The sequence below is a fragment of the Miniopterus natalensis genome, chromosome 9 (genome assembly GCF_054644295.1).
Source record: "Miniopterus natalensis isolate mMinNat1 chromosome 9, mMinNat1.hap1, whole genome shotgun sequence".
In the NCBI taxonomy this organism is placed as follows: domain Eukaryota; kingdom Metazoa; phylum Chordata; class Mammalia; order Chiroptera; family Miniopteridae; genus Miniopterus; species Miniopterus natalensis.
The window spans coordinates 5958591-6095691 of NC_142089.1; the positions used below are offsets into that span (position 1 = coordinate 5958591).

At 55.1% G+C, this 137101-nt stretch overlaps 2 protein-coding genes across 2 annotated transcripts; one reads left to right on the forward strand and one right to left on the reverse strand.

Annotated features, from left to right (window-relative positions):
• Nucleotides 1-17312: 17312 nt before the first annotated feature.
• On the forward strand, nt 17313-72376 carry CLSTN1 (calsyntenin 1). Its single transcript, XM_087820122.1, has 19 exons — nt 17313-17409; nt 43857-43979; nt 51748-51777; nt 52938-53136; nt 56040-56248; nt 57509-57658; nt 57772-57957; nt 59018-59266; nt 59590-59711; nt 61816-61978; nt 64743-64799; nt 65952-66109; nt 67185-67333; nt 67599-67825; nt 68343-68513; nt 68863-69008; nt 69955-70090; nt 70360-70544; nt 70863-72376. The coding sequence occupies exons 1-19, from the start codon at nt 17313-17315 to the stop codon at nt 71034-71036; spliced, it is 2931 nt and encodes a 976-aa protein (XP_087676248.1). The 3' UTR covers nt 71037-72376.
• A 115-nt stretch (nt 72377-72491) lies between these two features.
• PIK3CD (phosphatidylinositol-4,5-bisphosphate 3-kinase catalytic subunit delta) lies at nt 72492-99769 on the reverse strand. Its single transcript, XM_016214725.2, has 23 exons — nt 99499-99769; nt 85290-85462; nt 82747-82975; nt 82424-82653; nt 81827-82006; nt 81364-81513; nt 80786-80875; nt 79511-79732; nt 78980-79076; nt 78759-78889; nt 78234-78284; nt 77960-78127; nt 77759-77880; nt 77454-77597; nt 77205-77304; nt 76882-77060; nt 76694-76806; nt 76468-76546; nt 75782-75949; nt 75357-75480; nt 75076-75221; nt 74804-74936; nt 72492-74378 (listed from the first exon to the last, which is right to left on the reverse strand). The coding sequence occupies exons 2-23, from the start codon at nt 85428-85430 to the stop codon at nt 74241-74243; spliced, it is 3135 nt and encodes a 1044-aa protein (XP_016070211.2). The 5' UTR covers nt 85431-85462; nt 99499-99769; the 3' UTR covers nt 72492-74240.
• Nucleotides 99770-137101: the final 37332 nt, after the last annotated feature.

Consider the following 137101-nt stretch of genomic DNA (forward strand, 5'->3'; position numbering starts at 1 on the left):
GTGCAGCCCTGTGGAGGGGAGGCCCTCCCATTCTAGACACTACGACAAGCCGTGATGGCAGTGGTTCTTAGGATGCCTGTAACAGAAGTCCAAGCAGAATACCTGTCCCTTCCCTCACCCCAGAAATGGAAGGTTTATTGGTGCTCAGGCGTAAGCCACGTTTGGAAGCTGAAATCTTTTCTGCTATAGGAAGTTTTGCTTTGGAAGCATTTTCTAGATTTTTCATTTCTACTTTTCCTTCATTCTGCTAATTACATAGACTCACTACTTCTGTTTCCTTTTCAGAGAGTTTCACTGGGTGCTAAATGCTATGGGATTTATAAAATATGGTGGCAGGTGGCACAGTTGCCGTCATTTAATCTTAGTGTTGAGACAGACTTTGGGGTTGTCTCGCAGCCCATGCAGTGGCTAGATGTGTGAGTCCCTCTGAAACATCTCTGAAAAGGGCTCGTCCCACCTTTGCTTGAATGCCCTGGGGAACTCACTACCTCACGAGATAACGTGTTCCGCCTTCAGCCGCTCATCCTTATGCCGAGTTGGTCGGCCTTTCTCTGTAAGTTCCCGTTCCAGGAAGGAGTTTACGGTTATTGGAAGAAAGACAACCCCAGACAGCTGTGTTAACCAGCAGTGACACGGAGACACAGGTCCAGCGCTCGCATAAGGCGTAGAATTCCTCCACCTCCACCCGGTGTTCTGAGCGGCACTGTCCTAGTTAACCTTGGAGTTAATCCGCTCTTCTAATCTGGGCCACTGAGCTGAGAGGGAGGGGTGGCTGGCCGGTGCCACCTGCCCAGTCCCCACAGAGATCCTGGGACCGGAGCTGAGAGGGAGGAGCCTAACTCCCCGGTCTCTAATGGGAATTAGAAGATGACTTGGGCCCTGGCCAGTTTGGCTCAATGGTTAAGAGTGTCGGCCTTCGGACTGAAGGGTCCTGGGTTCGATTCCCACCAAGGGCACGTACCTCAGTTGTCGGCTGAATTCCTGGCCCCAGACCGCTTGCAGGAGGAAACCGATTGATGAGTCCCTTTCACAACTCTGCCTCCCTTCCACTCTCTCTGAAAAGCAATGGAAAAAATGTCCTCAGGTGAGGATTCAAGAGAAGAAAGATGACTTGGGACACTTCAGTGGGCAAAGGGAAAGCACTGGGGCGGCGCTGGGCCTGCTGCTAGGCCCACGCAGCAGGCAACCTTCTCGGTCCGCCTTCCCAGGAGCAGGGGTGGCCAGTAAAGACTCCCGCGGCAGGGTCGGGGCTGCGGAGGCCGAGCCTGGGGAGGCCGCCCAGGGCTGAGAAAGGCGGGGCACCCTGCCTTCTGGTGGTTCCCGCCCTGCGGGGAGGGTGGTGGACAGGGACTGAAGAGCTTCATCTCTGCCCGCAGGTGAATAGCAGCTGTGAGCCCCAGGCGGCGCCAGCCTTGGAACAGGGAGGGCCCTTCATAGCGGCGAAAACGATCCCTCCAAAGCACCTGGTTCCGTGGGGTGGAGGGGGATGGGGTCCAGGTGGGAGCCAGCTTCCGAGCCCAGCAGGAGCTCTGTGGGCCTCGGGGGACCCCACCACCACCCACCTGCCCTGCCGTCCTGGCCGGTCCTCTCTCTCCTCTCTCCCTTACCCCTCTCTCTGTGGCTCAAGGCCACCCACCCCTTTCCCTGGCCCAGAGGATGAAGTAGGCCCAGACTAACTCTGAGGCCATGTTTAGAATACTCTTTTCTGTCCAATGAAGGAAGTTTCTCTTCTGGGGCAACAGTTTAGGAAATTTGGGGAGCGTGGGGGACCGTGCTGCTAGTCCCAATTTAAAGAAAGGCCTCCAAGGACAAGGGCAGTGAAATGCTCTCTGAATGTCAGCCAGTGCCTTGCTTTCACTTTTCTCCTTGACATTGGAACCACCTCCTCACGGATGGTGTCCCCCGGACCGTTTGCCAGGCCCGGGGGCAGGGAGGTGACAGTTGATGGGAGCTGAGCCCCACCCTGCCAGGGCCTCTTGCCGAGTCCCCAGGGAAGGCATAGAGTGTGCAACAGGTGGCCACCCTGTTTGCACACCTGTGGGAGCCCCCCACCTGCACAACCCCAGGAGGTGACTTTAGACCCAGAGCCTCTGAGAGTTTCTACCACCTGACCCTTGGCCTTGGCCATGGAAGGAAGTGGGTTTTCACAAACATCTTTTATGTATTTATTCATTTATCCTCACTTGAGGTTGTGTGTGTAGTTTTTATTGTTTGTTTTTAGAGGAAAGGAGAGAGAGATGGGAGAGAGAAACACTGATCAGTTGCCTCCTGTACGAGCCCCGACCAGGGATCGAACCTGAGACCTTTTGGTGTATGGGACCACGCTCCAGCCGCCGGTTGCCCAGCACCCTCTCCCTGGCCAGCTCTGTGGTCCCAGGACCAATCTGGTATTTGGCCCTGTTCTCAAGCCCCATTATGTCCAGTTGTAATAGGTTATTAACAAATATTTGTCAGGTGAGTTAACCCCAGGCTGGATCCTGGGGCCAGCCCTCATCTCCCCACTGAAGCTGCTGCCCCCCCAGATTGGGCATGAAGTTGGCCTCCCACCAGCTCCTGGTGGGGACACCGCTGTCCTCCAGGCTGAGCTGGTTTTTCTAGAATAAGCTGCTCTTCCACTTTGTACAGCTCTTCCTGTTCACAGCCCGCATCTGACCAGCCAGCCTGGAAGCACACCTGCCCCCACGTGAGGTCAGCAAAAGAGCTCTGAATTTGGGGACCACAGTCCTGCCTCCTTACTGTGACCTCTGTACCCTTAGGTGGGTCTTGGCCTCAATTTTCTCATCTGTAAAATGGGAATAATAATAAAAACAACTGTGCCCGGCCAGTGTGGCTCAGCGGTTGAGCATTGACCTTCTGCTCAAAGAGATCGAGGTTTGATTCCCGGTTACGACACATGGCTCTCTCTTCATTGATGTTTCTATCTCTCTCTCCATCTCCCTCCCTCTGAAATCAATAAAACATATTAAAAAATAATAATTAAAACAACTGTACCTTTGACAAACTACACAAAATGCTTTGAACCCAGTAAAACCCTGGTCAGACGTTACCCTCTCCTGACCTCGGTTTAGACTGTTTACTCCCACAGTATAAATCTTCGTGTCTTCATGTAGTTGGGGGCTGGGGAGACTTTCTGGCTGGTGGGATTGAAGTCTGGATCTGCCCCTTGGCAGCTCTGTGACTTGGGACAAATTATCTATTGGAAAAAAGGGAAAAGCGAGAGCATCCCATAAGGCTGTAGCTGAGAATTAATGAGATGACGCCTATGACAAGCTCAGCTGGGTGATCTGCCCGCAGTGGGTGGTCAGCACATACGGTCGTCATCAAGTCACCATGATGGTGCCCCCACCCCCCTCCTCTCCGCTTAGAAGTCATTGGGAGCAAGGCCTTGTCTGCAGCTCCTAGAGGGAGGAGCACAGCCCAGGTGCTTGCTAAGCTCTTTTTTGATGAGGGTGAAAGGGCTGAGGTGATCCCTCGACAGAAGCCCAGGCGGGAGCTGCCTCCTGCTCCCCACCCCACCCCTGGACGGCTCTCTCTGCTCAGCAGCTTTGCCTGGGGGAAAGGCAGGAGCTGAGGGGTCCCCCAGATGGGCCTTGTCTCGGCTGGACAGGCAGGGACTGTCAGAGCCTGGGGGTGGGAGTCTGTGTTCCAGGGACCTTGCTTCTCGCTCGTGCTTAAACTCCAAATAGAATCAGAGCCAGCCAGGGAAGGGGGTAAAATTAAACTCTTGATCATGATCAAGTGGTTAAAAAAAACCATCAGTCGGAGGCTCCTTCCCACGGCTGCCTCCTCTGCTTCAGAGCTAACATGAGGGGACAGGAGAGCTGCTGAGCCTGAGCCCTGAGCGCCCAGCACCCCCTTGGGCCCCCACCCCAGGGCCTGAGGGTCCTTCTGTTCCCTCCACCCCACCCCCCCAGTCTTGCCCAGAGCCCAGCAAAGCTGGGACAAAGCCCCTAAGTGCCTCTTAGTGTGATGGCTGCTGTGGGAGGAGACCCTCCTGCACCCTGGGTTCGAGTTCAGACTTTTCCAGTTACACGCCTGCCTGGGGCCAGGCAATAGGGGATGTACTGGCTGGAGAGAATTTCAAAACAGTAGAATTGACTCCAAGTCTGATTTCCTAGTTTGTTTGTTTTTGTCTTTGCCCACCTACCCCCTTCCAGCAACGCTAATCCTAGGGCTGCCCCCAACCTTGACCTCCCCTTAGGCTGGAGTCTCAATTGAGGGGTGTCTTCTGAACAGGCCATGGATCTAGGTGGGCTGTGGGTGTAGGAGGGGGCTGAGATGCCCACCTCGGCAAAGGATCTCCCAGGCCTGGCTCTGGCTTCCCCTGCGCCCCTTCCCAGCCTCGCCGCCAGCCTCACCCCGCAGCCCTGGTCTCTTCCAAGGCGGCCCCTGAGGGACAGCAGGTGGCTGAGCTGCTGGCACCTGGCAGGGCAGAGCCGGTGGTGCGGGCGGGCAGGGAGGGAGGACTGAGGTGTAGCTTGGCTGGGGACCTAGGACACTGAGAGAAGAAACAATAAGGCAGTAAAAATAGTCCTTTGTTTATCATGGGCCACACATCCTCCTGAGTCCCCTGTGAAAGAAAAACACCAACCAGCCTGGGGAGCCAGAGCCAGGAGGACAGGCCCAGGCGTGGCCGAGGGAGCAGAGCTGTGAGCAGGGAAGGGGCCTGGCTGAGGGGAGGGGGGAAAGTCCCCCCAACCCCCTGTGGGGCCAGCCTCCTCTGCTGTTTCCACAGATCTTGCCAGCTCCGAAGTACCCAAGGCAGCCTCTTCTGGGCCACTCCTAGCCAGGCACCCTTGGGCTCCCTCAGAAACACTCTGCCCCCCAGCCCCCAGCCCAGAGACCCGTGGCAGGCTCAGTGGGGGCTGGCTGCCCCTGCCCACCTACCCCCTCCCCGGCCAGACTGTTCCCACTGGCTTGCCCCTTTGGGAACTTGTCTTGCCGGGGGAGGTCCAGCATCCCAGGGGAAGGCAGTCTGTGGACTTTTTACACCCCACCTGGAGCTGCAGAGACTGCAGAGAGGCCACACGGACAGGGACAGCCTGGACCCCCGCCCCTTAAGGTTTCTATGGAGAGCCTGTTGCCCTCCGGGCCCTCCCAGCTCACGTGGCCTGCTTTACAGGTGAGCCCTGAGCCATCTGGCTGGCCCCCAGGGCCTCTCCAGGCTTCCAGAGAGTTCACCCAGCCCGGCACAGCACTGGGCCCTGTGACGCACTCAGCCAGTCTGACTGAGGACCTTCTGTGTGTGCACACGGGGGAGGCAGTGGCAAGAGGGACACCGACAGGCCCTGTGGTGGCAGAGGCGCCTAGGCCCACCCACCTGGAAATAGGCAATGACAGTGCAGCAGGGCGCAGGAAAGGAGCACCCTCGGGATGAGGCGCAGTGCGCACTGGCAGGCCCAGCTTGTCTGCGGGGAGCTCAGGGGTCAGGGGGCCCTGGGGAATCCTCCCCCTGCCGGTGGGGCCTCCTCCTGCCCGCCCCGGTGCCTGGCTCACGTGCGGTCAAGGCGGGGCGGTGGTCCCTGGCTCCCCTCCAGGAGTCAGACAGGGAGGAAAGCTGGAAACTGCTTGGAAGAGGGAACCGTTTGGGGGGATGTGTCGGGGCAGGCCCAGGAGCTCCGCACAGTTACCCGCCCGCCTGCTGGGCTCCTGCTGGGGCTGGGTGGCCGCTCCCTGCCAGCCCTCACTCAGGCCTGCTCTTGCCACCCCCTCTGGGCTGTGTGATCCATTCAGGGACCAAACGTTTGTCTGGGGCGTGGGGTGGGGAAGGGCAAGAGGGGGTGTCCCAGTACCTTGCCCTTCCTCTGAGACGCAGGGAGCTCCTGTTTGTGTGTGGAAGGCACCAGAAGCTTGTGAGATTAAGCTCTTAAAGGTTGTTAGGCAGAAGGGGAGGCTGGGGCAGTGTGGGGAGGGGGTGGGGCACCGCAGGGAACGCTGCCCTCGGTCGGGGTCTGGGGGGTCGGGGTCTGGGGGCTACACTCTGCTGCTAACCTTGGGCAATTCCGGTGCCTGTGTCTGAGCCTGTTTCCCTGCAGAACCGGGTACGGAAGTCATCGGTGCTGCTCCCCGAACACTCCCAGCTCTCTACCTTCTGGTAGAGATTGTGTCTTCTCCCCCTCTTTCCAGTTAGGTGTGGCCCTGACTTGCTTTGGCCGGAGAATCTGGGCAGAAGCGATGGGCCGTTTCAGGCGGGTGCTTTCAGAGCCACTCGACAAGGTTCCAGAGGCACTGTCCCCTCCGCCTGGGTGCTGGCGGAGCCCCTGGCCAGAGAGCAGTGTTGTCCTGGGCCGAGGGTCTTGGGCCTGTGTGTTTCTGCAGCGTCACTTGGCCTCTCCTGACCACTAGATTGCACCAGTGATCGCGAGCCTCCGGGGCCGCGTGGCATTTCGGCTCTTGCTGTATCAGAGACTAATACTCTGTCTGCTCCCAGCCCATGGGCTTCCCTGAAAGGTTGTGTCTGGGAGCCACTTGCTTTTCCGGAACCTGAGAAAACACAGATAGGCTGTCGAGGTCCCCACCTGGGACCCTGAAAGGCAGTGGCTGTCCTTCGCACTCAGGATAAAAATCTCCCCTCCCTCTAGTGAGCAGCTCATGGCCTTGGTGGCTCCTGTTGACCTTATCTCCTACCCACCCCCACAATCTCTGTGCACCAGCCCCTGGCCTCCTTTGGCCTCTCAGATGTGCCGAGCCTGCCCCCACCTCAGGGCTTCTGTGCTTGCTGTTCCTTCTGCTCACAGTGCTCTCCCACACAGCAGAATCCTCAATTTTCCAATGTCAGCCCAAATGTCACCCCGTGTCCTAGTCCGTTCAGGCTGCTATAACAAAATATCGCAGACTAGGTAGCTTATAAGCAACAGAAATTTATTTTTTACCATTCTGGAGGCTGGAAGTCCAAGATCAGGGTGCCAGCACGGTCAGGTTCTAGTGAGGGCCCTTTCCCGGGTTGCAGACTGACCACTTCTGACTTCCCTCGGTGTCCCCATGTGGTGGGAGGGGCTATGGACTCTGGGGGTCTCTGAGAAAAGCACTAACCCCATTGGTGAGGGCTCCGCCTGCCTGACCTAATCACCCCCAAAGGCCCCACCTCCAAACACCATCACACTGGGGTAGGATTTCAGCATATGAATTTTGGGGGAGGGCACAAATATTCAGATCCTTCACTGACCACCCGTTTGGCTTCCCACTCTCTGATGCTCTTTCCCATCTTCCTGATTACTTTCTTTATCTGAAATAACCTTGTTTATGGATTTCTTTCTTCGCTTGTTTCTCTCTTGCGCCTCCCGTTGAAAGGTAAGCTCATAGGACCAGGGACCCAGTCAATCTTCTTCACTGCTGTGTCCCCAGGACCTGACATACTGTGGGCTCTCGATAAAGGTTTGTTGAATGAATGAGTGACCTTGACCTTGAACTGGCTCTTCTGCTGAGCCTTCTGTGGCCTACAGGTACAATGACCCTATTTTCTGAACTAAGATTGTGCTGCCAACAGGAAATCCGGGCCCTACAGAGCAAAGGACACTGCCTCTGTTTCCCTGGCTGAGGCCTCAGGGCACGTTTCGGTGGGCGCCTGTGTGGCACCCCATATCCACAGTTCTGTTAAGCCTGTCTCGGCTGGCAAATCAATTCTGGGCTGTGAGGGGGCTCAGGGACTTGTATTGGCCAGGACTTTTTGGTTTGCAGGCAATGGAAACCCAGTTCCAACTGGCTTGTGTCATGGGGGAGGCTCTGAGGGTAGTTTATAAGATTAAGGCAATTGCTGCAGGAACTAGGGCCTCGGGGACTGAAACTGGAGCCTGGATGCTTCTAGAACATTCCCTTCTTCTAGGTCCCTCTCTGCTTGTTTCTGCTTGACTTTGCCTTGTGGTCCCATCATCTCCTTTCAGGCTGACCTGCTCCTCTGACCACAGAACACGGCTCCTGGCAGCTTCGGCAAAAGGAAAGTCCCTTCTCTCAGCATCCGGAACAGTCCCAGGGCAGCTTCTGATGGGCTCTGCTTGGGTCCTGGGCCACCTGTCGGGCCAAGCGCAGTGGCTGTGGATTCAGTCACATCCCTTGCCTGTGGCCAGGGCGGGGCAGGCTGTTGAGAGTGTGATGCCACCAGAGCCACATACAGTGGAAGCCGCGGTGCCTAAAGTGTGATCAGAGACAAGTCGTCACCACCAGGCTCTGAGGCTGGCTGAACCCCAGAGGATGAGAAATCCCACAGTGACGCCAACCCTGGGTGCTCAGCCAGCCTGCCATGGGGGAGGGGAAGGACAGGGGCAGGAAGGGGACCCGCCCATAGACATTAACATCAGAATTTTCTTCATCTTCTGGTTATGCCGTCCTTGAGTGGCACTGTGGTGGCACGAGGCCCCACCTGGAATGGCAGCTGTCCCACGAAAGTAAACAAAGTCTGGCCCGGCCCGGCGTGGCTCAGCGGTTGAGCGTCGACCTAGGATCCAGGTGATCGGGGTTCGATTCCTGGTCAGGGCACATGCCCGAGTTGCGGGCTCGATCAGTGATTCTCTCATCATTGATGTTTCTGTCTCTCTCCCTCTCCTTTCCTCTCTGAAATCAATAAAGATATATTTAAAATAAAATTTAAAAAGTAAACAAAGCCTGGAAAATGCTGCACGTTATATGCATTCTTTTAGAGTCACAGTACATTAAAGGCCCTGAGATGTCCTGCAGTGAAGACATCCATTTCATTTAGCTTTTCCTGCATCTATCTGACCACAGACACGTAAGTTTTTGAAGGATTTTGGGGGACATCCCGTGAGAACTGCTGCTGCGGAGAAAGAACACAAGATCCAAAATCAGAGCTCAAGCCTGAGCCCTGCTACTTCTCCAAGCCCCAGTTTTCCCATCTGTGAAATGGGTAATGATACCACCCCCGCATAGGGTTGTTTCAAGTGTGGACCGAGAACAGGTCTCGGATAAGTACCTTGTAAGCGGTAAAGCACTGTGCGTATCTCTCACATCATAACTGGTTCCACCTGGAAAAGAACACATACTATTTCCCTCAAGATTAGGGTATTACAAAGGGGAGGAAATGACGCATCCAGGATTGGTGGGCCAGGTGACTAAGTAGGGGTGGGAGCAGAGGGAAGGCGGGGCCCCGGTAGCCAGGTGAACCGAGGGAACCCTGACGGGCAGCCCTGGGATCGGCGCCTGGCAGAAGACGGGTGCTGGCTGTTGCTGCTGACCCCTTCTGGAGACTTCTGAACAGACAGCAAGGCTGATGCCCCCTCCCCACACCCCTCCTTGCCCCACTCAGGGGACTCTGCCTGGGACACTGCCTGTGGGTCTCTGAGTTTGCCTGGGCCACCTTAACAAAACACCATAGGTGACTTAATAGGAATTTATTGCCTCAGTTCCAGTTCCGGAGGCTAGAAGTCCTGGCTCGAGGCGTGGGCGGGCTTTTCCTTTGAGGACTGCGGGGAGAAATCTGCTCCAGGCCTCTCTCCTCCCGAGTCTCTTCATGTCATCTTCTTTCCAGGTCCCCAAATTTCCCCTTCCACAGGGACACGAGTCATACTGGACTGGGTCCCCCAAAGGACCTCATTTGAACTTGATTGCCTCTGTAAATACCCTATCTCCAAATAAGGTCACATTCTGAGGTACTGGGGGGTTAGGACTTCAGTATATGAACTTTGGGGAGACACAGTCAACCCATAACAGTGGGCGCTCTCCCCAGTAGGCATCTCCCTCCGTGTTGCCAGCCCACCTCCCTGGCTGAAAGCATGTGGCTTATGTCCTGTCGGAAAAGAGCGGGCCCGTAATTGTGTTAATTGTCACAATACCAGGTCTGCAATTAATATGCCACGGGAACAAAGAACAAATGCACTAATCGCACATAATTGGGCTTAAACTACACCCTCAGCAGAGCTGTGCTGCGGAGCCCCACTGTTTACGCTCCTTTTCAAATTAGCAAAGACATCCGTTTGCCCTTCCTCCCGCTCAGAGGGGAGCTGTGGGGGGAACCCAGAGCCAGGCACCCAGGCCTGACCTTTGGAGCAATGAGCAAGGCGCAGGGCGTCAACCTGGCTGCGGCCTCGCAGACACCCCACCCAGGGTGGCTGGGACAGGGGCTTTGTTCTCTGTGGAGCCTCACATGTGGTGGCGACTATCTGGGGTCCTGGGGGGGGGGCAGGTTGGGAGCCTTGAGGCTCAGTGCTTCAACCAGGGTCTTGGCTCCCCGACCTGACCACCCGGAGGAGGCATCAGATCCCACGGAGATCAGCCTAGCACTCCTCCCACCTTGATGCCCCTCTGCCTTTTCCTGGCTCCGCAGACACTTTCACCATGAGAGCAGTTCCTGGGAGACACTAATGTCCTGGGTAAGAGCTGTGGGGTCAGACAGGTCTGGGTTTGAATCTTGACTCTACCACTTAGCTGTGTGACCTTGGGCAAACGCCTGCACCTCTCTCAGCCCCAGCGCTGTTCTCTGCAAAAGCAGGGTGCTCACTGGATAGCACGGGCCTGCGGCCAGCGTGAAATCAGAGAACGCACGGGGCCAGCCCACGGCCAGCTCTGCCATGGGAGTCATGCTCCTTATTTCTGCATCTCTGGGGGGTAGTTAGTCCCGCTCACAGGTAAGGAAGGAGAGAAGTGACCTGGAGGCTCCAAAGGGCCAGGGATTCGGGAACCTGGCTCTTGCCTTCTGTTGGAGTTTGCTGGCCCAGGGAGCTTCAGGGCCAAGGAAAGTGCAAAAAGGCCAGAGGGGCCTCGCCTGAGGGCTGGGTGGGCTTGGCAAGTCCCTCCGCCAGTTAAACAGAGATGAATAAATCCCTACCAGGGACATTGTCGTGTGTCCCAAATGCACACAGGTGCCCTTGAGGAAGGGAATGTGCTGGACAAGTGCAAACTGGAAAGTGCTGCGTGGAGTTTTTGTGACCATATCGCCTCCTTCGACTTCCCGAAGTGCGTTCGCAGGTATCATCACCGTCGTCACCGTGAGAGCAGCTACCACTAACTGAGGGTCGTGTGGGTGTCACCGACTGCGCAAGCCCCTTACACGCCTCCTCTCTTGGAATTGCACAGGAGTCTAAAGGGGTTTTACTCTTACGTCCATTTTGCAGATGAGGAAACTGAGGCTCAGTGTAATTAGGCTGCCGGGTCTTCGCTCCTGGTAACTGGGACCGGGGGTCTGTCTGAAGCAAAAGTGTGTGAGTAAAACATTCCTCCTGGTTTTTTTTAAGCCACTTTATCCTAGGAGCGCCCCCCGGCTCTGGGAAGCAGGACGGAGCTGTGGAGAGAACCCAAGTGTGCTGCTGGTCACTGTGCAGGACAGTGACCGGGTCTCCTCCATGGTGCCAGGGAGGCTGGGTGGCTTCTGCCGTCGCCTTTCCTCCCCAGAGACCCAGGCCAGTCCTTCCCGTCGGGGGTCGTGGGCAGACAGGGCACATAGAGTTCGGCTGTGTGCCCCCAGAGGGACCGCATTTGCCCAAATGTCCTATGTGAGTGCGTGTGCGTGTAGTGCACCGGTGTCATTTGTGCTGCAGAATTAAATGGCCTCGCCCCCCCCCACGCCCACCTGCAGACAACAGGGCTCCCATGCGTCCCCCAGCGGCCCGCACAAAGGGGATGGGAGTCTGTTGCGTGCCACCTTGGGGCAGGGGCAGAGCAGGAAGCCCCAGTCCGCCCGCCGCTTTTGGGGTCGGGGTTGGAGGCGAGCCGCCTGGCTTCCGTGGGAAGGCGAGGTTTTTCTTCCCGGGACATTTTCACCAGCCGGCGATGGCTGGTGCTTCATGCATGGGGTTTCCTGGTTCCCTTGCAAACGGGGAGCCATAGAAAGTGTTAGAGAGCTTAAAGCATCCTCAGGCCCCAACCCGATTCCCTGGAGACCACGGCATGCCCTTCCCAAGTCAGGGTTCCTGCCACTGGCCCAGAGGCTTAACGCTCGGAGCCGTGGGCAGTAAGGAGTAAGAATAATAAGAGTTAAGCCCTGGCCGGTGTGGCTCAGTGATTAGGGCCTCGGACTGAAGAGTCCCAGGTTCGAGTCCAGCCGAGGGCACGTGCCTCGGTTGCAGGCTCCATCCCCTGCCCCGGTTGGGGAGCGTGCAGGAGGCAGCCAGTGCATGTTCCACTCTCTCTGGAAAGCAATGGAATAAATAATAATAATAACAGCTGCTGCTGTGCCTCACAGCCACTGAGGCGCACGCCCACGCATCTCCACCGCACAGATGGGGACACCGATGGGAGAGGTGAAGGCCTTACCCAAGGCCTCACCCAAGGCCGCGGGGGAGCCGGCGGAGCCACGGGCGAAAGATACCCAAAGGCTTGCAGCCACGCTCTGTAGAAAAAAGACTGGAAACCGCCGTCGGTCAATAGGAGACCGAGATGAACTCTGGTGTGCGCACACGAAGGGAAACTGTGTCTCCTCACAACACCTCGGTGCCAGACGTGTGGCTCTCCACACCGAGCAACTCTCCTCTGTGGACACCAACTGGGTGTTGGACAATTTAATCTCGACGCTCGGAATGCCAGCCACAAGTGGTGGTCCCCAGGCTACCCACGCTTCTCTCCGGCTGGGCTACAATTCCAGGGGTTCCCATGACCCCTTTCTCAATCTGGATAATTTGTCCTAAAGGCTCACAGAACTCAGGGGGACACGTCACTCACCTTTATTGGTTTATTATAAAGGACACAAATGAACGGCCAGCTGAAGAGGCTCATATGTCGAGGTCTGGATGGGTCCTGAGGGCAGGACCTTCTGTCCCTGTGCAGCTGGGTGCGTCGCCCTCCCAGCACATGGGTGTGTTCACTGAACCAGCAGCTCTCCGAATCCTGTAGGTCAAGGATTCTTCTGGAACCTCCATCATGTAGGCATGGTCGGTTATTAACTCAATCTCCAAGCTTCTAATCATGGCTTGGTCTTTCTGGCAACTGGCCCTCATCCAAAAACTCACAGAGAGGCTCCTTGTTAGAACAAAACATGCTACCACCCAGGAAATACCAAAAGATTTAGGTGCTCTGTGCTAGGGACCAAAGAACATATGTATCTGTTTCTTACTATATCGTGATAACATATCACACAAGGGAATACTATACAGCTATGAAAAGGATCAAAGACTGTTTGTATACTGAGATGAGCCATCGCCAGGATATTTTATTAAGTAAAAAAAAGCAAGATGCAGAATAGCAGGTGTGATATGCTGCTTTTTTTCCTAAGAAATGGGAGAGAAATATATTCAAATATTTGCTTATTTTTTTAAAAAACCCACCCTGGAGGGATAAACCCCAAAACAGGCAACATGGTCATCTATAAGTGGAAGAGGGGTCAGGGAGGAGGCGACAGGAATGGAACGAGACTTCCCTGAGCACCTCGCTTTCTAAGTTTGACTTTGGAACTAGGCAAGTATTTAACATAACCATCAAACAAAATTAAAATTTTACAAAAGGGAAGGAAGTGGATAGGTATGCATTTGAGCCCAGGTCTGCCCAACCAGGGTCTCTGCCTTGAGTCACATCCCTGAGCCTCTCACTCCCTCCTCTCGGCTCTGGAGAGACCTGGCGCGGCCTCTGGGAGGCAGAGATGGGGCCAGCGGGAGCGCCCTGCAGGGCTCCAGCGGGATCCCGGTGGTGCTGGGGGCTGTGGTTTTAGTACCTTCGGGAATTTGTAATCAGCAGCTCGCATCAGGTCTCTCACAGCCCCCCCCCAGCACCCCTGAAGCAGGCTTGCTCCCAAGCACATTGTTAAGAGGGGTCGCGATGGCTGCTCGCCTGCCGAGGCTCCCGGTACTGAAGTAGCACCGCACCCGCCTGGGAAGGGCCTGGCTCCCTGGCGAGGAGCTTTCCCGCTCGCGACCTGGTTCCACCCTCCCCGCAGCGCTGGCCCTGGGGACGGCCTTGACCCCCGAGGAAGCTCAGGCCGCTTGCGGCTGCCTCCCGGGGCCTCCTGCATCTGACGGCGGCCGCACGCTGGGGGGGCCTGGGCAGGTTTTTGGTTTTTGGTACCTGGGACGTACTTTCACATGGGGGCTAAGGCGGTGTTTGGGGGCTCAGACAGACAAGAAATTGAACCCCGGGTGTCCTTTCTGGCAATGGGCCCTTGAACAAAGGCTACGTTTTTGTAACCTGGAACAATAAAAGTCCCTCCTGGAGGGTGTTGCTGGAGACACACATGATAGAAGCTTCGTACAGAGCCCGTTGTTATTAGCAAGTCATTTGAAAAATGCAGCGCCCTGGATAGTCAGTGTCCTCTCTACCTACTGCTCGTTCAGATGTCCAAGTCTTCCTTGCCTGGCTGGCAAAGCCACTCCCATCGGAGTGGCACCACTTCCCGCCGCTCCAGGCCCTGGCACGGCGGGCTCAGCTCACCAAGGCCCCTCTCAGCTAACACTGCGTCGATCCCCACCACGGGCCATCTTGAGGATTAACTAATCCATCACGTGGAGACCTCTGAAAAGTGCCAATATGGCCGAGGCTATTGTCAGGCCGACCGGAAACGGAGTTCACCGGTTCTCTGGCTTCCAAGACATTCGAGCTGAGCCTTGAGCTGAGCCTTGCAGCCGGACTAGCCCTCCACCGGCAAGCTCGCCGGTCTGCCCACCTGCTGCTAGACCTTTTTGATCCATCTCTTTGTTTCCTTAAGGGTCAGTGAGGGTGAAAAGATAAAGGGATCAGGATTCCAGACCCCAGAGAGCTTTTGTTTGTGTTTCTAATAGAACGGAATACATTACACTCTCCTTCTGGGCATCAGCAGCCTGTGGACTCAAAACAGTTTTCAGATTACACCTTTCTGATTTTGGTTTTTGTAAACCTCAAAGGTCCCTGAGAATCTATAGGGTGGGTTTGTTTTTTTTACCCTCTGATGTGGGATCTCCATAATAAAAACAAACACACACAGCAATTCATTTAGCTCATCACTGGATTTTTATTGAGTTCCTACTGTGTGTTCAGCAGTAAACCAGGAGCTCAGAAGGCTCCTGAGGGAAAGAGAAACTGCCGTAGGTTTAGACCAACTAGGCGCTATGAGGGACTTCAATTGCATAATTTCATTCAAGTCTCACAACACTAGGAACTAGGTATTATTATCCCATTTCACAGGTGAGGAAAGAGACTCAGACATTTCTATAAGTTGTCCATGGTCATTCGTAGAAGCAGGAGCTAGAATTCCCATCCAGGGTAGTCCGCCTGTACCATCTGGGTCCTACCCACTAGAATAGTGGGGATTATCAGATTATCAAGTTTATCAAGTTTCAGCTGGTTAAGAGCAGGTGGGGTTTGGGTAGGGGGGGAGGGCCTGATAGTCAGGAGGACTTCCTGGAGGAGGCAGCCCAGAGGTTCACTGTTAAGGACCTAAGGCTCAGGGCAGAGATGGAGGAGGGTGTGCCATTTGATGCTGGTCTGGGAAGGAATGAACTGAAGGCAGATAATGGCAACAGCAGGCCCTGAGGTCAGCTGGGTACAGCCTGGGGCTGAGAGGTGGGAAGCCTGGCAGAGCTGTCTGGACCTGATGAGGTGGCGGCAGGGCCCCAGCCACTAGGAGCCAGGGAGGGACGGAAGTAACAGCAATGCCTGGAGAGGATGACTCTGCAGTGCTGGTTGGAAGGAGTGGAAGGGTGGCCTGGAGACCGCAGGGGCCAAGCCGGTCCCTTGGCAGGGGTCCACCCAAGGGGAGCCTAGTCTTCCTGGGCTCAGGGGAGGGGGTGGCAGGGGAAGCAGAGGTGGAATCTTCAGGCTTTGGTGGAGGCCTTTGAGGGACAAAGGACAGGGGAGAGCATATTCAGGACAGATTGCTTTGAAACCCTCAAGTCTCATCACGCCTCTGCTCACTGTTGTTTGAGGTCATTCTTCTAGGATTAAGTCCAAATCCCTCACAATCTGGCCTGGAGCTACCTTTTTCTTTGGCTCCTGGTCCATGGCTCTCTTAAATGAGTCCTACACTCTCCACGGAGGGAGTGACTCATTCCCTCCCAGCCTCCACAGTGCCCACCCCTTCCACCCCACCCCAAGCTGGTCTCCACAAGCCCTCCAGCCGGCCAGCCAGGCCCTCTCTGCAAACAAGGCTGTGACAGTCCTTGTGCAGACAATCACCTTTGGTAGCTCTTCCAGCACAGTCTGGAGTAATTAATGCTGCATTGTCATTTAACTTCGGCTGTTGGGGTCTCCCTGATGCCACAGTCCGGTCCTGGAGGGCCAGTTTCTCTTTTTACAGTAGCCATCTCCACTGGGGAAGTCATCACCTTAGTTTTCAAATCTGCAAAATGGAGCCAATAATGTCTCATAGTGCCCGGCCCACAGGAGCCCTCCATGACTGCTCCAGTTCTTTCCCCTAGTTTGGGGGGGTGGGGTCGAGGGAAGATGGGGGCCCCAGGACAGGAGGGAAGGGGAAGACCCATGACTCCCGTAGGGGTCCAATTGGGAGGGCCCTTTTGGGTCTCTGCATTTCTAAGGAGCACCGCTAGCATCACACCAAGACTCTCTAGAAAGGGCGGGCGCACAAGCCCCCTTTACCGAGCCACACACGGACCTGCAGCAGATGGAGGAACCTGAGTTACAAATTCAGTTCGGACTCCCCGGGACCGGCGCCCGCGCGGGGCTGGAGCCCCCGCAGCACGTGCGCGCAGCCCGACTGTTTACAAAGCGCGGCTGGCTGACCTCCCACCCCCGAGCCCCGCCCGACGCGGCGGGCGCCCTCCCGCCGCCCTGCTTAGCGGGAGACACCGACGTCCTGCGAGGAGACGCGACGCGACTCGCCCGAAGTGCCAACGTGTTGGCGCTCAGGGGCCACGGGCTGCGCCCTCCCTGCAGCGGGGTCTGCGCTCCTCGGGGGTGGGGCGGGACCCGGGCACCGCTCGCTCGGCTCCCGAGCCTGGGCAGGCGCGCGGGGATGTAGAGCGGGGACTCTGGGCTGCGCCTGGGGCGGGGGTGCACTGCCCGCCCCCCCCGACCCTCCCGCCCGCTCGGGAACCACCCCCTGGCGCGCGCCCCTCCCCAGCCCCCCGCGCCCTGCGCGCTCTTCGGGCCGCCGCGCGCGCGCCCCGCCGGCGCTCCCCTCCCGGCCCCGCCCCTCGCCCTGGCCCCGCCCCTCCCCGCCCGCCGCCGCCCCGCCCCCAGCCGGGTACCGTCGCCGGACCCGAGAGAGAGCGCCGCCGCCATCTTAGTTGCTGCCGCCGCCTCCGGCGAAGCGCTGCCTGCGCGGAGGGGAGGGCGCTCGCGGTCCGAGCGCGCGGCCCAGAGGGACGGCGGCGGCTCCTCCGCGGACCCCGGTGCTCGCGGCGGCGCGAGGCAGCCGGCTCCGGGCCGCCAGAGACCCCCCCGGGGCGCCCCGCGCGCCTCCCTGCCGCTCCCGCCTCGGGCCGGCCGCGGCGCCGGGAGCCCGAGCGATGCTGCGCCGCCCCGCGCCCGCGCTGGCCCCGGCCGTCGGGCTGCTGCTGGCCGGGCTGCTGTGCGGCGGCGGCTGCGGCGTCCGGGCCGCGCGAGGTAAGCGTCGGCGGGGGGTCGGGGCGGGGCGCGGGACCGGGCGCCGGTGTGGGGCGCGGGGGTCGGGGCGCAGAGGCCGTGGGCGCGCGCTGCAGGCGCCCCGGGAAGTCGCGCTCCGTCCCGGGCGGGGCACCTGGGCGCTGGCCGCCCCCATCGCAGCCCCGGGTGGTGGCGGCGCGGAGGCGGGGGACGCGCAGACCGGCCGGAGAGTCGGTCCCCCTTCCTCGCAGCGCCCGCAGGCTGGGGCTGCGCCCCCGGGGGAGATGCGGTGGACGTGCGCTGGGTCTCAGATGCGCCTGGGGCTGGGGGCGCACGCACGGTTTGCGGCGCGCGCTTACATAAGAGCCCCCTCCTCCGCATCCCTTTCCAAGATCCCGAGTCTCCGCACCGCGGGCGCCGCATCGTAGCTCCCTCCCTCCTCCTCTGCCTCGCAGGGTCCTTTCAGCGAACGAGCGGGAGCTGAAACTTCATGCTCCCCTCCCACCTTTTCGCCCAGAGGTGAGGCTGCGATGAGGTTTTTAACCTCGGTCTCGCCCCGGGTTGAACCCCTTCGTCTTCTCCACCCCCGGCGCCTCCGTGCGCCTTTTCCTCACGTTACTTGAGATCGTGCGAGGGCTTCGATGGCCTCGGCAGAGCCAAGGAAAGCCGTCTTTGATTCCTTAGGGCCGAAATTGTTTTATGGTTACTTGGCAAGAAATATTTCTTAGCGAACTGGTTATTTTGTTGCTTCAACCTTCATCCGCTTAACCTTTTCAACGCTCCGTGCTTTCTGGTGTTGACTGATGTTGCCAACGGAAAGCTTACGCATTGCAGAGGATACGCTTCCGAATGGATCTTGGAATCGTAGCCGCTTTCCTTGGCCTTGGAGCAGAGTGATCCCGGTGTAGTTTATAGAGTATATTTGGCTGTATTCTTCTGATTTTTTTTTTTTTATAAATTTTTGGGGGTGGGGAAGGGTTGATGCAAGTCTAGATGGTCGTATTTCAGTTCGGCGAGCTTTTAAACAAATCTCGGTTTGCTCTTCCTTGGTGACATATGGAGAGAACTATGGTTAACAGTCTAAAGGGCAGAAGAGGCAAGTGCACCTTTCGTCCCGCGTTTCTGTCTCCGCAGGGAGGAGGATAAACTTCTCTCATTTCATTTCTAACGTTCTGTTGACTGTGTCAGATTCGGATCTTAGTATCCAATTGCTCTGGATTTTTAAAAGTTACATCAAGCTCAGTTTGAAACGTTCTTTCCAGATGTGGGATGGAGGTCTCACAGTCTAACATGTCCCAGCAAAAAAATGTCAGTTTAGCTTCTCTTGGGACAAACACATTTTTAAAATATGTGCTTGGGTTGGGTATTTGGGCAATAGTTCAAATGTATTTAGTTCGGTCAGTGATGACATTTCCTGTTAAAATCTGTATTTTCTTCTTCTTACTATTTTTTGGTCTCTTCGCCTACATTTGCTACTCACAGCGCAAGGGGTCTCATTCGCCCGTGGGCGTTATTGAGACACGTAAACAGTGCAAGTTTCAATATCAAGCACCTTCCCTGTGACGCACTAACAAGTCCTGTGTGGAAGACGGCTGGAGTCCTTGGTAATCTGCTAACTTTCTCTAAGCTTTTCTTGGTGCATTTATGGCACTTAAGGATTCTTAGTCTTCAAAATAAAAACATTTAAACATCAGTTACTCTGTTGCTTTCTTTTTTTTTCTCGCAAGTTGGAAAATGGGGAATATTGCATGAAATGCTGATAAAATGATTTCATTTTGAAATGTTACAAATGAATTTTCTACGTAAATATGAAATTTGTGGAGACACATTCCGTGGGCTTACTTTAAAAGATAATCATTTCAGATAATAATGTGAATTTTTTACTGCTGCAGACAGTATGACATTAGGAACTGCTGTTCATACTCTAGCTAACCTCTAATAAATATTAATGGGATAAAGATCACGTAGAAATTGCTGGAGAGAATGTTCAGTTTCGTGATCTAAATTCCATTTTGACTGTTAATTAGTTGTTTTATGGGGAACCCTAAATTTCACTTTCATTGTAGCTGTAGTTCTCAAAAAACAGCAAGTAAACCGCAATATTAGGAGACATATCCTTAGCATATGTCGTGTCCTAGGCTGCGTACCTTACCTCCAGTCAGTCAATTATGAGGAAATAGGAAATGAAAAAGAGAGTAGAAAGCATCTATGAATATTAAAAACCCCACATGCAAACATGTAATGTATTTCAAAGCCAGATTAATAATATCAACTGTTATTTTCCTGTTTGTACACAGACGTCTCAGTGAGGCCCCTTCTCATGTTTGAAATTTCATCTCTACCCCCGAACCCCTTGAACCCTCCCTTCGGACTCGCTCCTTTTTCCTGTAGCCCTTGCTCTGACCCTTTGTTACTTACTTTGTTTATTGTCTGTCTCACTGGAAGGCGTGCCCCAGGATGGAAGGGTGTCTGCACAGTCTTGTCTGCATACGTATCCTATTTTCTTTCACCTGACAGATAAATGTGATACACTGAACAAAGCGTTACAGACATAAGAGCATATATACAACAGCTTAAATTCTGCTACATGCGTGTCGGACTGAATCAGTAGGTAATTTTCAAGGGCCCTTCTGTTGATTGCAGTGTTGGGGATATTAGATCAGAAAAATCTGTAGCAGCTTTTGGAGGCTGTAGCTCTGTAGCTTCCATTTTGAGTCCATTTAAAAAAATACTATAGTTCTCAGCCTTTTTAGAAAAATTTTTTTTAAAATTCTTTTTTAGCGAGAGAGGAAAGGAGAGAGAGAGAAACATTGATTGGTTGCCTCCCACACACCCAGGCTGGTGATCAAACCCGCAGCCCGGGTATGTGCCCTGACGGGGACTGGAACCGGCAGCCTTTTGGTGCTCGGGATGACGCCCGACCAGCTGAGCCACAGCGGCCAGGGTTTAAGTGGATTCTTAGTTTGTTACCACTATCTTCAGAAGCAACTTTGAGGAAAAGGTCGTTTGAATATAGATGTCAATATTATGCTTAATCTAGCATTTTTATTGTTAAAGTAAATTTCATTTATTTCACATAGGAGACCTATAATGCTGAAGAAATAATAAAATATTAATGATTCTGAATGTATGCCGATTTAAGAGCTGTAACTGATTAACTGGAATCTCCAGTTGAGGAGAATCTATCTTTGGCTACATGCTACTTTTAGGAGGAAAAGCAGTTTCATAGGGATTCATCTTCAAAAGGAAGTTTTAGGAGTTCATATCATGCATTATCTGTGTCAGTACTATTTGATTTTTGAGCAGAAGCAGTATTTCAGTTTTAGATAGGAGGAATATGACCAATAAGTGAAATTTTAATAAAATATAACAACATTATTTTTGCATTGAAATTAGAAGGTCCTGTAATTCCATGAAACTACTTTCAGGACTTGGTTATGTTTATTAAACCAACTTTTCATGTTTAAAATGAGGAACCTGAGGGATGTTAAAATTTTAGTACACAAAAAAGGATTGGATTATTTTTATTATTGCTTTGTAAGACAGGGAAATGTAATTTCTGAGGTAGGGTTTTCATTTATGAGCATTGATACAAAATAGGAGGTCTGATTATCCTGGAAGTCACCCAGAGTCTATTTTTCACATTTTCTGGTTGAGGTTTTAGATCATTATGCTTTTATTTTATTTTTAGAAATATGCTTTTATTGGTTTTAGAGAGAGAGGAAGGGGGGGCAGAGAGAGAGAGAAACATCAATCAGTTGCCTACTGCACACACCCCGACTGGGGATTGAACCCCCGACCTGGCCATGTGCCCTGACCTGGAATCCAACCTGCGTGACCTTTCGGTGCACAGGACAGCACTCAACCAACTGAGCCACACCAGCCACGGCCAGATCATTATGGCTTTAAAAATAAACCTTGCTGTTTCTGTCGCCTTCATTTGGTAAGAACAGAGGTACTTAAAGAGAAATGTGTCTTTTTACAAAAGAAATTTAGGATAGTGACTTGTTACAAAATACAGACCTTTAGGGATACGGACTCGAGAGTGGTAGGAATGATGGATGCAATGTTGCGTTCTTGCATCGTTCAAAAAACCCTCAAAAATGACATTTCGACAGTAGTTGAGACTGTTCAGGCCAGAGATAGGAACCCTCAAACTATGACAGTTCCCTGCCCACATGTCAGGCTGATGTGGGGTGCCCAACTTTTCCATAGAGCCCCTGCCACCTAGGAATTGGGGTGTGGTGTACACTTGTCCCTGATTCGATAGGCCCTTCCCTGTTTTAGGAATATTTTTTGTTCTTTCTCTCACTTAGCTATAGGTTGATATTATTAGGTTAAATTTTTCCCCTAAATTTGTTGCTAAGGTTTTTTTATTTTTAAAGTTCTAGGCGAAGTTTCCATTATTTCAAAGTAACTGAATTTAGAACATCTTTAAAACCCTGTAAGACACATCTGAAAGCTACCATCCTTCCATGCCAGACCCCCGGTAGGACGTAGGTGGCAGGTAGCACAGTAAAGGAAGAATCACATTTGTGTGTTTTAACCTCTGGTGAGGCGTGAACATTACAGTCGTCTGCTTTGGACCAGTCTGATTCTCTTGTGACAAGAACTTCTGTAGAATCTGGTACTTTTCAAGTCTTCCTTGACCTAGATAATTCCTTAAACTCATTGTTTAGGACAAAAGACGACTTTCTTTTCCTACATCTACTCTTTTTTTTAAAAAAAAAGTTTTAAACAAGCTTTATTGAAATGTAATTCACACACCATAGAATTCACCTTTTAAAAAATACACGATTCAGTGTGCATCCATCACCACTGTCTAATTTCAGCACGTGTTTATCACCCCCAGGAGAATCCCCATAGCCCTTAGCTGTCCCTCTGAGTTCCCCTGGCCACCACTAACCTGGGTTTGCCTGTTCTGGCCATTTCACAGCAGTGGAACTGTAGGATTCGTGGCCTTTTGTGACTGGTTTCTGTCACTTGGCATGACGATTTCAAGGTTCATCCGTGCTATAGCCTGTGTCAGAGCTTCATTTCTTTTTGTGGATGAACATTTGCTGTAGGCTTGTGTCCCTCTAAAACTTATATGTCGAAACCTAACCCCCAGTGCGATTAGGTCACGAGGGTGGAGCCCTCATGGACTGGATCAGTGCCCTTGTAAAAGGGACCTCAGAGATCTCTTGCCCTTTCCACCACGTGGAGACCCAGCGAGAAGATGGCTGTCAAAGACCCAGAAAGCGGGCTCTCGCCAGGCACCATGTTTCCTGGCACCTTGATCTTGGGTCCAGCCTCCAGAATGTGAGAAATAAATTTCTGTTGTTTATAAGCCATCCAGTCTCTGTTATTTTATTACAGCTGCTTAAGCAGACTGAAGTGTTCCATCGAGTGGGCATCCGCATCCGTTTTTCCGTTCATCAGCTGGTGGACCTTTGGGTTGGTTCCCACTTGGCGGCTGCCGTGAGCAGTGCTGCTGCGAACCTCGGTGTGCCGATTCTCACGTGGACACGTAGTTTCACTTCTCTTGGGTAGACACCCAGGAGGGGAATTGCTGGGTCTTACGATAACTATGCTCAATATTTTGAGGAACTGCCAGACTGTTTTCCACAGTGGCTGCACCGTCCTTACATTCACTCTTGACCCCATAATTACTCCAGGAGCATCCCTCTAACCAGATACATATTTCACAGTTGTCAGTGAGTTTTCTTATTAGAGTTTTAAGTAGCTGGTATTTTTCCTGCGCTAGGGACAGACCTGCAGTTCATCCATCCAGCTTCCTCCTTGGCCGTTATCTCCCCTGTCTTTCCCGCCCAGGACCTTAGACTCTGAGTTGAAAGGAACTTTGAAAGGCCTGTCCCCTGCACGTAAGCAGCCTTCCCTGCCGGACAGACCTACCTTCGCACGTCCCTGACAGCTGATCTCTCAGCCTGGGCACTTGCTCGCACACAAAGCAACCCTTTTCTTTAAAACATTGTTTGAGCCTTTAGTCAGCTTTCCTTAGGACTAAATCTTATCCAGCCTTCAAATCTTTGGTGACATCCAGTCCCGCAGCTCTTTGTTGTTACCACCTGTCACTTTAAGAAAGGCCAAGCGCATCTGTGCTCCAGCGTCCGTCCCCCCAGGCCCTGATTTCTGTTCCTGATGAGGAGTGAGCTGGGGCCTAGTCACAGTCACATGCAGAGAGACTATCTAGGTCCTGGGTCAGGGTGGGTTTTGTGTTTTTTAAAAAATATATGTTTTTATTGATTTCAGAGAGGAAGGGAGAGGGAAAGAAACATCAATGAGGAGAGAGTCATCGATCAGCTGCCTCCTGCACGCCCCCTACTGGGATCGAGCCCGCAGCCTGGGCTTGTGCCCTGACCCCATGTGACTGACGCCACAACCACTGAGCCACCCAGCTGGCGCTGGCTCTTTGATTTTTATTTTTTACTATTTACTATTTGTTATTTACCCAATCTTCAGTGATAGTATAAAACACTTAGGAATACACCTTTAGATTCAAAGTGAATTTTTAAAACAGTAAAAATGAACGTCATCTTTGTTTAATACCTACTTAAAATCTAACAAAGACGTATTTATTCTGGTCTCTTCTTAATAATACTGCAGAATTTTTCTTATATAATAGTACTTTTATTTTAAGACCACCAAGAAAAAGATATTGAATGTCATAAACTTAAATCAAAGTATGTAAAACTTAAGAACGATTTGTGTAAGTGGCCTTTAAAGAACATAATTTATTCTAAAATGCAGAATCCAGCGCATTTAATTTTGCATATTTTTAGACGTAGTTAATGATGAATATTGATAGCACCAGCTGCATAATACGTGGGGCCAAGTGCAGAATCAGAGTGAATGCAGGGCCTCTTGGCTCAAAAGTCAAGAATTTCAAGGGGGCACAGCAATAAACCAAGAGTGGGGGCCCGTCGCACTCAGGATGCCGGCCCTGGGCATTGACAGACTGACGCTGCAGAGTCGCCATGGTCAGAACGTGGGCCTGGCCCTGAGGCTTTAGCCAGAGCCCTTGGTCCTCTGGGCACCCTTTCCCAATGAGCCAGCTGATGCCCAGCCCCCTGGGGGCCCCTCCCTGCTGACGCCCCCTCCCCTCATTGGAAGACTTATTCTCTGGTGGCCTCAAGGTGGAGGCTGCACACGCCTCTGTGTCCCCAGCACCTGACAAAGGACAGACTACAGTAACTTCACAGGACACAGTGGAGGCTAATTGATGGGGGGTTGCTTTTGATTGGGGGATCAGAGCCTTTGCTTCAAGCCCATTATGTTTACCTTTAAAACACCTTGACTAATTCATGCCAGTTTCCTCTTACGGACTTAGTAACAAGGATAACAAATAATTAAAATTCTCCAATCTCTATTTTTTTTTTGCCACGCATTTCAAACATTCATCAGAAGAGCGAGTAAGCAGCAGAATGCACTGGCTGGCATTTCACTTTCCCCCTAGGCCCGCTCGCTGGGAACGGAACGGCGGGGGCCTGGAAGGCGGGCAGCAGCCACCAACGGCATTCTGACCCCTCCGTGCCCAGCGCCCAGCACCCTGTGAATGGCCGGGCGCCTCGATGACCCGTAGCCTGGATTTTGAAGCCCTGAGTCGGCAGCGTTTCTCATCTCTCTTCTGAGCTGTTTGTCAATGTCCATTGATATCTGCCCGTGATGCCTGATGAGAGCATTTTCATCTGGCAGCACTTTAAAAGGTCCATCCCTATGCGTATGGAGCCTTCTCTTGCTTAATTAAAAGAAGCAGCTAATAAGCATCTTCTAAATATTTAAAGCCCAGGATAGAAAATGACATAAATGCTTTTCTCAGATGGAATCTGACATTTGTAAACCTTTGCTAACAGGAGGAACAAGTACCAGTGAGATAATTTCATAACATGAACTCCCCCCCCCCAAATCTGACTGGTAATAATAACAGCAACATTAATATTTGATGAAATGTTTTAGGTAGGTCATAAATGCCAGTGATTAATCCACAGTTCATTCCGTTGATAAAGTTTCTTAACTTCGTTTTTTCTAGAACCACTTTTCGCGTATTCTTAGAAGATTTGAGATTTTTTTTGAACTACTATAAAAACGTGACACATAAGCAAAGTATGTCTTCACTGAATTTTTTTCTCGTGAAGTATATGCAGGTGTCGTTTTCAGTGCCGATGGACAGAGTGAAGCCAGGGGCCGTGAGAAAGCCGTCGTGGGCCGTTAGGCTCGGTTTGGGTTGGTTAGACCTGAAGGAAAAAAGCTAAAAAGGTTTCCCAAAGTTTCTGCTTTATCTAGAAACTCAGCTGAGTGGCGTAGGGGGTGCAGAAAGGGATTTGGGGCAAAAGCTGTGTCTTGGCATAGAGCAGCCTTGACTGAGCCTTATTTTTTGGAAACCCACGTATAGACAGGTAAACTGAGGCAAGATTGTGCAGTGGGCAGTGAGGGGACCCCGACATCTGAGAAACCTCACATGGTGGCTAACAAAACAGCCAGTCCATTCTGGTCAGATAGCGATCTGTTCTCCTGAAATGCTCAGGCACGTCTGTCTGCTCCGTGCTGAGACCTGGTTGCCTGGGTAAAGAACTCACCCCGGGCTGGGATTCCTTGGCCACCGCCTCAGCTCTGTTACTGTCATCTAGTGACTGTCACCTGCCTCAGCCTAGCTCTGTCTTGATGTATTGTTTCCCAGGACCCATTTCTAATTCCCAGGTGACTTGAAAAAAACAATTCATATCAATCTATTAAGAATTCAACTTGGGACTCAAATTATGTTTTCCCTTGGAAACATTGTTATAAATTGTTTAAGCTCCAAAAGTGATTGTCGGAAACCAAGTGAAAACCGGGCAAATTTGCAGTAAGCCACAGCACCCCCCATCGCTATTGATAATTCTAGGATGCGACAGTGAGGCGCTCGCCAACGTTCTGTCCATCAGCCTCGGCCCGGCGACCTTGGCCGCCCCGGGAGGAGGCAGCAAGAGGGACAGGTTGGGAAGGAGGGAGCCCAGGGCTTGGCTTCTGAGTGACCCAGCCTGGGAGAGGAGGGCACGGGGTCTGTTCACTGTGATCTTGAACAGGAAGAAAGGGGGCCCACAAGACGCCCGGTGCCCAGCGCAGGAGTGGGGACGGGAGGTGGGCGAGCTGGAGGAGGGGCAGGGCCCGCAAACCCGGGCCCTCCGCAGGCTGGGCGGCCACCGCGAGGAGCTGTGTGCGGGTCGACCTTCCCGAGAAGACGTACTAATGTTCGTTATTTCAAGGAATGACTCATGGTCAGATGTACTTAATGTTTTTCATCAAAGAAAATCTCAAGAATTCTATTTAAAGCTGTTCATCGAATTTCTTAAGCTCCTAAATCTATATCACGTTTGTTCCTTTGTATTTTACTGCATCGAATGTAAAAAATGTATTTTACACCACCTGCAAATAGCCGCTGCGGGATTTCTGTGTGTCGTTTACCAGAAGTCACCCATGCTAAATTATACCGACATAGTGACTTCTGATGGTCGTGATAAAGGCTCTGCTAACTGCAGGCCTCCTCTCCGAATTTTATAATACAGGCTGACAAGCTGACCTCCAAGGCCCTGTTTCCCTAGTATGTTACGTGGACAGGTGTTACTTGGTTAAAGGGGTCTGTTGGTCACCTAAGTTTGAGAAATGTGTTAAACAGGCTTCATTACTGCAGGACTTGCCAGACCTTCAGCGTGCTCATGTGCGTAGAAGAAAGACTGAGTGGACGGTATAGTCAACATTCATGCAACAAACTCGACCATGGACGACTCCTGAGGCATCTCGGGCACCAGTGTTCCTTGGGACACACTTTGGGAAATGGTGCTCCAGATGTCCCCCTACCTCCTTACTGTAGGAAAAGTACCATTTAGAGCAAAGAAGAGTAAGTGAAGATGACCCAGAATACTGCCTCTGAGATCATTCGTCCTAATTAACACTTGGATGTGTCTCTAGAATGACAGTGAGAACATTATAAAACACCCTGTATAACATCCATTAGAGGATGTGGTAGGATCGGTAGGGTTCCCAGGTGTCAGGACCCCTGTATTCTCAAAAGTTATGAAGAACCCCAAAGAGCTTGTGTTTATGTGGGCTCGATTAGAAATTAAACTGAGACCCTATGAAAATATTTATTAGCTTATTTAAAACCGCAGTAATAAACCCATTAGGTGGTAACAGCATACATTTAATGAAAAGTAACTCCATTTTTTAAAACGAACAATTTAGTAAGAAGACATTTCTGCTAATCTCTTTTAACTCGTGTTTAGGAGGAGACTGGGATTCTGCCTTCTACCTGTTGCTGTCTGTTGTTTGGTTGAAGTAGATGAAGAAAATTCGGCCTCACACAGATATGTAGCTGTGTGAGGGCTCTGCGGACCCCTTGAAAGGGTCTTGGGGGACCCCCCAGGAGTCCTCGGACCACATTCTCATAACTTGCTGGTGGGCGGTGGGTGATGTCAGAATGCAGTTGGGGGCTGTTTCACTAGTGATTTGCTTCTAAATGATAGCTGAAGCAGCAAAGGAAAGCTTGCAAATGATTCACTTAAAAAAAAAAAATTAGAGTTAATTGAGCTTATTCCTATAACCACGTCTGTCATTGACACTGTCACTTGCTTTCTTGAGTGAGAAGACAGGCGTGGAGCAGCATGGGTGGGCCTGGAGATTATCATGCTGAGTGAAGTAAGCCAGACAGAGAAAGACAAAAACCGTATGATCTCACTTATATGTGGAATCTAATGGACAAAATAAGCTAACAAACAAAATAGAAGCGAGGCATGGCTACATGGAACAGACTGACGGAGCTCAGAGGGGAAGGGGAGGGGGGACTGGATGAAAGAAGGTGAAGGGATTAGCCAGAGGACATAAATGCATAGCCCAGGGACACAGACACAGTGTGCTGATGGGGGGGGGGGGTGCATCTGTAAGAGTGTCAACAGGAAAAATAAAGTTTAAAAAAAAATGACGGGCGTGGAGAATGGGCCCTCATTCTAGACCTGGATTTGCCTACAGTGTACAGCACAGCTCTGCTGCCCCCGGTGAGGGGCGTAGACGTGGCTGGCAGTCCCTCTGTGTGTCTCCAAGACTACTTTTTTTGTTTTTTAAAATATATCTTTATTGATTTCAGAGATAGGAAGGGAGAGAGAGAGAGATAGAAACATCGATGAAGAGAGTCATTGATCGGCTGCCTCCTGCGTGCCCCCGACTGGAGATCGAGCCCGCAACCCGGGCATGTGCCCTGACCGGGAATCGAACCGTGATCTCCTGGATCCTAGGTCGATGTTCAACCACTGAGACCCGCCCGGCTGGGTGTTTTTCTTTTTAACTTTATTAAAGGACATGTTCTTAATGGGGGAGAAGATGGGAATAGATGGAAAAGCATAAGTAGACGTTAAAATCGGGTTTATTTGGGTTTATTTTTTGGTAGTATACATTTCCCGTATTAGTATTTTCTGTAGCACGAAATCTAGGAAAAAATCAAGCATGTATTTTTTTTAAAGATTATCATCTTTGTTTTTTTTCCTCATAAGATGGCCCTTTTGAGACCTTTTAATGGCTGGTTTCATTGTAAAAGTGCTTTTTATAAGTACCACGCTAACAGAAGCCTGGACTGCCGTTCGCTTTATTTTCCTGAAAAACTGTTGGGTGCTTTCTCAGAATCTGGGATAAGTCGCGCGTGGGCTTGTGCCTGTCCTGTTCGTCTGGGTGGGGAGTGGTGGTTTGTTGGTTTGTTTGGCGTTGCCCTTGTTCACCCGTGATCCAGCTCTTGGCTGGACTACATCCCGCAACTCCAGTGTCCCCTTGGGAGGTCATCTAACCCTTTCCCGGCTTTTATGATAAAGTCCTCCCTGTGCTTTTAAAATCTGGCAATTTGTCTTCCCACTAAAATGATCTCTGGTTACTTATGTATCATTGCATTAGAATGTTAACCTATCTGCTGATCTGTCTTTAAAAAGCAGCTTCTGAATTATTTGGCTAGAATTCTAGAAATGGAAGGGATGTTAGATACCATGTATCTCAAAGAGCCCCTTTACCAAAGGGGAAAACAATTGAAGTTGTTACTGTGGTCGGTATATTTTTGTAGCTGAGTAGGAAAAGTAGGAATATAGTAGGGGCCAACCAAGAGTCTTTAACCCCGTGTCTTCCTGTAATAGACAATAATCAGAAGCTGAAACTTCGTAACTTTGGGTGAACAGGAAAGATTATAAAATTGGAGAGGAGTTTTAAAAGTTCTGAAGAAAGTCTACATTGTATTAACTAAGTGACATTCTTTGTACTCCTGTAGCACTTTTTACGGGACTACCTCAGAAATGCCCACGCCGTGCCCAAGTCACAGCTCGGGCTCCACAGAGCTTTAGAAATGCCATCGGGTGCCGCGTTTGCTGTGCCCTCTCTGCAGTGAGCACGGGCCTCAGCGAGCTCGCCTCTGCCGGGCCCACGCAGGCAGGGACCCCTTTCGTCGTGGAGGGCGGCCTTCGCTGTCAGCGTCTGCCCCTGGGTCCCCACAGAATGAAGGCTGGCACCATGGGAGTGTAGGGGAACGGTTAAGGACATGGACTCTGGAGCTAAACTGCTGGGGTTCACGTCCCAGCTCTGCTGTTCATTTGCTGTGTGCTGTTGAACAGGCTACTTAATCTCTCTGTGCCTCAGTTTCTTCATCTGTAAAAGCAGGATATCAGTACCTATCTCGTAGGGTTGTTACAAAACCGATTTTCTAAGTGTTTAGAACACTATTATGGTCAGCATTATGCTTGCTGTTTTATGAACTCAATTCCATATAACTCCCCCCCCTTTTAAAATTGAGGTGAAGTTCACATTACAGAAAAGGAACATAGCTTTCAAAAAATTTAATAAGCTTTATTTTTTTAGAGCAGTTTTAGGTTCATAGCAAAATTGAGTGGACCATACAGAGAGTTGCCATGTACCTGATCCCCACGTGCACAGCCTCCCCCGCTGCTGACACCCGCACCCTAGTGGTTCATCCATTGCCACCGAGGACTCTGCCTCGACAGCGCCGTCGCCCAGAGCCCACAGTTCACGCTAGGGTTCGCTCTCAGTGCTGTACGTTTTATGGGTTTAACAAATATATGACGTGCCCACTATTACAGTGTCATGCTGAGCAGTTTCACTGCCGTAAAAATCCTGTGTCCTGCCTGTTCATCCCTCCCTCACCTCTCACCCCTGGCAGCCACCGATTCTTTTGTCTCCATAGTTTGGCTTTTCCAGATGTCACATAGTTGGATCACACAGTAGGTAGCTTTTCAGATCGGCTTTTTTCACTCAGCAAGATGCATTTAAGTTTCCTCCGTGTCCCTTCATAGCTTGATGGCTCATTTTTTTTTTAAATTTTTACTATTTTATTTTACTTTATTGTTGACACTGTTACAGGTGTGATAGCTCATTTCTTTTTAGCACTGAATAATATTCCGTTGTGTGGATGGACCACGGTTTATCCGTTCACCTACTGGAGGGCATCTTGGTTTCTCTCAGACTTTGACAATATGAGTAAAGCTGCTGTGAAAACGTCCACATGCAGGTTTTTGCGTGGACAGAAGTTTTCCACTCATTTGGGTAAATACCAAGGAGCATGGTTGCTGGATCCCACGACCAGTCTGCTCAGTTTTGTAAGAAACGGCTGCACTGTCTCCGAACGTGGCTGCCCCACGTGCATTCCCACCAGCAGTGAGCGGGGTTCCTGCGCCCCCCCAATCCTCACCAGCACTTGGTGGTGTCAGGGCCCTGGGTGTCGGCCGTTCTAACTGGGGGTGTAATGGTGTCATCATTGTTTTAATTTGCATTTCCCTGGTGACATAGGACGTGGAGCATCCATCCTCCCACTCGCAGACCTCCCGTGGTGAGGTGTCTGGTGGTTTCCTTATTGTTGGGTTCTTTGTACCTTTCGGCTGACAGTCCTTTATCACATGTGTCTTGTGCAAATATTTCCTCCCAGTTTATGGCCGTCTTATTCTCTTGATAGTGTCTTTTGTAGAGCACAAGTTTTTCGTTATAATTAAGTCCAGCCTGTCATCTCTTTCTCTCGTGGATCGTGTGTCTTTGGTGCTGCATCTAAAAAGTTAACACCATTCCCATCGTCATCTAGGAGTTTTACAGTTTTGCGTTTTACATTTAAGTCTCTACCCACTTGGAGTTAATTTTTGTGAGGGGAGTAAGGTCTGTGCCTGGGTTGATTTTTTCCCATGTGGCTGCCCGGTTGTTCAGCACCATTTGTTGAAGGGAGCTTGTTGCATTGCTCCTTTGTGAAGGACCAGTTCCCTGCGTTTATGTGGGTCTGTTTCCGGGCCCTGTTCTGTGGCACTGACCTGTCTGTTTTCACCATGCCTCCCGGCACTGATTACTGTAGCTTCCTGTCAGTTTGTTCTTGCCCTGCGACACTGGGGCGGCTCTCGTGGTCGTTTGCCTCCAGCCGTGAAGCCTGCCCGCCTGCCTGGTTTCTCTCTCCCCGTGTGCCCCGTGGTGTAGACGCCGCCTTTCAGACGGGCAGGGGGCTCAGTGGGTTTCCGCGCAGGGGCGGAGTTGGAGTGCGTGGCGCGAGCGCCCCTGCCCTGAGCTCGGCCGCCCGTCACCAGCGCCACTGAACGCGAGCCCGGGTCCCGCCTTCACGTTGGTGCGGGACCCTGGGCCTCACTTCTCGACGCTTCGTCCTGGCGCTAGCCTTTGCTTACGTTCGTTTCTGGTGCATCGTGTCTCCCTGCGTGTGACCCGCCAGGTAACTTTGAATCCTGACAACACATGCCACCCGGTCGTGTCCTCAGTCTCCGTGTGAAGGTTGAAGAGAGCCCTCCAACCGTGAGAGTCACAGGGTCCCCAGGGACTGTTCCGGGTTCCGGGCTCGCTCCTCGGTGACCGTGGGTGGTCGGTCGGCCCGTCTGAGTCCACCCAGTCCCCACTCCCCGTCTGTTCTCAGTCACAGGCGGCGGGGAGCGGCCTTGACGCCGGCCGAGCTCCGTGCCCTGTGCTAGGCGCGGGCGAGCTGGCCGGCAGGTCCCCGTCGGGCCGGGCCCTTCGCAGACCGCGGCTGACGCGGCTCCAGCTTCCCGTGCGCCCCCGGCCGCCCTCTTGGGAAGGCTTGCACACCCTGCTCCTGCGAGATGCCACCGCCCTGATGTCCTTTCCTTCTCTGAGGAAATTGTGCCCACGGTCAGCGTCGCTCTCACCGACGGAGAGTTGAAAGGTCCGCCTTCTGTCGGAGCCAGGTGCCCTGCTCCGTGCGCAGGGGCAGTTCTGTCTACACGTCCTCTCAGGGCCCTGGGTCAGACACCCCCAGCAACTTGGGGGGCACGCCCTCTTCTTCCCGGGCCCCGGCCCGGGGTCCCCCGTCGTCACACCGAGTCGGCTCTGACACAGACGTGCCTCCTGGGAGGCTCAGTGGCGGAGGAACGGCGAGCCGTTTCATTTTCCGTGTTTGTTGTAGAAACGTTGCAGCCCTTATTGTGTCAGTAACGTGGGAACTCTAGAAGAGCGTTCGTCTGGCTATCGTTAATACTGCCCGGCTTCCCTCACAGAGACTCCAGATGCCCCCGTCCGGAGCCCTCTGTGCCACGTTTGCCCATTGCTGGCGAGCCCTCCCACCTGCCCAGCCCCGGCCGCCTGGCCGACTCACACCCCGGGGTGCAGCCCAGCAGGTGGATTGCGGGGAGGTGTCGAGAACATTCTGCCTCACGGCCGGTCAGACCGCTGCTGTGGTGGCGAGTGGAGGCGCCTCCGTGGCCCTCTGGTTTGGCCTTCCCTCCTCTGTTAGGATACCACTTTTAACCATTTTAACGGGATGTTTCTCTGGTTTCCCACCTCCTCGCTACAGAGATAAACATCTGAATGAGGAAAGTGCATTTTCCAAACCCCCCCCTTTACTCATAAAATCGTATACCTGACCAGCCACCACCTGAGGGGACAGAGCTTGAAAACCCTCCTAGGACCCTCCGGACCTAATCCCAGGCCCACCCTCGCTGGTCAGAGAGGACCCCCCGGCTCCCTGGGGGTGTTGACCGCAGACCGTCTACGCGTCGCCTCTGGGGTGTTGCAGGATTCAGGCCAAATGTAGCCTCTGTTTCCTGGGATACTGTAGCCAAGGGCAGGGCTCAGGGCCCCAGGGCTCCATGCAGCGTCCCTGGTCGGGGAGCAAGGCCGGCTGCTGGGACCTGAGAGAAAGCCTGTGACCCGGAGCACTTCCAGCTGGCCCCCTCCCTCTGGGAGACCCCTGGTTCCTGAGTTGAAGGACTGTCTCCCCTGCGCACCTGCTGGAACTTCTCGAGGAGTCGTGCGGGAGCTTTTCCACCGGAAGTCTTACAGCTGGACGTGAGCCCCCGTGTTAGTGACCGTCCCAGCACATCTGCGACATTAGAGAGGCTCTCGGTTGATTCGGGAGGTTGGCGAAGCCCAGAGACTGAAGTAAACAAGGAGACGCGCCCGTCACGTTTGGGTGGGTGCCTGGCCTGCCAGTTTTGTGGGGTAACTCTTAATATCAAGTAAAACAATTTGATTAGAAAGGTAAATGACTTCTGCACATCACGCCAGTGAAATGTTTTTGTTTGCTTCCAAGGAAGGCTTTGTGAAGGTGACATGAAGTTGCTGTGAAAGTTAAATAATAACTTTTTATAGAGATCTGAGAGGTAGAAAAGTGAGATAATGGGTAGCTAATAAAGAAACAAAACCGGCAGCAAGGCCGGAGTCTTGCTTTCCGCCTAGCGTCATGGACTCGTTAGACGGTTCCGGTCCCGGTGCACGCGGGGCGCGACTTGGGCAGCAGCTGTTTCGGGTGCCCCGTCGGTGGTGGATGTCAGCAGGCCTGGTGCCGCGTGGCCTTTTGTGGGCCACGTACGATAAAGTTTTCCATTGTGGACGAAGGTCAGGAGACTGGAAACACACAGAACTTGGAAATTACCGCCGGACTATTACGTTACCATTCAGGACAGCGCCCTGTCCTATTTTAACTCAAGACAAAGGTGACGGCGATAAAGAGGCCAGAAAAGGGCAAACCTGGCCTGTGTTTCCTGATAACGCTGAGAAATGGGACATTTTGGGAGACCGTGGCGTGCACTTTTTTGCATAACTGGCTCTGGTTGACTTGCTTTGTCAGAGCTAATTGATAAACAGGTGCCTGCACATCAGCAAACGAGCGTCGCGTCCTGGTCTGGCAGTGAGATAATGGGTAGCTGAAGGGTGGCCCCCTTAACTGTGAACATTTAAGAAAACACTTGTTGGCGACGTCCTTTAAAATTTCACGTTTTTCCCTGATAATACTGAGTAAAATGCGCCAACCGTCCTCGATGGCCTCGGGCAGGTGGCAGGCTGTAGGCAGTGTGCGCACCAGCGGGACCTGGGGCTTGTGTGAGGAAGGAAATCCTCATCTCGTCCGTCCACCTGTCCGCCCACCCAGCCACCTGTCCGTCTGTGTAGTTTCCTTTCCGTCTCTCTCGCAACAGTGAAGTGAGTGTTTAGCCGCAGCCTCCTGAGCAGGGTAACAGAGATGCCCGTCTCGGAGTCACCGGGGCACAAGATGCAGGCGGCCCTCGTGGGGGTGTTTTTTCTCGGTGAAAGCGTCGTGTTTCTGTCGTTTCCGCCTGCGCGTGTCCCCGTTGCTCAGGCGGCTCTGGTCATGTCAGCGTCAGGTTAACTTGGCCCCTGGGCGCCTTGCTGTGTCCCCAGCCTGTACCTCTCCTAAAAACGCAGCCCCGGCGTTGCACCTCGTTGGTGTTTCCTCCCTGCTCTGTCTCCCAGGGTGGCCTGGGGACGGCTCCTCGGCAGACTGTTAAGATGTCGCTGCCAAACACCACGACATGCGAGTGAAATCTGAGAGCACAGCACGAAGGAAGCCTAGTTGGAGGTGGAGATGCCCGGTGTCTGAGGTCGGCTGGTAGAGGCGTCCCTGTGAAAGAGTGGCTCTCCCCTGGACTGCTTGCCGCGGGTGTCTGAGGCCCCCAGAGCCTGCCTAGTATTTTGTGTTTCACATTTTTGCCTTCTGAGAGGATTCGTGGCTTTCTTTAGGTTCTCAGAAGAGCCCATGAGAAGGTAATGAACTTTGCTTTTAGCAGGTCCTGCCAGTTCAATAGCAGACCTCCAGTCATCCGTCTTTCAGGTTTGGGGATGCTGTGTTTATATCAGATTTAATATCAGAAACATCAATTCCACATTTTTTAAAATCCTAATTTTCAAAAGCACATTTGAGATCAATCACACCCTGATTTCTCAAAAATAGCATCGTGACTGTTGTTGTCTCTGATAAGTCCTACAATGTATAAAAAGAATTACAGACCACGACCAAATGGGATGCATTCCATGTGCACAAGGCTGTTTTAACATTCAAAAGCCAGGCCTGGCCGGGCATGGCTCAGTGGTTGAGCGTCGACCTAGGATCCAGGCGATCGGGGTTCGATTCCTGGTCAGGGTACATGCCTGGGCTGCAGGCTTGATCCCCTGTTGGGGGCGTGCAGGAGGCGGCTGATCAGTGACTCTCTCATCATTGATGTTTCTCTCTCTCTCTCTCCCTCCCTCTCCCTTCCTCTCTCTGTAATCAATAAAGATATATTAAAAAAACAAAAAACATTCAAAAGTCAGTAACCCACAAAATCAACTTTTAAAGAGTCACACGATCACATCGATTGCCGCAGAAATGGCTTTTGACAAAATCTAACCCCCATTCACGATGAAAACTCAGCAAGTTAGGAAGAGAGGGGAACTCTCTCAACTCGATAAGGAACCTTTATAAAAAAACCTGTGTGATGGACACACTTAATATGAAAAAAGGGGAAAGTTGTAGAAACCACTGACGCATTCTTTAGGGGTAATGAATGGCTTAAAGTTTTCCTTTCCTAGCAGCAGAGTTCAGGATGAAATATCACACACACAGGTGCATTGAGTTAAATTCTTTGCTATCGCAGCACAGGCTGGTACGACTCCTGATTGGGTATTTGATGTTTTAGGGGATAATGCCATTATGGTTAGTTTTAAAGAGAGTCATTCGTTTTTAGAGCTGTATGTTGAAGTATTGAGGGGGTGGAGTTATACGATGTCTGGGATTTGTTTCAAAATCATCAAAACTGGTGGTAGGACTGGGTAACTCAAATAAGACTGGTCCCGTGTCGGTAATTGTAGTGGTTGAGTCCTGGTCACATGGGGCTTATTTTGTTCTACTTTTGCATCTTACATAATATAAAAGGATAAAATTACTTGATATAAAGCTGATGTGGTCACACCCATTGGGTGGCTACTATCAAACCCCAGAAAATAGCAAGCGTTGACGAGGCCGTGGAGAATTGGGACCCTTGTGCTCTGTTGGTGGGATTGTAAAAACGGTGCAGGCGGCCCAGCCGGCGTAGCTCAGCGGTTGAGCATCCACCGACCTGTGAACCAGGAGGTCACAGTTCGATTCCCAGTCAGGGCCCATGCCCAGGTTTCGGGCTTGATCCCCAGCAGGGGGCATGCAGGAGGCGGCCGATCAGGGACTCTCATAGTTGATGTTTCTCTCTCCCTCCCTTCCTTTCTCTGAAATCAAATAAAAAAATACTTAAACAAAAAACAGTGCCGCTGATGTGGAAAACTATATTGGCAGCTCCTCAGAGAATTAAAAGCAGAATTTCAAATGATCCAGCAATTCCACCGAAAACAGGGTGCGTACCCAAAAGAATTGAAAATAGAGATGCAAGCAGGTATCTGGACACCCATGTTCACGACAGCACTATTCCCGGCAGCCACAAGGGGGCGGCAGCCCACGCACCCGGACGTGGGACGGCTGAGCACCGCGTGGCAATCCCTGCAATGGGATACTGTTCAGCCTTAAAAAGGTGACGCGCACTGTAGCATGAATGAGCCTTGGGGACATTATGCTAAGTGAAGTGAGCCAGTCATGAAAGGACAAATACCCACTGACCAACTGTGGTTGATTAAAAGTTTCCTTTTTTGTTAAAAAAAAAAAAAAGCCCGGTGTTTTTGTTTGCTTTTGTGTATGCTTAACAGTGTCGCCGTATAGCACCACTTGCCTCTCCTGCTGCGTAAAGGGTGAAATTAGGCCTCTCCAGGGTCTGGGCCTGTAGGGAGGCCGTCGGCTGTCGCTTGTGTTCAGGAAGATGAGGGTGGGAGGTCGTCCTGGGAACGCCTCCTGCGTCTCCCTAGCTCTGGCCATTGTCCCTTGTAGTTTTTCCAAAACCTAGCTCCTGCTCAAGATGCATTTATCAACACGTACTTTCTGAGCGCCGGTGTGGCAGGCGGAGTGGGCCCTGCACGCACCTTATTAATAATCCTCAAAACAAGGTTGTGGAAGGAGGCCCCACTCCCTACTTATAGTGTAGAAATAGGCTCAGGTGGTTAAAGAATCTTCCCCTCGGTAGAGAGTCGGCAACAGTTCATGTGTTAACTACGTTCCTGCCTTTTCTACCAGACCACCCTGTTTAAAACTTTTAACAGCGTCTAACAGAATAGAGGGGGCTCACTGGCATAGCGGAGAAGGGGGGGCGCTCACCCTGTTGCCCTAAACCGCAGCTCAAGCCCCTCTCCAGCTGCGCCTCCTTGTATATCACTTATCCCAGTCGTGCTAGTCCCAGAACGAGCCACGGACTTTCCTACCTTTGTACCTTATTTGTATTTTTATTCTGTTTAAAATACTCTCCCAAGAGGATATGCCATTTAAAGATGTCCTTGGGAGGTCTCCACTTTTGCTTCTGGCGGTTCCCAGAGTTGGTCTGAGAGTTGATGTTTCCAGCTCCCTCTTCGACACGTGCTGGAATGTGAGTTTGGGTGGGGCCAGGCGCTGGTTCTGGCCCACGCGTTAGGAGCGAATGAGTTGCGTTTCTCCTGGGTAGACGGTGCAGCTCCCACGAGGGGACCCTGCAGAGTGCTCACCTTCCCTCTGGCAGGGGCTTGGCCACACTGGAGACGGAGGCTGCGTGGGCGCGCTGGTCTCTGCCGACTGTGGGGTTCCCCCCACCGAGTGGGTTCCCTTCCCTAGTTGTTACCACACTCCCTCCCTCACTGTGACGGTAGCCGCCTCATTTTAGGACGTGGGTGGTCGTTGATACGTTCGTGTTGCTTCCCCGAGAGCCCCGCTCCTTGCAGTGCACTCGTGCCGGGCAGGCGGCCTCAGGAAAGACTTCCGAGGCTCTCGGTCTCTGAGCAGACTGAAAGTCCATGGCGGCCCGAAGCCTGAAGGACCTTGGATGTCAAGCTGGTTGGAAGGATCAGAGATGGTCTGACCTAAATATGAACTTGTAGCAGGAACAGTGCTTAGAGAGTCCACCGGAATGGATGCCTTTTTATATTTTTATTTTGGAAGCAGCTGAATAATTTACTCATTTTCTCAATGTTTTTTTGGGGGGGAAGGGAATCAGCTGGAGATGTTATATTTATATCGTTTAAGACACTTCTGTGTCTGTTGCCCTTAGCAAGGCGCCTGCTAACACGTTACATTTTTAAATCCAAGCCTGGGCATTGGGGCCTGTGCTCGAAGGCACCTACCGCCACCTAGTGGCGGTGTTTCTCAATTGCAGGTTTCCTTTCCCGGACCAAGGTTAACCTTCGAGTCTGCAAACAGAACATGTAACGTTATCTCAGATTTGCCAGTGAAATGCCCACAGTTTCTTAAAACACACAGCTGTCATTATTTATTACTATGTTGTTCTTGGGCTGATATAACCAACCCAGATGTTCTGGAATGAGAAGGGGCACACGTCAAATTTGTTTCTGGAAAGAGTGGATTTCTCTTTGTAAACAAATTTATCAGACGGGGACTCTGGTGCAGGGCTGATGTCAGGGCTGCCACACGCGGGCTTTGCAGCCACCTTGCCAGGGATCTGTGACTTGTGCGGCCCGGACAAGGCGCCAGCCTCCCTCCTGCCCACGGAGCTGGGATGCACTAGGAAGGTACAGTGGCATCTCGGTTTTTAATGTGATCCGTTCCGGAAACCCGTCCGAGTTCTGAAACGTTCGAGAACCGAGGGACCCACAGCTGACAGCTGGGCCTCAGGACCTTGCCCTCAGCGGGAGCCGCGGGGCATGTTCGCCTTCCGAGGCAGGTTCGAAACCTGAAGCACTTGCCTCAGGTTTATGGCGTTTGCAAACCGAAATACTGGTCAACTGAGACGTTCGAAACCCGAGGCCCCGCTGTATAGGTTTTTATATTTAAAGTTAACCCTGAAGTTGACCATTGTATCATTTCATTTCGATTTTTAAGTCAGTGGCAATTTCATAAACACAAAAATTAGCCATGGCTTAGAGTAATAGGTGTGCACCCCAGGTACGGCCTCCATTCACAGAGGGCCTGGCCGCCAGCCTTGCCACTCCCTGATCTTAAGTAATACGGTGCCATTCAGAATCTTGTTGGCTTTTTATGATCTAGAATGTGAAGAAATGAGTCGGGAAGAGACTTTCAGCCACCTATTCCTAGACTTCTGGTGGGTAGTCTCTCCTCTCTATTTGTGGGTTCTTTTTGGACCATTAGAGAAACATCCGTCACTTGTTTCCATAAATATTTTATAATGCCAATTGAATGTGATGAAATATTAAAAATACCATTTATTAAATATTTAAAAGTTCAGTCTTTGAAACTGGCCGGCTCTCTTCATTCTAGTGCCAGCCTAAAGGAGCAATTTAGAAAATTTGAATTATAAAATTAGACTACTGGGGGGGGAAAAATAAAAGAACTGGGAATATCACTGTAAAATTATTTTTTGTCTTGGACCATCAGTCATTTTCAGCTGCAGGCCTTTCCATTAGTGTAGCAGAAATACACATTTTATGCTACTGCGTTTTTATATTTTTCTGCTGTTTTGAGTTTTTTGTTTTTTTTTCAGTTTGCCTGGTATTTTTACCTTTTTACCGGGTTAGATAAATTCATTTAGTTAAAGTCTGATGAGTTTTATGGACCCACATATTGGAATAATCTTCAGTTTCATTGGCTATGCTTATAATTTTATTAATAAAACCTTAAGTATGAAAACAAATTGGAATTGACTGTTGCTCGTAATGGTATATTATTAACAGTAAATTGAGTTAATAGCTCCTGTGTCTGGAAAGGAGAGCTTGGTGACAGTGGGAGTCTGGGCTCCTTTTCTCAGCGGCCTGTTCATCCGCCGCACCTGCAGCCCGGCAGCGGGCCAGCCCGCGTCACAGCGCCGTTTCGGGAGCTGTCCGGAGAAGACGGGGGTCGCGACCATTAGGGGAGCGTTCGGCCTGCTGCAGAGCGAGGCTGCTTTCTGTGTTCAGGGGACCCTCCCCGAGCAGAGCTGCCGCAGGCTCGGGCCCGCGCCCAGCGCTCCTCCGGCGAGCTCGCTGCCGTCCTCGAGGGAGATGGCAGGCGTGCCCTAACCTTCCAGAGTCTCTCCTTTACCAAGTCTCCTGTCCCAGGGGGAGTTTTTGTGTGGGGGAGGAAGATATTTTCCAAAGGCACTTTAAATTTCGGCCTTTGTGATCTGGGTTTGGCGTCCTAGTCGGTCTCTCCGTAATCAAAGCACAGCTCCCTCTCTGGACAGATCTCTCAGGCTGGCTGCACGTTGACCAACAGACTCCCTCGTCTGCTCTGCTTGGACCATCCGCCCGCCAGAAACAAAAAGTAACACTTTCCCGATGTTTACAGCACCACGTCATACCTGGTTTTCAGTTCTCAGCACCAAAGCCACCTTCTCTAGGAGAGAATTTACAAACCAGGACGCTGATTTTATTTGTACCCCATATGAGGTTCCTTGTGCGCTCATTCATTGGCCAGATCCTGACGAGTGACGAGATGCTAGTTAGCAGACGACAGAAGGCGACCCCTCCCGCCAGCTGTTTTTGTCCCCGTCTGAGTGGAGGGAGAAGGTCAGGGCACAACAGCACCTCGTGGCATCTCCTGTGTCTGACACTGTCCTCCGTTCACCGGTGAGGAAACCGAGGCCACGGAGGCAGCCAGGTAGCCTGTCCCGAGGTCCCAGGCTGGCGCTCTCTGCGCCGAGGTGGCCGTGAGCAGCGGGGAAGGAGGCGTGGGGGCCAGAGCAGCAGGCGCTGGCGGAGTGGGACGGGAAGCGTTTGAACAGGGACCCGAAGCGAGGTGACGAGGCCCTGAGACCCAGGCAGGGGACTCGAGAGGTCAGATCTGTTTTAATAATAGTAAGACCTGGACGTGCCCTCCCCTCATCTCACGGGTGCTCTGTGGAGTTTCTAGAGGCTGTGTGGCCTGTGTGGCACTGGCTGCAGGAGCAGAGATGGGATCCCCGCTGGCTCCTGCTGGGCCAGGCCGTGAAGATTCAGAGTGGAAAATGGCGCCGCTCTTCCCAGTAAACATAATATTTACTCCTTAGGAAATATTAAAATTTACCTTGGTTTTAATTTCCAGTACAGTAAATACTGATGGGTAGGTAGGTAGGTAGATTCGATTAGGCAGATCCATTAAACAGGTAGGTAGGTAGATAGATCCCATATAAACAAAGGCTGTTGGTGTCCTCAGGACCTTTCTGGTGTGACCAGCGCCTTGAAGAGCAGTGCAGGGGGGAAATGTGCATGGTCACTGGCTCTTGCACAAACATAAGCACTCCAGGTGAGCAGCGTCTGGTTTTGTGTGTGTGGAGTTTTAAATGCGGCAAAATGCGTATAACAGTTTCCCGTCGTAACCATTTCAAGTTCAGCTGCGTTAAGTACGTTCATTCACGTTGCTGGGCAGCCGTCCCCATAACTCTTCTCCTCTTGCAAAACTGCAACTCGGACCCACAAAACTGGCCCCGTGGGTCTGGAGTGGCCTTGCCAGTGAAGGCAAAGGGTTGGCCATGGTCCGGCTGTGGCGTCATGAACGTCTGATGGCTTGTTTGCCCCCTTCAGGGCTCCTCCTGGCGCTGGAGAAAATGCGGGCGAGGCCCAGGCGCTCTCACCACCGTGTTCCCCTGTCGCTCCGCAGTGGTCATCGCTCAAAGCAGAAAGCAGTGTCCCCTCGCGGGACGTACTAGACACGGTTAAACGCTGACATTTAGTTTCAGATCCTCCTGGATGGATTTGCACTCACGGGCAAGAGTCTGGGTAGTTCATTTAACAGGCACGCACCACCTCCTTGGGAATAAAGTTCTGTACCCTTCCTTTTAATTAGATCAGCGGAACTGAGGGCTTCTGTGGTTAATTGGTTAATACTGTCCCGAGGTATTACGAGAGCTGGTAACTCTCAAGGTGAAAGTAGAAAGAAAATGAAGAAGTCCCAGCTGTGAAGTGGAGCCCAAAATACGCTGGTGGAGCTCGGCGCTCGGGGGGAGAGTGGCTGGGACCTGGGCGAAGCCAGCCCAGGCGAGGCGGGAGGGGTCGGAACTAAAATCGCGGTTCGGGCCAGCGCCTGCCAGAACAGCACAGGGTGGCCCTAGGACAGAAGCCGCAGCCCCAGGGCCCAGTCGGGGGGCAGCAGCCCTTCTGCAGCTATGGCCCAGCCCTCTGGGGGGGGGGGGGGCGCTTACAGACTAGGAAGTGAGATCGAGAGGTCAGGTACCGGGCCAAGGTCAGTGCTGAAGGTCACGCAGTGGGTGAAGGTAGAGGGGGCTGGAATCGGACCCCAGGTCAGCCTGGCCCCAAAGCAAAGCTATTCTTAAACACAGTTTTCAGTGAAGCATTTTAGGAAATTTGCATTTTGCTGTTTTATTTTAATACCTTAGGTTTGTAATTTTATATTCGTAAGTCTTGCCTGTTCTGTGTCTCTGTTTTACATTTTTGTTTGCAATGCTAATTTTAAATAAGTACAGTTGTATCGTCATAAAGAAATGACAGTTTTCTTTGTCACTTTCCTGTGATAGGCTGAAAATGGTTTGTCCGCCGGCCATCAGTCTTTTTTCTTTTAATTTCTAGAGTGGAACCTGGTTTCTTCCTGGACTCAGATACTTTCTTTATTACGTAATCTAGAATTTAGAATTTCATCCCGTTTGAGTTTTGATACCAAACTCTGTAACAAAAAATACAAGTGTTGCCTTCCAGACCAATGAGAGTTTTATTATTTCAATAATCGATGTATGTCTTCAAAAGCAGTTGAGTTTGAAATAGTCATTCTAGCCCGGCTGGGCGTGGCTCAGCGGTTGAGCGTCGACCTGGGATCCAGGCGATCGGGGTTCGATTCCCGGTCAGGGCACATGCCCGGGTTGCGGGCTCGATCAGTGACTCTCTCATCATTGATGTTTCTCTCTCTCTCTCCCTCTCCTTTCCTCTCTCTGAAATCAATAAAGATATATTTAAAAATAATAATAATAAAATAAATAAATAAAATAAATTGTCATTCTAGGCCCGGCTGGTGTGGCTCGGTTGGTTGGGCGTCGCCCGGTGCACCGAGAGGTTGCTGGTCACCGGTCGGGGCACACGCCTTGGTTTCCGGCTCCATCCCCTGTGGGAGGCAGCTGATCAGTGTCGGCCTCACACATGGATGTTTCCCCCTCTCCCCCCCTCTCCCTCCCTCTCTAAAAATCGATTTAAAAAAACCTTTAAAAAAATAAGATAATCGTTCTGACCTGCTGTATTTCCTTTCTTTTTTTTAAACACAGCTAACAAGCACAAGCCCTGGCTTGAGCCCACCTACCACGGCATCGTGACAGAGAACGACAACACCGTGCTGCTCGACCCCCCGCTGATCGCCCTGGACAAAGACGCCCCTCTGCGGTTCGCAGGTACCAGCTGTGAGCGCGGTTTTGTTTGCTCTGGATGCTGGACCGGGTGGGATGCACCGGGAATGTTTCTGACCCTTCCTCAAAGTGTCTTGATGGCTAAGGGTGGTTTGTGGCTCCCGGGCACCATACCCTCTCTTGTTAATTTTAATAGTGGGGGCACCTGACCAAAGAGCCTGTGCTTGTGGTTGAAAAGCAGAATATTTCATCGCATCCTTTCATTCCTTGTCTCGGTATCATCAGGCAGGTAACGCCTAGGCCAGCGTGTCTCAGAAAGTCACGCACACAGCTCGCCTGCGGGCCGAGTTACAGACTCGGTTCCAGAGGGTCGGGGGGACCCGAGATTCAGCCCCTCTGACCCACCCGCAGGTGCTGCGTGTGCCGCTGGCCCGTGCGAGGCAGGGACCTGGGTAATTACAGCTCAGGGTCTCCCTCGCACTCCCTGTTTCAGTCGCCTGAAAAGACTTATTTGAAAACGCCGAGCAGTCTTTATAGAGAACCCTTTCGCTTAGATTTTACTTTGAATAAATTTTTTAAGTGGAGGTATTTCCTAGGATTGTAACCTGGCTGCAGCCACAGATCTGGGATCGCTCGGAGATTTGCTGCTTTGCTGACATTCAATAGCACTTTGTACATCAGGGTGGTTCTTGTTTAAGTCCTGTCGGTAGTAAGTTCCCTGGCCGGCGGAGAGATGTGCCGTGTCACCCTCTCCTTGCCTCAGGGTCGTAGTCGACGCTGAAGTTGATTTTCAAAGAGTAGTTGTTGCCACGATATTTTTCCAGGACAGAATTTCTCACGTTAGTGTGTGCCGTTTGCCTGGGACAGTAGGAAGAATTCAGTTACCTGGTATAGATCAGGCGTTACATCAACCTCGCTGTGTGTAAATGGAGGGAAGTGGACGTGTTTCTGGAGCTGTTTGAACAGTAAATCTGTTCTTCACTCTCTTCAAGTGCCCCAGCCCATTTTCAGGAAGGAAGCCTGAGAACCAGCTGGCTGATTGAGTCAGCGGTGGACACAGACATGCCAGTAGTTTCGCTTGTTTATTGGTTTTTAGCGAGAAATCCAATTAGAAGGACAGGAGAGGAAGCACTCGGTGCCGTGAACACTCACACACAGTATTTGTGTAGCAGCCGAGGCGTTTTTCCTGCCTGCTCCCTCCTTCCCCGAAACTCGGAATCCCGTTAGCACGGCATGTCGGTGTCGCCTGGAGCTGCTGGTTTCTGCGGGGCTGTGTGCACATGTACGCGTGTGCTCTGTGGGCCCCACTCAGTTATCATGTACACTCGTCCGTGAGCGCGGTGGCCAGTGCCGTGTAAATAACCTAACAGGAGCGTCGAGCTGATGATCCTGGGCGGACTTAGGCATTCCCCACACCCCCCGCCGTCTAAGCGGTGGTTGGAGCCAGGAGCTCCACGTCGATCCCTCGGGCCTCTCTCTCCTCTGAAGGGCCAGCCGCACACGGGCCTGTGGTTTGTGCTTAGACCAGCGCCTGGGACTAGTTGACACTCCACAGATATTGTAGGAGGAGCGAGCGTTTGTCCGAGATCACACGGCTCCTGAGCGATAGAGCCGCCTTCCTGCCTGGCGGTCCCACTCCAGCCTCGACCGGTAGGTTCACTGTCAGCTCCCGTGTTGTTATCTGTAAAATGTTGTAAATATCCTGGTTTCCGGTCTTAGCCCATCACAGGAATGTGTGCGGGGAACCACCGGAGATCGCTGGTCAAGCTTCTGAAGAAAGTGCGTGGGCAATGTTGGCAGCTTAGTCGCCAAAGTGCGCTGTGAATTGTCCCTAATCAGACGTTCGTGTTGAACGCACAGGGTCTAGGCCAGATTGTTTTCTTGGGGTCAAACAGGAGAATTAATTCTTGGTATTTGTCAAGTAATTTAAGAAATTAAAATGACTAAATTGCTCATTCAGCCCCTTTCCTTAATCTGCTAAAAGCCTGAGTCGAGGTAGGTGAGAAATTGTGTTGTCCGTTTTGTGTATTTGATGGGGAGCTAAAAGCTTGAACCCCTTACACAGGCCACGTTGTCGCCTTTTGGACAGTCGCCCCTTCTTCGCTGCCCGTGGCAGATGCCGAGCACCCCGCCTTGTCACCCCCGCTTGTAGGCTGTCCTTTGTGGTAGTTGGTTTCATTCCAGCAGCCTGTCCTGCTTTCCCAGACTGAGTGCAGAGATTTTACAAGGTTGGTTAAACGGCTGCGATAGAAGTAGAATCCAAAAGAAATTTCAGGGCAAGGACGGGAGCCGTGTTCCCGTCGGTGGTTCGTTAGCACCAGCTCAGGTCTGTGATCCTGTCCTCGTGTTCTGTGTCACTTACGGGACTCACACCCGGAGGTCGAGGTGGCCGATGGCGCTGAGCCGACGGCCCGCCCCCCACGCTCCCGGCACTGCCTTTCAGCATGTGCCACGGCTGACACTGCGTTTGTAGCAACGAGGTGGGTGTATTTGGTTAAGCCACATGAAATCGCCATTTTTATATGTTGAAACTATCAAAATACTTGAAAAAATGGAATATTGGAAACTTCATTGGCTCAGCCTGATTACTGTAAGGCAGCAGTCAGTTGAGTAGCAGATGTAAGTCAGCATCTGGGTGTTAGGACAGAAATTGCACATTAACAGCTCCTGAGTAGCGTGAGCTCATTTTGGATACAGTTGCCTCCAGGAAAGGTTTGGGATCAGTAATCATTAAATATTAAGTGACTCTGCCAGGTCTTTGGAGACCATAAAGAAGCATACAAGCTCGCCCTTGTTCTCAAAGCCGTGACTGGGGGGCTCAAAACCAGCACTGGCAGAGGACCCCAGGTACTGGGAGGTTTGTAATTCAGTGCCCAGTGAGAGCCAGCGCACGGGACAAGCCAGGTTCATTAAAGGCAAGGAAATGCCAGTTGAAGGAGGCAAGGGGAGCTCCCCGTGGGTGGCGGCATTGACGTAGGCGGTGAGGCGCCGGGAGGGATGGGACCTGGCCCGGCTTCAGAGCGCCAGGTGAGCAGTTAGCTGGAGCGGCCAGGGTGGCGGGAGGGAGCAGAGGGCTGGTCACTTTAGGGTCGCGTGTGTCCTCTGCTGAGCAGAACAGTTGGGATGTGCACGTATATCCCTAAACGGGGTTCATGTCCCCGGGGCCCGACCACCAGTGCAGGTCCCTGAGCTCTGCTCCTGGCTGCCCGAGACTGCACCTCCGGGGCAGAGGCCAAGAAAACTCAGCACAGCCCGTGGCCCAGTCTGCGCGGGGACCGCCTGGCAGTGCTGGTTAAAAACACAGATTCCTGGGCTCCCAGAGCTGCTGAGTCAGAATTTCTGGGGATGGGGCTTTTTCAAACCAGATTTGGAACAAGCTTCCCCAGCAGTTCTTGGCACTGAAATTTGAGGGCGATTGCTGTAGTCCAGGGATTCCAGCCAGTGTGCTGCAAGACAGTTTAAAACACGCAGTACCTGACTGTTCAGTCAGGAGCACTGACCTGTCTTCCTTTAGATTCTCAAATAAAAAAGTGACAGCAGCCAACACAGTAGCTGTCCCGTGTGGGTGAATCAAAATTATACCAATTTTTTTTGTCAGATCGGCAAAAAATGCATTTTTTGGCATGCCGCAGACTTTTAGTAAGTAGTCTGTGTGCCATGAGATGACAGGAGCTGAAAACCGATGCTGTGGTCAGTGAGGAGCTCCGGGTCGTGATGCCGGGCTGTGAGGGCGAGGCCGCCCGCGCGCAGGTGCGTGTATTTTCTCCGTTACTGTACGTTTAAGGTGCTTAAGAAGCCGTGCTGATAAGAGCCGCATGTGAGCCTGGACCGGTCACCAAAACTGAGCAGCAGCCTGGATGCCCAGCTGTGAGCGTGGACGCCCTGGCCAAGCGGAGGGGTGGCCGGAGGGGAGCGCTGGGTTAGCAGGACGTCGTAGCGATGCTGCGCGTCTGCGTCTGTCCCGTGCATGCAGCCGATAGAACTGCGCATCGGGTGGGGGAGAGGGAAGAGAAGGGAGTGGACAGCCTTAAAGCTTGAAGAGTCAGCTCCTGGGGGCGCGGGGCGTCACCGACGGAAACGGTCCCTGCGTGGGGGGGGGCAAACGCCGAGCGTCAAGAGGCAGGAGGACGCGCACAGTGAAGACACCGGAGGAACCGTGGTTAATTTTGTCGGCTGTGTGACGTCGCTGTAGTTCTGTTAAGGAAGAAGCCTTTGTCTGTGAGAGATTCCTGGTGACTTTTGTATGGATGAAACAGTTTAATGTCTGGCTTTAAAATACTCCAGAGGCAGGACGCTGGGTAAATGCGGCAGGCGCCGGAGCACCCCCTTCCCCCAAGTCTTTCCCTTTCTCTGCCCTCGTTCCCTAAGTGGCACCATCAGCCGGAACCCAGGGAGTCCCTGCGGACTCTCTCGCTCCCCCGTGCAGTTGGCTGCGAAGTCCAGTCTACCCTAAAAGTCCCCGAGTCCTAAGACACTGCCCCAGTTCAGCCCCGTCAGATCTCGCCTTGCCTGCTGGCCCCGGGCCTTGCTGCGCTGGGATCCGTCTTCCGCGTCAGCGGCGGGCTCCTAGGAGGAGCAAGCAGATGGGCCCATGTCGCCAGCCCGCTGGCCGGTGTGCGGGTGACGCTCGGCCGTGACTCGCGGGCCACGCAGCGGGTACGTGAAGCCCAGGCCTGCCAGCTGTGCAGGCGGGACCAGCCTGCCTGGCAATTTAATAAGTGCCCGTGGATGTGGGGCACCGAAGCCCGTCGAGTGGGGTCGGGGACATGCGGCGAGGGGCAAGTGTACATGTTTGCTGCTCTCATTGTGAATGCGTCCAGTCGCTCAGGGAGCAGCCTGGAAACACATGGTGAGTGTCCGGGTAATTTATACTCTTACACCTGACAGTTATACATCTGAGATGCTGTTCCTGCAAAAACCGTAGGGCAGATCGTGTTCAGAGCTACAGGACAAATTCCCGCCCTCCCTCCAGACCACCTACGGCCCCCCATGTGAGCAGGAGGCCGCCTCGTCCTTGTGGTGTCTCACTCGCCATCCCACAGCCTTGGCCTTACTTTCAAAACGCATCCCAAACCTGCCCACCGCTCTCCGCCCCATGTCCCCCGTGGTCTGGCCTTCAGCCTCTCGCGCCTGGATGACCCCAGTGACCGTCTGTGCCCCTTAGAGACTGATTCTCAGCAGAGCAGCCAGACGGAGTCTTCCAGAATATGAGAAATACATTTATTTCTCGGCTCCGAAGGCTCCGGTCATTTCCTTCTCACTTGGAGGACAAGCTGCCAGGGGAGCGTCAGGTCACCTCCCTGTGCCCTCTCCCTGAAATTCTTACCCAGCGAGTCGTGTTTCCCTCGTTTCTCCTGGTTTCTGCTCAGACGTTATCTGTCCGTGGAGCCTTCCCGGAACACCTGAAGGGTAAAGTTGGAACACCCCACTCCCTTCCCACCCCCGCCTTCCCCACCCGGCCTCCCGCTGTGAAATCTCAGAGGAGAAATCCAGGGAGTTTAATCTATTGGCAGATGGTTCCGCTCCTCACAGAAGCCATCTCAAGGACACTGCCTGAACCAGGGGTGTCGCTAACCCCTATTCAACAGCACACGACGTAGGCGGCGTGACCCACGTCACATACTTCATCCAAGGCCCCGGACCTGCCCTCACCCACGCAGGCCGTTGTCGGGAAGGCACATGCAGTCGCAGCTCAGATAACGGACTTGCCTCACTGTTTTCTCTCCGGAACAGTAAGCTCCCAGGCGAAACTGAGAAGTTTTCTCTGGGTTAAAGCTGGGCAGCTTGACTTATTTTTAAATGTATTGTGCAATACTGTTACACTCCCCACATGTGAAAGCGCAATGTAGTGAATTAGCACATTCTGGGGAACAGTTTGACATGTCTTTACCCGGCAGCCCTGCTCCTGGGCGTGCCTCTCGGGCAGTGCTTAGCCGACTTTCTGTAAAGGCCGGATAGTAAGTATTTTGGGATCTCTTGCAGTGACTCTCCTTTGCCACTGTAGTGAGAGAGCGTAATGCAAAAACAAACGGACAGGCGTCTGTGTTCCAATAAAACTTTGCTTATGGACACTAAAGTGTGAATTTCATAGAATTTTCATATAATATTTAAAAAGATAAAAATTGTTAGTATGCAGGTTGTTCAGCAGTGTGACATGGTGGCCCAGCTGGCGTGGCTCAGCAGTTGAGCATCAACCTAGGATCCAGGAGATCGGGGTTCGATTCCCGGTCAGGGCACATGCCCCAGTTGCAGGCTCGATCCCCAGTCAGGGGCATGTAGGAGGCAGCTGATCAATGACTCTCTCGTCATTGATGTTTCTCTCTCTCTCTCCCTCACCCTTCCTCTCTCTGAAATCAATAAAGACATATTTAAAACAACAACAACGTGACACGGTGGATTTGGCCCGAGGCCATAGGTTGCCTGCTGGACTGGGACCGTGTCCTCAGCCCTCGCCGTGATGGTGGGAAGGTTCGGTGTCTGCATTCTCTACTCGGTAGTTACTAGGCGCCTGCGGCTGTTGAAATTCTGCCAGTGCATGGAGGAACTGACTTTTTAATATTTAATTTTAACATGAATTTTAATTTAATTTGACATAGCCCCATGTGACTACTGGCTACGGCATTGGCCAGCACAGATCCAGAGACACGCTGTGGGGGTGCAGCAGGAACCACGGACAGACCTATCCATTGTAGCTCGCTCATAAGCAGCAAAAACTGGCATTGTGGCATTATCGTCCCACAGTGGGAATGACTGTGGTGATGGCAGACGCTGCGGAGGGCTGCTCTGTCCAGGCAGCGTTTTACGCACTGTACCTGTGTTGACTCACTGGGTTCTTATGTATGTGGTAGTGAAATGAATGCACCGCAGCCGTGGACACCATCCAGGATGAGTGGATTTTAGACCCCAGGCTGAGTAAGAAGGCAAGACACAAAAATTCTGTACTGTGTGATGCCCTTTTTCAAACCTCAAAAACAAGCAAAATGACACAGCACTATTCAGGGATATACAAATATATGGCAGGAACATCAAGAAAAGCACACACACCCCACAAGGGGATTCAGGCTGTGATACCCTTGGGGGCGAAACGGTGCCCCCAGTGAGGCCACGCTGAGTGGGAGGCAGCGGGGCCCCCGACCCTCCCTGCGGTGGTCCTGGGCGAGGCAGGCAGGTTTACACGGGCACGCTAGGCCGGCGTGTTCTCGCGGTAAAAACTGTCACCGCCATTAGCACTGAATCTCGTTTCAGTTCCCATTTAAGCAGATGTTCCCTTCAAAGATGCGTTTGTATTTGCTGCCTTGGTTGCATGAGGACCAAGATTAGATGAAAAAACATTGTTATTTATTCAGCTCAAAAACAAAGGATTAAAATAAAACCCCTTGCTCCCCAACTGTTTGTTTCATTTAACCTAATGATGAGTTGAATGTTACGACTCTTAACCACAAGAACCTGTACTGAAAAGGAAAATCTGAAAACAGTGAAGAACAAATAGGTGAACATCTAAGCTGTTCTCATGAAAGTGTTCGTTCAAAGTCCTGACGCACCTGAGGGTGTTACGAAGCCGTAGCAGTGTTTCAGGGGTGGGTTAGTGTGACATCAAAAATTATGCAGTAGTCCACGGTAAGTAGGATTCGAAGAGACACTTTGTTACTGAAGGTCCAGTTTTGCTGCAGCTCTAGCGAGTGGCCACTGAGCTGATTGTTACATTGTGTCCAGCTTTTCTATGTAATATGTGCAGCTTTGACGTTTTTTCCGTATTGTTCCATCTTCATTCTTTCCTGTGTTACTGACATGGGTTTATCTTTTCTCCCTTTAGAGAGTTTTGAGGTGACAGTCACCAAAGAAGGTGATAAAGGGTTCTTTCTATCCCTCTTACAAATATTAACCCACTAACTTTGTTTATAAAATTGGGAATCAGCCCTTAAACAGAAGATGCTGTCATGCTCTCTTACCGCTATTTATTCTTTGTTTCTATTTTTAAATATATTGATGGAGACTGAATGTAACCAAACCCTCGGTTAGAAATATCTGGAAATCAGACATCCATTTGAACTATATGGATAATATTGTGCTTAATTTTTTTTTTTTTTTTTAATTGAACTTAAGGATTCATGTCATAGCCCTTTTCTTAGTTGTAATTTTGGAAGAGTTCCATCTTATTTTTATGGGAAATACATTTTGTGAAGTTTTATATATACATCAAAGCATTTATATTTGTTCTCCCGTGGGCAAGAATGGAAACCTAGATTTTAACTCCTAACGAAGCTGGTAAGCCAACTTAGACAAGCTTGCGTTCCCAGGCAGGCGTCCTCTTGGGGTCTGATAGGTTACAGTCCGAAACCAGGGGCAGCCTGGCATATCTCCCCACGGTGGGCACTGCATCTTACCAGTAGATGCCGGCCGTTGAAATGGATGCCTGAGAAGTTGGTATTTCTACCTTTCTCGTTCAGTAGTTTGCTTTTGATTCCCTAATTTTAGCCAGGCTCATTGCACAGGAAGACTTGTTTCTTCTGATGTTTTTCCGACAGACTTTCTGTAATTACGGTGCTGAACCTGTGTCTCACGCTTCTTCCCCTCAACACCTAACTGCGTTTTAGCCATCCCTCTGGTCCAAACCAGAACAGCTGCCCAGCTGTCCCCAGTAGCCGGGGCAGTTTCTTGGTGTTACCAGGCCTTGGCTGCTTGCTAATGAGACCATTTACCCTGGAGCTGTCCTAAGTACTCCTGTGAAATGCCTGTCTGTATTTTCTCTTTGTCTTTTGTGTTCCTGCATGAATGGATGCAAAGTCAAACAAGCTGCTTGGAAAGCCAGAACCTGCTTCTTTGTACTAAAGCCCCAGAACTTACCCTGTTACCAAGCACAGCGCCCCTGCTTTGTCCACAGACCCTCTCGATCCCCTGGCTGCCGAATTGTGGCCGTTGATTTTCTTTGGGGGAGGAGGGGACTGGCTGCGCAGACGGTGCAAGTGGCGGGAATTCTAACCTGCATTGCTTTGACTCCCCCAGGTGAGATTTGTGGATTTAAAATTCATGGGCAGAATGTCCCCTTTGACGCGGTAGTGGTGGATAAATCCACGGGCGAGGGACTCATTCGCTCGAAAGAGAAGCTAGACTGTGAGCTGCAGAAAGACTACACGTTCGCCATCCAGGCCTATGACTGCGGGAGGGGGCCCGACGGCAGTGCCAACGCAAAGAAGTCTCATAAGTAAGTGAGCTGGGCAGAGAGTGTGTGAAGAACAGTGGTGACTGTTATTGCCCCATCCCCAGGGCTTCGTGTGCTTTGGAAATAGAAGATAGTCCTGCCAGGTAGCTCTGCGGGTTAGATAGAGTGTCATCCTGATACGCCAAGGTTGCAGGTTCGATCCCTGGCCGGGGCACATACAAAACTCGACCAGTGACGCATAAGTCAGTGGAACGGCAATAGAACAACAGGTCCATGTTTCTCTCTCTCTCTTCCTCCCCATTTCTTTTGTCTCTAAAAAATCAATAAATAATTTTTAAAAAAAAGTTCTCAATTGTCCATCGTGACACAATGAGCAGTTTGTTTTTTTTAATCTTCTCCCAAGGATATTTTTTCTGTTGCTTTTCAGAGAGAGTGGAAGGGGGAGAGAGAGAGAGAGAGAAACATCGAAACATCGATGCGAGAGAGACACATTGCTTGGTTCCTCCCGCACACGACCCGACCAGGGCCCGGGAATCGAGCCTGCAACCGAGGTACATGCCCTGGGCCTGAATCGAACCCGGGACCCTTCAGTCTGAGAGCCGATGCTCTAACCACTGAGCAAAACTGACCAGGGCTCACAGTGAGCAATTTGATCAGAGGCCCTGGCATACGGCTCCCAGCAGGGCCTGGCACGTAGCTGTAAATGAATGAAAGTGACTTTACCCACCAAGTGCCCTAGTAAAGAAACCAAGGCCCTACAGTGAAAATACAAAAAGCCCACTTCTTCCCTCGGACGATGCTCTGTGGTTACATTCACCTTTTGTCTGTGAATTCCGAGGGCACGAAACTCATTCGAGCCGGTGGAAGGAAGCCGACTCGTGAGCCGCTGCCTGGGCGCGATCCCGCCCTTCCTGCCAGCTGAGGACGGCCGGCTGGCCTAGCGGGAGGGCTCTGGGCAGCACATGGAGTTAGAATCTCGTCTTTCCTCTGCTGCTCACCTGCCCTTTGAGGCAGATTTAATTTTGTTCAGTCTCAGTTTCTACTTAGTACATGGACTAAGGAAAGAGGGGCACATGGGTGAGAAGATGTCACATAACCATTGTGAGGTCAGGATGGATGGATGGATGGACGGACGGACGGATGGATGATGGATGGATGATGGATGGATGGACGGATGGATGGATGCATGATGGATCATGATGGATGGATGATGGATGGATGGACGGACGGACGGATGGATGATGGATGGATGGATGGATGGATGGATGGATGGATGGATGATGGATGGATGGATGATGGATGGATGGATGGATGGATGATGGATGGATGGATGATGGATGGATGATGGATGGATGGACGGACGGACGGACGGACGGATGGATGATGGATGGATGGATGGATGATGGATGGATGGATGGATGGATGGATGGACGGATGATGGATGGATGATGGATGGATGGATGGATGGATGATGGATGGATGGATGGATGGATGGATGGATGGACGGATGGATGGATGCATGATGGATCATGATGGATGGATGATGGATGGATGGACGGACGGACAGATGGATGATGGATGGATGGATGGATGGATGGATGGATGATGGATGGATGGATGGATGATGGATGGATGGATGGATGGATGATGGATGGATGGATGATGGATGGATGATGGATGGATGGACGGACGGATGGACGGATGGATGGATGATGGATGGATGGATGGATGGATGGATGATGGATGGATGGATGGATGGATGATGGATGGATGGATGGATGATGGATGGATGGATGGATGGATGGATGGATGGACGGATGATGGATGGATGATGGATGGATGGATGGATGGATGATGGATGGATGGATGGATGGATGGATGGATGGATGGACGGATGGATGGATGGATGGCGCTGGGGTGTGGAGGGTCTTGGTGACCAGCAGGGGTGCTGAGTGCCCGTGAATTGCCCCTCACTCTTGTCACACACTGTTTTCCTTGGAAGAGATCTTATTCCAGTCAGAGGTCTTTCTGACCCAGAGCGCGCCCTGACCAGTCGCCCTGAGACCAGCCGTTTTCTGTCTCGGGAGCCTGTCTGACGAGGCCTTTGTGTTGTCACCCGAGCTGGGGAGATGGACCCTGGCAGCACGGGCTTCGCCAGGAAGGGCAATATTGAGGTCCCGTGGAGGCCCCTCATCAGCTGATCGAGTGGGGGGTGTCCCAGCCGCGGGTTACTGATGGTCCCTCGTCCTTGGAAGCAGGACCAGCCTTGTTTCAATGCCCCCGCTTCCCGCCTTCCGACGCTGTGTCCCTCCCTCCCTCCCTCCCTCCCAGTTGCTTTTGAATTTTGCAACAAAATAGTTTTCGCTTTGTGGTTAGAGAGCTAACAGACACGTGATACAGTTCATCTCCCTCCTGCATACCCTGACCCTCACTGTCAAAGAAAATCCCAAGTTTCTCTTTTTTATGTTATTGCCTTTTGTTTTTTCACTCCTCACCCAAGGATATTTTTTATTGATTTTTAGAAAGAGAGGAAGAGAGTGGGAGACAGACAGATAGACATCAGTGTGAGAGAGAAATACTGATTGGTTGCCCCCGTACCCACCGCAACCAGGGATCGAACTCACAACGTAGGCATGTTCCCTGGCCGGGAATCGAACCCGCAGCCTTTGTGGCGCGCGGGACGACGCCCACGCAGCCGAGCCGGCCAGGGCTGCGGTGCTGCTTTCTTACCAGCTGCTTTATCCCTGGGACCTGGAACGATCACCCCAAATTCCTGTTTTAACTTTTCTGTTATCTCTGTGCTAAAGTAAAAACAATGAATAGTTTAATTTTTATCTTCATTGTAAAATTCAATAAAAGATGTCAGAAAAAGGAAATTTACAAATAGGACAGAATGGGGGGCGGCGATAAAAGACAAAGCACACAGCGTCTCTTCCCTCTTCCAGAGCAACTGTCCACATCCAGGTGACCGACGTGAACGAGTACGCGCCCGTGTTCAAGGAGAAGTCCTACCAGGCGACCGTGGTGGAGGGGAAGCGTTACGAGAGCATCCTGAGGGTGGAGGCCGTGGACGCAGACTGCTCCCCCCAGTTCAGCCAGATCTGCAGCTATGAAATCGTCACCCCCGACGTGCCGTTCGCTGTCGACAAAGATGGTGAGAACGGGGCGAGCGTTCCCTACCAAGGGGACAGCCCCTCGTAAGCCGATCAGTTTCAGACCCAAACTTTATACGTCAGCGAAGCTCACAAGTCAGAGACTCAGTCCATTCTGGCGGCTAGAACAAAATGCCACAGGCCGGGCGGCTTCAACAGCAGGCGTTCGTGTCTCCTGGTTCTGGAGGCTGAGAGGCCCAAGATCGAGGCGCCGGCCCATTCAGGGTCCCGCGAGGGCCTCTTCCTGGCTGACAGACGGCCACCTTCTCGCTGTGGCCCCCATGGTGGGAGGGACAGGGCGCTCTGGTCGCCTCTTCTTACGAGGACACTAATTCCAATATGGGGGCTCCCCTCTCATTGCCTCCCCTAAACCTAAGTTCCTCCCAAGGGCCCCGCCTCCTAACACGAGCGCCCCGAGGGCTCGGGCTTCAGCATGAGAACAGTCGGTCCATGGCACAGACCTAACGTGGCGTGTCCGTCTCACCGCTCAGTTCCCACTCTGTCCCCGAAAGCCTGTGTTCTCGGGGGGGGGTCCTTGTTCCTTTCTCATCAAGGTCTCACGAAAACGCCCTGCCTGTCACGCTGTCCGTGTACCGTCTCGCCTTTGTCAGCCTGGATCTGAGTGAGACAGGCCTTTCCTTAGTCCCGTTTTCTGTTCTCCGTTAGATTCGCATCCGCCGCCTCGTCCTGGAGGCGAGGGTTTAGTCTTTATTGCCAGACCCTCCATCCTCGGTAATGGAACAGAACCAGCTCGTTCTAGAGTTTAACTTTTTTATGAGGTTGTGGCTTCAGGATGATACAATGTTTCCATTGTGGATGCACAGTCCAGAACCTCTGCTAACATTGGGGGCACGGCAAACACTTTGCAGACACTCGGACTCACAGTCAGAAGCAGGCTCCTCTTCTAGCGGGCGGGGCAGGAATTCTCTCTCTCTCCTCTCTCATAAAGTGAGTCTTTTAGCAAGAAGCATTTGGTGCAGCTTGATCTTATATTTCATATTTGAAAAATCCGAATCTTATATGTAAGTCTTAAATATAAAAACAAAAGGAAACCTCTAAGAATAAACGGCGTTGAGTGTGCGGGCCCGAGGGGCAGGTGTCGTGCTCTCGCGCCCGGGAAGTGGGGAGGAGCGTTCGTGATCTCAGGCTGCTTCCCCGTCGGTACCTACGGGGCCGGAACCACGTGCCTCTGTTTCCGCGGAGGGCGGCGGAAGCGGAACCAGCGCGGGCTGGGCGCTCACTGTTGTTTTTCCCCCTGGAAGGGTACATAAAGAACACGGAGAAGCTGAACTACGGGAAAGAACACCAGTACAAGCTGACCGTCACCGCCTACGACTGCGGGAAGAAGAGGGCGGCCGAGGACGTGCTGGTGAAGATCAGCATTAAGCCCACCTGCACCCCCGGGTGGCAAGGTGAGCTCCGTTCCTCTCGTCCCTGCGCTCACCCTGGTCTTAAAGTTTGTCCTGCCCAGAAACCTCACGTGAGTCCCGTCCCTCCCCGCCCCCCCGGGCCTGTGGCCATGCAGGATGGAACAGCAGGGTGGACTACGAGCCGGGCACGGGCGTGCTGGCCCTCTTCCCAAACGCCCACCTGGAGACGTGCGACCAGTCGGTGGCCTCGGTGCAGGTGAAGGTGGAGCTGGAGACCAGCCACATAGGGAAAGGCTGTGACCGCGACACCTACTCCGAGAAGTCCCTTCACCGGCTCTGTGGTAAGGAGGCTGCCAGTCCTCGGTGAAGGCGGGAGAGACCCCGCACGTGGAAGTGTGTGTGTGTGTGTGTGTCCACACGCGTGTGTGCGTGCTGGTTCGTGGTCATTAACTAAAACACACTGACTTTCTGACACGGCTGTTGCTGCCTCACCAGCTCATTTTCATACCGGATGGGCTCTAGCGGGCACATGGCCCCGTGAAAGTCTGTTCGAGGTGTTAGTTCATGTGCATGTTTAAGAACCACTGATTTGAAGACAGTATTTCTCAGACATACATTGAGAACCATCAAAGTAGAAATGATGTATATGTGGAAGGAGTTTTATTATTTTTATTTTTAAATATATATTGATTTCAGAGAGAGGAAGGGAGAGGGAGAGAGAGGGAGAGAGAGAAACATCAGTAATGAGAGAGTCATCGATCGGCTGCAGCCCGCAACCCGGGCATGTGCCCTGACCGGGAATCGAACCCCGATCTCCTGGATCCCAGGTCGATGCTCAGCCGCTGAGCCACTCCCGGCCGGGCGGAGGGAGCTTTAAAGGAAATGAGATATTTAAGGACTGAAGAAAAAATGAAAACTAGAGGTAATGCGGCTGCTTCTGGCAAATGTGAGGAAGAAAACCAAAACTAAGGGCACCCACGTCTGGTTTACGGCCTCCACAGACCGCACGCCACAGGCACCGTGGGGAGAAGCCCAGGCGGCAGGACTGCCCGTCAGACGGCGTCAGTTACGCTAGAGTGTGAACGGGAACGTGTGTCGGGTGCACACAGGACGCTCTGTCATAATGTGTGTATGTTCATATTATATGTATTTTTATAATACGTATATGTTTATAAAAGGTAGGAAATGCTTATGTGCAAATGTTAATTGTGGGTTACAGGTAATGCTTTTTTTAAAAAAAGATTCCTGCTTATTATTCATGAGTTTTTCTTATAATAAAAACCCTTCTCTTTGAGAAAAATAAAGTGGGTCTAGTGAACCGTATAAACCCGGGGCAAGGACGGTGCTTCGGCGTGGCCTCGGCGGGCTGCGTGCGTAGCAGGTGTTACCGTGGTGTTCCAGGCGCTGCGTCTGGCACTGCCGAGCTGCTCCCTTCCCCGAGCGGCTCCCTGAACTGGACCGTCGGCCTCCCCACCGACAACGGCCACGACAGCGACCAGGTCTTCGAGTTCAACGGCACTCAGGCAGTCAGGATCCCAGATGGCATCGTCTCCGTCAACCCCAAAGAGCCCTTCACGGTCTCTGTGTGGATGAGGCACGGGCCCTTCGGCAAGAGGAAGGAGACCATTCTCTGCAGCTCAGACAAAACAGGTTAGCGTTGCTGGGAAGGGTGCATGCGCCGTGTCCACCGCTGTGGCCACTGGACTCCGTCATCCCGAGAGGCTCCCGGGGCCTGGCCGGTTCTGTGTGTTGTTCTGTGTTTTGCATCAGGGCCCCGCCCGCAGCATACCACCCTGGCGTCTGGGCTTTTGATAGTAAAAACCCAAGTGTATTTGTTCCTGATCCTGCCTTGGCCCGACTGGGAGTTCATTTACGCTGATAAAACCATGTCTTTGAAATCCATTAAAGAAATAGCTTTTATTTCTCCTTCGGGTCTTAAGTTGGCAACTTACCAGTCGCGTCTCTCTCTGCAGATATGAACCGGCACCACAGCTCCCTCTCTGTCCACGGCTGCCGGCTTATTTTCCTTCTCCGTCAGGATCCTTCCGGAGACAAGATGTACAAACCTGCGGAATTCCACTGGAAGCTGACTCAGGTGAGCGATGGGGAACTCGCCGATTCTGCTCTTTTCAGAGGGGAGCGAGGTGCGGCGACCTCGCATGGCCTGGCCGCTCCTGCGGTTTTATGAATTCTGCGTCTGGGTCAGAGGATGCAGATGAAATCCACTGAACCCCTTTCCACTGAAGGCCCACGTTATTTTTACATAGATGTATTTTATGTATAAAATATTAACGTCAGGAAATTGTACGTTTTACATTCAGAATACCGTGTTATAACTTACTAAAAGAGCAACCCTTGCTTGAAGATTGGGACGGAGGACCCTTGCGCGTGTTTATTGTCTCAGGCTTTGCCTCCCACGCGGCGCCCAGGAGCCCAGGGCCCTCAGCACATTCAGGGGGCCAAGGGACATTTAAAACGTTCAAGGAACCAGCCGTCTTGACGTTTTTCGGATGCCACGTGAACCACTAGCTTGAGGGAGTTTGCGGCTTTGATAGCAGCTCATGTGACATTCCTTTTGGCAGAGTCACGCCTTTCCCAGTAGTTCCTGTGCGAAAAATTGAGTTCAGTGGAAGCTCGGTTCTCGAACGTACTTCGTTCTGGAAGGCTGTTCAAGAGGCGGTTTGTTTGAAAACCGAATCATTTTTTTTCCATTAGAGATAAGGTAAATTGAATTAATCCATTCCAGACCCCAAAAAGCAAAAAAACACAAAAACATTCATAGTACAGTTTCCTGAGATGTTGGCAACGTGAGGTCTCGTGGTAAACTGACTCACGCTCGCGCGTTCTCTCCTCTGTTGCCCAGGAGACCTGTGACTGACCACACCGATCTCAGCGTGAAAGGGCTGTGGGGTCAAGAACCAAATATTTTGAGAACTGAGGTTTGACTGCTTTCAAAAGACACGGTCAGCATGACTAGGTTTCTAGCATTTATCATGGTGTTAAAAATATATGCCTCCCACCCTCTTATCATTCCTTGGGGTCGGGAGCCCACTGCTTCTCTCCACCTACGCTCAGGGCAGGTCTGCGGTCACCTTGCCCCGGAGCATTGCTGTGAATGGTGCGTGTAAAGTGCAGCGTTACCCTGCTAATGCCCTAGGAACCTGCAGCACTTACAGACTGGGGTCTGATAGAAGGTGCTTTCGGAGGCAGCTTCTCCCTTCAGAACATCTTTTCAATGGACTTAAACTGAAATTAAGATTTTTATCAGTCTCACAAGTGAATTACTGTGCAGTCCCTTTATCTGGAAATGTTTCGTGTAATACATGTACATACACATGGATGTGTAGATTGCATGTGCGTAGTAAACACACATACAGTGTTAAAGGTTTACATTTTTCCTCTTATCAGGAGCAGCTGCTCTTTTAGGGGGTATGCTTCGGTAACCTATTTTATTTTGATGTTTCTGGTCTGTATAAGCTCTCGATTTCACATTAGTTTCTTGGAATTTAAATGTAAATTGGGTAAGCTTTTTTGAAATAACATTTTTAAAGATTTCATCTCACAGCATCTCTGTCTCTGCCTGTCCGTGTTCTTGAGTGTCTGCTTCTTCCGCTAAAGCCAAAAGTCAGGGGATGCCAGACCTGAAGGGGGCCTTGGAGCCCGCAGACCCCGCCCTCACCCGACGACTGGGGAGATGCTCCGGGGACGCTCATTCAGGATAGGAGGGGAGCTCAGCTTAATTGGGTGTGCCGTCGGAGTTCATGATCATGGCATGTGGATCGTCAGCTTTGAGTTGGGAAAGAAAGTACACATGCTGAGATCGGAGGCGTCTGCGGTCTTGATCGGTTGGCGGGGGCGGTGGCTGGGTGTCCATCCTGCCGATACGAGACTTCCCTGGTGTCGCGCTCAGCGGGAGAGAGCCGGGCAGCTCCCGGTGTGGGGGCCCTGCCGTGTGATACGTGAGCAGTGCCCCTGGTCTGAAATGCCCTAGAGAGGGCGCGTTGCCTTGGTGAGATGTGGTTGGGTGGGAGGTATTTTGTCGTTAGATACTTCTTTTGTAATCGTTTCCTTTCTAGGAAGACACATTTTCCTTCTGGGTCACGTGTGCCCCGTGTCCGGTTGTATTGCTGCCCCGGTTGTGTCTCTGGATGGGAGGGACAGTGGACGCTCGTGCGCTGACCCTCCCTCGGCTCCCGCAGGTCTGTGATGAGGAGTGGCACCACTACGTCCTCAACGTGGAGATCCCGAGGGTCACGCTCTACGTGGACGGTGTTGCTCACGAGCCCTTCTCGGTGACTGAAGATTACCCGCTTCACCCGTCCAGGATCGAGACTCAGCTCGTGGTGGGGGCTTGTTGGCAAGGTAACGGTCGTGGGCACCCCTTTCCCCACGCCTCGGGGATCGAGTGATTCCCGTCTGCTCTGTGGGAGGAAACAGGCTCTTCTCGGTACCTTCCCTCCTTCCCCTACGTTTCGTCCTTTCCCTGGGCCTGGCCGTTCTGGGGGCATTGCCGAAGCTGACCGTGCCCGGGGTGGCCCTCTTGATGGGCGCTGACTGACATTGTGTTAAAAGGCTAAGACGCACAGACACCTTTGCTGGAAGCCCAGGAGGGAGCACTGCACCGGGGGCGAGTGTAATTGAGGAACATTTTGTAAGTTAGTCAGTTTGTTGAAAAGCTTGTGAAAACACAGAGGCAGCAGCCGGGCACAGAGGTGTCAGTGTGCTTCGGCCAGAGGACTCTTCTGACGTGGTGAGCGCGCGACAGGTGCCGTGCTTGCGAGGAATCGTGGACGTGGCTGCTGGAAGGCCACGGACGGGCTGAGGGGACAGCCACCAGAGCAACACTGCCATTGATTCGTGCTTTCTGAGTGGCAGGCTGCGTGCCGATTCTTCTGCATAATTATCGATCCCTATAATGAGTCTGGGGGTAGAAGCTCTTTTTACCCCTATTTTATAGCTAAAGAAACAGGCTCTGAGAAGCAGCGAGCCCGGGTTCCCAGCTGGGTCACCGTGGCACTGGGATTTGAGCCCCTGCAGCCGGTGCACCCGGGGCCCACGCTCTGACCCACCGGACCAGGGGGTTAAACCTTTCCTGGGCCGTGGAGCCCTTTGGTGGTCTGAGGAAGCCTGTGGACCCCTCCTCAGGATAATTTCTTATTCATCTATCAAATAAAATACGTAAGATTTCCAAGGTAACCCATTAAGTTGAAATATAGTTACCGAAGTAAAAACAAAATGTGACACGTCAACACCTGTGCCGCTCTGTTGACAAACGGAGAGCCGGCTTTGGCAGCAGGTCCAGTGCCCGCCGCGACTTCAGAGTGGCGAGGGGCCGCGGGACGGTGTCTGCACCGTGGGACAAGGCAGGAGAACAGCAGCGATTTCTCTTGGTGAGAGTCGCCGTTTCTGCTAATACCACTGTGGTTTGTGGCTGACCATTTACAACCAAAGGAAAACTAAATTTGAGAAGTTAGTGAAGATAAGCATGTAGTTTTTTCCCCTCCCATCCAAGTTCAGGGACCCCTCCGCCTGCCCTCGAGGTTCACGGGCCCCACGTTGGCCCTTGCACTTGGCTCTGTGTCGAGTCACTTCAGGGTGTCAGCATGGCTACAGGCACCTGCTGAACAGGTCTTCTCACTTCCTCCCGGTGGAAACACCGTATCTCGAGTTAGGTTAGAAACCCGTGAAAGAGCCTAACTTCTGAGACAGCTTGTTTCGTTTAGGGGAATTTGAGCTTCATAATTTTCCTGCAGATCCTTTCAAATGAAAAGCATTAAGACAGTAATTTAGAGCGAGCCCCTTTGGCGAATTCCCAGATTTAATCTTGGTGATAATTCATCCGTGAGGGAGGGGGCGTCGAGGCCAGCCGGTGAGGAATGTGTGATTAGGGTTGCAGGAGTTTTTTGGTTGCTCTTCTTAACTCCTCAGTTCCGATTTGCTTCCCAAATTAAACAAAAAATTTCTTGAGAAATTATTTTTAAAATAAAAACACAAGGGCAAACCTAAGTGTTATTTTACGCTCTGGGAGATTTGTCGCTTGGGTGAAAACAGAACCCCCACATCGCAGGCACCCTGCCTCCCTTTCACGCCGCGGTAGTTCTGCCCCGAAAATGACAGTTTTCACCTTCCTGCGCCTCTTTGCACCTCCGTATCCTCAGCCAGAAGAACCTCCTTCAATTCCCAAACCAGACACAGGTTTTTAAACATTGAATTAACAGGGAGGAAGATCTCTGTTGCTGCTTTCAGTGGATTTGCAGCTGCTTTCCTTACAAACTGACCACAGAGAGCCTGGGCTAATGGTGTGTCGTCACCTGAGGAGTCACCTGAGCCACGAGTGCTCCGGGGCTCACCCGCCCCAGGGTGCCCCAGGGCGCCGCGGGGGCTGCGGGCAGACTGGGCCCCCACAGCGCGGTCTGGGGGGTGGAGGTTCTGTGCTCGGCCACTGGGTGCGCCTCCGGTCGGGCGTTATACTCGGGACACTGGCCCGGGAGCTCCAGGGGCTGCGGATGGTAGAGCCCCAGGCTCCGCTGACGACCTGATGACCTGTTTCTCTGGGTGGATCCTTCCTCTTTGGAAAGAGTGGTAGAAAATGCCTTTTCTTTGTCACTTAGAGGTTAAAGTCTAGAGCGATGTGAACTGGTTTTGAGCTTTCTGGAAAGTAATGCCCTTCCAGAAGCTACCGTACACCAGCCTGCGGGCGGGCACGCGGCCCTGTTAGGGAGGACAGTGCTGCGGGCCGCCGGGCAGTGCCCGCATCCGGCACATCTCTGCCGTCGGTGTGAGCTCCTCCCTGACGCCCCGCCCGGCGGCCGGGCTGGGTAGATGCGTGAGCTCAGTCTCATTTTGCTTCTGCCCTGCGTTGTGGCCAGGAGGGTGTGGGAAGGGAACACCAAGGGGCGTGGGGTGGGAAATTCCGCTCCTGGGAAAAAGTGACCGAGTACAAGCTTGCTTACAGGCGGAGCCTGTCCTCAAGGCGGGGGGTGGGGGCGGGGGGGGGGTGGGCACACAAGGGGAATTTTTCTTCTGCGTTTCTGGCAGCTTTTTAAAACGAATTTTCAAGGTCCAGTGTGAAGAGCCTAATAACCTCGTGGTCCTTCTCTGTTGTCTCTGTCTCGCCTCTCTGCAGAGTACTCAGGAGTTGAAAATGACAATGAAACTGACCCCGTGCCTGTGGCCTCGGCAGGTTGCTGGATTTTTCCCCCTATGGTTCACTATTGTTTCATTTAAATACGAGACATCGATTCATTGCACATTTTGCATGAAATGCCCAAGTTGCATTTTGGTCTCAGACACCATCTGAGCTGCTGCTTTGTTTGCGTTACCCACCCCACCCACCCCCGCATTGCTTCCTGGGATTTCCCTTCTCTGCCCATTCTGAGCCCAGTTAAAGGGAGCACATGACTCATTAATGCAGAGCACTAATGGGATTTTTATTTTTCTCATCAAGTTTCACCCCGACCCCCCTGCATGAGGCTCCCTGCCGAAATCTCACAGGCCAGGTTTGGGGGTACCTCCCGGTTCTCAGGTGGTTGAACCGTGAGACAGGAACAGATTCGTTTCTAGATACTCTAACCTGACACTAAATCTTAAATGTATGTTTCTTAGAAATCTCTGCCCCTAGCCGTGGTTTGTAGTGGTGTCTAGTGTCCCGATCAGGAATGAGACCTGCTGCTGAAAATTGGCCTCTCCTCCGTCAGTGTAAGAACAGGCTGTGGCTTCACCTGTGCTAGTCTGTCAGGGGCCAGTTCTGGGTTTTCGTTTCCCTTCTGACACCCTCACTTCCCGGTTACCCGCAGTAGTAGGAGACGGGCGTGGGGGGCACTCAGCGCAGCCCCCGGGAAGGCCTCGACCCGAGGCTCCTAAGTGCAGGGCGGGATCTTAAGCACCCCTTTTCTTTCTAGTCACGCTGTGTGGGTTCACCCCCGAGTTTGTGTGTATCCCTGAGTCACTCAGAAAGAGCAGCTGGGGTGTGAACCAGCTGGCTGACAAGAAGAGGCTGGTGCTAGTAGGACGTGTCCCTTGTGCACCGTGGTGACAAGTGTGGGCTAGGCCACCCTTACCAGTGAGTGGCCAGATGTGTGGGGACACTCATGGGACCTCTCGGCTTCCAGGCTTCGGGTGAGGGAGCCCCGAGTCCTCTTCAGGCCACATGCATGATCATAAGCGAGTTAATTTCTTCATTGCGCTTCCATGTAGATTGCAAGGCTAACAGGACTTGGTCTGAACTAACACGCATGTCCACCCATCGAGCTGCCACCACCGGTAACACTGAGAAATGGAACAGGAGGCTCCGGGCTGCACCCCTAACTGCCTGCCTTTGCCCCGTGTTCCAAAGGTGGTGACCTGCACATGACCCAGTTTTTCCGAGGTGATCTGGCCGGCCTGACGATCCGGTCTGGGAAGCTCACAGACAAGAAGGTGATTGACTGTCTGTACACCTGCAAAGAGGGGCTAGACCTTCAGGTCCCTGAAGACGGTGGCAGAGGAGTGAAGGTAACACTGCGTTCACCTGCACAGCGTTCACAGGCTTCTAAACCACGGGGTGGGGGTTGCCGGCAGAGGATTGATCTGTGATCCATCCTGAGCTATTCTCATGCATAACACCTCTGACACAAAATGTGTGGTTTTTTCTCACACCAGCCAATTCCCCAACTCTCTGGACACCAGGTCTCCAGGTGTCCAATAATTTAATTCTGACACTACCAGGATTTAAGTTCAGACGGTACAGGTTGAGGGCTCAGTGCCCCCAGGCTGCCCCCACTTCAGGTGCCAGTTGCAAGAGTCTGGCCCTTGGGTTACCTGCACTTCTCTTCGACTTGGCTGTGACGTCAGGGGTTCCCACAGTCTTCACACCCTTCCCCTTTTTTAGGTTCAACACTTTGCTAGAACTGCCCAGAAAACAGACAGTACTTTACTCTCACCAGTTTATTATAAAGCCTTCAACTCAGGAGAAACCAGACGGAAGAGAGGCACAGGAAAAGAAACTGGGGCAGGTGCCTGAAGCTGCCACGCCCTGTCCAGGAGGGTCACCCCCCTGGCACCTCCTTTTCACCATCTGGACGCCCCGTCCCTGCTGTTCGGGGTTTTATGGAGGTCCCGTCACAGGCATGACTGATTAAGTCACTGACCATTGGTGAGCAGCTGCATCTCCAGCCGCTCGCCTTGTCCCCGTAGCTCGGGTGGGGCTGCCAGTTCCAACTCTGGTCACACAGTCGGTTCCTCTGGCAGCCAGCCCCCATCCTGAAACTGTCCGGGGCCCACCGAGTGTCACCTCGTTAACTAAACTTGGGGTGGTTGGAAGGGACTGTGAGTAATAAAAGACGCTCCTGTCACTCAGGAAGTTCGTAGGGTTTTAGGAGGCCTTTGCCAGAAACCAGGGACGAAGGCCGAATGTGTATTTCTTTCACCACATACGTTTGCACCTTAGAAGTCACCCAAACGACATGAGTTTTCTTCTCCAGGTCACATTCAGACCAACCCCCAGCTAGTCAGTCCTCTGCAAAACACTTGGTTTCAGCTTCTCGCAGTCCGAGCCTTACTCCCCTCTCTCCGCTCGGCACGATTTCAGATCCAAGCCGGCCCCAGCCAGTCAGTGCTGACCCTGGAGGCGGAGGACGTGGGGCAGCTGGAGGCGGCCATGCAGCACGTCGCCTACCTGAACTCCCGGCAGTTCCCCACGCCTGGGATCCGGAGGCTCAGACTCACCAGCTCCCTCAAGTATGTGCTGGTTCTTAAGAGTAAGCGCGTCTGTGCCCACTGACGCCTGAGAAGAAAATGTGTGGGGGGGTTTTTAAGGCCACCCGGCTGCCCCTCTGTAAGGAGAGGTGAGCCGTCCCTGTTACCAGAAAGTGCGAATGTTTGCTGATGACATTTGGAAACACCGCCTGGGCCTGGCCTCTGTCCTGTGTCTGTGGCATCCCTGTGGGCCACCCCCCAGTGTGCCTCTCAAGGCCCTGACCTTCCGCCCCTCCCCTGCTGGCAGGTGTCTTAATGAGGCTGCCTGCGCTTCGGTCCCCCCGGTCGATGGCTACGTGATGGTTTTGCAGCCGGAGGAGCCCAAGATCAGCCTGAGCGGCATCCACCATTTTGCTCGCGCAGCTTCCGAATTTGAAAGCTCGGAGGGCGTCTCCCTTTTCCCCGAGCTTCGGATCATCAGCACCATCACTCGAGAAGTGGAGCCCAACGGGGAGGGAGACGAGGACCCCACAGGTAGCGGCCCCTCTGCCCGGAACGGTCGCCCTGGCCTTGGCTTGAAACAGGGCAGCTGAGACCACGCCGCTGCGGCCGGCGTCCTGGGCCCCTTTCCTGTGGGGTTTTGGGAGGTTTGAGTGTTTTGATGCTTCTGGCATCTGACCTGAGGGCCGAGCTCCTGGGGATCTTTGGAAACCCACCTGGAGGGTCCTTTCCTTTTCCTGGCTTGACGTCTGGACCCGAGCTGACCCTAGAGGTTGGGCACTGTTGCAGGAGACGCTGTCCCTTTCCTGTGCCTGGGCTGCACCTCTGTTGCTGGGTCCGCCCTCGGAGGACAGGGTCCCCCCATCCTCAGGCCTTCCCGGTGGCCAGTCCTCCTGGACACATAAAGTACCCCCTTTCTTGAAAGTGACTCTCCTGCACCCATCATTGGTCCTTACAAGGGCTCTGAGCCAGCGAGCTGTTGCGTGGGACCCCCCCCCACCCCCACCCTGGCTCCATGGCCTCTGCTAGTTCCGGTTGGGCCCTTTTGCAGTTCAAGAGTCCCTGGTGTCTGAGGAGATCGTGCACGACCTGGACACCTGTGAGGTGACGGTGGAGGGAGAGGAGCTGAACCCCGAGCAGGAGAGCCTGGAGGTGGACATGGGCCGCCTGCAACACAAGGGCATGGAAGTGAGCAGCTCCGACCTGGGCGTGATCTTCACAGGTGAGAGGCGGGCTCGCCAGAGCCGAAGGCAAGCCCCACACCCCTCGTCTTAGGACTTGGAGACTGTTTGGGGGAGGTGGGAAAGGAGGGCGTTTCCTGGGATCCCACTGGGAAGTACAGGGACTCACGGCCTGTGTCCTGTCCTTATGGGGGGGGTAGAGGCCAGGCACGTGGCACATCCCTTCAAGAGGGAGACAGTTAAAAAGCTAAACGTGTGACCAGTGGCTGGTTCAGCTGGCCCAGGTGCCTGACCCCAGCCTGCCTTCGCCCGGGGCCCTGGCCCTGCCGGTGTTCCCAAGCTCAGCCACAGTCCCTGTTGTCACCATCCCCCTCACCCCACCCCCCGCAGGCGTGGACACCATGGCCAGCTACGAGGAGGTGTTGCACCTCCTGCGCTATCGGAACTGGAACTCTAGGTCCTTGCTTGACCGGAAGTTCAAGCTCGTCTGCTCCGAGCTCAACGGACGCTACATTAGCAATGAGTTCCAGGTGGAGGTGAGTGCGGGGCTCCCACTGAGAAGGGCCCGTGCACGGCCCTGGTATCAGCAGACACTCAATTTTAGGGCATCCGTGGCGGCACCTACTTGGATTTCTCCCAAGGGTGTATTTTCCAGCCTGGGGCTGCTGTTGGTGAGACCTACTCAGGGTGGGGAGACAGGTCAAGGGGCAGCCAGGGTGCAGCACAGGGCTCCCCCGTCACAGCTGCGTCAGCCCGAGAGCCCGGGGCCTTGGGAGGGAGGTGGTCACGAGCACGTGGCAGTGAGTGGCTGCCTTGGGAGGGCCGGGGCTGTCTCTGGAGGTTTGACACTGTTAGAGCAGCGCCCAGGGAGGCAGGTTGGGGAGGTGGTTTGCAGTGTAGACGGCTGGGCCTGCTGTGATGGGGGGCCCTCCCCTGCGTCTTCAGGGGCCCCATAGTAGCCCCTCATCTCTCAGGGCTTCGGTGGGCTGGACAAACAGACCCAAAGTCACTCAGCAATCGAACATCTCACATCCACGGTCACCTCCTAGCAGCGGGGGGCTAACCCCACAGGGCGAGAGAATCCACGAGTGTTTTGTCTGAGCCAGAGGGTAACGATTCGAAAGGCAGGACGTGGTTCTGACGTGTGCTCTCCTTGGCGGCTGTGGTTTCAGGGAAAAGGGGGGAACAGTCGGTGCCTCTCGGGCGGCCTGTGGTGAGGGCAGTGGTGCTGCCTGGTTTCTTCCCCGGCCTTGAGTGGACAGGTTTCTTCATACAATACAACAGGGATGAGTTACGTAGTCGGCGATACATCCCCTGGGTGTGTGGCCATGTCACAGCCGTTCCTAAGCACTTACCCTTGGTTTTTTCTGTCCGTTTCTCACCTGCTCCAGTCCAGGGAGCGCTTTGGGTGCCCCTGGGGTCAGCCCCCGAACTGCACGTCCGTCTCTCAGAAACACTCAGGCTGCTCTGTCTCTGCTTCAGGTAAACGTGATCCACACGGCCAACCCCGTGGAACACGCCAGCCACATGGCCGCCCAGCCGCAGTTCGTCCACCCTGAGCATCGCTCCTTTGTCGACCTCTCGGGTCACAACCTGGCCAACCCCCACCCGTTCGCAGGTAGGACTGTGGGCCCCTCCCCGCCTTGCTGCCGAGAGCCCGGCTCCTGCTCCAAACGAGGAGCCTAAAGCCCCGACAGGGCAGACGCGGCCACGGCTGCAGGGCAGCAGTTGGACCCGGATTCGAAACCTGTGCTGAGCTTTTCTAGTGTTTCCTCGTGTCCTGCGGGGTCTGATGAAGCTCCTGCCATCTGCGTGGAGGAGGCCGTGGGCGCGGCGGCCCCCGAGCTGGGGTTTGGGGTCATGGCCCCCGTCTCAATCCCGTTGCAGTGGTCCCCAGCACGGCGACCGTCGTGATCGTGGTGTGCGTCAGCTTCCTGGTGTTCATGATCATCCTGGGCGTGTTCCGGATCCGGGCTGCTCACCAGCGCACGACGCGGGACCAGGACACCGGCAAGGAGACCGAGATGGACTGGGACGACTCCGCCCTGACCATCACCGTCAACCCCATGGAGGTAGGCGCGGCGGGCAGCCCCTCGGCCAGCGCCAGGGCCAGCGCAGCCAGAGCACGTGTGAACCACACGGCGACTCTGAGTCGCAGGCGTCCCCGTTTGCCAGGCAGGTAAACTGAGGCCCAGCGAGGCCCTGTTCGAGGCCGTGCCGCCCGGCACTTGTGCCCCCTGCTCGGACCCCGTGTATGCTGACCGGAGCTTTGTTTTCCGTGTCGTCTTTGACGAGGCGGCTTCCGGCGCAGTCCCCCCATCTCGCTGTGGAGCGACACGGGAGCCCCTTCCTCTGCGGGGCCCCGGCTCACGCGGCCGCCTCTTCCTCAGACCTACGAGGACCAGCACAGCGAGGAGGAGGAGGAGGAAGAGAGCGAGGAAGGCGAGGATGACGTCACGAGCGCCGAGTCGGAGAGCAGCGAGGAGGAGGGAGAGCACGGGGACCAGCAGGCGGCCGGCCGGCAGCAGCAGCTGGAGTGGGACGACTCCACCCTCAGCTACTGAGCCCCCGCCGCCGGCATCCGGAAACTGCCGCCCGTCGCGCCTGCCCCCGGGGCCACGTGTACAAAGTCGTCTGGCCAGTAGGTCCGCTGACCCTCCCCTCGCCGCCCGCGCTTGGTGTGCAGGCCCCCAGGCCCCCTCCCCCGCCCGCCGCCTGGGCCTGTCCCGCGAGGAGCCGACACGCGCCCTCCCGTCATCTCGCTCTGTGTGGCCCCCTCGCGCCTCCACAAATGCCGAATCTGGACTCGGTGACAAAGGGTTAAAACTGCTCACTCCCACCTGGTAATCCCTCCGTTTTTTTAGTTTTGTTTTATTTTTTAATTTTTCATTTTCCCCAAACTAGTGCATGTATAAAATGGCCGAATGGGGGTTCATATGTAGATGATGAACTGACTTTTTAATATTTTGTAAATAAATTGGGATTCCTCATGTCCTTTGTGCTAGTGTAACCCAGGGTTGGAATGCAGGTGAAGTGAAACACTGAGTGCGGGAGACCCCTCGGTGCCCCCCAGACGAGAACGGGGCACCCCGCTCGGGCACGCGGCACCCAGGACTGCCCAGCCTCAGGTCTCGGCCCCGTGCGGGGCCAGCCAGTCGCGGGCAGGGGTGTGGTGTGCTGCTTGTGGCGGGGCGCCCTCCCTGGCTGGACGTGGCCAGGCCCTGTCTGTGTCATCCCACCAGTTTCCCACGTGGCAGAGGGGTGGGGAGCGGGGATCCCTTGCGTACAGCGCCCTGTGCCGGAAGCCGGACCCCCCGTGTGCAGCCTCGGGGCTCCTCACGTGTACCCTTCATACCAGAGGACGCATGCACAATACGGACGGCACCGACCGACCACTTGGGTCGGAGACAGCAGCAGGCCCGAGCGATCCATACTCAGAAGGTCTGGTGACACGTTCGCTGAACAGACGCCCAGCGGCCCAAAACCAGAATTTGACTTCCCCCAGCAGCCCGAGCTCTGTCCTCCCCGGCGCCCCGGGAACCCCGCTCCCGGGCGCGAGGGGCCTGCTGCCCTGCTGGGCGTGAAGGGAAGGGAGCGAAAGTCACGAGGGAAACCCTGCAGCACTTTGTTTTCAATTTACGTGTAAAATTTTAGATTTCTAAAACGGGCAAGTACTTCTGAATACTGTCCCATGACCCTGACTGCTGGGTCCGAGGACACTGCGCCTGTCCCGTGTCTGTGGCCCCCCACGTGCTGTCGCTGTAGCTGCTGTTTAGACCGCGGGTAGATGCTAGCGCGGAGGCGAGCCGTCCGCTGTCTTAGCCGCTGGTCCCACCTGCCGACGTGTACATTGGTGATAGGTCAGAAGTGTCTGCACTACAATAAAATTCTGGTTCTAACCCCAGTGGAGAGCGTGTGGTGTTTAACCCTGTGCCCCTGGTTTCTTCCCGAGCCGAGAACATCACACGAAAAGGCCTTTATTTCTTTCAATCTGCTTTTACCTCTCGTTCGTTGCAAGTTTCACAGAGTGCTGCTCACCAGCCGACACCCGCTACGCAGAACTCGCCTTCCCCACACAGAAACATGAAAGGATTTTTTAAAAAATTCACTTCTCCAGGCGCAGGCCGTGCACCCAGATCAGAAACTGCTGTGCATGTGCAAAGTGTGCCGCCCACGCCGGGGAGCACACAGGCTCCCGTAAATAAATAACAGACAGACATACACCTGGCTTTTCCTATGTCCAGACGGGTGAGGTGGGCCTCAGGAGGCCAGCACCTTAGCCGGGAAGGAGTGTGGTCGGTGGTGACCGTGGGTGGTACTGGTGGCTCAGGGACCGCGCCTCCCAGAAGAGTCGGTCCCTGGGCGGTTGAGCGGGAAGCCACTTCTGGCTCTGCCCAGCCCCACAAGGCCTTTGCGAGATCAGCAGTGTAGCCTGGTGGGTCCCAAGCCAGCTAATTCACTAGGGCCCCTGTGGGCTTCAAAAGGTCCGGGTTCCTGGCCGTCTCCAGAGCCAGCGTCAGAAGTCTGGGAGAGGTCCAGGAATCTGCATTTCTGGAGCTGCCCAGGTCTGCCTAAGGCTGGAGCTGGACGTGCCAAGCTGAATGCTGACACAGAAATTTCCACCATGCCCCTAACTCACGCCTCAGGTACCTGACTGCTCACAGCTGGTTGTCGAAGGCGAGCGCTCTGGAAGAGATCAAGTCCTTAACACCTGTTTTAAGAGGAGCACACAGCCCCCGGCTGGTGTGGCTCAGCTGGCGGGGCATCGGCCCACGCACCGAAAGGTTGCCGGTTCGATGCCTGGTCAGGGCACACGCCCAGGGTTGCAGGCTCGATCCCCAGTAAGGGGCGGGCAGGAGGCAGCCAACTGATGTTTCTCTCCCATTCCCTTCCTCTCTAAAAACCTTTAAAAAAAAAATAGAGGAAGCCCACAGGAGGTAATTGCGCAAAGTACTCTGACCTGCTTTCCCCTTAATCCACAACCAGGATGAGCTAAGTCAAGCTCAGGTTCTTTTAATACGTCTTGAGGACCAGCATATATTATACTTTACGGGGGCTGAGGCTGTTCTCCCCAGCCGGTAGAGGTTCAGGAAGTAGTTTGGCTATTTTTTTCTTACCCGCAAACAAAATCACTTTATAGCAGAGAGATGAGAGAATTCCCGTACCCAAGAGTCACTTTAAAAGTGGAAAGCAAGCATCCCTGAATCTAGAGGGTACCAGGCTTCCTCTGGGAGCTGCCCAGAACTCAAGTCAACGGAGAGCAAGAGGTGGAGGGGTGAACGGAGGGAGGGTGGGCGTCCTGTCTGGACAGCAGGCACCACCGGGTCGTTCAGGCACCAAGACCCGCGCAGTTCCCGGAGCCCTGGGAAGAAGGCAGCTCCCCAGTGGGGACAAGTCTTTGCTGGGTCCAGGTCCACCTGCCGGAAGACTTGGGATTACGATCCTCCACAGGGTGCCGTCTCCAGGCGCCCACCTCACAGTGTCTTCTCGTCAAAGCTCAGGGCTCTGACTGGGGACGCGAGGACAGCGCCCCACCCCTGCACGAAGGATGCATTTCCGCTTATGGCTGTTTAGTTCCTGAAACATTTCAAGTCATTAATAAATAACCAGTGTAAACAAAAGGCAGTTGTAAGAGTTCTTTCCCATCGGGTGCGGTTCAGGCTCTTAGGCCCCAAGGGCGGCTGACGGGGCCTGGTTCCCAGGATCGACGGTTTGCTCGTGTCCGGGCCCAGGGCTTGGAGGGGTCCGCGCAGCGCCAGGAGGGGCTGCTATTGCCTGTTATCTTTGGACACGTTGTGGGCCAGCCAGTTCACTTTGGTTTTCCAGCTCTCCCGCAGCGCCTCGTTAAACTTCACTCGGAAGTGCTTCAGCGCCTCCTCCTCGGTTTTCCCCAGCGCCAGAGAGTCCTGAGGCAAAACGGGGGAAGCACTGAGGGGCCCGGTCCCTGCTCAGGAAGGGGGCCCTCCCGCCTCCCGCCCTCTCTGTGTAGCTCAAGCTCCCTCCGAAAAGAACTGTGAGGAGAGTTGGGAGATGGCCCCCCAACATCTCCCTTGGGAAGGAAGAGCTCTTTATTCTGATCCCAAACCCAGGCAGGCCCCAGATCCACCCTCAAAATAAGATGCCCATCCCAACAGAATCGGGCTACCTCCGGCTGCTTCCACCAGGCCCCACTGCTGGGTCCTGAGCCGGCGCGAGGAACCCGAGAGTCAGGAGCGCCCTGTGGGTCCACCACACCCAGGGTGGGGGTCCCCTAGGTCATGCTGCTGGGAGGCAGGCCTGGGACGTCGGGGCGCCGCGGTCTCCTGGCTGGCGGCCCTGCCCTGGCCGTTACCTTGAGATACTGGATGTCTTTGGAGCAGCTGAGCTCGGGCAGGCCCGCCGCCCGCATCAGGGCGAAGAGGTGGAGGAAGAGCAGCCCGTGGCGCCGCAGGATGGTGTAGGCTCGCTCGCAGTAGCCCCGGAACCTGCAGGGGAGGCGGGCCTGGGTCCTCCTGGCCACTCCCGCCCGCACCCCCAGCCTGCCTCCCCCCACAGGGCCCCCTCTCTGCATCCCGTGTGGGGCCCCGGGCCCGAGGGGCGTCCAGGGGGCTGAGGCACCCTCACCTTTCAAACTTCTCACTGTTATTAGTCTTTCCCTGCTGAATCACATGGACGAAGTCGTAGGTGAGGATGAATGGCACCCGCTCGCGGTTGATTCCGAACTTGGTCTTGAAGTTCCCCAGAAAGTGGCCAAAGTCAATGTGGAACAGCTAAGGGAACAGAAGAGAGGGGCAGAGACTGAGAAGGAACCGGAAGGGCTTGGAGGGGCTCTGCCTCGAGCCAAGTGCAGAGAAGAAAGCCCGAGGGCAGGGGCCGGAGGACAGGCACGGCCACACTGCTCCTACCTGCCCATTCTCCCGGATCATGATGTTGTCGCTGTGCCTGTCGCCGATGCCCAGCACGTACGTGGCCACACAGTAGCCCGCGCAGGAGAGCGTGAACTCCTCAATGGCTCTGTCCAGGGCCTCCCTGGGGGGGGGGGGGGGAGGTTGGAAACCATGGCCTTTGATAGCCTGCAGCTCCCGAGTCTCCCCTGCTACAATAATGGGGGTGGTTTCATGTCCCTAAGTTCAGGGTGGCTGTTACACAGCAATAGGTGACTGATACAGGGGGGAACAGAGCCCCACCCCACTCCAACACAGACATGGGCTGGTCCCTGGCTAAGCCTGGAAGTCACAGAGGCTGTCACAGGCCTGTCCCGTCACCTCTGACTTGCAAACGTGGCCTCTTGGATAAGAGGGGACATCTGTCCCCAGGGCCTGAAACCTACCCAGGGTTCTTAGACTTGAGCCAGTTGAGCAGGGCGTCCTTGTTGAACGCGGCCGTGGCTGCCATGTTGCTCTTGTTTAGCTGGATGTTGGCGATGGTGTCCGAGTGGAGCACCACCTCGATGAGGCCCGTGCGGTCCCCGGTGGAGAGGCAGCCATAGGGGGTCATCCTAGCCAGGTGGCAAGAGGGGCAGGCAGTGGTCAAGGGCTGTCCCTGGGGCTGCCCGACCCCCAAGGAGCTCAAGGCACACAAAGTAGCCCCAGGAGATGCTCCTCAGGATGAAACGGGGAAAAGCAGCAGCAGCTGGGGAGGAGCCCTTGACTCCCGGCGCCCCAGGGGAAGGCTGCTTGGAGAGGTCAGCACCAGCACCCAAGATGCAGAGAAGCAGCACCTCAGCTGAGCTCACGCTCGCTCGGGGAAAAGTGCACATGGCTTGGAAGAAGGGGCAGGAAGCCACGGGTGCTCGGGGCAAAGGAAACGGGTGAGACGGACGCTCGCCGCCAGGCTGGCCTCCACCTCATCCTGGGGCCCTATCGCCCCCTGTGGCCCGAGTTTTAAACTGGTCCCTGCTCTTAGAACAGCCATTTCTCCTGAGGTGGTAATGTCAGCTTTGGCAGGGGACCCCTCCAAAGGGACAGGGTCCCAGGCCTGGCGCAGGCACAGATGGGTGACGGGAGGGGTCCTCACCTCAGGTCCAGCCCCTCCTGCTTCCACAGGATGTCCATGAGCTGGATCATCTGCAGCGTCAGCATGTCCTGGCGGAGGTCTGTGCCGCAGGCCCCCGGAAGAAAAGCATGAGTTTCTAGAAGGTTCTGCACTCCCGGCCATGCCTAGGCCCCAGGGCTCCCGGACTTCTCCTGAGCTCGCCCTCTAGGGACCCCGAGGGAGGTGTGGGGAGGCCCGGCCTGCTCACCATCCCCGTTCTTAAAGATGATCCCCACACTGCCGTCGCTCCCCGCCTCCTCGTTGCTGTACATGACCCACAGTGGCTTCATCTTGGAGTCCATGAAGGTGCACTGCTCCACACTGCCGGGCAGAGGGCGGTCAGCGGGGCCCTTCCGGGGCCTCTGGGGGGGAGGGGAGGCCCGCGGTGGGGCTCACCAGACTTCAGCCAGCAGGATGCTGGGGTCGAGCGGGGACTGCAGGTGGGAGAGGGCCTCCAGGTAGGTCTCCTGGCGCATGCACAGGTGCATCAGCTCCTTGGTCTGGGGCTTGGGGCTCTTCTGGGAACTCACTTTGACAAAGTCATTCAAGGCCTTCAGTTTGCTCAGCGCTTCCCCCTGGCCAGGAGAACGGGAGGGCAGTGTGGGCAGGGCAGGAGGGGCAGGCCCCAAGCCTCAGGCCGGCCTAGGTGATTCTATAGGGGCTTGGCTGACCCTGCCCAAGAGTGGGGCCCAGCCTGGGGTGGGGGCCCCGAGCCTCACCTGCTTCATCAGCACCTTCATGTGGTGGGTGCTGCCCCGGCAGTAGGCCTCCATGATGAGGCCGAAGCGCAGGGCCACGGACGGCACGTGCATCTCGGAGCTGGAGGGGGCAGAAGGGGCTGAGCCTCTCCCGGCAGGGCCACGCCACACAGCCCCTCCCAGCCCGGGCAGGACGCCCAGGCCAGCGGGCAGGAGCCCCTCCTCCCCACGGCCTTCCAGGGAGACGGGGGGTCAGCTGAGTCCAGTTACCGGAGGTGCCAGAAGAGGAAGTGGCCGATCTTGCGGTTGGCCAGGGCCCGGTCCAGCAGGAACTTGGTCAGCTCGCAGTCGAGGTAGGACTCATACTTGAGCACCTGCACCAGCTGCAGCAGGTACTGGAAAAGCTCGTCATCTCTGCAGGGAAGGGAGGCCCGAGACCGGCTGGGGCCTGGAGCTTTGTGGCTGGGGACGGGGTCTGCAGCAGGCCCCCAGGGAAGGTTCCGTCCCCACCCTGTGCCCGCTGCCGGGCAGTCGGGGCAAAGCCACCCTCCTGAGGAGGAGCCCACGGAACTCACGTCAGTTTTCGTAGGGACTTGATGGCGAAGGAGCCCACGTGGCGGTCAGGGAAGCTGGAGTCCAGCAGCTCCAGGGCACTCAGGACCGGCAGCTCCGGCCAGGAGCACAGCAGGTAGAGCATCTGGGAAAGCCGGGGGTCAGGGTGGGAGGCTGCGCCCACCTCCAGGCCGCCCCTCCCCGGGCCCTCCCTCGCCGCCCACCTGGGCCACGTCCTCGTGCTTGTTCCACTTGGTGACCAGCAGCAGCCGGGCCAGGGCCTCGGGGAAGTGCTCCTGGACCTCGTGGCGCATCTTCCACACCAGGTCCTTCTCGTGCTCATACAGCTCCCCGGACCCTCGGCGCTCCAGGATTTCCCGGAGCTGCAGCTGCTGAGGGGCGCAGGGGGTAGGGCTGCAGCTGGCTACGCCGCGGCTCTGTGCCCCGCTCTGCACCCCCCGCCCGCAGCACCAGCTCTGCACCCCCCGCCCCGCTTACCTCCTCCTCAGTGGCGCGTCCATGCTCCCCAAGCCGCCCCAGCTCCAGGATCTGCAACGAGTGGCCCTGCTCTCAGTGGTGACCCCCAGGGCCTGGGCCACCCTGCAGGGCCCCCAGGCAGCTAACAACACTGCCAACCTTGTGGGCCAGGGGCTCCCCGTGGTGGGGGCTGTCCCACGCACAGTAGGGAGTTCAGTGGCATCCCTGGCCTCCACCCATGAGAAGCCAGAAGCATCTCTCCCACTAGTGACAACCAAAAATGTCTTTGGATATTACCTGAGGTCCCCTGGGGGCAAAGTGCCCCTTGTTGAGAACCACTGCTCTAGGGCGCATGAGGGTTCCAGGGCATCGAGACCCCCCAAAGGTGTGCAATGGCCTGGCCCCCACCCAGGGCAACTCACAGGGCGCAGGGGCCACGCTCCGTGGAACCCCAGAGGCAGGGTCAGGAAAATTCACCTAATTTAGCCCCACAGCCTCTGAGCAGGGCCAGTCCCGGACCCCAGGTGGCGAGGGGCCTTCACTGACCTTGTCCAGGGCAGGGTAATACACGGGGTAGGGGGCCACCTCGGGGAGGCAGATGACCAGGGCGGCCGCGCTCTCGGTGTTGGGGTTGCTGCAAACGGTTCCTGTGGGGTTCAGCAGCTCCCCTTTCTCATCTGGGCACGGGGACGGATGGAATTACACGGGGAACGTCCCCACGCTGGGGCGGCCACCCCCACGCTTCCCCGCTCCTGGCCGGGGCCAACCTGGGACAGAGGGCCACATGTAGAGACAGCACTCGCCCGTCTTGAGCTGGTCCTTGTAGTCGAACAGGGTGAGGTTGGCCCAGGCGATGGGGCAGTCCTGGGAGGGGACCAAGCAGGTCAGCCCCTCGAGGCTCCCCCTTCTGCTCCTCACTCCCAGCTTCCGGAGGAACCCCAAACACACCACACGGCCCCGCTCAGCCACGGGGAGTCAGCAGGCTCCGCGGCCAGTCACATCCTGGGGCCGCGACTCAGTGCCCACCCCCCCACCCCCACCCCCGGCCAGCCGCGGCCTCGGGTGTGTTTGTCCTTCCACCCCAGGCAGCTGCCTCCAGGTTCCCGCAGGACCAAAGGCCTGAGCCAATATTCCCAGTCATCCTGCTCGCAAGCCCGCGAACCCAGAACCAGCGTGGGGCAGGGGCAGGGGCAGTGGCCAGCGCAGGGGGTTGGGAGGCTGGGGTCCCCGGCTGAGCGGCCCCCAGGAAGGGCACGGGCTCTCCGAGTCCTGGCCCGCCTCCCGGCCGGCCCACCCACCGCCTTCTTGGACTTCTTCTTGGTGGAGCGGGCCTTCTTGGCCTTCTCGATCACGGCGTACAATGCGAAGCAGAGCCGGGCCATGCGAGGCAGGTCGCAGACGTTGATGTCGAACTCCAGGCGCTGCTTCCACACGGGCTCCGAGCACACGCTCACCTCCGAGCTGGACACCGTCTTGCACAGCGTCTCGTTGCCATGGAAGAGCCCGGCCTGCACCACCAGCTGGTGAAGGTGTGGGCATCGGTGACGGGGCAGAGGCCCAGCCCCCTGTCCCCTCCCAGTCCTCCCACCCACCGAAGGCCAGAATCTCCTCCTGAAACACCCTTGTCGCACACGGGTCTGAACCCCACTTCCCATGTGGAAGCAGCGGGGGCAGAAGATGGCTGGATGCCTGAGCGGGACCAGTGGCCGCGGGCCCGGGACAGGGGGTGGGGAGGGTGGGGATGAAGGGGAGGTTGCCCCGGGCTGTGCGTGGGGGACCGGTCTCAGCTCCCCAGTGACTCCGTGGGACCCCAGGGCATGTTGCTTCCTGCTCTGGTCTGTTTCCCCAGCTGGGCTTGGGGACCCGAGGGCTCCCTCCACTGCTCAGAGTCCTAGGAGCCGCTGCGGTTGGGGAAGGATTTGAGGCTCTGTGAACCCCGGTCCTGCCTCCTCCAGCAGCTCCACCGGGGCAGACAGCTTCCTGCACTCAAGCCTCTACAACTCTGCCAGGGGAACCCAGACCTGCCTGCTTATGAAACTACCCCAAAATGTGCTCCCCAAAGAGACCCGACCTCTGTGGACTCGGGTTTCACATCCTGCAAGTGGGACAGTAAAACCTGTACTAGTGGCAGGCCGTCCCGAGGACCCAGGAGCGGGCGTGTGGGCCAGGCCCCCAGGGGCCCAGGCAGGTGTTGCACACGCCTCCCTCACCCTGTCCCCTCTGGGAGCACCGAAAGGCGCCAGCCCAGCTGGAGCGGCTCCTCTTCCAACGCCTGTCACCTCCCTGGCTGCGGTTTCCACATCCCTGGGCCTGGCCCCACAACCTCCACCAAAGTCAAGTACCCGGAACTCGCCGGGCCCAGTTTCTCTGAATCGGCCTCTCTGGCCACGGCCTGCTCCCCTCCCCCCTTCCTGTTTTGAAGCAGCTCACCACCTCTCTGGGCAGGGATGCTGGGTAATGTGGCAAGGTGGCTTTCGTGTGACACCCCCCCTTCCTCTGCCGCCCCTCGAGGCCTCAGTCACCTTGTTTGTGCAAAACCGCCCCCCCCCCCACTGCAGGCCCAGGCGCCCCACCTTCATCCGCTCGTCTGCATTCACTTTGCTGCCCTGGATCAGCTCCACGCAGAAGGGCTGCTCCAGGGACCACAGGGACACGGAGGAGGGCTGGGGGGCGGGAGAAGCGGGGCCTTTAGGGATCTGGAGAGCCTTTAGGGGTCAGAGGCTCAGCGGCTCAGCGGCCCGTGGGGGCGGGTGAGAGTGTTGCAGGCTTGCGGTGAGGCCCAGGTGCCTATCCCCCACTGCCTTTACCAGAAAACATGCTTGCGGGTGGCCCAGGGGCCCCAACACCCCTGAGCTCTGCAGAGCACGGAGTTCTCCCTCCGGGGCAGGAAGCAGGACAGCGTGAGGGCAGCCGAGAGCCAGGCCTGGAGGCGGCCCCAGGAGGTTCAGACAGGCCCCCCCCACCCCAGCACAGCGGGTCCTGATGGCTGCCCAAGCGCAAAGCCCCAACGCTCAACACTGACCAGCAAGGGGCATGAGACAGGAGCCCCTGGACCCACCGCCAGCCTGGGGCGTTGCCCAATAGGCTCGAGGGCTGGACAACAGGTGGGGGGGAGGGGGGGAGGGGAGGGTAAGTGGAAGGCTCAGCTCACCTTCTTCATGGGAATGGGGGGCGGTTTGGTGCGTGGCTTTTGGACTTGGGGGGCAGGGTTGCTCTGCTCGTCCCGCATGGCGAGGATGGAAGAGGAGTGCACCATGGTCAGGTGGGGGGTCATCCCGCTGTGCAGGCAGCTGCAGATGTACTGAGATGGGGGGTATGGCACAGTGAGCGGCCAATGAGCGGCCCAGCCATTCCCGGGACGGGACAGCTGGCCATCGGGGGCTTTCCCACGCTGACGGCCGCCGAGCCCAGGCCTCTCCCGCTGGCTCTTCCCGCCCCCGCCCACCTCCTGAAGACGGAGCCCACCTTGTGTTCACAGGGAGGGCCAGCCCAGCGAGGGGACACTCTCGCTTGTCACCCCCAAAGGCCTGGCTGATCCAGGGGCCAGAGACCCAGCCCCCCCCACCCCTCCCCCAGGCCTCCGCCCAGGCTGTGGGGAGCCCGGGGCCCCTCACCTGGAACTGGCAGAGGGGGTAGCTGCCATACAGGTACTCGCGCTTCCCGTTCACCTGCAGGGTGTAGTCCTCGGGCTGCTCCACCAGGGGCTGCCGGAACACCGTGGCCTTCTTCCGCAGGGCGCAGGCCATCAGCGCCAGGGGCACATCCTTGGTGGACACCTGGAAGGTGAAGCTCTCCTAGGGGGAGGAGGCGGGGTCAGCCCTCCGCCCTGTGAAGGGACCACAGGGTCCTGGGGCACAGAGGTGGGGCCCCCTATTTGCCATATTAGGCCCTCCCTGTCCCTCGAACGTGAGCTCCTCAAGGGCAGGGTCTGGTGAAGGCGCACGGCCGACACCCGGGAAGTATTTGCTGAATCAATGAACAGACCGGTGACTAAGGCCATGCGGTCATGCGGTCATTCTGCCTCGTCCGACTTGCCTGGCGGGACGTTCCGCCGAGCCCCAGGCGTGCTGTGGATGCCCCGCAAATACCATCTGATGCTACGGGGAGGGGAGTGAATCTGGGGGATTCGGGGGTGCCGGGCGTCTCACAGGGGCAGCGAACCCCACGGACACAGTGGCCTGGACGCAGCCCCGGCAGGAGCCACGGCTCACCTCGCTGCCCTCGAACTTGACATTGACCAGGAGCGCCCGGTTGGGGACGCGCAGGGTGCCGGCGCCCCAGGTCCGCGCCGAGGGCTCCAGCTGCAGGGGGAAGCTGTATTGCAGCCAGGCCTCCCAGCCCAGCTGCTGCCGCCGGGCGGCCGCCTCCTCGCAGAACTGGCGCATCTTGGCTCGAAAGTCATTCACTTCGGGGTCGCGCAGAGAGTCAAACTCGTGCAGGCCTGGGGGGCAGGGAGGAGCCAGTCAGCCTGGGGGGTCAGGGGTCGGGCCCCGGGGGGCAGGGCAGCCACACACGGCCCACCCTGGCCGGGCACCTTTGCCAATGAGGAGGCTGATCTGCGAGTTGATGAGTTTCTTCACCCTGTCACCCTCGCGGGCCACCAGGCGCAGCACCGGCAGGAAGGGCTGGATGTCACACAGGCGCCGCTGCTCGTCTTCCAGCTCCTGCTGCTCCGCCGTCTGGTTGACGCAGGTGAACACGTAGGCCTCGGGGTCACTGAGCATGTGGAAGAGCGGCTCATACTGGGCTCGGTGCCACAGCACCTGGGAGGGACGGTCACCGGTCAGCCCCTCTGACCGGGGCAGGCAGGGCCCCAAGGAGCTAGAAGGTGGGTGGAGGCTGGCCTCAGTCGGGGTGACCCGCCCTGCATGGGCCTCACAAGAAGGCAATGGCAAGGTCCCAGAACCTCCACCCTCTCCAGACCCTCGGAGCACTGACCACGCGGGTCACCGGGAGTCCCCGTCACCGCTCTTCTGTGAAGGGTGCCAGGTAAGCTCTAGGATCTGGAACTGAGCGGTGGGTCCTACGCCTCCCTGTAGGTAACTCTGAGAGACGGCCAGCCGGACACGGCCTCCGGGCAGCCCCAGCTAACCGTCCTGGGGCTCATGGCCCTGACTTGTAAACGCTGCAACCGGTCGGGAAAGCTGACACTCTGAGGGAGCCAGAAAACCCTCTGCGGGCTGTGTGCCCTCTGGGCGAGGTGTCCCCAGGGATAGCTGGGGAGCCATCTAACAGTCAGGGTTCAGTGCATAGGTGTTCACACCGAGTCACAGAGAAGCCGAAAAAGGAGAGAACAGCCTTGGGTTTTGTCCGCCGGGGATGGGTAATCATGGCCCATCAACGCAAAGGGGGCACACGGGGCGGGGCCCAGAATCCAGGGGTACCTGTGCAACAGACCACTGCAAGATACACCCTTAGGAGGGGAAAACCCGAAGCTGCAGAGCAGCAGGTGTAATTCAAACCCAATTCATCAAAACAACAGCGCTAAGCGTGTTAACTGTCTAGATGGGGATTCAGCAGGCCGCCGGGTTAGGGACAGCCACGCGTGTGCACATTGTTTCAGGAGCCTTCGACGCACGGCAGAGTCGGGGTGGCCGCCGGCAAAGCCTAGAACAGTTACTGCCTGGCCGTGGCACAAATAACTGTGAAGAAATTGCGGCAGAATCAGTGAGGCGAGACTGGGGGGCCCACTCGGTTTTATGTTTGCACGGTGCTCGAATCTGAGACACCCAGGGATCAGCCTCAAAACCGTATTTACCTAAAGTGAGTAACATGAAAAAAGAAGTTAAGCCTGAAGTAAAAGGATATAAAAGTCCGTAAATTAGAACTGGCCACAAGAAACAATACTATACTGTATACGGAAAAGAAAGCAGGGCCTGGCCGGTGTGGCTCAGTGGTTGAGCGCTGACCCCTGCACCAAAAGGTCCCCAGCTGGGTTCCCGGTCAGGGCACATGCCCGAGGTGAGGCTCGGTCCCCGGCAGGGGGCGTGCAGGAGGCAGCCGCACTCAGTGTTTCTCTCACTGATGTTTCTCTCTTTCTCCCCCTCTCCCTTCCTCTCTCTAAAAATCAATAAAGACATTAAAAAAAAACAAAAACCAGAGAACAGCCAAAGAGTTAACTGCGGTTTGCTCATACGGCTGGATCACAGATAATTTTTCTGTCTACTTTTTCTTATGTTCCTAAATTCCAACGTGTCCATATTACTTTTGAAATAGAAAAAAATTAATTTAATATTTAAAGAAATCTCCCAGGAAGGGAAGATTTAAAAACAACAACAGCCCAGCTGGGCGTGGCTCAGTGGTTGAGCATTGACCTAGGATCCAGGAGATCGGGGTTCAATTCCGGGTCAGGGCACATGCCCGGGTTGTGGGCTTGATCCCCAGCGGGGGGTGTGCAGGAGGCAGCCGATCAATGACTCTCATCATTGATGTTTCTATCTCTCTCCCTCTTCCTTCCTCTCTCTGAAATCAATAAAGATATATTTAAAAAACAAACAAAAATAACAAACCATTGGTTCACTGCTTCTCTTTTTTTTTTTTTCCTGCTCCCAAGCATAGCTTTTAAAATTTGGAGCTAAGGCCTCGCCCTGCACCATGATCCGTTAAATTTCACACTTTGCAAGTGGAACAAGCCAGTCACTACCAAATACTATCCAGTTGCCTAATCCTTTGACTCTGTCATTTACCCTGAAAATTATTCAACAAAACCAAAAGCCATTTCCAAAGATGTTTACTAGAACGACAGCCCTGAAGACAAAAGACCGGCAAAACCTCTTACATGGCCGTGGATGGAGTGTGGTTCCAGAAACAACGGCAAGGTCTGAAGAGAGCAAAAGGCCACGTGGGAGCCACACCCTAAGTGCTCACCCGGATCCATGTGCACCACGGGGGGGGGGGGGGGGCCCTGAATTAGGACCGCTAGGCAGCCTCTAACTGCCGAGTTTTTTTAAACAGTTTTGGACGTTACTGACCGCTTTTAAAATTCGCATCTGAGGACCTCAAATCTGAGGAATTATGCGTGTGAGCATTTTTCTGAGTTCCAAGCTCTAAGGGCTGGTTTGAAGGTTAAGATCGTACCTTCTTGATGGTGCTGAGGTTGGCGTTCCGGGACACGGGGAAGTTCAGATAGACCCCCGTGGGCAGCAGGAAGTCAACGGCCACGCTCTGGTTCTCCTCGTTGGCCCAGAATTCCATGGGGCAGTCCACCCCGGGGGGCATGGTGCCCTTCCACGTCTCAGGCACCAGTTACCCTGGAAAGGGAGGGAAGGCAGAGTGAGCCCGCAGGCGCGCTGGGTGAGGCCTTAGACGGGCCCTTTGGAAGAAAACAGGCTGTCAGGGCCTCCGGCGGCCAGAGGCTCAGGGTGGAGTCTGGGCGCCCAAGGCTGGCCCCCTCTGGGCCTCCTCCTGCCCGGGGTGGCTTGTGGCTCCTACCGCCCCAGGCCCCGGGCTTGGCTGAGCCCCCCTCGTCACAAGCGGGTGCTCTGTCTGCATCCCTCACAGCAGTGGCCCATGTTCGAGACACCCACAGACCCATCCCAAGTCACGTCTTCTCAGGAACACACACACGTGGGAGACCTCTGCCACGGCCACCCGCTGGCAGGACTGGCCAGACAACCCAGGGCTTGAGGAGGACCGAAGGCTACAGTTCTTTGAAACTTTCTTTTTTTCTTTGTCTTTTTAAATATATCTTTATTGATTTCAGAGAGAGGAAAGGAGAGGGGGAGAGAGAGAGAGAAACATCAACGATGAGAGAGTCATTGACCCACTGCCTAGGCCGCAACCTGGGCATGTGCCCTGACCAGGACTCGAACCCCGATCGCCTGGATCCTAGGTCGACGCTCAACCGCTGAGCCACCCCTGGTCGGGCTCTTTGAAACTTTCTAACCAGAAACCAAATGGCTCAAAATTGGCTTGGGGACATCCAACAGTTGGCTGAAACATCTCAGTTATAGCAAACCCCCCTGTCATACCAGCTCCCCAGTAACAAAATGTTACAGACACGATTAAAGGTCTCCAAGAGTCCCCCGCCCCTCTTCAGGCTACACCACCTGCATCCTGATGGTTTATCACGTCCACCGGTGTTTTTAAACTTGTATGACACGAACATGTATCCACAAACAATTCCTAATATTTTCACCTGCTTTAACACTTCTGAATAGTGAGTCTTCCGCAACCTGCTTATATCCTTTGGATTTGTCCACGCGCTGATACATGTAGCTCTAGTTCATTCATTTTAACTCCTGGCATTTCACTGTGTAAATAAACCCAGATTTATTTACCCCTTCTCTTGTCGATGAACCTCAAGGTTTGTTTCTCTTCTGTGCGGTTATTACAAACAATGCTACAATGTATACTCTTGCTCACATCTCCTTGTGTGCATGTCAGAGTCCAGGTGAGCGTGGTCCAAGACAAATATAACGTGAACCACATGTGTAATGTCCAAGTTACCGGTAGCCACATTAAAAAATAATAAAAACATACAGACAAAATTAAGTTTCGTAATATATTTTACACAATATATCCCAAATATGGTCATTTTGATGTTATCAACATAAAAAGTACTAAGGAGATATTTTAGATTCTTTTTTTTTCTTTTTCTTATTTTGAAATCTGGTGTGTGCTCTACGTTTGGTTGCACACTCTAATTCAAACAATAGGTTTTCATCAGAAATCTTCCTCTCTACGTGGATTTCATACAATCGACAGGTGAAAAAGTAGCCTCACAGCCTCAAGTTGTTTCCAATAAAGGAATTCAAGTATCGATTCTTAATTTAAATGAATTAAAATGAAATAAAATGTTTAAAAAATTCTTTTCCTCAGTCAAACTCTCCAGATTCAGGTGCTCATGAGCTCCATGCGGCTGGCTGGCTGGCGGCCACACGGGACAGTGCAGGTCCGGGACACACAGCGTGGAATGGTCAGGTCACGGGTGTAAGCTGTGCCAGGTGTAACCACCGTATCATTAAATCTACCTAAGTAAACTGGCGGCGTCCATTAGCAAGAGCAACGCTTAACCTTCCTCTCGCGCCAACACTTGGTATTGTCAAACTTACTCATTTCTGCCAATCAGATAGGCATCAAATGCTCTTGTGATTTTAACTTGCATTGCCCCGACTTTCCATAAAAGGCTTATCTTCTCCAAGTAGCCTGCTTATAAACGTTGCCCAGTTTTCTGTGGAGTTATTTGTCCATTTCTTATGAGCTTGTAGAGTTTCTTGGTATGCTCCAGATTGAATTCTTTTGTTGATCGAATGAGTTAGAAATATCTCCGAGTCATCTTGTCATTCTGCTTAGAGTGGTGCGTCTTTTCTGATGAGCAGTTTTTAATGCTGATGAAAATTTATCGGACCTTTTCCCTTTACGTTTGATGATTTTTAATCTTTGGAAATATACTTCCCTATCCTAAAATCACATCCTTCTAGATTTAAATGACTTGTAAAAATAGTTGAAAGGAAATGTTTCGTGGGAGATGCTCTGGTGGCTCTGCCAGAGGGCCCCGGCCTCGCCCTTGGCTGGATGCAGAGCGGCTCTGAGCACTACCCTCCTCTACATGACACCACCACTGAGATCCCCATCCTCTGATTGCAAAACCACATCCTACTTTGGGTTCCTCTTTCTGAGAATGGCCGGGCCAAGGCTTTCTTTTTCTTTTTTTAAAAAAAAGAACGTTTTTATCTTTTTAAGATTTTTTATTGATTTCTTGTGGGGGGGGAGAGAGAAACAATGATGTGAGCGGGAAACATTGATCGGCTGCCCCCCTGCGTGCCCCCCCCCATTGGGAATCAAGCCCGCAACCCGGGCATGTATGTGCCCCAACCGGGAATCCAACCGGCAACCCTTTAGTGCCCGAGATGAGGCCCAACCGACTGAGCCACACTGGCCGGGGCAGGCTTTCTTTTTCATTTAAAATGTTGGGGCTTGTCAGGAAAGCTAAAGAACAAACACACTTACAATGCTCTACGTGCTTTGGCTGAGCTCGGGAAGTCAGGAGCACCTCTGGCCATTCATTCCTGAGGCTGAGATGACCAAAGGGACAGACAGGGCTCCGAGACACAGGCTCCCCTCTCTGCCCTGCCCCTTAGCACCGTGGAAGCGAAGCTTCAGCTACACTCACCCATCTGGATGCAGGGAAGTACCTTGATGTAAAATACTCATTCCTGCCCTGGCCGGGTGGCTCGGTTGGTTGGAGCGTTGTCAAAAAGGTTGCATGTACGATTCCCGGTCAGGGCACATACCTGGGTTGCGGGTTCAATCCCCAGTCGGGGCACGTACAGGAGGCAACTGATTGATGTTTCTCTCTCACATTGATGTGTTTTTTTTCCCCCTCTCTCTCTCTCTGAGATCAATTAAAAAAACACATATCCTTGAGTGAGGATTTAAAAAAAACAAAAAACTGGCCCTGGCCGGCACGGCTCAGTTGGTTGGCTGCTGTCTCATGTACCAAAGGGTTGCCGGTTCCCATTCCCGGTCAGGCACCAAAGCAACAGAAACTCAGTCTTAAAAGGGGAAGATGGGGATGGCGTGGGCAGCACATAATCAAGCACCAGGCACAGGGCAAGAGAAAGCGGGGTCTTTCCCTCCGCAGGCCCAGGGCCCAGGGCCGACCGCCTCCGAAGCCGACTCCTCACTCTGCGGCTGGCACGGGGCACAGACGCCAGCTAATCCAGAGGCCTCGGACTCGCTCCGAGAATCCAAATTGACGCAAGCACCTTGGGAAACTGTTTGACGGCATCGACCGAGCCCTCTGCCCCAGCGATTCCACTCCTGGGCCTGCACCTAACAGAAATGAAGCCCGTGCACCGAGGAGCCCCAGAGCGCCTGCGGCACCGCTACTCCTAACAGCCCCAAACTGGAAGCTTCCCGAATGCGCATCGGCAGCCGAATGGGAAAAGAAATCGTATCCGCTCCCCACGGAATGACACACAGAAATAAGAACGGTCTACAAGTACACACAGTGTGAACGGATCTCACGGGCATAAAGCTGAATGAAAGAAGTCAGGCACAGGCAATTATAGAGAGAGCAAGCCTGGGCGGGACTCATCCACGCTGGCAGAGACATGGGGCGGGGAACGAGGGGCTTCTGGGGGCTGGGGATTTTTAGTTTCTTGACCTGGAAGCCGGGGACTTTTCACAAACCCATCCCATCCTCAGCCCAAGTAGTTCAGGTGGGTTGAGGCCCAGGCCCAGCCAATCAGGGCCCTGAATTCCACGCGCACCCCCCACACCCCCCTCCCCCCGCCCCGCACCATGGGGACTGGATTGGAAGCGGGAATGGGACTTAGGCCCAGCCCAGCCCTGTGCGCTCTCTTTACAGTGACCCTAGGATGTGAATATCAAGTCAGTACAATGGGTTCTGACATCTGGACGTCTTTGGGAATTCCTCCTGGGGTGGCAGGAAAGACAGACTATCTCCCTAGAGCTGCGGATGACCATCGGCTGCCCTTAAGGGGTGGAACCCGAGAAGAGACCAACATGGAAAGCAGAGCTCGGCGCGGGGAGTACACGCGGGGTCCTGGGGACAGCCTTGGATGTCCTGGATCCAGCCATGCCTGAAGTTAGACTCTATTCCTGCACTTCTCAGTTCTGTTAGCCAATAAATCTCCTCTACTGTTTTTCTTTTTAAACCCAGAGCAGTTTGACTTGTTTTTTAAGTCACTTATCGCTGATCTATTTCCATTAATGCAGCAACACATTCCATTTGGGGAAGCTTCTAATGTTTAGAAAGTTCTCTCCCTGGAAACTGACCTGCCTCGCAGAGCCGACCCGTCCTCAGTGTGGCCTTTGAGGCACACAGAGTTATCTGATGGCTCTCCTGCTGGATGGTGGCCCCAGTACCTGTCTCTGTTTGCCCTACAACACGGTTTTTAGACTCTTTTGCCAAAGTCTGGCCCCCCCAAGCTAACAAGATGCTCCAGATGGGATCTACAAGCCAACTGTAGAATGTCCTGGGCACCAAGCGCCCATATGCTCAGCCTAAAATGTATCAGGCTCCTCCCCTCCCCAGAAGTCTGCTGGTGGCCATGTCACTGCGCCCGCTGGCCGCTGACCCTCAGATATTCCTGAGTGAGCCAGGCTCACCCCTGGAGGCAGGGGCTCACAACTACTCTTGCCAATCCCATCTCGCGGAAATAATCGGCACTCCTGTCTTATTGGATTGGATATTGTGTACCTGCCACTCGCCTGAGATATATTAGTTTATTCAGCTGGTATTTATTAGGTGTCAGGAATCTCTCCAGGAGGCGAGATACTCACACCCAGGTACACAGTAGGGAAGACGGATGACCACGAGCTGTATCTATGCAGAGGACAGGTGTGTCAAATGGTGACGTGACCGAGGACAGCCCGAGGGGCTGCTCCATGCAGGGAGGCCAGGAAAGGCCCCTCTGAGAAGGGGACACCGGAGCCGAGAACCAGAGCGAGACAGTCCTGCCCAGACCTGAGCCACTGCCGCTGGAGCACTGGGCGGGGGCAGGGACAGGAGGGTGTGGACCAGATGGCTTGAGGAGCTCAGCAGGGACCAAGTCCCGCAGGGCCTTTAGAACAGGGGGTTCACCTGGGTTTCACGCTGAGAGTGATGGGCGCCCGGGGGTAAGTTTTAGGCGAGGGAGCCAGGGGGCCTGGTTTGCGTCTGAGACCATGCTGCGGGCTGTGGCGTGAGAGGCCTGGAGAGAAGCAAGAAATGGCAGAGGGGGGAGGCTCGTGGCACCAGTGAAGTGGCTCCACCCAGGAGCCGGACGGAGAAAGGGAACCAGGATACACTTAGGCGCTGGGGTGGATCGGATGGGGACAGCGGGTGAGGAGGCAGGGGTGGCAGCCAGGTTTGGTCTTGGGAGATGGGACGGGGGGTGGAAATTTACCGAGATGGGGAGTGTAAGGGAGAAACAGATTCTGGGGGCAATAAAACAGCAAGATCCGCACTTCAGACCCTTGCATCTGAGCTGCTAATTGAACATCCCAGGGAAGCTGCCACAGGGCCCCAGTCTGGAGCTCAGGGGGGAGGTCTTCGGGGTCGCAGAGATATAATTTGGGGTCAGTAGGTGACGCACAGATGTGGCGGCATGGGGACAGATGAGACGGCCTGCAGGCAGAGGGTCAGAAAGGGCAGGACCACCCTCAAGGCGGGAGGGACCAGGCGGAGATGAGCCCTGAGTAATGGGTCCTCTCAGTCTGAGTCACCCAGAACCTGGAGGCAGACTTCTGTCTGTCCACGTCTGAACCGCTGATAAACCCATCAGGGAACACAGCGGAACTCCTTCCCTTCGCCTCCCGCTTCCGGCCAGCGCGACCTGCAGAAACGGCCACGTGGTGGCAGAGCAGTGCGGGCGGCCTGCGGGTCTAGGACCCGGGACCCTCCATCCCTGTGCGAGTCGCTCTCAGTTCTCGGTCAGACGCACTCTCCCTGGCCCAAGGCTGAAGAACAGTCTCCAGCCGAGGACGCCTGAGGGGGCCTGACCTGAGTCCTGAGCAGCCAGCACTGGGGTCCCTCCAAATATTCCAGTTAAAGCACTTCCGCCACCATCATCCCTCCCGCCAGCAGCGCTGGGGGCCTGGGTTTATTCCCAAGGAGGAGGCCCCGCCACGGACGCAGCAGCCCAGAGTCACAAACACTCCCGCCGGCCTGGGAGCGAGGCCGCAGCCCATTTAACAGTCCCCTGGGCTGGCAGCCCCGCTGGCCGCTGGCCTGTCCTAAGCTCAGACCTGCTAAAAAATTCCTCACATTCCTTTTGAAACTCCAGGGACCTGGGGCTCTGAGCTGGCAGCTCCTGAGTCATCGCAAATGCGGCTGAGGCTCTAACCAGGAGCCGCCGCCCCGCCGTCCAGCCTCTGTCCACGCAAACGCAAGCTTTTTGGTGCGGTAAGGCGTCCTGGGGAGCAGCTCCCCAAGGGAGCACACCAGTCGCACCCTCGGCAGGCTCTGTGCAGGGGGCAGCCAGCAGGGAACAAAGAAGTGTGTCCTGTTTATCTAGGCGATAAACATCCTCCGCCCTGAGGGTGCCCTCGGCAAAACATGCCTGTGCCTCCAGAAGTGACTCCAGAGCAAGGCCGCGCAGGTCCCCCGGGTCATTCCTACGACTCTGCCTATAGCGAGAGACGCTCATTAACCCTGGGGCAAAGCATCTGCCCAACGCCTGCATTTCGGACCCGAGGTTACAACCCCAAAGCCCAAGAGAAGGAGCCTCAGAAACGTCTAGAAGGCGGTTATACACATAGTCCAAGCGTCTACCCTCAGCCCAGGCTGGGAGGATACAAGGCCCGCAGGCGCCTGGGTTTACTTCCAGGTGCTTGTCAGCCTCAAAGAGCCCTGACCCAGTGTTCTGTCTCCCGGCCGGGCTCCCTCGGAGAGTGACACGGGCCCTCTGGCCCCCGGCTTCGGGGGGAACTGAAGGCACGCGGGCAGGCCCTTCAGCAGCGGAGCCAAAGGCGCTGAACCCAGAGCGCGGGCTCCCCAGCGGAGCTCCTGCCCATCCACCGGAAAGGAGCTTTCTAGAAACCGGCCCCTGCTCTGCGGGGGAAAAGCCCAGGGACCCTTCAACCCCCACACCCTCCTGGAGGCCTCGGGAAAGGGAGCCTGAAGGGCCCCTCTCTGTCCCGGAAGGTCCTGCTCATTCACTCATTCAGCAAATACTGAGCATCGGGGAACGCGACGGGCACGGGACGGGGCCACCCCTGCTCTCACGGAGTTTTCAGCCTAAGAGGGAAACAAAGCGAGGGAAAGGACAATAAATAAACACGATTTCAGGTAGTAAAAGAGCAGGAATGGAATAAAAATGAGCTCGCCGGGAGGGTCCCGTCAGGTGAGATCATACTGGCATTGAGGCTCAAATGACGAGAAGGCTCCAGAAAAGCTATGAAACCGGTTCCCGGCAGCGGGAACGGGAAGTGCAAAGGCCCTGAGGTCAGGTAACTGGAGTCAAGGGCCTGAAGGGGGGCTGACTGGCGGGACAGTGTGGAGATCCTGCAGGTGCAGCCGGTGGGGAGTCCGGGCTTTGTTAGCACCGCGATGGGAAGTCACCGGAGGGCTCTGAGCAGATTGAGATGCCTGGTTTTACGCTTTACAAAGGAGACACCCTGGCTGCCGTGAAGAATGGAAGTGGGAAAGCCATTCGGGCCAGGGCCCAGGTAAGGCTAGATGGATGGGGAATGCGCTGGGTCCCCCAGGCCACAAAGCACCCTTGCGCTCGGCTTTTGCTGGGGAGCAGGCCTCCCCACACCCTGGCCTTGCCGTTTCCTGGCCTCAGAACCTCCTGCACGAAGAACTGAAGCTACAAACCAGAAGGAAAAGTGAACGGCCCAGGGTCCCACAACAGGTAAGAGTTTTCGGATAGATGTGCTGTTCCTCCAAAATACGAAACCTTTCACGGGAGCCACTTCAGTGTGTCTCTCGGGAGGGAGGGGGGGGGCGTCTAACAGTGTCCTCCCTCCCCGGCGGCCACGGTGGCCCTGGGGGCAGAAAGGTGTCCCCACCACCGCTGTGAGTCACAGCGAGAGGGAGGCGGTGCAAACAAATCCAGTGCAGGCGGCACCTCTGCGGTCCTCGAATGCCGAGCCACTGTCCAGCGGTGGTCAGCTGGGGGTGGGCACGTGCCCAAAAGGAAATGGGCAGGGAATCTCCAGGAGCCAGAGGCCAGGAGAGGTGGACATCCCGACGGCCAGGACCAGAAGGAAGGGCTTGTCTGCAGGGCTGCCCGGCGCCCCGAGCCCCTGCTGCGGGAGAGACGGGTCGGAGGAGGGACGACAGCATCCTGTGGCACCGACCGGGCAGATGGCAGCCCCGTGTCTGCTCGGCGGGAACCAGAGGACAGGAACTGCCTTGCTCCCTGGTTCCTGTCTACCCACTTCTGCTTCCCTATTATTTGTTTTTTAATTTCTTCCTTTTTTTAAAAAAAAACCTTATTTATTTTTATTTATTGATTTGAGAGAGAGAGAGATGTTGTTCCGCTTATTTATGCTCTCTCCCGTTTTAAATGTGTCTCCCTGGAGGCCATAGTTTTCAAAAGCACTGCACCTATTTTTTCATTTTAAGGACAGTAACTTATAATTTGAATATTTAAAACAGGAAAAAAAAAAAATCTTCAATGCAGGAAACCCAGACAGACATCAAAGGTGAGAGGTATGGGTCTCTGGAAATTCTCTTCTATTTGGGGGAGAAAAAAAGACTTCTGACTCCTGTTGCCGTTAGAAAAAGTGGGCCACTACGCGGCAAAAACTTCTATCCCAACTCTCTCTTATGATGTTCACTTCAAGGCCCACCCGGGAAGGGGTCGCTGCACCCCAGTGGAGCCCCAGACACCGCACATCAAAAGCAACAGAAAAACCCATGGTCTCAGGTCTGGGAGTTTGGGGAATTCAGGAACTGTCCTAAGGGGGCAATTGGAAAGGTAAAGCTACATGCGGCAAGCTATTCACTGTGGCATCGCCAGCGACAGTGGTAAATCTGAAAGAGTAAGGACATGGCTAAGTCAGTGATCACACGTGAACTTAAAGGAGTGAGCGTGGCCCTGGGAAGGACTACACGGCACTGCAAATACGCCCCACAGCCAGTGGCATCAAAACACACACACTGATCGTGGCAACATGTTTGTGGGCAAAACATTTCAGAAAGCAGAGAGAAAACAAAACAGCTATATGATGGGTGTGTGCGGATGTCACAATAAGGGCTTTTAAAATTTAGTATCTATGAAAGTTATACAAGCAAGTGATTTTAAAAAGTACTTAAAACTAGCCGTGGCCAAGTGGTTCTGTTGAGTGGAGCGTGATCCGGCAAAAGATCGTGGGTTCAATCCCTGGTCAGGCCCCCGGGGAGGTGGCCGATCAATGTTTGTCTCTCCCATCAGTGTTTTTCTCTCTCTCTCTTTCTGTCTCTAAAGAGCAGTAAAGGGCATATCCTTGGGTGGCGATTTTAAAAGAAATTACTTAAAACTGAAATGCAGCAAAAAATAATAATAATAATAATTTGGCAGTCTCCTGACCTCCACAAGCAAACATCCCACCCCCAATTTCACTTGTGTCTTTGGATATTTATCTCTACATTTCTAAAATAATAGGTCTGTACTGATATTTCTGGATTTTCAACTTGGAACTTCTTGCCTTAGAGGTAAGTTGGTGTCGCCCTACACGTCCACACAGGCACACACCCTCTCACCCGTCGTCCGAATATAGCAACGTGATGGTTTTTCGTTAATCAAACGTCACTGCTTACACTATTATGACTGTATAAATATTGTTCAAAGCCAAGCCATTAGTACACTGTGATTTTATTTCTTGTTCAGCTTTTTGATATTCCTGAAGTTGATAGCGGCCTCACTTTTAATTTTGTTTTCTGTATACAAATATGTAATTCCTCCCCCAACTCTCCAACTATAGAACTCCTCGAAAATGCAGCAGATATGTCAGATAAACCACCAGCCCCATCTTTTCTTGGAGCTCCTCCTGGCCGACGCTTGGCCACCCTGCTCCAAGTGGGGCTGACTGTGCTCAGGCCAGCTGCACGGCTGCAGAACTGGGGCTTCTCTCCACCACCACACGGAATTCCCTTCGCGTCCCCCCACCAGTCAGGGGACCTGGCTGCAAGCAAAGCAGCGGCCTCTCACTGAGTAAGCAGGAAAGGAGCAGACGGGTTGTGACACGTTTGCTGCGCTGTGAGGAGGTCACAGTTCTGTTGGAGGGTTTAAGGAAGGATCAGCGATTTGTACTTGAAAACAAAGCACATAAAAACAGTGAGGCAACGATCAAGTCCAAGAAAAACAGAAAGCCGGACGAGAAACATAATTGCGGCCCACGATGCGGGCTCCCCACTGCACATCTGATGGCAAAGCTGCTCTTATTGCCTCTGAGTCCTGGGTGGCAGTGTGTACCCCTTCCACTCCTGTGCCAAGAGCCTGACCTCGCAGCCCTAGCCCTGCTGCATGGATACAGTCCATGCGTCATCCCTCTCTTCTGTGTCAACTATCACATCGGTGCATCTCGTCAGCGGAGCCCAGGTCACAGGTCCTGCCTACAGTGGACGCTTGGAACGGAATACTTTTCAGTTCCCAAGGTGGGGTAGGTGTTTGTTTCTTTTTTCTTCCCACTCCCAAGACTCCCAGTAAGATAACAGCTGAAGTACAGAGAGCCATTTGGCAGCCGAGCCACATGAGAACAAGAGACAACTGCACATTGTCTTCTTTGTTCCTCTTTCTGGGTTTACTTTCTCGTTTTAGTGGAGCACATCCTCCAGGATCTTCCTTGAAAAGGGTTACAAAGGGAGGGAGGGCGGGAAAGTTTTTGAAAATTCATCTCTAAAGAAATACCTTTATTATTTGGCTCACGTGACAATGACAGGATTCTGGGGTGGGAGTTAATTTCCCGTGGAAATTTGACAGGTTGCTCTACTGCGCTGCAGCTTCTGGAGTTGCTTTGGTCAAGTCCAATGCCATTCTGTTATCTCATCTCCTATAGGTGGCCTCTTTTGTCTTTGTTGGCTTTTTGTAACTTTTTTCTATCTCTGGAGTTTTGAGAGTTCATGACAATGGCCCACAGTACATCTCATTCTTTTAATACTCACCCAAGGATATTTTTTTCCATTGCTTTTCAGAGAGAGTGGAAGGGGGGGAGAGAAAGAGAGAAAGATCGATGTGAGAGAGACACATCGATTGGTTGCCTCCCCGCACCTGCTCCGATGGGGTCCAGGGACCGAGCCTGCAGCCGAGGTACGTGCCCTCGGCCGGAATCGAACCCGGGGCCTTTCAGTCCTCGGGCCGACGCTCTATCCACTGAGCCAAACCAGCCAGGGCCCATCTCATTCTTTCACGGAGTGTTTCTTTTATTATTCACTGCATGGAGGGCTACGCAGAGACGCCGAACGCGGGCACTCCTTCAGTTCTAGAATTTTCTCCGGAAGTATTCTGGATAACTTCCCCTTCTCTGTTTCTTCCCCCCCTTTTCCTGAGCTCCTATGAGATGGACATTGGGCCTCCTAAGCAGATTCTCTAATTTTCTGATCTTCTCTAGAAATTTATTTTTCAACCTTCCAGCGCTATCCTACTGAAATTTTTACTGTTACTATCGTCGTTTTCCATAAACCCAAGAGCTTGTTACTGTTTTATGAACATTCCTTTTTCTTCTCAGAAACAACCATGCTATGACTTCTGTTTTCCTGTTTGTTTAGGTCTCACTCCAAGTGCGATGACCCACAGCTGCCCATTCAGATGGAAGAGCTGGGCACGCGAGCTGGGCACAGGGAGAGCTAGTTGCTAGCAGGTGTCACTGTGGCGTGGCAAAGGAGCAACCTGGCTTTTCAAAAGGGTCCCCCTCATGTGAGCGTCCGAGGGTCATTTTTCTCGTGAGGTCAGCTTTCTCAGGAAGAAGTTCTTCAAGGCCCTGCCCGGAGGGTGGGTGTGAGCCAGGCTGCCACGTTCTGGGGGCCAACCAGAGAGGGTGCTGCGTCCAGCGCGCGGACTTCTCCTGGGTCCTCCTGAGCTCGGTAGGTGCCTCCTCGCAGCCTCCCCTGCCCCAGGCTGGCCCTGGGAGGACCTGGCCCAAGCTGCCTGCAGGAACCCCACCGGCCTCTTCTGCTGGGGTGCAGCCCGGAGCCGCCTGGCTACGGGGGCTGAGCAAGGCGGCTGTCGCTCTCACACACACTTTCCTGCTCCCGCCACCCTCTACACCCCAGGCCGGCGACACTCGGTAGCCCCCATTCTTGAACCTGGGCGTGGGGGGGGGGCTGTCCTGTGGACACATCAGCTTGCCTCCCCCGCGGCACAGGACAGTCAGCGCCGTCTGCGTGGCCTCTTTCCCCCACCTCTCTAGGATCTTCCAACAGTTTTGCTCACACCCGCCCCCTCGCTCATCCCTCCCTTGTTCTTACAGGTCCCTCTACTCTCATTCTCGTGGCTTTTGCAACAGAGCAGAAACAAGCATGTACGTCCAATCCGTTATGTTCACGCGAAGTCCCTAATTATACTTAACAAGAAATAAAAATCCAGTCTCCAAAGATACAGACGGAAGACCCTCTGGTGGGCGGGGGAAGGATATTCCCACAAGGAAACAGTGGTTGGGGGAGCGAGAATTCTAGGAGAGCTATGCTTGCATTTTTTTTCATTTTGCAAATTTTTGACAGTAAATAGGCATTTTTATGAATAAAAACACATGAGGATTAAGAATTATTATTAAAAGGTATCTTCTGAAACAAAAATCAGGACAGTGTAAACAGGCGTGTAGAAGAAACTCTAATCACGGCAACACAGGTCCATGCGAGCCACAGTTTCGCCTGTGCTCCAGGGCCTGGGTCCCACAAAGGCACCCGAGGCCTCCAGAGGGTGGTGGGGGCGGGAGAGGTGCTGAGTGGAAGGAACTCTGGGCCAGTCTCTCGGCCTGTGCCACAGTGGCTCTCTGTTTTTACCTGCTTTACGGGTTAAAATTCTGCTGAATATTTTGATCTTTTAAAAGAGATCCACACATCACAAGAAAGTTTGGAAAGTGCCAATGAAGATTTAGAGAAAACGAGGTTGAGGGGGGGACCTCCAAGGATGACACCACGCTATAACGCAAACCCTTTCCATCCTAAAGTGACAGTAGCCACTCAAGTGTCTGGATAAAGGGGAATGGGCTGTGTGCCCACAGAATACATAAGCCCCCCGCCCCCGCCCCAGAGCTTGCAAAGGGGACTGCGGGCCTCTGGACCTGGGAGCTCCCTAGCCACACCCGGCTACTCCCAGATGCCAGGGGGCGGGGTGCTTAGCCAATGCCCAGCCCATGTCAGTCTCTGGCCTCAGTTTCTTCATTTGCACAATGAGAGGACTGTATTCATCTTCCAAGCTAATGTTCTACAAGCTCCAAGGAGCATCCTGTTACGGACAGAGTGACTGCCAACTCTCTGGAGAAACAGAATGTCCCCAGGAAGGATTCCCTGAGAAGCGAGATACCGAGTTATCAAAATTCAACCCACTTCCTTTGGAATAAAGTTTTACTTTTCTCTCCCCAAACAGGCCTGCCCAGCTCTACCATGACCAGAGCAAGTCGAACACCAGATGTAGCAGCTGAATAATGGGCTCCAGGCCCCTGCCTTTCCCAGGCAGCGGCACCCCTCTCTCGGGAAGCTGGCTGAGGTCTAGTTCACTCCCCGCTCATCGGCTCCTAGCACAAATGTGGGTCACGTCTCTCCCTTTCGGCTCTAGTCCTACAGATAAGGTTCTCCTTTGGCTGAAGGGGGGGGGTGGGCGGAGGGTTACATTCAAACTTCAACTTATCTACAAAATAACATCTCTGCTTCTCCCACCATCCCACGTGTCTCCTCCGCCCAACCTACCTCTCTGGAATGGTCCAAGGAAGACCAGCAGCAACGGCCCCTCTGCCTGGCGGATCAAAGATGCTTTGGAACCAGCGAGCGTCATTCCGCCCTGGCGTGGCTCTGAGGGCTCCTTATCTGTCTGAAAAAGAGAGAGAAAATAAAATTTAAAACGGAGAGTCTCCGAAACGGTCTGTGCATTCTCTCACAGAACTTCAGCTTAAAGGCGACAGTTGCACCCAGGCTCCCCTTCTGCAAACCAGTCACATTCTGCTGGATGGGCCTTTTTCAACATCTGTGGCGATGCCACCCCAGCTCCCTTTGGTGGCACTAAAGCAAACCACAGGAGCGTTTCCAGCGTCTGAAGCAGAAACAGATATACATACGGATGACTCAGATCGTTTTTTAGAGTTGTTTGTTGGTTTTTGTTTGGCTTTTGAAAGCAAAGTGAGCGATCTGAGCCATGCCTGGGTTTGAGTTCCGTTCCACCGCTGCAAACAGCAGGTCCCTGAACTTGAGGTCCCCGTTTGCAGCCCAAATTGCACGGTCATTAAGGAAGACCCATCCCGGCTCCTGGAGATGAAGAGGGAGTATGGGGACGAGGGCCCACTCATGCATCTGCGGGCCACTCCTGGAAACAATCTGGCCCCTTCACCGAACCCCGGGCCTAGGGCACAGCTGGGAACCTCCTGCCTGGGACCCACTAGGCGTGGCTGGGGAGGGCTGCTAAGGAGCCAGAAACCTAAACACCGGCTTCCCCCAGGAGACAAAAAAGCCCAGTGCTGGTAGGACGCTGTTGCAAAAGGGTGTCGGTTCCAAGAACGCGCTTCCCAAGGACAAGCTGAAACTCTCGCCGCTGCTGCCACCCGCTCCTGGGAAGGGTGCGCCCCCGGGGACCCCGCGGCGGGAGCGCAGGAACGTGGGCGCGGACGGTCCCCGCCACTCGGCCTCCAGGGGACGATGACAAGGGCTGCCCAGGGCCCTGCCGCCGGAGAAACAGGAGGTCAGCGCCAAGAGCTACGCGAGAATAACTTCCACCGATGGCCGGCGGAGTTACGGGCGCGCGGTGACAGCGGCGGGGAAACGAGGCCGGCGCGGAGGAGGCGCTTTCGCCCGGAGGAAAAACAAAGCAGAAGGCCTGCTGGAGCCCGGGAGCGCGGCGGGAGAGGCGGGCGAGGAAGCGTCCGGGGGAATCAGGTCAGGAAGCGCGGAGCCGGACGGCTTCACCAGGGGCGGCCGGGGAGGGGCCTCTTCCCGGGAGAAAGGTGGGTCCCCCGCCCGCCAGGGCCCGGGGGCCTGGGTCCGCCGCCCTCCAGCCCTTTGGGTTCAAGGGCACAGCTCCGGAGGCAGGGCTCGGAATGGACCGAGCGGGATGCTCAGTCCCCAACCCGGGCGGGGGGAGGGGAGGGAGGGCGCGCGGGGCCCCGACAAGTAAACAGCTCGGCGGGCGCGGCGCCGGGCCCTGCGCATCCCATCAAGGGCGACGGCGGGACGCCCCGCATCCCGGCCCCCCGAGGCACAAAAGGGATGCACTGGGATGGGGAGAGGGGGGAGGGCGGGAAGCAGCCCACAGCGCAGCGCGCCCCCCGCCTCGGCCTCCCCGCGGGCCGGGGGACGCGCGCGCCTCCCCAGCCCCCGCGCGCCGGGACCCCAGCTCTCCCCACGCGGACAAAGCGCGGCGCCGGGCGGGGCGGCGCGGGGCGGGGCGTGCGGGGGGCGGGGGGCGCCGAGACCCCGCAGACGCGCGCACAGGTGGGCACCGTACCGGGTGTCGGGGCCGGGGGCGGGGCCCGGTCTCCCTGGAGACGGTTGCCCAGGGGGACGCGGCGCGCTGGTCCCGGAGCGGCGGGTGGGCACGAGCCTGCGGGCGGCGGCGGCGGGGAGCCCGCGAGGGCCTGAGGGCAGGGCCGCGGCGCGGAGCCGGCTGGCGGGGCATCGGCGGAGGGGCGCGGCCCGGGGCGGGGCCCCGGCGACCGGAGGGCGCGGCGCGGGCGGGGCCGGGGCGGGGCGTCGGCGGGGGCGGGGCGTCCGCGCGGCGCGGGCGGGGCCGGGGCCTGTAGCTCTGTGCGCGCACGGTCGCCAGATTCCCGCAGCCCCAGCCCGGCGAAGCGCCCGAGCGGCCGCGGGCAGCCAGTCCCGCCGGACCCCGGCGGCTGCACCAGGCCGACCTGCCGGGCTGGGCCCCGGAGCCGCCCGCCGCCCGCCCCGTAACCCCCGGGCGCAAAGTGCCGCTGGCGCAGTGAGCGGGGACTGGTCGTCTGCCAACCCGCTTTCCGCTCCCGGGTGCCCAGGGACCCACCCGAAAGGGCGGGGCACTGGACCCTGTCACCGATGGAGAGCCGCGGTCACCCGAGGAACCGGCCATCCCGGGCTCGAGTCCAGTGTGCGGGCTGCCCGCCAGCCTCCGGGCCTTCCTTCCCGTCGGGGTTCCCCGTACAAGTCGGGTGGGTTTCCCCGGGACTTTCAACTGATGCATCTTTTCATTACAACGGGCCGTGTGTGCGGACACCGCGCTCCTGCGCTAACGCGCCCGCCCCACGCGCTTACCCCGGCGCGGCGCGTTGACCCGGGCATCGCACCCTGAGGTGGGTGTCGGCCTCCCGAGGGCTGTAAAGGAGAAAACCGAGGCTCCGAGGACGGGGAGCTTGGCCTCGCACTGGACACGCCCGCACGGTGCCCGCCTCTTAGCGGCAGAGCGTTAGAACTGCGTCGGGTGGTATCCGGCCTAGACGCGCGCGGCTTTCCCTGCAGTGGCCCAAGTCCCCTCGGGACGTGCTGTCGGGTCGCAGCCCTGGACTTAAACCTTTGCCACAGCGGAGCGCGAGGGGAGGAGGGGAGCGCGAGGCTCTCAGTCACCCGAGCGGGTCCCAGGGGCGCAGCGCACGTGAGTGGAGGAGAGTGGTGGCCGGTCCAATGGCTCTGCGCTCCGCCGCTGTCGGGGGTCCGGGGGGGCGCCCAGGGCAGGGCGCGCCCATTCAGCCCTCAGCAGGCTCCACCAGTCCCAGCGCCTTCTAGGGCACGAGGGGAGGGCAAGGGGCAAAGCTCAGCCCGAACATGGGAGCAGAGGATCAGGGGGCAGGGTCCTGGGGTGTCTCCCACGACCCTCGGTGACCTCTGCGTCCCCACCCCAGCATCCAGTAACCCAGTCCGGGCCAGGTCCCAGCACCCCAGGAGAAGGAAAGAGGGGCGATGTCAGGGCGGGAGGAGGCAAACCCCCCTCAGTATCTCATCCCCAGAAGACAGACACTCTCACTGAAAAACACACTCGCATACACATTCAGACACACTCGGGCACGATTATGTAAACGGACGCCCAGTGACAGGCTGTCAGTAGTCCCTCACACGCACTCAGCCACAGAGACCAAACACACACACAGACTCGCACAGTTATGGAAACTGACACTCACACTGTCACAGACACCAAGACCACACACACACACGCACATCCACAGGCCGAGCCTCGCTCGCCCATCCACCCACACAGCGGGCGCGGCTGTGCGCTTGGCAGACAGTCTGTGGAGAAGGTGGAGCCTGGGCCATTCGCTGGGGACAGCCGAGGGAGACCCAAGGGTCCAACCGAGGGCTCAGCAGCCTAGGGCTCGGCCGGCAGGCTTCCTCCATCTCCCCTTCACCCCTCGTGTTCCCAGCCTGGGGAGGGGAGCGGTGCAGCCCTGACTCAGCGGGGTGCAGGAATGCCTGGGCCCCCTGCTGAGCTGCCCTTGACCCACAGGGCGGGGTTCCTCGGATTGAGAAATAAACCGCTGGAATTCACAGCTGGACCTCGGATGGGAAGTGAGGAACTGAGAGTTAGTTCCCTGACAGCCACCCTGGCTGGGGAGGGGTGGTACCCCCAACCAGGAAAGGATCATGACCTACAGTGCCAGGCCGCCAAAAAGATGTTACAAGGGGCAGAAGGCTTTGGTGGTTCCACTCCCCCCATCCCAGCCACGGGCGCCCTTCTCCCTAGGGGCCCAGGCCTGCAGACTTCCCTTTCTCTCCAGATGGATCTGCAGGGAAGCCCAGTTCAAAGACAAGGTTCTCATCAGCAATGGAACCCAAGTCACCTGCCTGGCTTGGGGTTCAAATCGGGGGTCTCGGGTGCTGGTTGCTCTGGAGCCCAGAGAACAATCCAAGATTCTTTGAAACAGCAAACGCCACAAAAAGTCATCCTGCCTGTATTACAAAGTTATCCTGGAACTGCACTGACAAATTCCAGGAAGATACATCACATCAGTTGTTTGGGAGAGAATTAAGTGAATTAATACAGATACGAAGTCCCTAGCGCCTGGTGCAGATAGTAGATGCTCAGTAAGCGTTGGCTCTCGCAGATGGGAAACAGACACAAAGAGACTGACTTAAGTCACACAGCTAGTTAGTGGCAGAGACAGACAAAAACCCAAACTCTCCCGATTCCTCATTCGGGGCTCAGGTATATTAAGTCCTCTCTGAGATACAGGTGAGGGCATGAATAAATTACAATAGCCCCCCCTTATCCACCGGGTATCCGTCCCAACACCCCAGTGGATACCTGAAACCGTGGATAGTACCGAACCCTGTGTGTACTGTTTTTTCCCTATACATACATACATACAATAATGTTTAATTTACAAATTCGGCACCGTTAGAGATGAACAACAATAACTAAAAATAGCCCTAGCCGGTTTGGCTCCGTGGTTAGAGCATTGGCCCTCTCAGACTGAAGGGTCCCCGGTTCAATTCCAGCCAAGGTCACGGCACCTTGGTTTCAGGCTCGATTCCCTGCCCCAGTCGGGGCCCATGTGGAAAGCAACCAGTCACTGTGTCTCTCACATCGATGTCTCTCTCTCTCTCTCCCTCTCCCTCCCTCTCTCCCTTCCACACTCTCCGAAAAGCAATAGAAAAAATATCCTCCAGTGAGGATTAAAGAAAAATAATAACAACTAAACATGAAATAGAATTATAACAATATACTGTAATAAACTGTATAAATGTGTCCTCTCAAAATATCTGGTCGTATTGGACTCGCCCTTCTGGCGATGACGCGGGGACACGCCCATGGATGAGACAGAGCGACGCTGTGGAGTAAAATGAGTTCACCGAGCGCAAGCTCCGCACAGCGGTGGCTCTGGGAAGCCAGGCGGCCGCTCAGTGGCTACTGAAACTCCACTTCAGTGCGTGTCGACTCATGACAAGACTGCGTAAATAACTGAGTTTTAAAAATTTTTGTGGACTGCCCATAAGCACTTGTGTACGTTTTACGGGAAACGTGGGTTCAACTCTTCCCAAGGAGGCCTCCCGGCCCCGCTTGTTCCTCTCACTGCACGCGGTTCAAAAGCAGGGGCCCACTCCTGCCGCAAATCCCCATTACCTGGAGGAAATGCTAACCGGCTAAGACCATGGCCACCTCCTGTCGGACAGGCCACCGTGAGAGCTACCGAAGGTCCATACAGAATATAGAAAGGGGAGAACTCCAGCAGTGGAGAAATGAACCAAACACAGAAACGCCCAACTGCCGGCCAGTTTACCTGCCTTAGGGCCGGTTAGTTCTGTGGTGAAAATGTTTGCGGCAGAGGTGCTTACGGGGCCCAGGGCCAGGGTGGGTGCAGTGGACAAAGGGATGACCCACATCCCCGGGGCGGGAGACTTCATCCTGCTACTCACAGGGCCCGCAATTTCAGGCTCCTGAGTTTATTATTTCTGGAACTTCCCATTTAATATTTTCAGACGGAGGTTGGCTGCGGGTAATTGAAACCTCAGATAAGGGAGCGGGGGCGGGACTACTGTAGTTTACTGGATAAATAAATTCATTTCAGCAGTGCAAGAAGAATCAGAGTACATAGAAAAATTACCTTCCCAACCCTCTACCTGCTGCTGCCGAAAGGAGCGGGTCCCCTTTTAAGTTCCTAAGCAGGAGGCAGGAAGCCAGAGGAGCCGGCTCCAGCCCATGAGAGCCCTTGCCACGTGCGACCAGTACAAGGGAAGCTTGTTTTCTTTACTAATCACCCCTCTCTCTCCTCACACTTCCAGGCAACCTCACTTCGAGGAAATGTCAGCTGCTCTCAGCTGCCCACCGATACTCCAACCACCAACCACCCGCCTTCCTGGAATCGACTGGCTGTTCCTATTCAAACCTGGCACTCAGCACTGTAGGGGGTCAGAATTTGTCACCTCAAAATATGGCACTTCGGCATGTATTTTTTTAAATATGTTTTCATTGACTTTAGAGAGAGGGGGAGGGAGAGAAACATCGATGTGAGAAACATCGGTCAGCGGCCTCCCGCACGCACCCCGACTGGGGATCGAACCCGCAACCCGGGGCATGTGCCCCCACCAGGAATGGAACCTGTGACCCTTCGGTGCATGGGATGACACTCAACCAACGGAGCTACACCGGCCAGGGCCTGCATATTATTTTGAATTAAACGTAGTTGAGAAACAGCCAGTGCAGGAAAGGGCCCTCTGAGCCTCCTTTGTCCCCCTGAAAAGCAGGAGATAAATGTCCCATGTGAAGTTGCCCTCCCTGTCCCAGGAGGAGGGTGGGATCCATCGTTATCACCAGAGACAGGGAACCTGGGACCGAGAGCCAAGAGGCTGCAGCAACGGACCTTGTTCCTTCCATTTCCCTAGGCCTAGCCCAGACCCGCTGGTCTTACCAACCCTTCCCACATTTATTGTTTCTTTGTCTAAAAAGTACAAAAGCTGCCTGTTCTGGCCACTTCTTTGAGCCTCATAGCTTTGTGGGGCTCCCGTACTTCCGTACGTAATTAAATTATTATTATTTTTTTTTCTCCTGTTAACATGTCTTTTTTGCTCCCGAAGGGTTTCAGCCAAGAACCTAGAAGGGTAGAGGGACAGTTATTATTATTCCTCCACTAAAGAATTTTTAGGTATGGTCAGATAAGACACTGAGTGGGGACAAGACTAGTAAAGGCTACGGGGGGGGGGGGGGAATAAGATGAAACGAACAACAACAAAACGCACAGTTAAATGTTTGTTTTTAATTCTATTTGGAAAAACAGGAGGACTGTGGAAAATAATCCTCCTTAAAGGGGAGAGACAGTTTCCGTGGTTATGCACACAATCCCCCCTCGGTCTTTTTACTCTCAGAGACAGGCTAAGGGAGCCTAATGACAGGAGCCAAAAAGTGGCTCATCTGTAGTTAAAAAGCCAAGTTAATTAGAATCCAGAGCTTCTTTCTTTCTGTCTCCCTCCCTTTCTCTCTCTCTCTCTCCCTCTCTCTCACCAATTCCCCTGCTCAGACCCAAAGTCCACCTTAATCGAGGTTTCCGGAGTTTGTGATCTGGGAGGGAGCAGAGGGGGGAAAAAAATGATGCTCCTGTTTGCAATGCTCATTCTTTCAAGTGTCCACCCCAGAACCTTCTGGGCTGCAGGTTCTCTCCTAGGAAAGGCTGGAGCAGGAGCCCGAATGTGCCCTGGCAGAGAACGGAGCCGCCCGGCAACCTTTCCGTGCGTGAGATGACGCCCAGCCAACTGAGCCACACCGGCCAGAGCGGGGGCCCCGGAGTTACAGCTGGGTTCGGCTGAGTCTCCCAGTTACTCCAGAGATGAGCTGTTTCCTGCGAGAGCAGCGCCTGCCCCTGGGCAGCGGGGGGAAGGGGTAGCTGGGCAGGGGCCTTCTCACGGGGACTTTGCAGGGAGCCCCTAGATACACGCGGCACCCCGCCACTGCTTTCTGTGAGCCTTACGTTTCCAGTTCTAGCACGTGATCCTCGTGGGAGGACACCACGTCTTAGACTTCTTTATATCTTTTATAGAAAAAACCCACATATTTCTGTTTGTGGACAAGATCAATTGTGAACACAGAGGGTGCCCAGAACAACAGGGCATAGTGTGAACCACACGTCCAGGCTCCTGAAAGATCCCCTGGAAACTCACAAAACTGATCTTCCAGAACAGTCAAACTTCTTGATGTGTGTGGGGAGCCACCAAGGGCAAGAAAACCGGACAAAGGGCTAAGAAATTTTTTAAAGTTGGGTCCAAATTTGAAGGTAAAAATAATGAATCTGGCAATAGGAGACTAAACATAACCACAGAGCTGATCCTTAAAGATCACTTAGTTAAGATGGGCAGGGGGCTTGCTGGGGTCACACAGCTGGGTTTCCCTGTGCTAAGTATCAGTACCTGAGAGATGGATACTAAAACCAACGAACGACACAGACCGTGGCAGCTGACATTTTCTGGCCCAAACCACATGGACAGCAGTCCTCATGCTTAAATGCCCTACATTTATTGTGGAGGTTTTAAAACATGGTGGCAAATTCTTTAACACTCTGCCAATGAGGGGTGCCACCCATGTCCCTCCCCTTGAATCTGGTGGACCTGTGACTCCTTTGACAGAGAGGGGAGCCCAGCAGAAACGATGCTGAGGGACGCGAGAGGTTAGGTCACGCAAGGCCATGCAGCTTCCGCCTTGGTTTGGAACCAAGCTCTTGGGGCTCTGCCCATCAAGAAGGAGAAGTGACTCCCTGAAGCGGCCACGCTGTGACGAAGCCCCGGCCAGAAAGAGAAGCCAGGTGCAGGCACTCAGGTTGACAGTCCCATCTGAGCCCAGCCTCTGAGCCATCCCCGCCCAGGCAGCTGGACTTGCATGGAGAAATCTCTGGGTGGATGACAGCCCTTTGAGAGGCTTCCCAGCTGACCCTGGACATCCTGGAGCAGAGCCAGGAGGTCCTGCCAAGCCCTGTCTCAGCTCCTGGCTCTCAGAATCTGTGAGCGTAATAAAACTGTGGTTGCTTCACAACTCTAAGTGTGATGTGGTTGTTGATGCAGCAATAAATACTTGGAACTTTGATTATCTCATTAAATCCTAAAAATAGCCCCCTGAGGTAGTTATTATCACCATCTCCATGGGGAAACTGAGCCCCAGGACTTCCCCAAAGCTACAGTGTCGGGAACAAGAATCGGATCCACCTTTAACCACCACCAAAAAGTGCTTCTAACGCCGAATCTTTAGGGCACGAGGCTCGGTTTTTAATGCATGATTTATGCCCATTTTATCAAGACCTGATTCTGCCCCTAAAGAGTCTCATGGACCACCCAGGAAAGGAGAGGTCTCCGGTGACTTCTGTTGGAGAGTGTGACCCCGTGTCGCGTGGGAAGTGCCAAGTCCACTGGAATGGGTCCTGGGGCCTGTTCCACTCAACATCCTTCTTGACAACACGAATGAAAGGAAAACCAAAAACTGGCTCATCAAGTTGATAGAAATGTAAACAGAATCCACAGATACCCGGAGAAACCACTGTAAAAATTATTCTACCAGAAGTGGGCAAATCTGGTGGAACCAAGTGCAAGGCTATATGCAATTACATGCTGCCTTCCCTGATTACAGAGCGGGGAAGGTGGGACCAGAGGTCGTAGCGGACCCAAGGCTCAGCCCTTTATGAACGATTCGGCTGGGCGCCGGGTATCACGAGGGCCATTCTCTGTATGAAACTACATCCAGTCCCGTGCCCCTCCTGGTATTCACACCTTTTTTGTGCAGCTCCGACCCACATAATAGCAGGGTTCGACTGTGTGACCTTCAATATTAGATTATAAAAGGCCAGGGGGCTTCAGTCTTGGCCACTCTTTGTCTCTGCCATCGCGGAGGTCGGGCAGCAGCCATGTTGTAAGGAAGCTCAAGCTGCACTACGAGGCCCACGTGGCAAGGAACTGAGGAGTCCGGCCAGCAGCAGGCGAGTCACCGAGCCCTGCCAGCAAAACCTTGCTCCCCCAGCTGCTCCCAGATTCCCAACCCACAGAAACTGTAAGGTGATAAGTGTTTGTTGTTTCAGCTGTTAAGTCTGGGGGTGATCGGTTACACAGCAGCAGATGTGGCTGCTGTGTGGCCCAGCACCTGCTCCGGCGTAGCAGAGGCCCCATCCCTACATGTGACTGATAACAGGTAAACGGTCAGTACAAACAATCCCTCCTCTGTAATTGTACGAGTCAGATATATTCCTAAAGAGGAAAGAAGCTAAACGAGAGAAGCCAGCCCCCAAAAACCACATCCTGTAGGATTCCATTGATGTGGAATGTCCAGAAGAGGCAAGTCCACAGAGACAGAAGGCAGACTGGTGGTTGTCAGGGGCTGGGGGGTTGCGGAGAAGTGGGGAGGCAGTGCTCCTGAGTACAGGGTTTCTTTCAGAGGTGATGGCCTAGGATCTATTATAGCGATGGTCGCACAACTCTCTGGACTGTGCGCATTAAATGAATTTTATGGTATGTGAATTCTGTTTCAATAAAGCTTATTATATTAAATAAAGAGGCAAGGTCACGGGTCCTGAGCGGGGAGGGGAGTGGTGCCCAGGGAGGCTGGCCACCACAGGGCTGCGGGAAGCTTGCGGTGCTTGAAGTGGGGGCCCTCTCCATGCCTGGGGCACTGGGCACCGTGGTGTGTGGCGCTCAGCACCAGCCCCTTTGTTCACTGGCAAAGTGGGGTTCACATGCTAATCTTTCAGGAGACCCCTCCTGGTCTCACGCCGCCTGGAACCCAACACATGGAGCCTGGACATGGCTCTGCCTCCCTGTACTCTGTAGATTATTCCACCCGCCTGTGACCTACACCATCCCTCACAGGTGGGCTTTCCACCTGCCCAAGCCAAGGCCCTTCACGCAGAAGGGGGGGGTCCCAAAGCCACAGGCAGCAACTGTCCCAAAGGGTGCTGGCCTGGTGAATGCGTCATCCTACAGAGGAGTCACCAAATGATGCAGGGAAGTGGGTCCTTGCTGAATGACCCCTGGAGAATTTAGGACAAAGACAAGGATTTAAAGGGCACAGAGTAAACTTGCACGTGGTACTGAGGCAGTGGTCAGGACCAAAAATAGAAACAGCTTCAAAGCAGACTTTCAACGAGTAGAGTGTGGGGCGAGCCTGTCTTCCGGAGGCCTCAGGGGGTTGGAAACTTGTGTCCCTCTCCTGCCTTTGAGATTGGTTTTGGAGTCAGAATCTCAATGCAGGGAAGCCAGTGGTGGGACCCCAAAGCCCCTCAATGCACCCAACAGTCTGGGATGAATCCAGGAACCCGGTGGAAGTATATGCAAGGATGTTCTTGTATGCAGGACAATTCCTGAGGAGGGGCCTGGGTTTTCAGCAGTTTTTCTAAAGGACTTGAAATCTGAGAAAGTTCAGGAACCACTGGGTGGTGGAGTCCTAGGGTCGGTGGATAAATGGGGTTCCCAGGCCCAATTCTAAAGTGGGGGGTTCCCCACCAACAACAAACAATTCTCAGACACCAGCAGGGAGCTCAAGAATGCAACTCAACTTTGACACTGTCTACCCAGAGGTAACATCATCTTCCACAGGTTAAGGGCTCAGTCCTACAAGGCTGACCTACATGCACACGCACACGCACACTCACGCACACTCACGCACACGCACACACACACTTTCACAGCGACAGTGGAGATGGGTCCCCCTCGCAAGGATCTTAGCTCCTTGGCAGTTTACTCCGCTCTCCTGGGGTCCGCTCTGCAGCTGGCCGCCCACCCAGGCACTCAGCCCCAACCTCTCCCCCACCTGGCCAGGGCCTTGCTTACATGTCCTCTCTGGCTCTCATGACACCCAGATCTGCAGACAAGCACTGGGGACGAAGGAGTCCTCTGGACACCTCTCCATCGCCCATCGTCTGGTCAGTCTGTCCTTGGCAGGTGCCCCTGGCCCACCTCCTTCCACTCCCAGAGCATGTGTCCAGGCCCTTCCACCCCTGTGAGCCTTTGGGGTAAGTTCAGACTCTGCCCCAGAACAAGAGCCTCAGCATCATGTATGGGCCTTGTCTTTGGGGCTGCAGCGGGCAGCCCATTGCTGAGCATCTGCCACGGCCAGCAGATTCTGGCGTCTTATGTCCATTTTCTCATTTAATTATCACAGGAACCCCTAAGGTGGGCCTTCTGCTTGCAAAGGGGGGAAGTGGAGCTCAAGGAGGTTCCAGCTACACGGCCAGTCAATGGGAGAGGCCAATGGGAACCCCCCAGGTGACTCCTGAGCCCGGCTCCTACCACTACACCACATGGCCTCTCCTGGGTCACTGCAAGGGAACCAGATTTGGGCCATTGGTCAAGACCACACCCGAGGCCTGTTGCCTTGATTGTGTCACCCACCAGCTCGAGAAACCTTAAGTACTATTTCCAGTAAAAGATTCAAGTGTTGGGCAAGGAGGCAATTGAGATTTCCGAGGCCAGGCCCAGCTTCCTCTGGACAGAGGGCTCACCCTGGGCGGACTCAGCTGGGTTCCTCCTGGCCTCTCTCCCTGCAGAGGGATAGAGCCCAGAAAGCCAACTTCAGCCAGAGACGAAGGGCCAGCAAGAACAGGGACGATGTCCTGGGACACAGGGGACGGTGAAAATGGAGCGGGGGAGCCCTGTGCACAGCCAACTGACACCTCTCCTACCTGGGATCCAGACTCCCAGGCCCCAACCACAGGCTTCCTCCTGGGACACAAGAGGCCACATCTGGAGACAGCACAGGACAGTGGTGGGGAGCAGGCTCTGCCACTTGCTAGCTGGGTCACACCTAGGTAAGTTACTAAAATGCCTCAGTCTCCTCTTCCGTAAAATGGGGATCTCAGTAACACATAATGTGGAATAAATGTGTATTTCCAAAGTGCCCAGACCTTGCCTAGCACACGGCAGATGCTACGAGAGTGCTTGTCATGGTTATTATTATTAGACAAAAAACACAGCAAGCTAGGTGAAGGGAGGTGGTGACTCTGAGCTGGCTGACAGCAAAACCACGTACAAATGCTGCTGCTGGGAGCCGCAGGGAAAGAAACGGGTCCGACGCCTCCCCTCGCGGCTGGCGGTGCTCGCTGTCGGAGTGAGGGGCCCGTGTACTTCCCAGGCTCCGGCCCAGGCTCTGTCATTCCTACGTCTTAGCTGACCTCTGCTTAGCAGAATCGGGCGAGCTGTCCTGCCCATGCCCTCTTCAAAACGCCCTGGCCGATGGCCTCAGCACGGTGACCATGGGGCCAGCAGGTGCTCCCGGGGCTGCCAGGATGCCAGGCCCCTGTGGGCTAACAAGAGTTAGCCATGCTCACCCGGCTGGCATGGCTCAGTGGTTGAGCACGGACCTAGGATCCAGAACATCACAGTTCGATTCCCGGTCAGGGCACATGCCTGGGTTGGGGGCTCGATCCCCAGTAGGAGGCGTGCAGGAGGCAGCCGATCAAGGACTCTCTCATCACTGATGTTTCTCTCTCTCTCCCTGTCCCTTCCTCTCTCTGAAATCAATAAAGATATATTTAATAATATAAAAAAAAGAGTTAGCCATGCTTGTCCCCAAAGTGCCCATGCCAGGTGTTTGCCTTGGCGATGACACAACATAGTAAGTGGGTAAGGAGATGAAACATGGGTGTGAAAAGAAAGCTGTGCCCACGAATACAAGCAGAATGCTTCAGAAACTTAGTACGGACAAGTTGCTAAAACAAACTCCCTGTGAATTAGACTGGGGAGGCAAGGGTAAAGGATGGTACGGACCTAGAAGGCGAGTCCCTCGCAACACGCCCTGGGCAGGAATGACGGGCGAGCGAGCCTATCTGGCAGGGCCGTGGCCTCCCGTCGGCAGGCAGGGAACCAATGCACAGTCATACGTTTTAAGTTCAAATACAACGTTTAGCTTTGAGGCGCAGCACTTCAACCTTCTCTACCTAAACCAAAGTGCCGGCTAATGTTGTCAAATCCTTCTTCATACTATTTTGCCCTATTCCATGTTTTTCAAACCGTGGTTGATGCGGTGGGAGCAGTGGAAGCCACAGGAAAAAACATAAACATCTTCCCAGAGCATCCATCTAACACAAAAGTTAGTGGGGACTGGTCCTCGTAGTAAAATAAACACGGTTTATCAGGGACTAGAATGTAAAATCAATGTTCGTTTTAAAAATAAAACTTGAAGCTTCAGAGCAAGGTCATGGTTGGGGGGGGCCGCGTAGGCTGGGGCTGCACATCCCATCCTCTGGCTGGAGGAGGGGTGGGAAAGTCGGAGAAACACAGTCCAAGCGGGTCAAGGTCACTGCCAGCAGCCTGGCCATGTCCCAACCACTTTCCCACAAACCTACAGCAGAGCTTCAGGGGTGGCTAACTCCGGAGCCGCCCACCTACTCAGGACCCCTGTCTCGCCGCTGCAGCTCACAGGTGACAGGGCCAAGCCAGGGTCCACTGCCACGGCCACGGTCCCTTGATAGGCCTCACTGGCGAGCGGCCATCGCCTGCCAGGCCTGGAAGAGATCTCACCTCCACAGTCCTCAGCTCTTGTCCCCAAGCTCCTTAGGACCGTGAAGGGTTAGAAAAGCTGAAAACACTGAACTCGTAGGAGAGAAGCAGGCTGATAACAAAGGACCAAGCAACCCCAACCTTTACCTGTAAAATGGGGGCACCTGCTGACTCTATGCATTCCACACGATCATTCACGGAGGGTCAAATAAGATAACGGACGAATAAATTTCCCCTTGCGATGCAAATCCACTCACTCCTGCGGTGTGGGCGGCAAAGATTCACTCATCCGATGGCAAAAATAGCAACTTTTAGAGTGCCCAAAAAATTCAGAGTTTTTCCCTTCTTTTTTTTAAAAAAAGATTTTTAAATTGATTTTTAGAGAGAGAAGGGAGAGGGAGAGAGAGGGAGAAACATCAATGACAAGAGAGTCATTGATCAGCTGCCTCCTGCACACCCCCTACTGGGGATCAAGCCCACGACCGGGCATGTGCCCTGACCAGGAATCGAACCGGCAACCTGTCGGTGCACCCACGATGCTCAACCACCTGAGCCACACCGTCCAGGGCAGCCCTTGTTTCCAATCTTCACGATAATCCACTAAAGGGGTACTTTTATCCCAATTTTCAGATGAAAACCTGGAGGCTCAGAGAGGTAGGGCAACTTGTCAAGGTTACCAACGTGTTAAGTGTCAAAGCCAAGATCTGAACTTCAGTCTAATTCTAAAGCTCTTGCTTTTGACACGAATGTTAAGCTTTCCTTCTGTTCATTCTCGAAACTCTGTGCCTTGCACTGTGCTTCTGCTGGAAAAACGGAGCCACGCATATCTTAAGAAACTACCATGTTAGATCTGCTGCTGCACCTAATTCGAAAATAGACCACACCTCATCGCTGGCTTCCAAGCGACGGCAATGGGCTGTATTATTCAAATATTCGTCACACCACACAACAGGGAAAAAAGATTCATGAGCCGGTGCTCCAGCTCCTGCCCAGAACCACCACCAACTGGAGGCTCATCTTTTATGGGCTCTGAACACAAGAAACATTTTCAGTGGAGGTTTTTCCCCTTGTGAGGGGGGAAGTTGTTTTTTTGTGTGTGTGTGTTTCCTCCCCTAGAAGAAATTTCCTATGAAGCAGCTTATTTGAGACCAAGATCCTAGTTTTATTAACTTCCTCCCAGACACAGGTCAGCCACAAAGAAAATGGGTACATTAAGCTCCAATAAAAACCGCAGTGTACCTGCCACAGGTCCCCTTCACCTGAGGCTCTGGAGGCCTGTGAGAGAGGAAACCAGAGGCCACTTTGCTCTCAGGGGCTGCAGAAGCAGACTCCGTGGGGGGGAACCAAAACCCAGGGGTCCTGCCTGTGAACGCCTGCCTCAGTTTCCCAAACTGCGTGAAGGAGCTTCTAACTGTCAACGGCGGGACAGTTTCCACTAGTGAGCCTTGAAGTCCCACTTCCATGTGACAGAGACTGCAGGACCACAGGAGGACAGGGTCCTGGAGAAACAGCCCTGTTGGGCCTCGAGGGTCCCGACAGCCCGTCACAGCCCCTCTCCATCCCTCAGTGAGGAAGCATCACCCAGCTGAGGTTCATCTGCTTGTCCCAGGGAGGCTCGCACCCAAATCCAGCCAGACAGCCAAGGGCGGGCCATTCCCTCAGCCCCTTCTAGGACCGTCTACCTCGACAGCAGAAAAGTCCATCCCTGCGCTCAACCTAAATCCCTTCGGCTGACGCGTGGAACCTCCCTCCTTGTTCAAACAAGATGAATCTCCAGGGTGAATGGAGGCTTGTTAGGCTGAATCCTGGTATCAACAATAACAGCTAACATCAACTACGTGCTAGGTAATGCTCATGATCTACTTTACCTCATTTAATTCTTAAAACGCCCTTAGGAATAGGTCCATTCGCTTCATTTTACAGAAGAGGAAACGAAGGATCAGAGAAGGTAAGAAATCTACTCAAGGCCACACAGCTGGGCACTGGGGAAGCCACAGTTTGAACCTGAATCCATCCAATTCCCGAGTTCCAGGGTGGAACGGCTGCAAACCTCATGCCAGCCAGCCAGCAACCGGAGAGAAGCCTATTCAACCTCATTAGCAATAAAAGAAACACATTTAAGATGATTTACCTTTTACACCTATTAGTAAAACTTTATTTTTCCATATTATTTAATGCCCGCAGAAGTGTCGTGAAACTATTATGTACCACTGGGATAAATGGGTCCAGTCTTTCTTGGAAAACCAGGCAAAGCTGGGGAAAGGGAAGCAGGAGAGAGGGAGGCTAGAGACGATGGACAGCAGAGACCTCTGGGGACTCGGACATCCTGGCCTCAGGTCCCCAGAGGAACAGCCCAGGGCCCAGAGGCCTGCAGGGAGTGGTTGGTTTCCTGCAAACATGACTGTGCACAAGTGTCCCCAGAAAACACTAAAGAAATGCACTCCTGGCCATATAGTGGGCTCAGTGGTGGCTCCCAAAAGATATGTCCATGTCTCAACCCCAGAAACCTGTGAATTATTTGGAAACATAATTATCCGGGTGGGACCTAAATCCAATGACAAGTGTTCTTAACAAGAGACAGGAGAGGAGAGGCCTTGTGAAGACGGAGGCAGAGACCCGGGTGCTGCTGCCACAGGTCAAGGGACACCTGGAGCCACCAGAAGCCGGAGAGGCCAGAAAGGGTCCTTCCCTAAGGGGCTGGAGGGACCAGGGCCTGCTGGCACCTTGATTTTGAACATCTGGCCCCCAGAACTGGAGAGAAGACATTCTGTTGTTTTAAGCCATAGTATTTGGGGTCATTTGTCACAACAGCCACGGGAAAGGGACCCAGCATCCCTCCAGGACAGAACATTCGAGTCCGGCAGCCTTCCTTCTTTCCTTCTGAGGCCCCACCTCCACGCCCCTCAACGCCACCCCACCCCGCCAGTGCCGGTCTCCTGGCATTTTGTTTGAGTGGAAGGCGGTTTCCCCCCAACATGCGTGAAACAAGAGGACTGAAATGCCACTTTAGAAACGCCACACCCAGGACTCCAATCACTCGCCCTCTGGGCTCGCAGAGTAGGTGGCCCTGGAAAGCACCCATTTCTAGGAGAAGCCCTGCCTTCTCTGAGGGGTGAACTTTTCACACCTGGGGGGAGGGGTTCTCACACAAAGGGAGCCAGTGCGGTTGGAGGGGACCGTCACAGCCCAGCTTCGGGCCCCAGGGACTGTGCAGCCTCAGGGAGGGCACAGTGGCCACCATTTGGGACAAACCACAGAAAGTCAGTGTTTGTCTGCAAGGAAAGAGCGGGCAGGGAGGTTCCTGGGTTTAATTTTTTTTTTTTTTCCGTCTTGAAACTGGCAGCATTTCTGATATGATGCGGGGGATTTCCACCAACCAAGTTAAAGAAAATTCCGTTTTAGCATCAACTGCCAGGAGAGAAGGAGTTTTGCAACGTCTGTTATTTGAATGAGAGAATGTTTCTCTCCCTCCGGACAAGGCAGGCTCCTGCCGTCCTCCAGCTGGAAGTCAGTCACCCCAGAAGTCCCTGGTCCTGGGACAGGGACAGGCCGCTCCAACCCTGCAGGAGCTCTGTGGAGAAGCAGGTTTGCCCCCAGGGAGGGGCTGGCAGAGCTTTTCTAAGGAGCCTGGGGAAGGAAGCATTTGAAGGCGCCCCAGGCCCCACAGTCAGACCTGCAGGAGCAGCGGGCCTCTGGGAGGGAGGGAACTGCTCTCTAAGCAAAAATAGTTTTGAAAAATCAGCTGGGCAAAGGGGAATTGCTTCATAAGTTGCGCATTCACTTCTCCCTTTAACTGTGCAACTGCAGAAAAACAAAACCAAGCAGGAACTAACCCTTCACCCCCCGTCAAGAGCCCCACCAACTCCCCGGACACATCAGGACACTGCAGCGCTGCTGGGCGCAGAACCTAACGGGGTCTGAATTATGTGTAGATTGGGTGTCCCGGAACCCTCCCCCGCAGGGGTTGGCACCCTCCAGGTTTGGCTCCCTGGTTCCCAGCACAGCCCCTGGCTCCCCAGTGGAACCTCAGCAAACACTTGCTAAACCCAGTACAGCAGGAGAAAGGAGGGACCCACAGGGTCACACAGGCCGCTTTGTGCGCCTGTCCTAGGCATGGGCCCAGGCTGCGGAAGTGCAGCCTGTCCTGCTGCAAGGGGACACCAGCATGCCCAGGAGCCCCTCTGGGGCACTTGCCCTAATTCCAGAAACATCTATATTCACAGAGTGGCTGGTGCTGCTTCTAGACAGGGCCGGAGGCGGTGTGTGGAGCGGGACTCAGGAGGAGGTTGTCTTTAGAGCAGGCGACTGCCGGCTAGGTTTTAGGAGCACCCCGCCCTGCACCCCAGAGCATCTCCCACTCATTGGAAAAGTCTGGGGAAGCACCCAAAAGGAATCGGCCTGCAAATGCTCTAGGCCGCAGCAGGACTCGGAAACGCTAAGGGGCCCGCACTTTCTGCTCCAGGGAGGGCAGGAGAGGAAGGGCGGCTTCGGTCTCCTTGGGTCTGGTACCGGCTTGGTAAGTCGGAAGCATCTTCACCCCCACTTATCACATCCATCAAACCTGGTGGTTAAGGGTGGCGGTGGGTTTACACCAAATACCAAGGGGAGTGCGTTAGAGGCTGCCTCTCTGAAAGGACACCCCAAGTCTCCCCATCTCCACACCCAGGGAACTTTTAGGAAACATTCTCCCCATGGGCAGGCAACAGTCCCTGCAGGTGACAACTGCTTGGGCATCTGAACCAGCGGGGCCTCCGGAGAGCTCCTCCTTCATTGGTGGGTGAGCAAGTTAGTGACCTTTTCTGAGCCCTGGTTTTCTCCACTGGAAACTGGAGACGGCGTCATTCAGCCCTTACGGTTAACTGAGAACAGCACGCATGTGAAAAAAGCGATCCGTTCTTTGGGGGGAAAGGCCCTGTGGCACCATTCCCTTGGCAGGACCCCCAAGGCGCTGCCAGGACTCCGGCCAGCGCCCGGCTCTCCTGGAGGCAAGCAGTGGGACCAGTCCCCGGCTTCAAGGTCCCTTCGGAGCAGCGATCCTTCCCCTCCGAGACTTCAGAGAGAGGACTCCCCGCGCGCCCAGAAACACACACCGCGCCCCACCCCCCCAGGCGCGACTGTGCGCGGCCTTCCCGGGGGTGGCGCCCGAGGGGCTGCCGCGGGAGCCGGGGGAAGGCGCCCGCTTGGCACCCCGGCGAGGTCCCGCCCCGCCCGCCTCTCCTTCCAGGGGGCGCCAGAGCGAAGGGAAGGCGCGCGGTCGGCCCAGGGCTCGCGAGCGCTCCATCCGCAAACTGGGCAGATCCCGAGGGCGCCGCGCCTGGGTGCGACCCCGGGACCGCCCCGGGGCGCCCCCCACCCCCGGCCCGGGAAACCCCACCTCCATCTCCACCCCGTCCCCCTGCGGGAGCGCGCCTTTCGGGGCCTCCCAGGAGTCCTGCCCAGCTCTCCGGACCCCATCTCCCCACCCGGGCAGAGCGCAGCCGGGACGCAGAGCCTCCCAGGCTGGTCCCCACGGAAGGTTTCCCTGTTTCCCGCGCCTAGATTTAAAAGAAAAAAAGAGAGAGAGAGATGCAAAGGAGGAAACCTAAATAAAAACAGGAAATTCGGTTTTTTTTAAAAAAAGTCTCATTCAGGCTGAATTACGGGTAAGAGTCTTAAAAAGAAAAAAGAAGAAAAGAGTCCGGAAATGCAAAGCTGGAGGCGGTTCTGCCTCTGTACCCCGGGCTCCGCCGCAGATCCGGGGGCGACCTGGGCGCCGCCGCAGTAAACACGCCGCGGGACGGGCCGCGAGCCCGCGAGCCCGGGGGGGCGCCCCGCACGCCTCGACCCCCGCCCCTCTCCAGCCCGGGCCCCGCCCGCCGGGGCCGGGGCGCCGGGAGGGTGCGTTCGCCCCTCGGCCCGCGCCTCCCAGGGAGCCCGGGGGCCGGCACCTCTAGTAGGGGCGCAACCTGCACCCCGCAGCGCTTCCGATCTCCGGCTCCTCGGAGGGCGCACGCGAGGCCGCCCCTCCACCGGGAGCGCAGCGCGGACCCTGCCGCCGGGCCGGGGAGCTCCCCGACTCCGCAAGGCGCTCGGCACAGGCGCGGGGAGCTGTTTGCGCCCCTCTAGGCGGGCGGCTCCGGGCCCCGAGCTCAGGTCCCAAAGGCCCGCCCGGGTGGCGCCCCTGGCCGGGCTCGCTAGACACCGGGATGCGCCCTGGAACAGGGCGCGCAGGCTGAGCGCGCGGGGAGACCCCCGCGAGCGGGCCCCACGGCTCCGCGAGGCTCCCTGCGGCCCTCGGCCCCGGCCCGGTCCCCCATCTCCCCAAATGCGGCCAGAGGCGAGCGCTTACCGGTCCCCGCGCGGCGGACGGAGCTGGCGGCCGCCTGGAGCCAGCGCGCTGGGCGCGAGTGAGCCTCGAGGGAGGGAGGCGGGGCGCGCTGGGGGCGCCCCGCCTGCTGGCAGCCCGCACACTCCACTTCCCACTTTGTTTCCTTTTTACTTGCAACAGGAAAAACAACAGGTCCTCCTGCTGCCTCATCTGCCCCCCTCCCTCCCCACTTCCCCAACCCCACCCTGTCTTCGCCTGGAGGGGCATCACCCCAGGTGCTTCTGGAAGCCGCACTTTGCCTTCTTCAAAACAAGTTTTTTATGTATATACAAAGGAAAACAACCAAATAAAGGTCCTGGGAGCCCATACCACCCCCCACCCCCCGCCCCAGGCCCTCTCATCTATACACCCAAAGAACTTCAGGGGTCAGAGAAAAGCCAGGGGGGTAAATGGGTGTGAGGAAGGGTAGGCGAGGCCAGGAGCAGGTTAAATACTCCAAGTCCACCCAGCTCAGCCCTGTGAGCCTCCAAGCATCTGTGAGTCAAGAGGCTGGGGGTGGGCCTGGCCACCCCTCAGGTTATAACAGTGACTTCAAGTCCCTCTAGGCCATGGTAGGGGATGAACATGTCAACTGCTTATTCTGACAGTGTAAGAAAGATCCCCTGTGGAGAATGTTTAAATGAGTTTATTTGAGCCCAACTGAAGACATGTGCCAGGGAGCAAGGTCCCAGGTGCTCTGGGGAGTGAGAGCTTTGCAGTTTCTCTTATGCATTTGAACGTAAGGATCCCTCCTTGCGTGGAGGCGAGAGAAAGCAGGACACGCCGGACTATCAAAGGTGAGTTGACCTAGATGCACAGAAACAGTGGCTAGGGCTTGCTTAAGACAAAGATAAGCCTTTTAGTAGAGAGCTTACATGCCTGGGGCTGACTACCCACCACGATGGGCCCAGTTAGGAACCTATGATCGGATCACCCTGTGAGGTTACTTTCCATAGAGCCCTTTTTTTCCATCCACAACTGGGTCTGGGAGGTAGAGCAGCTGTTCTGTTCCCTTGGACAGATGAGGAAACTGAGGCTTGGAGAGAGGCTCTTTCTACCCAAGACTGGCCTCCCGGGACCAGCTTGTGCCAGGCACTGGCTGCAGCAAAGGGAGGAGTAGAGACTATTCTTTTTTTTAATCTTCACCAGAGGATTTTTTTTTTTTTCCATTGCTTTTCAGAGAGAATGTAAGGGGAGGAGGTGGGGCTGGTGGGGGGGAGAAGCATCGGTGCGAGAGAGACACATCTATTGGTCTCCCCCTGCCCTCGAGCGAATGGGGGCCGGGGATTGAGCCTGAAACGGAGACACGTGCCCTTGGCCAGAATTGAACCCGGGACCCTTCAGTCCTTGGGTCGATGCTCGAACCACTGAGCCAAACCAGCTAGGGCTTTTTTTTTTTTTTTTTTTAAAGTTTTTATTGATTTCAGAGAGAGGAAGGGAGAGATAGAAACACCAGTGATGAGAGAGTCATTGATGGGCTGCCTCCTGCACGCTCCCCACTAGGGATGGAGCCCGCAACCCGGGCATGTGCCCTGACTGGGAATCGAACTGCGATCTCCTGGATCCTAGGTCACTGCTCAACCGCTGAGCCACGGCCAGCGGGGGTGGTTTCTGATTTTTCTCACTTTATTTTTAACTGTTGTCATGTGTGCTTCAGAGGAAGCTTCTTCAAGTTCCCTTTGAATTGTAAATGAAATGGAGCAGCCGCGGTGGAGAATTTACAGCAATCCTAGAAGAAAAGTGGCACCTTAGCTGTCAGGAAGTCTCTGTGTGTTATCCGCATGAGCTCCTGGCTGGGGAATCCTTTGGCCCCACTTTATGGAAGGAAAGGGGTCTGTCTCCATTATCAGAAGGGGGAGGCACAGGCTCAGATGCACAGAAGGCAGATGCAGGCCACGCAGAGGAGCATGCACAGCCCTCGTTTCCTTCTTCCCTGCCGCCCACTCCTGCAGAACTTCCCCCTCCAAAGCCAGCGCATCTCCGCAGCGTCTCACAGATGCAGTAAGCAGCCTGCTGGGTTCAACCTTGAGCGGCTTCACCACTGACGCCCACGCAGGCCCACAAGCAAGTTATCTCAGGGCAGCCAGAGCCAAACTGAGCACCTGGGCACAGCAGTGCAAGCATGAGGAGCTAGGGCTGCAGGCACCTGCCTCCATGCCCTGTGCTGGCAGGAAGCCCTCTTGCTGCGGGTCCTTTCCTTCCAGGAAGAGCAAAAATTGTCCAGCTCAAACCCTTGTCATGTTGCCTTGGCCAAGAAAAGTGTAGTGAGCTTAGCAGTTAAGAGCTCCTTCCCTGGAGCCAAGCTGCCTGGCACTGCCACTGTGGGGCTGTGTGACCTCAGGCATGTGAATTAACCTCTCTGTGCCTCCATTTCTTCATCTGAAAAAACAAGGACACTGATAATGGCTTTCAACTTTAGAAATTGTTTCTAAGATTAAACAGGACCTGGCACAGAGTGAACCCCCAGGAAATGTCAGTTACTGAGTTATTTTTCTAGAACAGTCTTCGTGCCTTGCAGGACTGGATGTTTCCACTCCAGAACTGTATTTTTCAATAGCAGCAGCAGCAGTTTGCGGCATATAACATTAGTGTACATAAAATCCTTTTGGCGGGTCAAGTTTGTGAAAATGGAGCAGAATAGAAAATATCAGATTGCATTCTCTGTAGTAAGAGCAGGCATCACTCTCAGAGGCTTTTGTCTCATTTAGAGGCACGTGAGTGCGCATTAAGTCAAGACGTCACAGGCATTTCTTTTTTTTAAACTGATTTGAGAGAGAGAGAGAAACATCGATTTGTTGTTCCACTCATTTATGCACTCACTGCTCGATTCTCCTATGTGTCCTTAACAGGAATCGAACCCGCAACCTTGGTGTATCGGGACGACGCTCTAAGCAACTGAGCTACCCGGCCAGGGCTCAACTGCATTTCTTACGGCCGGTCCCAGTCAACACAACCGGAAAGCTGCTGCCCTGGACAACACAAGGGAGGTGGCAATGAAAGGGGAGCATGGACAGCTAGAGGTTCGTGGAAAAGCCTGACTCGTGAGGTTACAAAGTCAGTGTTCAAGCAACGTCTAACCGCCATGCAGCACACCTGAAACGAATACAAAGTAATAGCGGATGCACACCGTCATTGACACATAATCTAAATTTTAAAAAGATGAAAGGTCAAAACTGGAAAGTTCATCAAGTAAAAATGGGAAGAGATATGAGAGGAATGGAAGGAAGGAAGGAATTCTGTAATGTTGCTCCTAGCCGGGCTGGGGGTTGTGGAAAGGGGGCAGTGGGGGAGCAGGGTCTGAGGTCATGAGGCTGATCCGCCCCCAGGCCTGCCTGGTGCCCTGGGGGTGACCCGGGCTTCGCTACACTGATTCATTCCCCGAGTCCTGCTGCTACAGTTCTGGGCCGGGCGCCCAGCAGCGTGCCAGCCGGAGACCCGCCCTCCTCTCCCGGAGCTTATGCTCGGGTGGGAAAAGAAACTATGAAAACGGAAACAAGATACAGTGTCATAGTGTTAAGTACCACACAGAAACATCAGGCCAGTGGGGGGGGGGGAGGGCTGGGGCAGGGGATCACGGGGTCGGAGGGGGCCTGTCTGAGGTCAGCACATCGGCGCCCAGTGAGGCTCTGAATGAGCTGAGGGAGCAACCAGTCTGTGGGTGTCTGAGGGAAGAGCACCCCAGGCGAGGGGACCAGGCAGGCCCGGGAGGGGCGGGGGGCAAGGGATCTGGGGAGGGGGCAGCCGGGATTTGGGATTTGGCTGAAAGAGCGGTGAGCAGCCGCAGGGGGGTTCTAACCTGAGCTGGGGAGTGCAGGCCTGTGATTCGCACGTGAGAAAACCTACAACAGACACGGGAGTGTTTCCTGGCCAGGCCAACTCTCGCGTCCCGGGAATGGTAGCCCCCGAGGAGCACTGAGGACATGCCCAGCACGAGGTCCAGGTTTCTAAGCCCTTCTGCCCCGTTAGAGGGACCAGGGCTCCCTGGAGACAGGGCTGATTCTGGGACAGAGGCAGGAAACGGAAGACGGGCCTGGGGCATCTCCGAAAGCCAGGCCGGCACGTGCTCCAAACCCGCGGCGGTGGGGCCCCGTCCGAGGGACAGGAGCACGTTTCCAGTGGCCAAATCTGGGGCAACTGAGCAACAAAGGAAGTGGTATGGGATTAGAACCCAAAGTATAAATAAATATCCGTGAGGCCAGACTGACTATATAAAGAAATGACGGAATAAACAAATAAACGAGGGTCACTAGGCAAGTCTCCGGTGCAGAACAGGTAGGTCACGCAGGCACCTTGCCCAGTGACTTCCTTCCAAACAGGACAGTGTGAAAGGAGGGACAAAGAGGGGCTTTCTAGTGAGGACGGGACCCGGGGTCAACATCATCACGGTAACTCACGCCGACAGCAGGCGCCCTCGCCGTGGCCGGGTGAAGGTGGTATTTGGATTCTGTGGGCTTCCTCCCGAGAACCATACACACGAGCCCAGTCATGAGATGACACATGGCCACACGCAGAATGAGGGACTGTCCGCAACAGTCCTGACCAGTCCTCGAGACCGTCAAGATGTGAGACAACGGAAACCTGAGAACTGTCCCAGCCCAGAGGGGCCCAAGGAGACCAGACGACTCAGTTCCCTGTGGTGCCCGGGGGGCTCCTGGGACAGAGAAAGGGGCGTTCGGCAAAAGCTACGGTGACCTGGATGAAGTATGGGCTTCACTTAATAGCCGCGCGTCAATTTCGGATCGTTGGTTGTGCCGAACGTACCACAGGAGCAGGGTGCTAGCACCGTGAGACACCAGGCGTGGGGCATGGGAGCACTGTGCTTTCTTGAAACTCCTCCGTCAACCTAAAAACAATTCTAAAATGAAAAGTTTAAAGAAAAAAAAAAATCAGGCTGGTTGGGATGGGGAGGGAGACAGGACCAGGCCAGTCCCTGGGGGCCAGGAAGGATGTGCAGGGAGCGGGGCGTTCTGGTAAAAGCCTGGGGTGCAGTGGTTTGGGGGGAGGCAGAGTCACAGAAGGGGGAGAAGGTGAGAGGGCCAGGCCTTGTCCTCCGGCCCTCGAGAGTCTGCACTTGGACTCTGATGGGGGTCAGGGGGGTGCGGGGTAGTTTTGAACCCTCCCTTCTGGGGACCCCGAGACCCAGCTCTGCCCCCACGCCTTCCCATCCATCCCCTCCTCTATAAAATGGGGTTTGTTACTCCAACTTCAGTTGTGAGACTAAAAAGAGGCAGTTGACAGGTGGGGGTTCCTGGGCCCCACGCCCCGTAAGCCCCGAGTGGCTAGCACCCCGGCTGTGACCTTCCTATGACCCCAAGGTCAGGTGACAGGAAGGCTGCAGGGTCTATGGGACATACAATAGCAGTGACTCGACTCATGAACCAACGTGTGTCACCTCGGTATTGTGGCGGGTCTGCTTTCTCCCCCGGACCACGACTGTCCAGAGGAAGTCGCGGGCCACCCGGCCGATGGAACGGCACACGGCCACGGACGACGGTGGCACTGGAGACCAGTAGCATCATGGGAAATGTCCCGTGGCCACGTGGCAAGGCTCATGCAGGACTGCCTCTGTGCTGGGTGGCCCTGCAGTGTCCCACGTGCACGGGGACTTGGAGCAGTGACGTTGCGTGGGCGGAGGGTCACAGGTGTCGGTCTTTCCATTTTTTTCCTTCCTGTCCTCAGCCGACGGCAGCTCCCATCGGGAAAGTGCCAGACGGCGAGACGCCCAGGTCCTCTAGGAGGCCCCCGGAGCATCCCTGCGGCGACCCCAGCGGGCAGTCTCCGGTCAGATAAGCTGCCCCTGGGCCTGTGGGACCAGAGGAGGTCTCCTGGCCCAGGTGAGCGTGTCAGCGCCCTCCCTGGGGACATGGAGCCCCACCCAAGAGGAGGTGACTCTCCAGGTACCTGGAGCTCGGGGCTGGAACGTGCAAGCTGGGGAGCTGCGGGCAGAGGGGATGAGCGGCGTGAAGCAGATGCACAGGGAGGAGGGGGCGTCACAGGTGACAGGTAAGAGCTCGGGCAACTTTTCAGCTCCTGCTCCTTGGATCTTTTTGAGGCTCCCCCGCACTCTCGCCCTGGGGTTCTTCTGAAAGTGTCCCCTGCCCTGTGCCTCGTTCCCATAGTCTGCTTAAAATCGGCGTCACTCTCCTGGGGCTGCTGTGACAAATCTGAGCGGCTGAAAACGGCAGACGTGCACTCGCATAGTTCCAGGGACAGCCGGTCTGCGCAGCGGCGTTGGCGGGGGTCCCTCCCGGAGGCGCTCAGAGGGGGTCCGTCGCAGGCCTCTCGCTTATCTTCTGGGGGCCGCCTGCAATCCGTGGGCTCGGCGGCACCCTTCCCACCTCCGCCTCCACCTGCCGGGGCATTCTCCCTGCGTGTCTGCGTCTTTGTCAAAATCACCCTCTTCTTACAAGGACCCCCTAATCCAGTGTGACCGCATCCTAGCTCATTAGATCTGCAGGGACCCTATTTCCAATTAAGGTCACACGTGGGCATGGATTTGGGGGAGACGATAGTCAACCCAGTATGAACCGTCTTGAGTTAGTTTGTGCAGTTTGAAACAAACAAACAAAAATCCCAATGAACACATAAATTGGTGTCAGAAGTAGGGTGTTGAAGGAGACGGTTTTTCAAAGAAAGTATTGAAATTAGATGTCTTGAGGCAAAGCAAGAGGACTGAGGACTAATATTATTTTTTTAATCCTTACCTGAGAATATTTTTTCCATTGATTTTCAGAGAGAGGAAGGGAGAGAGGGAGAGAGAGAGGAACATCGATGTGAGAGAGACACATCGATTAGTTGCCTCCTCACAGGCCCCAACCAGGTCCAGGAATCGAATCTGCAACCCAGGTACACACCCTTGACTGGGAACTGAACCCACAACCTTTTGGTGTGGGGGCTGACACTCTAACCACGGAGCCACACCGGCCAGGTCAGAGGACTCCTTATTCTTGGCTGGGACACTGGCAGTTCCTGCCATGTGCCAACAGATCAGTTACACTATTTTCAGTGGTCTCATGGGACTCAGCACTCGCGCCACCCGAGGCTGAAGCTTTAAGAAACCCGGTAGCGGGACACCCAGCCGCGGGTGGGCCACTCACTTCTAGCGGCCGTCAGAAGGTGCCGTAGGCCAGCTCCAGGTCGTGTCTGCTGGGGATCAGGAGAAAGCGGGGCAAATGCGTAACTCTGCTCAGGGAAATTCTTCTCCCCCATAGCCCGTGGCTACCACGCGTCGCAGGATCACGCATCCGCTCCACGGCATGTTCCCCGCCACGCCGTGTTTATAGCACAGAGGTGGGCACCCTGAGCAGAGAAGCCTGTGAGCTTAGCAGTCGCCATGGGGACATCTGGGAAGAGCCACAGGAGCGAACCACCCTGACCCCCTGGTGCCTTTAAAACTGCCCATGCCCGGCCGGCGTGGCTCAGCGGTTGAGCATCGACCTGGGATCCAGGAGATCGCGGTTCGATTCCCGGTCGGGGCACATGCCCGGGTTGCAGGCTCGATCCCCAGTCGGGGGCCTACAGGAGGCAGCGGGTCAATGACTCTCATCATTGATGTTTCTCTCTCTCTCCCTTCCTCTCTCTGAAATCAATAGATATTAAAAAACAAAACAAAAACAGCCCACGGTCAGGTGGTGTGAGGACAGGGCTTCATGGGGGTTGAAACTCCAGGAAACCCGAAAACCTGGAGACTGGGGTTGGAAATGTCTCATCTTCTGGCAATTCCCAGGCCCATGTCCGGCACCTACAAGAAGCAGGCTGCCCGGCAGCTGAGTCCTCTCCCAGGAAAAGCCTTCCCAGGGCGGGGGGTCAGCCGCATGTGCCAACAAAGGGCCCTCGGAGGTAACCACAAAGCAGGCCCGAGGGACGGCTGGTTCCTGCTGTGCTGGCTAGGAGACCACGGCGCGTGCTTCCCTTTCCGTAGGTCAGGTGTGGCGGGAGAGGTGAACTGATCACTTAATCTATCGATTGAGTCACCTTAGAGAAGATTCGGCAGAAGTAAGGGGGCGTCCGCTGGACATACCAGCTCTGGGATGGAGCCCTGGACACAACGGTGTCACCCGACTTGGCTTGCCTGCCATGCGGCAAAGGGGGAGGCATTCGCGGTTGACTTGGTGGTATCAAGGTTTAAGCAAGAACCAGGGGGATGGAGCTACCTGGGAAAAGCCAAAGGAGTTACGCAAGGGCGTGTGCCGGGCAGGAAGGAACAGAGCGGGTTACAGTGGGTGCGGTTGTCTTCCAGGCTAAGCGGTCCACCGGCCCCCTTTCCTGGTAACGCTCCCGCCTGTGGCCGTGAGGACGCTCAGGACACAGACCTGGCCGCTGGTCACAGCTGACTGAGCCGGAACGGAGGCCCCGATGCAAGACAGGACAGTCAGCTCCTTCCCAGTAAGGGGGCTTGGGGCCTGGAAATAGTTCAAGAGGGTGCAAGGATCCAGGATCCAGCCGCTTGGCAGGCGAGCTGGGCTGCACCTCTGGGTCCCAACAGGCACACCCTGTTCTCTTGCAATAGGGGCCCCATTCCTGCCTGAGCTACCAGGGCTGACTTCCCATCCTCAGACCCACTTGTACACGGGACCGGAGACCTAGACTGGGTACGGGGTAAGGCTGTGGCTTTAAAACAAGGCGGACATTTGATTATCAAGGGAGCCGAGCCAGCTAGCCCCCCAGGGTTCCTCCCACCACTTCCCCACCCCACCCTCCACGCTGCAGCATGAGCCCCGACTTGCAGCTCCAGACACCCCAGGCTCGCTCTCTGACTCTGGGCCTTTGTTTATGCTGTTGCCTTGCCCGGAGTGCCCTTCCCAGCTCTTCCTCCTGCCCCCACCACTTTGCCTGAATACCCCTCAGCACAGATATTATCCTCCTGGCTCCCTTGTGAGAGGGGTCTTTACTCCAGGCTGTGCCCCCCCCCCCACTCTGCGCGACCAGGACTGTCCCTGTGCCCGGCTGCCCTGGGAGCAGGGACGCTGCAGGATCTGGGCTGGCTGCCTGGCCCGGAGCTCTGTGTAGGCTCCCAGAGTGTTACAAGCGAGTCTGTAGAAATGCGGAATGAGTGAATGAGTGAATGAATGAATGAATAAATAGCATAGTTATGGCCGGACAAGTGCGCTTTGCCCAGGGAAGGGTCAGAGGTCTATAGCCAAGGGAGAAGACGGACAGAGGTCCTGGGCCCAGCCGGTGTGGGAACAGCGCCTTCACTTCCTTCCAGGAGGAGACTGACACCCAGCCACTCAGGGACGCTGGGAGGCTGGACTCCCCTTTCAGAGGGGCCCCCCCACCGCTCGCATCACCAGGTAGGAGCCTGGCTCAGTCCATCCCTAAGTCCCACCCCAAGTCTAGGAAAAAAATACTGTTTCCAGACTGAGGATGGGAACAAGGACCCGTCTCTCCTCCCGTCAGTCAGGCAGCCTCCCAGCCTCCCCCCAGCCTCCCCTCCACCAGCCCCCCAGCCTCCTAGCCTCCCCCCACCAGCCTCTCTACTAGCAGCATCTCCTGCTCCGAGCTGGAGACCACAGGGCCCAGAGCCTGGCAGCTGGTCCAACACACTCCTCTCCAAGCTTCCTGATGCCCCCGGGTTCCCTGACCCCCAGGTTCCCTTCCCAGGCAGCCCCCGCCTTCACCTCACCACCCCCAGCTCTCGGTGATGAAAGCAAGCGCCTGGTGCAAAATTCTGGTGCAAAATTCGTTGGGGAGAAAAACAGGAAGTGGCCCTGACAGCCTGCCTGCCGAGGCTGCCGGGCAGCAGACAGTGGCAGCCTTACAGGAAAGTGGCGAGGGGGCAGCCCCAGCCCGAGCTGCGGGGGCGTCGGGGGCGGCCGGGGAGAGTCCAGCATGGGACCCTTTGGCCATGTGGGCTTTATTTTTAAACCAAACATCACACCTGCATCCTGCATTTTACATCTTCTCTCACCTTCTCACAGCAACGCCTCGAGGTTAGAACCCTGACCCATTGTACAGATGAGCAAATAGACGCCGCAAGTTAGTGACTCGGCTGAGGCCACGCAGCCTTTCCCACGGCTGGGCCGGGGCTCCTCCACTGGGTCGTGGCTCCTCGATTCTTTCTCAGGCTTTGATTTCTATTTGTGGTGTGTTTTTGTTCTGGGCCTGTGAGCGCACAGTGGGTGAGGGTGGGCGGGAGGGGAGGGCTGTTTCTGGCTCCTTCATCTCTGCACATCTGAGCCGGCGGGGAGAGGGGAGTGGGTGGCAGCTGAGGGCCTATCCCCTGAGGCTCCCGGAATCAGTGACCTGGAAGGACCACGTGCCTGGCCCCTCTGTTAGAGAAGTGGAGAGGGGGACCAGGGAGGGGGGATGCCGGCCCCCAGTACAAGTCAGGCATTTACAACCTCACCTGGCTGACGGGCCAAAGGCCTCAGAACTTCAGGGTAAGTTCAGGACCCTCCTTCCCTCTCAGGCCTGGAACTCGGGGTAACCTCAACCCCATAGCCTCGTGCCCGAGAGGCATCCTAGAATGAGAACCCAAGACGAGGTAGGGCTCTAGGTGCCCTGACCACAGTGAGGCACCTGGCCACTCCCTGCAGGCCCGAGCCCTCACCTGGACCCAGCTCCCCCCACCCGTGCCCCTTGCCCCAGGACCCATCATAACGCAAAACCAGGGCTCCTGGTGATTCTCCTTACAGGGGTCCACCCGAGCCTCTCCCTGCCAGGCTCCGGGAGACCTGAGGCCTTTTGTGGGGCAGGAGGAAGGGGTGTCACCTTTATTGTCCAGGTTTCTCTCAGGCCTTGACCTCCCCCTGTGCTCCAGCTCCCCTTAGCCACCCACATCAACTTCCTGACCAGACCTCTTGACCTCGTGACCTCGTGACCTCTGGGCATCCCCCCAACTTTCCACGGAGCTCTCCCAGGCCCGCCAGTCCTGACCACCCTCTCGGAAGGCAGCTGCCCGCATGGTCCCTGAGGCTGAGACCGCGGTGTTATGCTGTGGCCTTCCTCACCCACCATCCTCCGGCCACGACAGGGCACCTTTCCTAGGAACCTCTGGGAACCGTCAGACCACAGCAGAGGCCACGTGTGGACAGGACAGGAGGCGCCGGCTGCCTCACTGGTCCCTCTGCGGCTCTCAGTGGCAAGTGGACTCTGCCTCCACGCTCTCTGGTGGGCGCTGGGCTGCAGAACCAGAAACAAGAGGTGTCCCCTCCTCCCTCTGCCCTGAGTAGCACCCAGGGGCCAGCAGGACGCGATGGGGGGCCTGGCCTTCTTCTGTGGAGGGGACTCAGCCTCTGGTCCCAGCCACTCCTATGAAATCAAACTATAAATATGAGTTGATACAGGTAAAGTGCTTAGAACAAGGCCTGACCCCTAGTGAGGGCTCAGGACGTGTTTATCATCATCATCTAACTGAACGCTTACAACAACCCTGTGATGGCAGTAATAGGCGCCCATTTCACAGGTGAGAAAACTGAGGCAGAGAGAGGCGGAGCCTCATGCTTAGTTTACACAGCATTGGTGGCTGCACAGGGATTTGAACCTGTCTGTTGGAAGCTTGTGCTGTCCATGATTTTCACACACACACACCGTACTGGACACACACATACACCCCCCCACCCCCCCTGTACTGGATACACACACACACACACACACCCCCTGTACTGGATACACACACACACACACACACACACACACTGCACCGGAGAGGCGGCACCCCGACAAAGAGGCGGAGTCCGGAGGGGCGGAGCCTTTCCTCTTCCCGGCCCCCCTTTTCCCCCGCTGGGCTCCCTCGCCTCCAACTTCAGGGGCCTCCTAGTTTGGCTCCAGGAAGGCACGGGCGCCACCTGGTGGCGACGGGTGTAAACGGCGCTACTGTCCAAGCCGCGCGCCGGGCGCTCAGCGCGCGCTCCCTGCCGCCGGCTCCGCCAAGGTGCGCGGTGATTCCGCCGCACCAGGGACGCGCGGAGCCCGAACGCACTTTCCGTCCTGCCAGCTTCCTCCCGGGGTGGGGAAATGAGCGTACACCCCGGTGTAGCTGCGCTTGGGCTGCTGGCGACTTGGGGCAGGTATTGCAGCAAGCTCCTTTTGCTGAGAATATGTTGTACGTCCCCCCAAATTCCCATTCCTTTCATTCCTGCGCGCAAGGGGAATTCCCCGCTTAGCGCCCCTCCGCCTCTTCCCGCAGGTGAGCCCCGCGGGGCGCCTCCCTCGGGCTCGTCCCCAGGCTCCGCTCCCGCGGCACCTGCCTCCAGCCCAGCGTCCCGCCCACCTTCCTGCCCGAGTGAAAGTGGTTCCTCTTCCCCTGCGGCCAAAGCGGGAACCCGCCTCACGGTTCACTTCTCTCTTCGGGCGACCGCGCAGGTGCTGCCAGGCCTCACTGTCTGGGCGCCGCCAAGGGGGGCGCGGGGAGGCGACGGGTGTCACGCATTCATTCAGCGGGTGCTGTCAAACGCCACAAATCCCTGAGGCTGCGGCAGCGGCCCAAATCCCTGCCTCCAGAATAGTCTAGCGGGGGGCGGGGGGGGGGCACGTGATACAGAAATAAACAAGAAACAAGCAAGTCCATTCATCAGGCCGCGCACGGCGCTCGGCGCTGCGAGGGGAGCGGGCTGGACGCGCGGGCCCCAGACCCCCGGGGCCGCCTCACCTTCCTTGCGCTCCACACCCCGCGTCCTGTGGCTCTGCCCGCACCCCGCCTCTACAGGCCCCGGGCAAGGCTGCCCCCTCGCCCCCCCCCGATACCGCCCACGGGGCGCGGGCTCCCTCCTTACCTGGCTCCGGGTGCAGGACCCCCCTGGACTGAGGAGTTAAGGGAGGAGGCGAAGGGCGGGGAAGCGGAGCGGGGGAGGCGGCGGGGCCTCAACGCGGTGTTTTCAGGTTCGAGCCCTCGGAAAAGCCGGGAGAGCTGCTCAGCGGACGCCACAGGCCCCGAAGGTATCTTCAGGTGGGAGGCCACGGCCCGGCGGAAAGCGGGGGGGCGGTGAGGGAGGGGCCCGGAGGGGGCGCGGGGGCCGGAGGGGGCGCGGGGCGGCCTCGGGGCGGGCGGGCCGAGCGGAGCGCGGGAGGCGGCGACGTCCCTCCCGAGGTTTGTGTTACCCGCCTGATAATTAGGGCGCAAGCTCGTCGGCCGAGAGGCGGGAGGCGCTGTGGCGGTTCCCGGGGCCCCCGGGAGAGGCGCTGCTCCGCGGCGGAGGCCCCCGGGCGTTCGGCGGCCGCGTAGCCCGAGGGAGGCGGGGGGCCGAGCTGTGTTCCCTGCCCGCGCCCCTCCCCTCCCCTCCCCTCCCCTCCCCTCCCCCCTCCCCCCTCCCCCCTCCCCCCTCCCCCCTCTCCCCTCTCCCCTCTCCCCTCCCTCTCTCCTCCCTCTCTCCGCCCCGCCCCTCCCCTCCCCGTACCCTCGCCCCTCCCTTTCCTCCCCTCCCTCCTCCCCTCCCATTCCCCTCCCCTCCCCTTTCCTTCCCTCCCTTCCCCTTCCCCTTCCCCTCCCCTCCCCTTTCCTCCCTTCCCCGCCCCTCCCCTCTCCCCTTCTCCTCCCCCTCCCCTCTCTCCTCCCCCTCTCCGCCCCGCCCCCTCCCCTCCCTTCCCCTCCCCCTCCCCTCTCCTCCCCTCCCCTCCCCTTCCCCTCCCCTCCCCTTCCCCTCCCCTCCCCTTTCCTCCCTTCCCCGCCCCGCCCCTCTCCCCTCTCCTCCCCCTCTCCGCCCCGCCCCCTCCCCTCAGCCCTCCCTTTCCTCCCTCCCCTCCCCCTCCCCTCCCCTCCCCCCTCCCCTCCCCTCCCCTCCCCTTTCCTCCGTTCCCCTCTCCTCCCCTCTCCCCCTCTCCTCCCCCTCCTCTCTCTCCTCCCCCTCTCCGCCCCGCCCCCTCCCCTCCCCCCTCCCCTCCCCCCTCCCCTCCCCCCTCCCCTCCCCCCCTCCCCTCCCCTTGCTGGGATCGCAGGGAGCTCCAGTGGCCCAGCTCCGGGCCCAGGCCGTCCGGGGGCAGCAAGCGGCCGCTGCAGGTGTTGGACGCCAGCACCTCTGCACTAGCGACGGGCTGACTCTTACAGCAGCCCTAAGAGGTTAGAAAACAGGTCCGGTTTTTTCCCAGGGGAAACTGAGTCTCAGCGGAGTCATTAATCCATCCAGGGGGAGCGGGTCAGTAACTCCCTTGCAGAGACAGAATTCCACCCAGTCCTGCCCAGTCCAAGTTCACACGCTTTCCACCGGGCAGCTCGCTTTTCTCGGCCCGGAGTCCCTTTACCTGGTAACAGACCTGAGCACCACAGCCTAATTACATACATTCCAATAATTGTGTGTGTGTGTGTGTGTGTGTGCGCGCGTGCAAGCGGGGGGGGGGGCAGGGGATACGTTTAGTAAAATGTGCTTAAAAGCAGCTTCAGGTTGCTTACTGTATACGCAGCCCAGAAGGGAAAAAAGGGACCTGCTAACTTGGTCTCTTCCTATCCCGCCCGGTTGTGCCAGGGGTCACTTGGGGACATTAATACAGGCCCTTTTGTAAAGTCAGCAGCAGGGAATGCAGTGGATAGTTGGGCAGGTTTGAGTGAAGGGGCCAAATGACATATTGAAGCCAACTCCCCCCTTTACTCTTTATAAGGTCAAAATAGAGAACCCTTGTCCCCATGGCAGATGACAATGCATTTGGAAGCTGCAAGTTCATGACAAGCTGTGTTTCTGAAAAGTAAAAAAAATCTCCAGACAAAACCCCAGCTCAGCAGACCTCTCAGCAGCTGCTGGGAAGGCTCAAGCCGTAGAAAGCCCTGCCCCGGGACGGCTGCTCTATACCAGACTTTGCCATAAAGTCCACTTGGGGAAACCACGCGCTTTACCGCAGCCCCGTAATTCTTCCTGCGCCAGGTCACAGCCAGGGCGAAGGCCGTGCGGCAGCTCCCGGGGATGTCCTGGCAGCGAGGCCTGCAGGCCAGGGCTGTGCAGCCTGGAGCTGTGCTAACTCGTATCATTGAGATGAGTAATTTGGAAAAACCCACTAGTATTAGAAGGAAGAGTTAAATTCACTTAGAGAAATTATTTCTCTAAAAGGCACTGAACCCTGGCTGGGTGGCTAAGTTGGTTGGAGCGTCGTCCCGATACCAAAAGGGGCAACCAATGTTTCTCACATTGATATTTTTCTCTCCCTCCCTCTTTAAAAATCAATAAAAACATATCCTCAGGTGAGGATTTAAAGAATTTTTTAAAAAAAGGCACTGAGTGGCCCCAGCAGCATGCCCACCTGTCACACAGGCTGCCAGATTCTGGCCAAGACGCCGCAGGTCCTGCCTCTCATTGCGCGGAGGGGCCCAGGTGGCACTGGGCTAGCTGGTAAGGTGGGTGGTATGCTAGCAGTGGCCCTCAAGCCTTTTTCTTTCTTTTTTTTTTTTAATGTATCTTTATTGATTTCAGAGAGAGGAAAGGAGAGGGAGAGATAGAAACATCAATGAGGAGAGTCATTGATTGGCTAGCCTACAACCCAGGCATGTGCCCTGACCGGGAATCGAACCCTGATTGCCTGGATCCTAGGTCCATGCGCAACCGCTGAGCCACGCCTGGCCGGGCAGGCCTTTTTCTTTTTTAATCAATAGACCTTTTTCTGACCTGGAGACCGGGTGAAAACCATCTCTTTACAAATGACTAGAGCTTGGACCTTCTGACTGTCCTCTCCCTGCCCTCCCCCTTCCCATAAGCTGTCTGGTAACCAGGGGCAGGTATCCCAAGCAGATCAGCTCAGGACTTTTTTAAAAAGCTAGGTAATTTTCTGTACCTTCCTAGAATGTAAGCAGGTAGTACATATAGAAAGCTTCAGATTCTTGATAAACCTTTGATGGGAGATTCAACTCTCAAGAATTACCCTAAAAGCCTTCAGTGCGGAACACGTGGCTACCTACAAAGATGTCGCTGCTGCCCCAACCGTGAGCGCAGGACTGACAGTTCTAGGGGTTCAGCAGTGAGCGAAGGTGGCCTTTACGAGGGATGAGAGAACGTAGGGACATGGAAATAGGCTCATGATCAAGTGACAAGATGTGTGTACAGAAAGGTCCCATGTTTGTAAAAACCAACGAAAAAAAACATGTACCTACATACATAGAAGACGCCAGTATTTTAGTTGTAGGACTATGGGGCATTTTCTTTTTTGCTCACTTGCCAGACAATATAGACACACCTAAGAAGGAAAAAAAAATCCCTCCCAGAAACTACACGTGGGGATTAGGAGTTTCCCAGGGCCCCCCAACCTGGGTCCCTCTTCACAGCGCAGGGCCAGGTGGGAGCCCTGGACAAGGAGACGGGCGCTAGACTTTGCTGGGCACCCACTTTGCAGTCATTGGAAGAGGGCTTCCAAGAAGTAGGCTTGATGTCATGGCCTCAGGGGACATCACAAGGACCTGAGGTCAGTGAACTCAAGGTGTTTGTAGCACCATCTGCAGGCAGCTTGGCCCCGTGGCCCCAGAGGGCCAGCTTCTGGGTGGTGACTGGCCCTGCCCCTTATAGTCTAACTCAGGGTCTGGCTTAGGTGACCTGCCGCCAGGCCCCAGGGAGCAGCCACCCACCACCCCTCTTCCCCATGGGTGTTGGGCTCACGTTTACTGGGGCTCCTCCTGCCTCATGCTGTGGTTTAATCACCCCCACCTCAAGCCTGGAGGAAGGTCCTGTTACTTCAGTTAAACCAAAGCCCAGAGAAATGCAGACCCACGCTCACCAGGCAGCCACGGCACGGAACTTGTGACACTGGAGAGGCCGCCCTTGCCCACCCCAGTGAGGAACTGGTGCAGCATCTCCAAGGGCTTTCTCAGTGCCCACCCTGCGCCCGCCTGTGGGGACAGCTACTTCAGCCCAGCCACAAGGCCTGGAGGGCCACCTCCTTGCCCAGGCTGGGCTGGGGGTCTGCCACGGACGGGCTGGTGCCGAGCCCAGCTGCTGGATCACCAGGCCATTCGAGTGGGCTCAGCAGAAAACAAGGCCTCTCTGACCGTGGATGACCCTTGTCCCTGCAGCCCAGGGGCGAGGCCAGGGGTGCTCCTTGGGCCAGGATTTTCTGGAGACAGCTGAGCACTTCCTGCCTGAGCCCTTCCCACGGGCCCAGCTGAGGAGCAGAGGCCAGACAGACTGGAGCAGAGTTCAAAGACTGGTGTCTTTTTTGGTTTTCTTTTGTAAAGAAAAATAAGGT

Excerpts from the sequence above, each read along its gene's own strand:
- CLSTN1 (XM_087820122.1), top strand. The coding sequence starts at position 17,313 with ATGCTGCGCCGCCCCGCGCCCGCGCTGGCCCCGGCCGTCGGGCTGCTG. Across the intron at positions 69,009-69,954 it reads GCAATGAGTTCCAGGTGGAG|GTAAACGTGATCCACACGGC; the intron begins GTGAGTGCGGGG and ends TCTCTGCTTCAG. Across the intron at positions 70,545-70,862 it reads TCACCGTCAACCCCATGGAG|ACCTACGAGGACCAGCACAG; the intron begins GTAGGCGCGGCG and ends CCTCTTCCTCAG.
- PIK3CD (XM_016214725.2), bottom strand. The coding sequence starts at position 85,430 with ATGCCCCCCGGGGTGGACTGCCCCATGGAATTCTGGGCCAACGAGGAG. Across the intron at positions 77,598-77,758 it reads AAGTCCCTACGAAAACTGAC|AGATGACGAGCTTTTCCAGT; the intron begins GTGAGTTCCGTG and ends CCTTCCCTGCAG. Across the intron at positions 74,379-74,803 it reads AAGACATCCAGTATCTCAAG|GACTCTCTGGCGCTGGGGAA; the intron begins GTAACGGCCAGG and ends GTTTTGCCTCAG.